General features: G+C 44.9%; 4 protein-coding genes across 9 annotated transcripts; 1 reads left to right on the forward strand and 3 right to left on the reverse strand.

Moving 5' to 3' along the window:
* Positions 1-16,892: 16,892 nt before the first annotated feature.
* On the reverse strand, positions 16,893-37,936 carry ACADSB (acyl-CoA dehydrogenase short/branched chain). Of its 2 annotated transcripts, XM_069980086.1 has the most exons (11): positions 37,847-37,936; positions 36,804-36,966; positions 34,930-35,030; positions 33,449-33,655; positions 32,126-32,296; positions 31,163-31,288; positions 29,654-29,746; positions 27,250-27,339; positions 24,712-24,849; positions 21,043-21,142; positions 16,893-19,776 (listed from the first exon to the last, which is right to left on the reverse strand). In XM_069980086.1, the coding sequence occupies exons 1-11, from the start codon at positions 37,874-37,876 to the stop codon at positions 19,706-19,708; spliced, it is 1,290 nt and encodes a 429-aa protein (XP_069836187.1). In that variant the 5' UTR covers positions 37,877-37,936; the 3' UTR covers positions 16,893-19,705. The 2 variants fall into 2 exon arrangements, with proteins under 2 accessions (XP_069836187.1, XP_069836188.1); XM_069980087.1 differs by lacking the exons at positions 34,930-35,030; positions 37,847-37,936 and having other exon boundaries at positions 36,804-36,893.
* A 4,159-nt stretch (positions 37,937-42,095) lies between these two features.
* Positions 42,096-45,087, forward strand: IKZF5 (IKAROS family zinc finger 5). 3 transcript variants are annotated; one of them, XM_069978972.1, is made up of 3 exons: positions 42,096-42,259; positions 43,563-43,802; positions 43,985-45,087. In XM_069978972.1, exons 1-3 carry the CDS (start codon positions 42,127-42,129, stop codon positions 44,929-44,931), a joined length of 1,320 nt encoding a protein of 439 aa, XP_069835073.1. In that variant the 5' UTR covers positions 42,096-42,126; the 3' UTR covers positions 44,932-45,087. The 3 variants fall into 3 exon arrangements, with proteins under 3 accessions (XP_069835073.1, XP_069835074.1, XP_069835075.1); XM_069978973.1 differs by having other exon boundaries at positions 43,620-43,802; XM_069978974.1 differs by lacking the exon at positions 43,563-43,802.
* A 4,001-nt stretch (positions 45,088-49,088) lies between these two features.
* On the reverse strand, positions 49,089-59,867 carry PSTK (phosphoseryl-tRNA kinase). Of its 3 annotated transcripts, none has more exons than XM_069978976.1 (6): positions 59,611-59,867; positions 55,999-56,278; positions 54,713-54,911; positions 52,427-52,508; positions 51,926-52,019; positions 49,089-49,955 (listed from the first exon to the last, which is right to left on the reverse strand). In XM_069978976.1, exons 1-6 carry the CDS (start codon positions 59,845-59,847, stop codon positions 49,726-49,728), a joined length of 1,122 nt encoding a protein of 373 aa, XP_069835077.1. In that variant the 5' UTR covers positions 59,848-59,867; the 3' UTR covers positions 49,089-49,725. The 3 variants fall into 3 exon arrangements, with proteins under 3 accessions (XP_069835077.1, XP_069835076.1, XP_069835079.1); XM_069978975.1 differs by having other exon boundaries at positions 55,993-56,278; XM_069978978.1 differs by lacking the exon at positions 59,611-59,867 and adding an exon at positions 58,445-58,539 and having other exon boundaries at positions 55,993-56,278.
* Positions 59,868-64,703: 4,836 nt separating this feature from the next.
* LOC138799996 (disintegrin and metalloproteinase domain-containing protein 9-like) lies at positions 64,704-103,242 on the reverse strand. Its single transcript, XM_069981804.1, has 22 exons — positions 103,182-103,242; positions 102,949-103,037; positions 100,311-100,378; positions 98,674-98,752; positions 97,086-97,165; positions 93,444-93,618; positions 92,147-92,212; positions 91,074-91,145; positions 90,200-90,369; positions 90,023-90,107; positions 89,823-89,947; positions 83,989-84,160; positions 82,243-82,332; positions 81,907-82,102; positions 81,517-81,622; positions 76,619-76,793; positions 75,597-75,677; positions 75,002-75,107; positions 74,788-74,914; positions 73,959-74,028; positions 66,384-66,433; positions 64,704-65,017 (listed from the first exon to the last, which is right to left on the reverse strand). The coding sequence occupies exons 1-22, from the start codon at positions 103,240-103,242 to the stop codon at positions 64,915-64,917; spliced, it is 2,346 nt and encodes a 781-aa protein (XP_069837905.1). The 3' UTR covers positions 64,704-64,914.
* Between the last annotated feature and the right edge of the window lie 10,709 nt (positions 103,243-113,951).

The following is a 113,951-nucleotide window of genomic DNA, read 5'->3' on the forward strand; positions in this document are numbered from 1 at the left end:
TTAGCTGCAATAGCATACACAACCTGAGGATAAGAGTGGCGCTGTTTCTGGAGGAAAGCAGCTATGTTTTTTTCTAATCCTGGATGACCCCTTTGACCCTTCGGGTTATTAGGGTCAATCTGTCCTTGACCTGGTGGTCAAAGGGTTAATTGAAGACCGAGGCTCTTTGATGACCACTGTAAAAAGTCCTATTTCTTGCCACGAAGGGGTTAACCAATGTTCTAATTGATATGATTGATAGTATTGATATGGTATGTGGCTAGATGCAGGCGTAGAAGCTCTCCGTGGCTGCAGGCGTCAGCCCTATAATATTATACCAGCTATAGAAAGGACTCGTATGTTAGTCCGCCTAATGTCGTACTGAGCAGAACAGATATACATGACCTTTAAACCTCAGATACAACAACCATTCGTCTTGTGCTGAGGCCCCTGAATCTGCCGCTGTGTGAACAGGCTCATTTACTACCGTAATACATGTGACAATCATCAGAGATACAGGTCCACGGCTGAATCCTATCAATTATACAGAGGGGCCCATGTATGGAGATGAAAAATGGAGGCGGCCGGACTAGAGCTATGTATTATTTAAAGGGACTTTCCACCTAGAAAAAAGTCACCAGTAAATAACAAGTCTTTGATGTTCTTCTATTCAGGTCAGGGGCGGATTATCTTTACCATAGGCCCCGGGCTGTTCACCAAGCCTGGGCCCCCCCACCCCACTGTAACTATGGCAACACTAGCCTGGCGTTCATAGCACGGGACAGATGTCCTGATTTGTGCAAAATTGCCATAAAAAAATAGTGATTTTTTGCAAATCATGGCAGAAGTGTAGCCAGGAGACAGTACACCACTGAAAGTATAAGTCTTTTTGGGTGGTCATGGGCCCCCCAGGAGCTCAGGGCCCTGGGCTGCCGCCCGAAACGCCCCTATAATAATCCACTACTGATTCAGGTGTATCCGATCCTAGACAAGCTGGATACTGCAGCTCACATAAAGGAGACCCCCAACTTTACCGCTCATGACTGCCACGTCTGCTGGGTTATACACTGTGCCAATATTGTGCCAATATTGCTAGACAACGGGGGGATCCAGGAATTTGGGTAACCTGGGAGTGCTGTAATGGTGAATATCACAACAGATATTACTAACAAAAAAAAATTAATTAAGAGATTTTTTATAGAATCCGACACAACTAATAGCAGCAGCCTTGAACCTGTGGTGGCAAAACTACAATGCCCAAAATGCCATGTCAGAGGCATGCTGGGGTTTGTAGTAAAGTAACCTCAGGAGAGCCTCAAATTGGGGATCTCTCACTTTACAGCATAATGAGATTATGTTATACTTCTTGGTTAAGATGCTAATAGACAGCCACTGCCCCCTAGTGTCAGGGAGAGGTTTTGCAGGGGGAAAGAAATCCAGAGTTTCTTAAACCTAATGAGAACACAGACTATATATGAGGTGAGGACGTGTGTGTATATATATATATATATATATATATATATATATATATATATATATATAAAATTATATAATTATTTTCAAAAAATTTATTTGAAGAAAGGAAGAATATTTACTAACTTATTCTAAGTCTACATTATACATAAGGTTAACCTGGGGGTAGACTAACCATCCATAGGACCAGAAGATACAAACCCATAAGCACAGCCTACATTGGGGGTCACAACTTCCCTGTTACTCTTCAAGAATGTTTAGTAAATCCTCAAAGTAAGAGGAAACTAAATGGACTGCTACAGAGACACAGCCAGGAAGACTGCACCCCTCAGACAGGACACACTTTGAATAAAGCCCACTGTATGGGGTCACTATGGCTGTCAGTAAATATAATAGCAATATCAGACTACATAGTGTTGTTTGTAGTCTGTTACCATGGAGATGACTAGGGCTTGATAAGAACTTTAGACACAAAACAATAACAGTGTTTAAATCAGCAAAGTTGCTTCTTTTTAAACTCAACAGTTTAGAAAAAGGTTGTATATATATTTTATAGACTATGGGGGAGATTTATCAAACATGGTGTAAAGTGAAACTAACTCAGTTGCCCCTAGTAACCAATCAGATTTCACATTTCATTTTCCAAAGAGTCTGTGAGGAATAAAAGGTGGAATCTGATTGGTTGCTAGGGGCAACTGAGCCAGTTTCACTTTACACCATGTTTGATAAATCTCCGCCTATAAGGATACACAGAAGCACATTTTATCAATGTAACTGATAGACAATACTGTGAACTGATAGGAATTGTAATCTTGGAGCTGGAGGGCCGCAGGTTCCCTATTCCTGACATACAGGATGCTCCAAGTGCGGACCATTCACTCACAGCTGATAACCAATGTTTTTTTGGGGGTTTTTTTGCGAAAAAGAAAATCTTTAAATGCATTACATTATAAAGCCGCAATCCTCCATGATCATGAGCCTTAATCCCCTATCAGAATGGAGCAGTCATCATGCTATACTCACCTATCCCCATCACTCCTATAGACCTATTCCTATAATGAATGAAGCAGCAATGTAGATGTTTGACACAGCCTTATCCAGACGGGTCCCCCATTCTCGTGATCACCACAGCCCCGTGCCACCAATCATTCATTTATCCCCTATCCAGCGCTTAATGTTATTTGCAGCATCACCCCATTAAAGAGGAACTCTCCTTACAAAAACTTGCATTCCTCATTACAATAAAAATTCTGGACCATCTTTTCCTGTGCATTGTGCTAGCACTCTGTTATTCCGCCTGGAAATATAGGAATACATTGACAAATGGGTGTTAAAATCCTCTTCGTCATTATAGTGTCAGACTGTGTATGGAAGCAGCGATAACCAGCCGTCAACTTATTTCCAGGAGGAATAGTAGAGCAACGGCGGGTATAGAATTCTAAATAAAGTTGCTATTTCAAGACAAGTGAGAAAAGCAATCCAACCCTTTTCATATGGCATGTGGGATCCACCATAAAGCTTTCCTCTATATACCTCTTCTTTTAAGGTGATCCAAAAATATACACCTAAATCACAGCAGCATGATGGGAGCAGACCCTAAGGCAGGGGTAGGGAACCTTGGCTCTCCAGCTGTTGCAAAACTACAATTCCCATCATGCCTGGACATTCAAAGCTTTAACTTTGGCTGTCCAGGCATGATGGGAGTGGTAGTATTGCAACAGATTGAGAGCCAAAGTTCTCTACCCCTGCTCTAAGGACTAAAAACTGCCAGCATAAAGATCCTATCACAGGAAATCTAGTGCAGCCCACAAATCCTACGGAACTCTTAGAAGGAAAGAGTAGAATATTTCGGAACGCTCCCCCGGCAGGAAAGGGGTTAACGCGTTTTGTAGATTCTCTTGCTCAAAAATAAATTCCCTCATATTGGCTCGTTTAAGAATGAAATTACTCTAAACTCCCCTTGTTCCCTCACCCAACCTCTCGTTTCCCTGATTTATAGAATGGCTTTTTTTTTCCCGGCGCTCGGCCGTATTTTATTTTTATCCTTATGCATTTTATCGGCATCGCGTTCCTCAAGCATTTCCCGGTGAGGGATCCCCAGTGTGTTTCCCCAATTTATTTCAGCATTACGTTCTGAAAGCTTTTGCATGCTCAGTTAACTCCCCACTTTCTCTTGCTTTTAAACATTACACATGTGCAGGATATCTCCCAATCACCGTAATGTGATGCATGATGGATGGATAGTGCTCCGCGCTGCCGACCGACTGGCCCAATGCATGCACCTCTGTTTGGAGGACACGGTAACCTTCATGGGGGCACATTCGCTTCATGCACTAGAATAGTTTTATGCTAAACAAAAAAAAAGCTAAATAACAAAAAATAACAAAAATACTGCGGGAAACCTGTAAAATAAAAGATTTTAAGAGAAAACAAACTTTCAGATCCAGAATCTAACTGCATTTACATTCCTGAAAATAAAAAGTAAGCACCTCATTGGTCCCCATAAGGCCCCCTTCATACATCCTTTCAGCAGGCTTCAGGAAACCATCAGAGTTTCCCAGCTGTGAAAATGGAGAAGTAAAAAAAAAAATAGAAATGATACTTACCTGCTCCCGTCTGGCTACTACTTCGTTCTGAGTGTGCATGGATGACGTCATTTGGACGCCGCAGCACTGGGGGGAGGTAGCGGCCTCTTGTGGCCAGAAGTTGAATGCTGTCTCCAGACACAAGAGTGATTGACAGGGTGGGGAGCCAATGGCTACTGGCCTGGTCAACCACAGCACCACTATTAACTGTTAGTGTCTCTTAGTGAATCCGGCTGGCCGGCGCCCGAACCTGCATACGGCGTACTAAATCTACACCTGCTCCCAGCGAGCTCACGTAAATCATGATAAATGAGGCGCGGGAGGAGGCCACACCTCCTCCCTGTCTTGTCAGGCCCCCCCAAGCTCCCTCAGCCCGCCCATCGGGCGAGCGGGGCGTACGGAAGGCGTACGCCAGGGAGAAGGTGCAGATTCACCCCTTCTCCCTGGTGTACGCTTCCCGTACGCCCCCGCTCGTCTCGGGGGGACGCTTCCTAAAAGTCCCCCTATGGGTATGGAAATTGACACGGATTTCCTTAAATATGGTAAATTTCCTGTACGTGTGAAGGGGACCTAAGTGATATCATCCATCCTATAAAGTATACCCTACATAGAATTTATTCTCAATAAAGGGTAATTGTAAAGCTGAACTCCTGCCAGCTCTTCAGATTGGACGTGGAGAGATATGATCTATGCTGAGCTGTAGGATTGTACAATGCCCAATGAGTTCTGTGCATGTGTCCTATTAGATAATTCTGGACCTGTGCACAGAACTTGCTGGGGGTCATTCCATGGACTCAGCAACTGGCCAATCTGAGGTTATCCAATGGCAATTTTTTACATTATGATGGCTCAGGGTCCTTGTGGGCCAAGCACTTAGCCTGCTGGCCCTGTGTTAATTGTCCACTCCATGGTGACCCAATAGGACAGGGATAAGGAACCTTTGGCCCTCCAGCTGTTGCTAAACTACAATTCCATTATTCTTGGACAGCAAAACTCTTGGCATGATTGGAATTGTAGTTTAGTAACAGCTGGATTGGTGAAGGTTCCCCATCTCAGAATATCAACCACACTATAGTGGCTCAGGGTCCATGCTGGCCCAATGGCCATGCATACTTATCCTGCTGGCCACATGAATGTCTCCAACAAGCAATTCAGGATGGTATCCAGTAGATCAGGGATCCTTTCGTCCTCCAGCTGTGGCAAAACTACAATTCCCATCATGCCCGGACAGCCAAAGCTAAAGCTGGGAATGATGGGAATTGTAGTTTTGCAACAGCTGGAGGGCTGGAGGTTCCCCATCCCTGCAGTAGATATTTTTTTTGTCTCTTGGTTCTTTTGGGTCCTATTGGTCCTAAGGGTCACCCATAGAATTGGCATGCAAATATTAACACTAGTTAAAGTTTAGTTTTAGTCCTTCAAGAGATAGCATTTATTTTTTAGCATTTTCATTGCAGCATTCCACTACAGATCAGTCAGATTGTGGTGATACAGTTTATAAACATTCATTTTATTTCTATAGCACCAACATATTCCGCAGCTCTCTACAATTCTGGTAGCACATACACAGACACAGTACAGAGCTGTGCACAATAAAAACTATTTTATTACAAAAACATCATTTTGTGTTTCCACGTGCAAAAAATTTACTGTTTTTCCCCCCTGACAATATAACCAATTTGGCTCTATTTTTTTTTTTTGCAGGACAAATTGTAGATTTTATTAGCATTGGGGTACAAATAATGTATAAATTTAGAAAATCTCTGAAAACAAAAGGGGGAGACCTATCAAACATGGAGTAAAGTAAAACTGTCTCAGTTGCCCCTAGCAACCAATCAGATTCCACCTTTCATTCCTCACAGACTCTTTGGAAAATGAAAGGTGGAATCTGATTGGTTGCTAGGGGTAATTGAGCCAGTTTCACTTTACACCATGTTTCATAAATCTCTCCCTATGTTTGATAAATCTCCCCTGAAATGTATATCCACCATCTTTTCTGTCTTTTTGACATGACATAAGCAGTGTAGTATACACACTGTATGATATTAGTTCTGCAGATATCAATGGATATTTAATCGGTAATACAATGTTTTCCAAAGTTAAGCTCCTTGGGTGCCACAGCATCTAAGGGGTTTAATGGTCAAAATTGCAGGATAAAAAAAAACCATGGCCATACTTTTCCTCAGTTTGTATATGGTACTGCAACACCCAATGAAGTAAATGGAGGTAATACCACACCCAACCTGAGAAGAGTGGCATTGTTTTCTGAAGAAAGCAGTCATGTTTTTCTAATCTGGGATAATCCCTCTAATCCCATTATGTGCTCACAGGTTGTGGCTACCAGATGCATACAAAGTCATGCCTGAATGTGTGTTGTTTCCATTGGCCACCATCATGTGATCACACCCTATCCGGCCCAGCACCACACACAAGTATCTTTTGCCAGTGTTCTGTATCTGTGGTTGTTGCTCTCCTTTTAGCCCATCTCTCAGTCACCCTCAGAAGGGTTATTGATGAGGATGACATTGGGGCTTTCAATTTCTCCTCAGCTGACCGGTCTGCAGAGCGCAGCTGAGTCCCCGGACTCCAATCAATAGAGGTCATGGATCAGTCACCGTTCCTCACTATCAATCCCTACATAGAGCCAAAGCTTCTGCACAGATCATCGCTGCTTGTTAGCTGCAAGCCTATACGTAGATCATAGACTGTACAGATACAAGGTAGCGGCAATTATACTGCATGACAAGTATCCGACCGCGTATCAGAAGGGGATGTCTGGATTCTGTGCATGCTTACGTGTATCCAAGCATATATGCAACATGTAGCTATGGTTTGTATGTGCCTTACGGACAACCTATGCATGTCACATTTACAGGACTACCATCACATGAAGACCTAGACAAGACAGGGATAGGGAAAAGAGACGATCGCGACTCCAGTCGGATTGTTTTGTATATGAATACTGACTGAAGAATATGGAAGCAGCCCTAGGGAGCCCAGGAAAACATGGATATGGATTGGGGGGTGGTTTTTCATGTGACTTTTTAAAAACATTTTTGTGCAGTTCCACGTAGTAGAGGGAGTACAAAATAAACGCTAAAAAAGTGCAAAAGTGCCCTGGAAAAATATGCAAATCATTATACATAGTGCCACACTGCATTATGTACAATGTGTTTGGTGCCCCCCTCCCCCCTTCTAAAGAAATAGCGCCCTTCTTCCTCCCACAGACATCTACATCTAATTTATTTCCCCAAATCTTCAGAAATAGTTTTTGTTTAAAAAATCACTTGACTAAAAACAAATAATAATAATAATATTAAAAACTAAAAAAAGCCAAAAAGCAGTAAAAACTGCTGGCAGTTTTTGGACTTTTTGTGGTGCTAAAAAAAAAAAAGAAAACATCATAAAAAATTTGTGTTTGCCAGAAGCCTCAAGAACAAAGTGCAAGCTTTAAAAGTAATCTGAAAAAGGTTTTTTTTGTGCCAATTGTAAATGTAGGTCAATGAGGTTACACTGCCTATAACATTCCGGGGACCTCCACACACATGGGGGATACAGACATTTCTGTAGCATGGCCATAGAAAGCTGACTCTCATCCCCTGGAAAAGTTGTAATGGTGGCCTTAGTGGTTGTCAACCAGTTTTCCCATAAACCGATCTAAGGCCATTTTCAGACAGACATAATATGGACTGTAATGGACTTAAATTATCACAAAATTTTATGATGATCTAACTACCGTTTAGAAGAACTACAAGGGTCCGAGCATTGTGAGCATGATAAAAACAAATACTGTCTAAAAAAAATTAAACAGAACCGAATCGAATTTTTGTGGACAAACCATTTGCTGGATATTATGAATTGATATCTATAGTTAATGGTGCATTAAGGCGGGTACCTTCGGTGGCATATATGTAACTATGGGTGTTCTATTGAAAGCTTTGAATGCGACTTGGTTCCTATGGGGACACTGCAGGTCATGGTACCATGTTTAGGCCACACGCGGCTGACAGTAGCATAAGTAACATGTGGCGTGGTGTTGTCATGTTAAAAAATGGCTCCTGGGACATTTTGGAGAAATGGTTGGACCACTGGATCTGCGAACCTCAAACGCACTTGGGTTTGTTGAACACAAGCATGCAGCATCTGATTACAAGTTGGATGCAACCCTAAGGCTGCCTAGAAAACATGGATACAGCCTATGGCCTTATCCATGTTTTCCAGGACTCCGTAGGGCTGCGTCCAACTTCTTCAGCCATTGGTAAAAAAAAATTGCACTCTGGGACCAAATCAATGTAACGTCAGGCTGCTAGTGTACATAGAAAGAAGACTAGAGGGGTCTGGCTGTACATGGTGCCACCCCACCCAATAGTCCCAGGAGTAGGACCAGTGAGATGTTTCCTGGTGATGCTCATGTAGTGGCCAGATCACTATCCAGCCATCATTGCATTCAAGAAAAAAGTGGGACTCATCGGTGAAGAGGATAGATCTCTATATTGCCATCTTGCTATATAATCCTATGGCTTGTCCATTGTGTATGTACATGTATTTATACATATGGCTCTGACACTCTATACCATGTTTATATTATTTTCCTTTCATTTTCTATCATTTGCATATCATTAAAGGGGTACTCCAGGGAAAAGCTTTTTCCCAGTAATTGAAACACATTACAATGTTATATAACTTTGTAATATGCTTCAATCACCCAGTGGCAGATTAAATGTACCCTGGGCCTCGGGCTGTCCACCCAACCTGCCCACATTATAATCCGCTACGGCCCCCCCCCCCCACGCTGTCCCCAATAAACACTGCCTGCCTCCCCTCCCTGCTGGACCCAATACACATAATGTTTGGTCCCTTGCTGCTACCCCCAGTAAGGAAGGTCGCAGGGTCCCAGCAGCACAGAGGATGTCAGGAGGAGGGTGCTGATCTATTGGGGAGGTCCGAGCAGCACAGAGAATGTCAGGAGAGGAGGGCGCTGATCTTATAGGGGAGGTCACAGCAGCACAGAGGATGTAAGGAGGAGGGTGCTGATCTATAGAGGAGGTCACAGCAGCACAGAGGATGTCAGGAGAGGAGGATGCTGATCTTATAGGGGAGGTCACAGGGTCACAGCAGCACAGAGGATGTCAGGAGAGGAGGGCGCTGATCTTATAGGGGAGGTCACAGGGTCACAGCAGCACAGAGGATGTCAGGAGAGGAGGGTGCTGATCTTATAGGGTAGGTCACAGGGTCACAGCAGCACAGAGGATGTCAGGGGGGAGGGCGCTGATCTTATAGGGGAGGTCACAGGGTCACAGCAGCACAGAGGATGTCAGGAGAGCAGGGTTCTGGTCTTATAGGGGAGGTCCCAGCAGCACAGAGGATGTCAGGAGAGTAGGGTGCTAATCCTATATGAGATGGTCCCCCCTTCTCCCCTTATAGATGGTCCCCCTCTTCCCCCCCCTTATAGATGTTCCCACTCTTCCCCCCTTATAGATGGTCCCCCTCCCCCCCACCTTATAGATGTTCCCCCTCTTCCCCCCCCACCTTATAGATGGTCCCCCTCTCCCCCCCCACCTTATAGATGTTCCCCCTCTTCTCCCCCCCACCTTATAGATGTTCCCCCTCTTCTCCCCCCCACCTTATAGATGGTCCCCCTCTTCTCCCCCCCCACCTTATAGATGGTCCCCCTCTCCCTCCACCCCCACCTTATACATGGCCCCCCCCCCCCCCCACCTTATAGATGTTCCCCCTTCCCCCCCCACCTTATAGATGGTCCCCCTCTTCCCCCCCACCTTATAGATGTTCCCCCTCTTCTCCCGCCCACCTTATAGATGGTCCCCCTCTCCCTCCACCCCCACCTTATACATGGCCCCCCTCCCCCCCACCTTATAGATGTTCCCCCTTCCCCCCCACCTTATAGATGGTCCCCCTCTTCCCCCCCACCTTAAAGATGGTCCCCCTCTTCCCCCCCACCTTATAGATGTTCCCCCTCTTCTCCCGCCCACCTTATAGATGTTCCCCCTCCCCCCACCTTATAGATGTTCCCCCTCTTCTCCCCCCCACCTTATAGATGTTCCCCCTCTTCCCCCCACCTTATAGATGGTCCTTCTCCCCCTCCCACCTTATAGATGTTCCCCCTCTTCCCCCCCCCCACCTTATAGATGTTCCCCCTCTTCCCCCCCACCTTATAGATGTTCCCCCTCTTCTCCCCCCCCACCTTATAGATGTTCCCCCTCTTCTCCCCCCCACCTTAAAGATGTTCCCCCTCTTCTCCCCCCCCCTGCCCTGTGCACAGCAGATAACATTTAAAAAAAAAAACAAAAAAAAAAAAAAACACAACTCACCTGCCGTCCGTTCCCCCGTCGAGCCTCTCCATCTGTCCCCCGGCTGATGTGCGGCTGCAGGTGGAGTCCCGTCCTATCCCCGGCAGCGCGCGCATCACAGAGCTCCCCGTGCGCCGGGAGTCACAGCCACAAGCGCACGGGGAGCTCTGTGATGCGCGCGCTGCCGGGGATAGGACGGGACTCCACCTGCAGCCGCACATCAGCCAGGGCCAGGGACAGACTGAGCCGGACTCTTGTGACCGCAAGCAAAACAATGCTTGCGGTCACAAGAGAGTCACCGCAGCGGCGTGGGCGCATTATAATGCGGGCGGCGCGGCATGGGCCCCCCTGGAGCCTCGGGCGGCCGCCCGATCCGCCCACGTTATAATCCGCCACTGCAATCACCTATCTACCCCCCCTTACCTATCTTTTACCCCCTCAATCCCCTACTAGGAAGTAAAGAAAACTCATTCTTACCTAATGACTGTTGACCCCAGGCTGCTCTGTGGAAGCCATTTTGTGACAAAGAGATCATCAAGAGGGAGGCGGGTCTAAGCCCTGTTAAGCCATCCTTCCTTTGTCAGATGACACAGGTTGCTCAGCTTTGATTGGCTGAACAAGATATAAGCCATCTAACAGCTCTACAGAGTCAAAAAGACATCACAGGAGACAAAGTGCATCATGGAAACCCCCAAACCAGGAAGTAAAGAAAAAATTAAGACACCAACTGGAGCTTTAGGGACCTGCAAACAGAAGGAAATTCAAACGGAGACAGACTCAGGAGGGATGGTAAATGTAAAAACTATGTTTAAATGATTTTTTTTTTTATCAGTACCGGAGTACCCCCTTAACATGTCTGCCTTGGATTTTCATAATTGCATGTCTTGTGCTGCATTTTTGGTGTATATTTATAGTGCATAGTAGATCCCCAGTTTATTGGGCTCTTTTCTCCTATGGGAAAGATAGACAGGGATTCGTCACACAGGGTTCCAGTAAATGAAGAGTTTGGGCCCGGATTGATACATTTGATGCAATATGGCTAGGAGTGATGTACTCGAGCGGGCGGCCTCTCACAGCATCACTCACTCGCTCTCTCCGCTGTGAGCGCTGACAGCTGCGAGAAATACTCCCACTTTTCAAGCTGTACAAATGGCACTTGGACACAGTAAGTCAATGCCGGACACCTCATTCAGACTTTAAAGCGAGCTCGCCACTCACCGGCGGCTCCTTAATCTTCTTTATTTGTGGAGCTGGCTTTTGTTCTCCTTCAGAATCAAATAAATACTAGCGTAATGGTTGGAAGGTGCCATTCCCATGGAAAATACGGCTAAACTCAGCAATAAGTCTTCCTTCCTGCACCCAGGTAAATTTATGAGCCGGGCACAGAGCGTGTCTCAGACGGTAACAGGATGTTTTACAGACTCCTGCATTTGTCCTTAATTTGGCCGTCTTCTTTATTTCCATGAAAGCAGTCAATACATTCAGGGACAAAGGTCACAGCGAGCTCACAGGGATAGGGGAGAACTTGCCAGGGTCACAGTATTCTATCACAGAGACACCATAATATGGGGGAATCAATACAAAGACTTTACCACACATAAAAACACATTCCCCCATAACAGCACCAGTCTTAGTGCCCCCTAGCCTATAATAGTGTCAACCACTTTTTGACTTCTTGGTCATGTGATCATGATTCTTTGGGGTACGGTTAAAGTTAATGGTGTAAATGACAGTTTATTTTATTTTGGTGTTATCATGTTTGCAGGATGTTGCTTCTTAAACATGACGATAATGACTGTTAGCACCCACTTCATGGTTCATACTGTATGTTATATTGTGTTGCAATGTTTTGCTACAGCCACTAGATGGCCAGAACAGAAAAAGATATATAAGACACTGCTGGCAGGAAGTACAGAGAGTGTGTGGCTTGAACTACATGGAGTACCAGGGAATGCAGCACATGTAGGACCAGTCAGAACCCGCTGAAAAATAGTTGATGCTAAAAGGAGGTATATTGGGAAAGGTGGCGATTACTGAATACCTAGGCTGCAACTGTATAAGAGCACTTTGTAAACCAACAAACATGAGCTGATCAAACTTGCCAAGACATCACCCCCAGTGTCCGTGTGCTCTGTCTCAGTTGCATGACCACACTCTGCTTCTGAAGTGAATTAATGGTTATGGGGTATTCAGACTCTTACTTTCCACTTGGCTATAAACCCCCTATGCAAAAGAAGAGCCCGTGGAGCCTCATCAAAGAGTCTCAAAACACAGGACTAGCCAGATATCCCTCCGGGAAGGACCCAGCCAAGGGGTGGCTCCGGTAAGGAAACCACCAAAACCACCATATTAAGTGGCCCTATAAGTCAATGTAATGACAAGGGAAAAAACAAGGCCAGGTAACCATCCACATACAGCTGTTTCGGGGTGTTGCCCCTCATCAGTGTGGATCAGGATTCTGGCTAGGTGGGAGCAATGCCTAGTAGAGCCATAAGAGAAACAGATCGCTGATCTCAGGGAGACCAGCCAAACGATAACACTGCCGGCTGCTAGTGAAAGCGCTCAAAGCAGTAAAGTCCTAGGTGCATTGCCCCCTGGGAAACATGAATATGCAAAAGAAGAGCCCCTCATCCTTTCCACTTGGCTATAAACCCCCTATGACACCCTGGACAATTGGTCAATTTACTGTTATTAGAACTTCCTTACCATTTTGGAGCTACAGAAACTAATCATGTGACCTAAAAAACTGGTTCCGTCCATCCCTCACGAGTGGCCTGTCATTATGCCGGGCCCATTGTACGTGATGTCACAGTCTTCTTTCCCCCTAGCACATCTGCAGCCACTGCACTGTATGCACTAGTATGAAGCAGTAAAGTGGGCCGCCCAAGTTGCATTTGGGAGACATGGAAGTAAATCGTGAACAGCGGTGGCGACTAGAGATAAGCACAACTCGAGCATGCTCAAGTCCAATAGTTTGGCATTTGAATACCAGTGGCTGAAGAAGTTGGATGCAGCCCTAGGGCTCCTAGGAAAACATGAATACAATCATAGGACTGGCACCATTTTCTTGGAAAGACCTTTAAGATATTTAGGTGGAGAAGACCACTAGGCATGTGGCCTCTCTATAATCCAACCCTGAGTATTGCCCCATTTGCGTGGACAAGACTGGTATAAGCCAGACAACCAGACAAAGCCCAAGGGCAAGAATAGAGCTGTTTCTGGAAGTTTCCCAAGCATCATGGTCTGGATTTCTGAGCAGTACATACAGGGATGGAGGCCCATTACAGTAAGGGGGGGGGGGGGGGGGGTTAGGCCTTTAATTTACAGTGACTACAAATGGAAACCACCCAACCTGCCATCATCCATGGCTCCCCCCATCCACCCCACTACATTATTACATAAGAGAAAACACATGAAAATTAAAGGCCGTTTCTAACAAGTCATCTCAGATCCATCTTAAGATGTGATTACTATGAAGACTGCAGGAAGTGCGGTATTATCTCTGACAGTCGCTGATCATGGAGTGAGGGAGCACTGAAGACTTTTTTTTTCCTTCATCTTTTTAAAGATAGCAAATTGTTTGAGTTTTCAGCAGGAAATTAATGTGTAATCTGTGCATTGTTCCCTGCTTGCCTGCACTCTCATTCCTCGCTCCTCCTGACACGCTACTCCATTGTGCGGGGGCCACTTGATAGGGGAATAATTAGAGGCGAGAGGCTCCGTGTTTAAAGAGAAAACCGCTTTGCCACTGTAACGTGTGATCAGAATAATAGTATTTTCATGAAAGACGGCAATTACATTTATTAACTGGGACAGGCCTGGCAGTGAGGAAATTAAGTAAAGGGCGAGTTTATAAAAAGACACAAAAAGAGCCCCCTTCCATATACACACAGCTCCCACTGGGCTCCTTTCATCTGCCTCTTACAAGCTGCAATGCTCCTGCCGAGACGTAACTGGAACATAAATATCTGCAGCTTACCAATAAAGCCATCTTAACCTTTGGAGATGAATGATCTGGATATAGGCTCCATTGTGCTACAGTAACTGGGGTTCACTTTTTATGCAAAAAAGAAAAAAAAAAAAAAATCTCTTTTCCAATGCATTCACGGGAATAGTGCCTTCTCTTCACTTAGCCCTGTAAAACCCCCATTCCTAATTGGCTGTTTAGAGAATTGTTTCGTTGGGATTAACACATCTCCCCTCCAAGTACATTTAAAGGAGGTTTTCTGTCTTCAAGTGGTCTTAGGTGTATTTCTTGTCTAAGGATCATCAGGAAATTGGAAGAATAAAAATGCGAAACAATCTTTTTAATTAACAGTCATCAGACTGAGGGTTTTTATTTTTTTTATGGTCCACTGGGGTGCGACATGATAGGATAAACTTAAAGGGACACAAAAAAAAAAAAAAAGACACTTACAGTGATGTCTCTATCTTTTTCCGTCTCATATTACAATGCAAAGGATTAGAAAAAAAATAATCCATGAAGGTATCCATTATATCTCCCCCCCTCCTTTATCCCTCAAGGGTTGGTGCATTAGGACCATGTTTCTTCCATAAACTAGAAAATATCTCTACCGCCATTCCTATTCAGACAATGCTGCAGACAATGGTTTTTAATCCTAATGTGATGTTAAAAAGAAAAAAAAAAAAAAAGATATTTTTGCTTTTGATGTTTTTACAACTGTAAAATATGGACCTTTTTTGAGAGTTTTTGGGCTGTTATTTTGCTTTATTTGGGATGTTTTTGGGCCATTTATGGTCACGTTATGACTGTACTTTGGCAAACAAACATATGGAAGAAAAAAAGGGCCCTGACACAATTTTACAGCTATAACTATTACGTTCATAATATTTGTGTGTGGGAATTATGGGACAGTTTCAGTGGTAAAAACAGAGAGTTTTTCAGTCAAAAAATTGTGTTTTTCACACTTTAGAGTTTTTAAGCTCAGTGGAAGATTATCAAAATCTTAGCATGCACAGGATCTTGAGTTTTTTTTTTCTTTGAAGAAACAGTGACATTTTTCCTCCAATACACTTCTATATGTGTGAACAACGCCATGTCTATGTGTACGTTAGCATTTTTTTCTGCCTCTTTTCCCGACAGGTCATGAATAAATGCTGGAATCACAAAATAAAAGAATCACATGACGTGTAATGGCAAAAATAGCCAAATAAAAAATGCTTATACTATTACACAATAAATAAAAAGAAGAAACACCAAAAAAAAATAAAATAAAATAGCCAAAATGTGTTTTTTAGGCCAAAAAACTCCATGCAACATTGAGGGAAGTCTAAGGGCCTATTACACAGAGCTATGATCTGCTGAATCAGGGCGACCTAGCAGATTATTGCTCCATGTAATAAGTGATTAGCCACTGAAAAAAAAACAAAAAAAAACACGTTATACATATCTGTCCACGCTCCCTGATGTTCTTCTAGCTTCTGTCTGCTGTCCTCAGCCACTGCTGGAACTTCAGAGTCGGTCTCTGAAGTGACAGGCCACCCATCACTGGCCACTGTGGTGTCCTGTCTTGGCCAGTGATTGGCTGAGCGGCCTGTCACTTCAGAGACCGGCTCTGAACTTCCAGCAGCGGCTGCGGGGAGTGGGCGGAAGCTAGAACAACACTAGGAGCACGGATAGGCAGAAGTGTGTGACTTAGGGCCCTATTCCACCGGACGATTATCGTTCAGATTATCGTTAAATCGTTCGAATCGAAACGATAATCGTTGGGTTGAAATGCAGTTAACGATTAACGACCGAACGAGAAATCGTTGATCGCTTTATAAGACCTGGACCGATTTTTATCGTTGCTTGATCGCAAAACGTTCGCAAATCATTCGCATTGAATAAGACATCGTTCGGTCGTTCGCAATAGATACAAACGCAATAGCGAATAAATAGCAAAGAAAAAACGATCGCAATTACGATGATAAGTAACGATTATTGTTCTATGAAAATGAGTGAACGTTTTCAGGTCATTCGCAATAGCGGTCGTTTGAGATCGTTAATCGTTATCGATTATGTAAACGATACTTGTCCGGTGGAATAGGGCCCTTATGTGTGTGCTTTACCTCCTGGCTTGATCCAACACATGCAGGAGACAGGCGCACCTGTAAATCTATAATCTACAAGGGATGAGGGTGGCAGCTGTTGATTTGATAGTGTAATGGCAGCAGGGTTATTGTATGTTGTAGACCTTTCTGAAGAGATGGGAGTTTTGGATGGCTTTTGGTGTCCTCAGGCCTTTGGTCTCTCCAGCTGCAGCTCTGCCTTCTGTTCCGGTCTCTGCACTGACAGGCCGCTCAGCCGATTACTCCACAATCCTGTCTTGGCCATTGACTAGCTGAGCAGCTTGTTTTGCCCACATTACAGCTGCTCATCGGTGACCCAGAAAAGGGACTCCCAGCGATCATCAGGAACCCTTCTAACATGGAGGAATCACTCAAAGTCGAGATCTCCTTTCCACTACCAGACTTTAATCCCATTGTGCATGTTGTTTTCTTCTCCAATCCCAGGTTAGGCTTTCATTGCTTATAAACAAATTTCAAGAACCATTCAGATTTTATTTTATTTAAATTTTTCTTTACAGAACAAAGATCCAAAAATTAACGAAAAGAAACTTCTAACAATTGTAACAAGTACTCCTGTGGTCACAATCCAACCCTCATTTTTAGAGAATATAGAAGAATCCTAGCTTTCTGAAAATAATTAAAAGGTAACTCCACAAAAAAAAAAAAGCTAATTTTCCTTCAGTTTTATAAGGACACAAGTCGTCTACCCACACCACTGAAGAGTAACTTGAACTTGTTTATACGGACTCATATTAATTTGTTCCTTTTTCTTTAAGATGCTTTTAACAGGTTACAAAACATGCCAAAAGTCTGGGTGTTCAGACCCCTCCCCCCAATGGTTAGATAGAACTAGGAGAAGCGATCGGACTGAAGCTTCACTCCTGGCTCACCACCTCTTACAGGAGATGGCCTCTATTGTACGTTTATGGAGCCCTTCTCCTAAAGTGAGACATGAAAGTGCAAGGAGTCAGGAGCCAAGCACATCTCCTGGCTCTAAAGATGGGGGAGGTCTGGACACACCAACCAAAGTGCTACATGTGAAAAGATTTTTTTTTTTTTTTTAAAGTAACAGACATTTTAAAAAGCAAAACACTAATACGTGATATGTTGACTCCTGCTCTTCATTTATTAATTCTGCATGTGAAGGAGGCGACCTGGTCAGGGATGCAGGCTTATGTTGCTCCACCTCTCTCCAGACCAGACAATCCAAAGCCAGGCCTCTTAGTGTAAGCCACACCCCCAAAATTGGTCCCTAAAGAACAATCGTGGACTATACTGAAATTACATTTGATTTTTTCTGTGAATCAGCAAACTTGCAGAAGTCATTGCAGACGTACAGACTTATCAGTATCAGTTTTGTTTTAAACGTATCCATAACTAGTGTTATTGTATAAGGTATCTGTCATAAAGATAAACAATTTGTTCAATAAATCAGTCCCTGCTGACCATGTAAGATGCACCAGGTCTGCTCTTTGGGAGCACCTTGCTATACTGGCTCATAGTCAGGGCACTGTGCAGAGGACCCCTCTAGGATGTCCATGTTCCCCAGGGCTGTGGAGTCGGAGTCAGAGCTAGCTTTGGCTGGAGTCGGAGAAAAATGTACCGAAATGTACCGAAAAAAATCTTTTAAAAATTTAGAATTGAGTTTTGATATGAATTTTATAAGTTTTGCTCATCAATTCTAATAGGACACTGGTTCTATCAGATAAGGGGGGTCGGGAATATATCAGTAATAGGACACTGGCCCTATTACATAAGCGTGGTCAGGGAAAAGTTGCCGGTCACTATTTGGCAGTTTGTTTCTGAGCTGGAAGAATCCATTGTGTGGGGGGAGATCTGTGCTGTTCTCTTCCTGGATGCTGGATGACTGTATATAAGCAACAGTGTAATATGGAGATATCCTGTGTAATATAGAGAAGCAGCATAAGTAGTGCAGTAGTAACCTCTGTCCTGTGGCGTTTTCTCTCTGGGAGAAGATTGTGTGTTTTTCTTCAGTGTTCTATGGAAGCAGCTGTGTGTGTGTGTGCGCTATGGCTGCAGCAGGCTGTGTGTGTGTGTGCGCTATGGCTGCAGAAGGCTGTGTGTGTGTGTGCACGCGTTATGGCTGCCGCAAGCTGTGTGTGTGTGTCCTATGGCTGCAGCAGGCTGTGTGTGTGTATGCTATGGCTGCAGCAGGCTGTGTGTGTGTGCGCTATGGCTGCAGAAGGCTGTGTGTGTGTGTGCACGCGTTATGGCTGCCGCAAGCTGTGTGTGTGTGTGTGTGTCCTATGGCTGCAGCAGGCTGTGTGTGTGTGCACTATGGCTGCAGCAGGCTGTGTGTGTGTGTGTGCTATGGCTGCAGCAGGCTGTGTGTGTGTGTGTGCTATGGCTGCAGCAGGCTGTGTGTGTGTGTGTGTGTGTGTGCACTATGGCTGCAGCAGGCTGTGTGTGCGCTATGGCTGCAGCAGGCTGTGTGTGCGTGCTATGGCTGCAGCAGGCTGTGTGTGTGCATGCTATGGCTGTAGCAGGCTATGTGTGTGCATGCTATGGCTGTAGCAGGCTGTGTAAGTGTGTGTGTGTGTGTGTGTGTGTGTGTGTGTGTGTGTGTGTATGCTATTGCGTGCCCCCACAGTGACCCTCAACATTAGGCTGGAGACTGGCTGAATCCTCTGCACACACAAGAGAATCTGCTTTATACACAGTATTCCTTTATTCACTCAGAAATTGCACCAAGATCATGTAGGACATTAGCGAGAAGCTGCTGAGTCAGTGTGAGAAAAAACTCCCCTGGTATCTGACCGGCCATTTATGAAGGAGCAGGAGTCAGAGTCGGTCCTGATAAAATTCAGGAGTCAGAGTTGGAGCTGCGGCTTACCAACTCCACAGCCCTGATGTTCCCTCAGAGGGACATTATGAGACAACCCCTTAATCCAGACATGTAACAGTAACAAAGGATAAATCCAAAAGTTTGTTTTGTGCAAAAGGCTCCTTCACAGGAACACATACAACAGAAAGGAGGAGAGGACGTTATAGTTTGGAGGAAACAGAAAAAGAATGTCAAGACAGAAACTGACCTGGACCCCTTTTTAAAGGGGTAATCGGCAAAGTGTATCAACAATGAGAGGTACAGACCCTTACCATCTACAGCAGATTACACAATGAATCACTGAGGAGGAGGCAGTATTCAGAGGCAATGGTTGATTCGTAATAATTAATACAGATGTGGACAGTCATGGTTGAGAACAGAAGTTTCTCCTCTTAGGTGATCAGCAAGTGAGCCTGAGGACGGATCAGACGCTGTAACGCTGCTCCTCAGTACTCCTCATCTATGAACTTGGCAATTGTGCTCAGCTGGATGTTGGAGGTTCCCTCGTATATAGTACCTGGATAAAACAGTCACGTATTTTACACTAACGCTAAGGTTATTAAAGTGATACACAAAAGTACTAGAAGATAAAAGAGATACAAGAATGATGCCTGGTTGTTCATCTAAGGCTAGGTTCACACTGCGGTTTTGCAATCCGTTTTTTGCAAAAAACTGATGCATTTGTGTGTATCTGCTTTGATCCGTTTTTCCATTGACTTCCATTATAAAAAAAGAACGGATCAAAACGGATGAGGTTTTTTTAACGGACACAAAAGTAGTGTCAACAAGACTTTTGTGTCTGTTAAAAAATAACGGATCCGTTTCGATCCTTTTTTTTTTTTTTTATAATGAAATTTTGTATTTCTTGTATTGCATATGTATATGCATACTCATGCATGCTAATACCTCATGCCTTGGGTATGCACGGATATTGGGGAAGCACTTTGTGAACAATAATAGTAGGCTTATAGCAGAGGTTTAGCAGGAAAATAAAATTCCGTCCGGGCAGGGGAAACATAATACAGAACCTATATTTACTGGTGCCTGTACCCACGCAGCGTTGTCTCCTGCTCCTGGACTTCCGCATGGACTCTTCATCTCTCCTTCCTTCAATGTCATGACACGGCTGATGGATGCCCCGCTCAGCTAGTCTTTGACTGGGCCGGAACACAGCTGCAGTCACTGACTGGCTGAGCGGGCTATTTTTCACCCTCTCTCACTGGGTCGTGACATAAGCTGTGAGAAAATTACATCCAACGGGGTCCAGGAGCCCTGTGATGCAGCGCTGTATGGGCAGTGGGGCTGGCGAGTATACTTTTATTACATTTTCCCCATCCCCTGCTGGCACTCTAGTTTTGGATTTTGCTGAACTTCTCCTTTAATGTACTGTACTGATCCATTCTAGGTTCTCAGGGCTATCTGCACAAGCGGTCTTTAGTCCTGCAGCAATTAAAGGGTTACATAGCTTTCTGTTTCCTACTCAGCACCGTGCATGGGACATTCAGCACTACAAAAACAGGGCCACTTTCTTCTAGAGACAGCACAACTCTTGTCTCCAGTTCAGGTGTGGTTTGCAATTAAGCTCCATTCACTTCAATGGAACCAAGTAGTAAAACCTGCACCCAAACTGGAGACAAGAGAGGGGCTGTCTCTGGAAGAAAGTGGCCATGTTTTGTAGCGCTGGATAACCCCTTTAACAGCACATATACTCCTAGATGAGGAACTTTTCACGCATACAGCTACCTCAGTATACTCTAATACTTGCTCATATTCCACCACTTACCAATCTTTGCATCTCTGTAATATTTTTCAATGGGATAGTCCTTAGTAAATCCGACACCTCCCATCCACTCCAAACACTTACTAGTTGTTAGCCCGGCCACCTAAGAGAAAGAAATGTGACTTTTTTTTTGGTCCATTTATACAAGTTGTCCGTGTAGCTAATAACATATAAGATGATATGGTACAGTAATACATTGTCAGTCCCAAGTGACCTGTGGTCTACACAGCAGATGTGGGATGCAGCGTGTAAGTCAGCACGAAAATAACACCGCTGGTAGATGAATTAATGTTAATCCACAAAATATTATCTGAATTCCAGCCGTAGAGCGCCACCTGTTGGCAGTGATAAAATAAACAGTCATGGAGAAAGGATAGTTTTAAATGTCTCTTCCAATCAGGGCCGGCCTTAGGGGTGTGCAATCTGTGCTACCGCATCGGGTGCTGAGCTGCTCCCCTTACCTACAAGCATGCCTAATGACAGGCTTATAGTCAGACAGGGCGCCCTGATTGACAGCGTGAGGTGCCACCGGCACCTTGCGCTGTCAATCACTCTTGTGACGACAGGCTGCATACTGATACTATAAGGTGACTTGGGGGGGGGGGGGGGGGGGCAGTGATACCTGATACTATATGGTGACTGCAGGGGGAGGGGGGCTGATGCTACTATATGGGGGGGGGGGGGTGATACCTGATACTATATGGTGACTGCAGGGGGAGGGGGGCTCATTCTACTATATGTGGGGGGCTGATACCTGATACTATATGGTGATGGGGATTGATATTAAAAAGGGGGGCTGATACTACTATATTGGGGGGGCGGATACCTTGGGGCCTGCAGGGGGGGATTGAGAGTTAAAATCATATGTGGGGGCTGCACAGGGTAGTAGGGCAGATACCATAAGGGGGATGCACAGGAAGGAGACTGATACTATATAAGGGCTGCACAGGGGGTCTACACTATTTGGGGGTTCGACAGGGGGGGGGGGTGTCCCATACTATATTGGGGTGTACAGAGATGCCTGATGCTATATGAGGACTACACAGAGGGGCTTAAACTATTTAGAGAACGTACTATTATTATGTGGAGGGACACAGGGGGGCTTAAAACCTCATGGGGCATAGCGGACCTAACTACTATGTGCTGGATCAAGGAGCCTAAAATGTTTCTCTAGCAGATTCTGGTAAGAAGATTATTGGCCAGGAGAAGACTTTAAGATGGCCTGTGCTGGGTGGAGAGAAAATGGAAAAGTGAACAACTCTGATCAGAGAAGACGCCCCCTGTGAGTCACTGGATGTAACTGTTCTCTCTTATAGGGTCTGTAGTAATAGTGATAATGGTGTATGGGTGGTAATATTGGTAAGGTCTTTCTCACTTTTATTGTGTGCAGAGGAGACTTAAGAGTAATGCCTTCAAGGGTTTATGTGGGCGATAGAAATGATTAACGGTGCACTCCCTGTATACATTTCTGTCCCAAGTCCTGCTATTTCGGGGGGTGGGGGGCAGGGCCGTCTTACCCATTGGGCATGGTAGGCGGCTGCCCGGGGGCCCTTGCGTCCTAGGGGGCCCCTGCCCTGTGACATATTCCCTGGCCCTTTAACTGGGAGTGCTCATGATGAGCGCTGGCAGATACGGGCTGTGCACAGCTCGCTCTTGTGGCCGGAAGCTGCATTCTGCTTCCGGTCACTAGAGGCCTCTCTCACCCCCTGCATTCCCGTGCGGAGCACGAGTGACGTCACCAGCAGAGCCCTGAGAGGAAGGAGAAGCTGGAGGCCTGAAGCACAAAGCCTGAGTGAGTATGTGCCGATACCAGAGGGGGGAGGCTAGCTGGCAGGGATGCAGACAGGGCCGTGGGTGAACTGGTAAACAGGGAGGGAGGGGGGGATCGGGGGTGTAACTCCTCTGAGTGTGTATATATCTCCATTCAGTGTATACAGCAGTGTATTATATACTTATCCTCCTCCTGAGTGTATATATCTCCATTCAGTGTATACAGCAGTGTATTATATACTTATCCTCCTCCTGAGTGTATATATCTCTCCATTCAGTGTATACAGCAGTGTATTATATACTTATCCTCCTCCTGAGTGTGTATATAATCTCCATTCAGTGTATACAGCAGTGTATTATATACTTATACTCCTCCTGAGTGTATATATCTCTCCATTCAGTGTATACAGCAGTGTATTATATACTTATCCTCCTCCTGAGTGTATATATCTCCATTCAGTGTATACAGCAGTGTATTATATACTTATACTCCTCCTGAGTGTATATATCTCTCCATTCAGTGTATACAGCAGTGTATTATATAATTATACTCCTCCTGAGTGTGTATATATCTCAATTCAGTGTAGTATATACTTATCTTCCTCCTGTATGAGTGTGTATATAATCTCCATTCAGTGTATACAGCAGTGTATTATATACTTATCCTCCTCCTAAGTGTGTATATAATCTCCATTCAGTGTATACAGCAGTGTATTATATACTTATCCTCCTCCTAAGTGTGTATATAATCTCCATTCAGTGTATACAGCAGTGTATTATATACTTATACTCCTCCTGAGTGTATATATCTCTGCATTCAGTGTATACAGCAGTGTATTATATACTTATCTTCCTCCTGAGTGTGTATATATCTCCATTCAGTGTATACAGCAGTGTATTATATAGTTATCTTCCTCCTGAGTGTTTATATATCGCTCCATTGTTGTCTCCCTGTATACTGTATAATACAATATACAGGGAAACAACATGGCTTATATATAGAGAAGGGCAAAACAACATGTCTCATATATACAGAGGGGCAACAACATGACTTTTATATTATATATGAACCATGTTGTTTCCCTGTATACAGGGAAACAACATGGTTCTCATATATAATAGTCATGTTGTTGCCCCTCTGTATATATGAGACATGTTGTTTGGCCCTTCTCTATATATAAGCCATGTTGTTTCCCTGTATACTGTAAAATACAGTATACACAGACTCCCTGTATTATACAGTATACAGGGAGACAACATGGCGTATATGCAGAGGGACAGCAACATGTCTCATATATATAGAGGGGCACAAATATATATTAATTAGGCTTTTACCCACCACCTGTATACCCCACATATACCTGTACCCCATATAAATATGGTATGGTTGTACACATATATCACTATTATAGGCTATATGACCACCTACCTACTGCTCCACCTTTATACTTGTATGTATATGGTAGATAAATAGGTGGTAAGGTATATTGCCTATAATAGTGATATACTGTATGTGTGCAACATATATGACAATCACTATTATAGGCAATATACCTTACCAGATAAGGGGGTTTTGGTGCCTGTGGCCGCTGGGGGGGGGGGCAATTCTTACCTCTGCCCAGGGGCCCATAATGCTGTTAAGACGGCCCTGGTGAGGGGTGACAGGGATCGTGAGGTACAGCACCTGGCTATCTCTGGTGGTCCTACAGAGCACTTATTTCACATTTTACTCAGGCCTTTCCATAGCCCCAGATATCTCCAGGATATCACATGTTCAAGAATTTACTTCTCTGAAGGGTAAAAAAACTGTTTTCTAGGAATAATTCCTAATCAATTATGTTCAGCTTGAGACAGTGGAAATGTATTATGTATTGAATGGATAAAACAGCAGACTATTATTACCTCAGATGAGAAGTATTTTGCCATGCATGCCTCCTTCTTGAATGGTCTTCCCGCTTCCTTTAGTCTGGCTGCATTATAAGTTAGTAGTCGTGCGGCTTCCAGCTGGGTGGCTACTTGGGAGATCTGGTGCTGCATGCCCTGCGGAGAGAACTAAATAGTTATACTACTACCCCGCTCGACATACAGGTTTGTAACCACCCAGCATACCCTCTGCATGGAGGTGACATATTCCTCCATCATTTGTTTCTTTACTCCACATCTAAACATTTAGGTAAAAAGGGACGGTCCAGCTTAGTCATCACTCATTATGATCCCTCACACACCGAATAAGTTATGTGTTAACAGTTAAAGGGGCATTCCAGTCCCTAAATCTTTTTTCCCTGTCCATAGGAAAGGGAATAAGGGTCCATTTACATAGAAAGATTATGTTACAGATTATTATCTAAAGATTTGAAGCCAAAGCCAGGAATGGATTTGAAAAGAGGAGAAATCTCAGGCTTTCCTTCATGACCTGCTCTCTGTTCATAGTCTGTTTCTGGCTTTGGCTTCAAATCTTTGGCAGATAATCTTTCTGTGTAAATGGACCCTAAGGGTGCGTTTACACAGAAAGATTTCTCTGACAGATTTTGGAAGCCAAAGCCAGGAATGGATTTGAAAAGAGGATAGATCCCAGTCTTTCCTTTATGACCTGATCCCTGTTTATAGTCTGTTTCTGGTTTTGGCTTCAAAGATCTGTCAGATAAATCTGTCTGTGTAAACGCACCATGAGGCTGGGTTCACACTATGTATATTTGAGGCTGTATTTGGTCCTCATGTCAGGTCCTCATAGCAACCAAAACCAGGAGTGGATTGAAAACACAAAGGCTCTGTCCACACAATGTTGAAATTGAGTGGATGGCCGCCATATAACGGTAAATAACTTCCATTATTTCAATATAACAGCCGTTGTTTTAAAATAACAGCACATATTTGCCATTAAATGACGGCCATCCACTCAGTTACAACATTATGTGAACAGAGCCTTTGTGTGTTTTCAATCCACTCCTTGTTTTGGTTGCTATACAGCCTCAAACATACAGCCTCAAATATACGTAGTGTGAATATAGCCTAATGCCCCTATTCCACAGGTCGTTTAGAGGAGCAAACGAGCGCTCTCAGCGCTCGTTTGCTCCTCGTTTCCCGCTCGCTGCCGCCGCTATTCAACGTGGCTGCAGCGAGCGGGTGAGTGCGGGGGCGGCGGGGAGCTGTGGGAGGGCTGCCCGGGGGATCGCTGATCGTCCGGGCAGCCCATAGGATATAGCAGCGTCTGCTGCCGATGCTCCTATTCAACGGAGCGACGGCAGCAGATCGCTGCTATATCAGTCGCTTGTTTTTCAACATGTTGAAAAACAAGCGACTGCAACGATCAGCCGACATGAACGATGTCGGCTGATTGTTGCACTCTATTCCACCGGACGATTATCGTCCGTAGCGGCCGATATCGGCCGAATACGAACGATAATCGTTCCGTGGAATAGGGCCTTAAGAGTCTATGGGAGTGTCGTGGATACCAGAGAACTGTATTCTGGTGCACCCATAGACAATGCATTGAGCATTACACCATGCAATGGGAAAATTTGAGGCCCTGTTATGGAGACTGCAGCAGGTCTCAAAGGTCGGACCCCCTTATCCTGGACAACAGGGGTCTAGGCTTCAGCACCCCAGCTGATCAGGTGTTTCATGGTGCTGAAGCACTCTCTAAGGCTGGGTTTACACTAACGTTTTTCTTATTTGCTAACGGATCCGTCCATATTGACTGGATAAGAAAAAAACTGATGAGCAGACTGATGCAAACTGGTTGCAAAATGTTCACTTTTTTTCATTGTCCGTTTGCATTTTAGCTTTAAAAAACTGACTTTTGCATCAGTTTTCATATCAGTTTATTGTTTTCTTTGGTTTCTCACTTCATGTGCACTCAGTGACAAAACTTATGAAAACTGTTAACTTGCAAACGGACGGATGTAAACGGAAATACCTTCAGTTTAGATCAGTCCTCAAAAACACGGAAGTGCACTTTCCGTTCGTGTTCTGTTTTTTCAAACGGAGGAAAAGAGGCTGCATGCAGGATTTTTCTTTCCGTTCACAAAAACGGAACCCTGACGGAATACATGCAAACGGAGCACAAATATGCCAAACGGAGCACAATAAAAATGCATAGAAATGAATGGGGCTTTGGACGGATACCTCAGATTCCGTTTGTGTTAACGGAACTGTGGCGGAGAGAAAAACGTCAGTGTGAACCCAGCCTAGGTGTTACGTTATTTTTCAGATTACATTGAATTTCCCACTGTTCATACATACACTCAGCTGTGATAGATATTGCTGCTATAACCTACCCATGTAGAAGCTGCGATATTTGGCACAGCTGCTATAAAAAGTTCTGTGCATCGGGTAAATGCCAGTTTATTATATACACATATTACTTGTTTTATTTTTATTATACGCTGAAAGTATACAAAGACAAACAAACAGATGGAAAGTAAAGTAAATATAACAAACCTGAAAGTCAAATATTCTCTTTCCAAATTGTATCCTCTGCTTGGTGTATGGAACTGTGTGATCAAAGCACCCCTGAGCCAAGCCCACCATCTAAAGACCAAGAACAATGAAAGAGTTAATTGTACCAGATAATGATAAGGTATATGACGCTGTTAGGATCCTACTACATGAGACGATTATTGGCCAAAAAGGGCAACATTGCCCGTGGTAATGGAACCATTGAGCAGCAGATAAACGATCAAACACTCGTTTTTCGGCTGAAGGGTCATTTTGACTTGTCAAAAAGTCATCAGCCGCACACGTCTCTGTGATACCACTCTCTGTACAACCCCGTACAGCTGATGGCTGATTAAAGCAAAGGGACGTACAAATAATCTAGCAAAATTCACCCTTTATACCACCACCAGGTAAATAAAAACCAGGATTATTTGACGACAGTACCCTGGCAGCCATGATAACCCACTGTCATTCCCTGAACCCCCAATCTCACTGTCAAATACCCTTGATGAGAACCAACCAATTTTTATGTATTTTTTATTCTATTATTAGTTATATTACTAACTTTTTTTCTAAATAGGATTCATTATTTTTAGGCTTGCTCTTAATCGCTATTTTTCTTTTTCTGTATGGGCTCACTTCAGTACTTTTTAAAAGAGTCAGAGCAAGCCTGGAGCTTCCCGGCATGCAAAGCGTCATGAAGGGCTCCCATGAGCCTTTGCCCACCGCTTCGTCAATACACAGTGATCCCACAATATCCAGTGTATTTCTGACTGTCCCTGTACTTCTCCCTTGGTCTATTTAAAGGGGTACTCTGTGCTAGGGTTATTTTTAGGGTATAGCCAGGGAAAAGCTGGAAATAGATGCCGCTGGTCACTTAGCTCCCCGGTTCCAGCACCGGGTCCCAGATCGCGCCGCCCCATTCTTCTGTCCCACCCGCTTCCTGGTCTGAGCTGCAGCTTGAGACGTGACGTCTCAACGCATCTCAGCTATTCAGCGGCCGAGGCAGGACTCCGCTACGACAGCTGAATGGCTGAGCTGCCTTGAGACGTCACATCTCAAGCTGCAGCTCAGACCAGGAGGCGGCCGCGGGACGGAAGAACGGGGCGGCGCGATCTGGGACCCGGTGCTGGACCGGGGAGGTAAGTGACCAGCGGCGTCTATTTCCAGCTTTTCCCTGGCCATACCCTAAAAATAACCCCAGCACAGAGTACCCCTTTAAGCCTTTGCAGTCTGTATCTAACACTATACCTAATCCTCTGAACCGATGCTGTAAGGCTGGGCGCTGCCATCTTGGTGACGTCACTGTGTACCAGCGCTGTAATGCATCGCTGGAACACAAGTAACATCACCAAGATGGCGGCGCCTGGTACAGAGGATTAGCTAAAGTATTAGATACAGACTGAAAAGGCAGTCTGTATCTTTATTAACCAACTCAGGGACAGGAACACTTTTATAATAAGGACAGTGAAAATTGAATGGCCCTGCAACCCCAATCTCACAGGACCAAACCCAAAGGGCCCCCCAAAACCCAGCAGGCACCACTGGTGGAGAAAGCTGCCGCCAAACACCACACGTGTGAATATGCTCTTGTACTCACCATTGCTTCTGCAGGTAGATTTGCTATTGCCCCAACTAGCCAGAATCCTACTCCACACTGACGAGGGGCAAAAACCCCGAAACGGCTGTCTGTGGATGGAAGCCTGCCTTGGCAAGCCCTTGTCATGATCGCAATACTCGCACCTTGAGTTAGACATTGACAAAAAGGGGCCACCCTGGTGTTTCCCTATTTATGTTCCAATACTCGCAACCGAGTGGGACTTAAGGGGCTATTTATCAGGGTGGTGTGGTGCTCTCCCTATCATGGAGGCACCCCGTGGCAACAGGCTAGTGATATCTGGCTATCCCGTGTTTTGAGACTCGCAACTGAGGCTCCACGGACTCCTGTTTTGCATATTAAAATTTTTGGGGGCATCAGTGGAGACTCTTGATTGAGTACTTCATTGGAATTTTTTTCACTGTTCTCCTTGAGTTCAGTGATAACTGTGTTTTGTTTGCAGGTAGAATAGGAAAGATAGGAGGTACTAAGGTGCAATAGCTCTTTTCTCTCCATGTCACATCTACAGGGTTAAACTGCTTGGTTGTATTTGATGCAGATTTAGCTTTAGATTTCACTCACTGTAATGTAATCCCTGGCAAACAGGTTGTGCTGCAAATTTCAGTTCAGGCAGAATAATTTTCAGAGGTATGCTGGCAGAATTATCAACCCCCATTCATTGCATCTGGTGTAGATGCATAATTTACATCAAATCTACAGTGTGAGAATCCATGAAAGCAGCCAATATCTCAGTAGTTATAGAACCTTAAGACACATGAACATATATACACCAGCACCCGATCCCATCACCTGGGCTGCAATTCCGATCCGGCCTTCATTCAGCATTCCTATAGCGTATTTATAGCCATGGCCAAGCTTGCCAAGCACACTGCTTTCTGGAACCTGTACGAAAAAAGGAGATGGGTTAGAAACCGGTTACATGTGACAAATTCTGCCAGGTTCAGTCCGGAGTGATGTTGTGATTTTCTTTCCAGGTAGCCCGCCAAGGTCATTCCTGGCACTTCGCTGCAGTAGGTGCGGCCCTTTCTAATGACGTCATGGAGGGGGGCGGAGACTACATTGCCGACACAGGCTGGAAGATGGGGGCACAGCGGCTGTGAAGCCCCACCCATAGGACACTGTCCACCAATGATAAAAAGCTATTTTTCAGCAGAAGAAGAAGAAAGACATGGGGGGAGATTTATCAAACATGGTGTAAAGTGAAACTGGCTCAGTTGCCCCTAGCAACCAATCAGATTCCACCTTTCATTCCTCACAGACTCTTTGGGAAATGAAAGGTGGAATCTGATTGGTTGCTAGGGGCAACTGAGCCAGTTTCACTTTACACCATGTTTGATAAATCTCCCTTATGGTCTATACAGGTAGATATCAAACGTGCAGCATGTAAACTTTTGAATGGTGCTGAGAACTGCATATATGGTAAGGGGGGGGGGGGGGGGGGGGGGCAAAAACACTCCTGTGGCCCATAATTGGCTCGTGTAAGTGACAGCGATCAGCTGAGGAGCAATAAAACGCCTGATCCTTGGCTGACCATGTCTTAAGAGCAGGCTTTAAAACTTATTAACACTGGTCACACATCTTCCTGTGTAAGTAGAAGATACAAGGCCAATGACCATAAAGGGAAACTGACAGCACAAATATACATGTATCTGTACTGTCAGCTTCCATATCACACCGCAGTACATACTCACCTATGCTACTGTGATCCGGCATCCTATTCTCCGGAGAATAGGATGCTGAATCACAGCAGCAGCGGCTAGTATGCACTGCTGTGTGATCTGGAAACTGACAGCACAGATACATGTATATCCATGCTGTCAGTTTCTATGACTGAACTAATCATACATTGTTCGTGCAGCCCGGCCTCTAGATTTCTCATGCCGTGTAAAAGGCACTGCAAATTAGCGCAGATCTCGCTGTCCTGTGATCATTTTAAGCCACCCACGGCCGAGAATTCTGTGGGGGAAATTTATGAAAGGGTGTAAATATACACCTGGTGTAAACTGCCCACAGCGACCAATCACAGCTCAGCTTTCAGCTCTGGTAGAATAAAAGAGAAGCTGGGATTGGTTGCTGTGGGCAGTTTACACCAGGTGTATATTTATACCCTTTCATAAATCTCCCCCTTTGTGTGTACAAAGACCTGAACATTCACACCCTGACAGATCAAGATTTGTGTCAAACCTTTTTAAAGTAAAACTGCCCATTTAATCTGAATTTAAACCAATTTTAATAACTCATAAAACCCCATTAATACTCTATCCCCTCCCCCAAACCCACACATTTGTACGGTCATACCTTAACATTGTCAAAAGTCAGCGTACACGTTGAAGATGCCCGGAGTCCTAGTTTATCCTCTTTTTTTCCTATGTGGAATCCTTCTGTCTCCTTGGGAACAATGAAGCATGTGATTCCTCTGTATCCCTGACAAATCGAAAAAGAATGGAAAGTTACCAAACCAGAGTCGGCTTATCTATTGCTATGTCTACAGCTGAACCACTTTCCTAAAGGCTTCTCCATGTACATCAGATGCCAAGCTAAAAAAGGGGGTCTTGACCTGAAGCTCCTGTTGATTTCAATGGAGGTTCATAGTGAAACAATAGTTTTCCATCTCCCATTGAAGGTCACTAAGATTTTGATGACCAGTCACAACTGAGGAAGTTGCATGTACATGGATGCTGAATTCAATCAAACACAATGTATTAGATAAATGCAAGTTAAAAAGGGGCAGACTCCCCGTATCCTGCCAATCTCTATATCCTGGTCCTGTCTCAACACACTGTAAATGCCCGCTCTTCCAATAACTGGGTGCAATGGTAAACTAATGTTGGCTGAACAGGCATGTACTTTATTATTTAGCTTTTTTTTATTAAAAAAAAAAATAAAAAAAAAAAATCTGCAGCTGAATGGAATCTATGTTATTGTTAAGATGCTGTGGAATACTCTCCAAGAAGGGTTTTCCTCTTAAGTTGCAAGTATCAAGTGCCTTTTATATTGAAATATAGAAGATTGTCAGCAGAAAAAGACCACTGGTTCCATCTAGTCTGCCCTTTTAGTATTTCCCTTCTTATTATCTTAGGATAGATATATGTTTATTCCAGGCAGGTTTACATTCATTTATTGTAGATTTACCAACCACATCTGCTGGAAGTTTGTTCCAAGCATCTACTACTATTTCAGTACAGTAATATTTTCTCACGTTGCTTCTGATCTTTCCCCCAACTTTGAAATTTGCAGCAAAGAAAATAAAAGTACTCTTACAGCTGACACGTCTGCATTTGCCATCACAAGGAAGACCCCGGCCTGCTCCGAGTTACTGATCCACATCTTGGAGCCGTTGATGACGTAATAATCATTCTGCTTCTGAGCCGTGGTCTTTAGGGAGAAAGCATCGCTGCCAGAACCAGCCTCCGAAAGACAGAAACTTCCCACCTGCATAGGAGAACACACATGAGCCCCACATTCACAGTTCTTTAGGGACAAAGCCAGACTGCATGTATATAGAGAGGTTGCATAACAGAAAACACAGATTTCTATCAGCAATAGTGGCCCTCTAGTCTGTGGGTTAGCAATAGTGGCCCTCTAGTCCGCGGGTCAGCAATAGTGGCCCTCTAGTCCGCGGGTCAGCAATAGTGGCCCTCTAGTCCGCGGGTCAGCAATAGTGGCCCTCTAGTCCGCGGGTCAGCAATAGTGGCCCTCTAGTCCGCGGGTTAGCAATAGTGGCCCTCTAGTCCGCGGGTTAGCAATAGTGGCCCTCTAGTCCGCGGGTTAGCAATAGTGGCCCTCTAGTCCGCGGGTTAGCAATAGTGGCCCTCTAGTCCGCGGGTTAGCAATAGTGGCCCTCTAGTCCGCGGGTTAGCAATAGTGGCCCTCTAGTCCGCGGGTTAGCAATAGTGGCCCTCTAGTCCGCGGGTTAGCAATAGTGGCCCTCTAATCTGCGGGTTAGCAATAGTGGCCCTCTAGTCTGCGGGTTAGCAATAGTGGCCCTCTAGTCTGCGGGTTAGCAATAGTGGCCCTCTAGTCTGCGGGTTAGCAATAGTGGCCCTCTAGTCTGCGGGTTAGCAATAGTGGCCCTCTAGTCTGCGGGTTAGCAATAGTGGCCCTCTAGTCTGCGGGTTAGCAATAGTGGCCCTCTAGTCTGCGGGTTAGCAATAGTGGCCCTCTAGTCTGCGGGTTAGCAATAGTGGCCCTCTAGTCTGTGGGTTAGCAATAGTGGCCCTCTAGTCTGTGGGTTAGCAATAGTGGCCCTCTAGTCTGTGGATCAGCAATAGTGGACCTCTAGTCTGTGGGTCAGCAATATTGAAATATTGGCCCTCTAGTCTGTGGGTTAGCAATAGTGGCCCTCTAGTCTCTGGGTTATGTCTGGTATTGTAGCTCAATTTCATTCAAATGAATAGGGTTTGGTTAGAATACTAGACACAACCCATTGCTTCTAGAAGCTAGTGGCCATGTGTTTCTATTGGTGCTGTTATTATATGTTTTTCCCACTTCGGTAGTAGTGTGACTCCCTTGCTGGTTGTTGACCTAGCAGATAGTTAGATAGAACTCCTATCTAGCTTTCTCCAATGGTTAACCATTTCTCACCATGTCTTTGCACAGCCTGGGCAGGTAGGTCTCCTTCTGTTCTTCAGTGCCTAGCCGCTGAAACAACTGTGTGATGAGGGTGTTCTGAATGTCACAGAATACAGACACAGATGGGTCCACTCTGGCCAACTCTTCAATCACAAGAATAGAGGAAAAAAATGATGCTCCTGTGCCACCATACTTGGGGTCCACGTCCACACCCATTAGCTGAAAAGAAAAAAATGTTTTTCAATCAACTGGTGTCATAAAGTTATACAAATTTGAAATGTACTTCTATTTAAAAATGTCTCCCAGTACTTATTAGCTGCTGTATGTCCTGCAGGAAGTGGTGTATTCTTTTCACTCTGACACAATGCTCTCTGCCCAAGTCAGGAACTGTCCAGAGCAGGTGAGGCTTTCTATGGGGATTTGCTCCTGCTCTGGACAGTTCCTGACATGGATAGAGGTGGCACCAGAGAGCACTGTGTCAGAGTGAAAAGAATACACCACTTCCTGCAGTACATGCAGCAGCTGATAAGTACTGGAAGGCTGAAAATTTGTGTATACAAGTAATTAACAAATCTGTATAACTTTCTGGCACCAGCTGATTTATTTTCTTTCCTTTGGCATAACCCTTTAAGCATTTTTTTGTGATAATGATAACACAAAACCTGGATAAAGAGACAAAAAACACACACAAACTAATATCCTAAAGGCAGTGATGTCACAGTACAAAAATAATGAATGCTTATGTCAAAAAACACTGGAGGCTGAACTAGAAACCTATATTCCAGTGTTTTAGGTGTATGGCTCCATAACAGGAATTTACCCGATGGTGAAAGACCAGGACAGCAAAGCTTTGATTTGCTCCTGTCTAATCGTCCGAGAAATCCCAGTACAAAGATGACAAAACACAGTAATGTTATAAACCCTCCAAATACCAGACATCTGCCAATCACAGAGATACTGCTATATTCATCAGTATTCGTGGTTACAAAGTCCTCAGATGTCCCAGCTGAATATTAAACAGGGTCCTTCCAATTCTGCCAATGGTTTCCAGTTGTACAAGCTGGAATCCGATTGATTTCTTTTGTTTGTCTGTACTTGATTTATATATAAAGTTTAATCTAGCTGCCCTTGACTGCCCTCTTACCACTCTAGCAGGTAGACCTTAAAACACAGGTGTCAAACTTGTGTCTCTCTCTAGCTGTTGCACAACTACAATTCCCATGTCCAGGAATTATGAGAATTGTAGTTTTTCAACAGCTGGAGGGCCAGGAGTTTGACCCCCCCTGCCTTACAACTACATCTAAGCTACCTGCTGACTGTCTCCACTCTCCACTAGGATTTTTGGGCAGATCTAATGACGTCCAAAAAGAAGGCACACAACATAATCAAATCAGGAAAACGTCTAAGTTACAACTTGTCCCTAAAAGCGCACTTATATTCTGTTAGCTACGGATGTGGAGGGTAAACTATCAGCTGATAGCAACGATACCAACCCCGAGCTCAAATAGACCTTGAATGACTGAATTGTCCAATTTTGACTCGGCATCCATGGTTTTTACAAGTGGAGCGATCCGCTCTTGGGCAAATTTTCGTACTGAGTAAAAAGAAAAAGAGCAGAGAAGACATTGGCGCATATAAGAGACACTCGTCCTAAGAGAAATCTGACGAAGATTTTTTTTTTCGACCTGCTACAGGCAATTGTATATTCCCTTCACCAATTTGCACTTTTTTTTTTTTAATGAGTCACTGTCGTATTTTTATTTTTTTTTTTTGCAGAAATCAATAGTCCAGGCGATTTTAAGAAACTTTGTAATTGGGTTTATCAGCCAAATATGCTATTATCTGCATTTAAAAAGCATTTTTCCAGGTCCCCCCCTCCTTCCTCTTTTCCATCCACTGCAAAAAATCAGGACAGGGTGACTGCTCGCTGAGATGGCATGTGTATGAAATGTGTATAGACACCCTTAGAAGAATTTGATAAATGAGGCAATGGAGCTATAAAATGCCCCAACAATTTACCCCTTTAAAGGGCTATCCTCTTCTCACAGGACAGGAAATACATGTTCATAGGTTGGGGTCTGACGGCTGGAACAACCATCAATTTAAAGAATGAAGAAACATGAGTTGCCGGTGCAATATTAAAGGGGTTATCCACCTCTACAATAACATGGACACTTTCTTCCAGAGACAGCACCACTCTTGTCTCCAGTTCAGGAGTGATTTACATTTAAAGGAGAAGTCCGACGAAAATTTTTACTAAAGTATTGTATTGCCCCCTAAAAGTTATACAAATCACCAATATACACTTATTACGGGAAATGCTTATAAAGTGCTTTTTTTCCCTGCACTTACTACTGCATCAAGGTGTCACTTCCTAGATAACATGGTGATGTCACTTCCTGGATAACATGGTGATGTCACTTCCTGGATAACATGATGATGTCACTTCCTGGATAACATGATGATGTCACAACCCGACTCCCAGAGCTGTGCGGGCTGTGGTTGCTGGAGAGGATGATGGCAGGGGGATACTCAGTGTCCCTCCAGTGCCCTGTGTCCCTCATCATCCTCTCTAGCAGCCACAGCCCTGGGAGTGGGGTCGTGACATCACCATGTTAACCAGGAAGTGACATCACCATGTTATCCAGGAAGTGACATCACCATGTTATCCAGGAAGTGACATCACCATGTTATCCAGGAAGTGAAGCCTTGATGCAGTAGCAAGTGCAGGGAAAAAAGCAATTTATGTGCTTTTATATTTCCTGTAATAAGTGTATATTGGGGATTTGTATAACTTTTGGGGGGAAATACTACACTTAAATACATTTTTTCTCCTTTAAGTTCCATTAACTTCAATGGAAGTGAGTTACAAAACCTACACTCAAAGTGGTGCTGTCTCTGGAAGAGAGTGGCCATGTTTTTGTAGAGCTGGATAACCCTCTCTTTGGGGCTACTGAACACTTCTAAGTTTGACACCTCCATAGAAAATGAATGGGGCACTGGTCATGCACACCATTCATTCCGGGGTCAATTTTGTCCCCATTCTCTGGATTAAAAGGGGGGTCCTAGTGGTCTTGTCTGCACTGATCAGCATGTTATCCCTTATGCTGTGGATAGAGATAACATTCTTCAATAGGAATACCTATTTTAAGGTGTATTCCTATCTTGACATTTATGACATGTCCACTGGCTATAAAAGTCCTATAGATCAGTGATTACACGTACCCATAGTGTCTATGGGGTTAAACAGGTAACATAACCTGAATATTCTGTAAATGCCTATTAGTGAATTAGCAGTCTACATTCAGAGCCCATATGACATCTCTGTGATAATGGAGGGGCAGTGATGTATGAGACCTGTACATACCCATCTCTCTCAGCATGCCCTCTTCCTCAGTGAACGTATCCAGGGGAGCATATACCGCTCCTTCCCTGGGTTCTGCAGCCAATACATCAGCTTTGGAAGATTTTAAGCGACAATGGAGATTGTGGGATGTAACCAAGCATGGCCGCAGCCCCCTGCCCAGTAACTGAAACAGAATAAAAGAAAATGGTTATTAATACAAAGTAACAGATCAAAGACAGAAAAAACGATTTCTCGTAGGTCATTTGATTGCTGCCTGCGTTTACATGAAACGATTATCGATATAACGATTTTTCCCGCAACAATCGTCCTGCGTAATAGGGCCCCAGACCATATAACGACATCCTATTTTTTCCTGTGCGGACTGCAAGTTCCTATTGTGTTCACAGTTTGTGCTTCGCAGTTGCTATAGTGCACAGTACAGATGGTGCACGGACAGTCACCCATGGGACCCCCACACCCACAGATCTGTGAGTTTTCTGACCTTAAAGTGACTGTACCACCAGGCCCAGGCTGAAGCACTGGAGGCGGCCGACCCACCCTTAGTGGGAGGAAACCCCACCCCTCTATGATAGGGTTCCATTGATTCTAAAGGAGTCACGTCATGGAGGGGCTGGGGTTTCCTCCCACTAAGGGTGGGCCGGCCGCCTCCAGTGCTTCGACCTGGTGGTACAGTCACTTTAAGAACAATATGGAGGACAGCAGGAGGTCTGAGGCTGCCACTTATAGGAACTGGGGTCAAAGAAAATTCTAACAATCGCCTCTAGCAACTAGATTCAAGGAACCTGGCTGGTTGCCATGGGCAACTGCTCCATTTTTGCAGCAGTTGTGATAAATTGCTATCTATGAAGTACAATGGATAGGGTCCTTGCTCCCAATCTTCCCTGTGATGAGGTGATCTGACACATCTCTATACATCAGGGTGCAGACAGATATATATGCAAATATAAAAACACAAGCAACAGGGACCAGTCACGTGACATATACAATATAATACACATAACAAATCATTAGCCCGGACTCCGGACAGTCCTTGTCCTTCTCACCTGGACGCTACGACGCAGAACTCCAGCCATTTGTCTGTCAAACAAACACACAGCTCAACTCTCGCGAGAGTTCAATCAAGGACCTTGGCCAACAGCGCGTCAGATCTCGCGAAGAGATTTCCCGGAAGTAACTCTGTGGTTATGCGTTCCAAGCCTCGCTCGACATCACAATTCGCAAACCCTTCTATTTTAGGCTAAAAATAAGGCACGGCGCCTCCAGTGGTTTGTGTGATTTTCTCCAAATAGTTATACAGGCCATTTGGTTGTTTATTAGGTGCAATTAAAATTTGAAGAGAAAACCCAGAACTACAACTACCAGCGTGCAACTCGGCAAAGAAGCGTCGTGACGACACCATGCGTGACCATGGAGGTGGGCTCCGGTGTGCGCCTGCGTACACTGCTCAGCCTGGGCCCGGACAACAGAATTGATCGGTGGGAACGGGCAGCGGTCCGCGCCGGCATCCAACTCTACAGTGGAGGCGGAATGCGGTGCCCGGCTGTGAGGAGCTCCCGGTAACGGTAAGAGGGTGTGGGATACCTCCGGAGGGGGCGGGGCTTGGTTACGTGACGTCAGGGAGACAGTCCACAACAATAATATAGTGTTCTCCCTGTGTATCAGGATCTGTGTGTGACCACTGCTAGTATGGGTGTGATTACTGCCCTGCCTGTGTGATACCCCATGTATATGTGTGATCCGTGCATCATACAGCCCTGATGACATCACTGGAGGATGGATAGCACTGTATCTATAAGATATACACATGATGACACCATATAAGAATGACATCACAGTATACAAACATGTACGATGAGATCACATACGTGTGACGACATCACTATATAATCTATATACAATTGTGATGGCATCACGGTATAACTGATGACATCACAATATGTAAACGTGCGATGACATCATTGTATAAAAAAACTATACATGTGACGACATCACTATATCTATAATTTAGTGTGATGTGTAAAATAGTGTGATCAATAAAATTACAAAAGGTGTGTGATGACATCACTATTTATATACTGTATACATGTGTGATGACATCACTATTTATATACTGTATACATGTGTGATGACATCACTATTTATATACTGTATACATGTGTGATGACATCACTATTTATATACTGTATACATGTGTGATGTCATCACTATATACTGTATACGTGTGTGATGACATCACTATTTATATACTGTATACATGTGTGATGACATCACTATATACTGTATATGTGTGTGATGACATCACTATTTATATACTGTATACGTGTGTGATGACATCACTATTTATATACTGTATACGTGTGTGATGACATCACTATTTATATACTGTATACGTGTGTGATGACATCACTCTATATATACTGTATACGTGTGTGATGACATCACTATTTATATACTGTATACGTGTGTGATGACATCACTATTTATATACTGTATACGTGTGTGATGACATCACTATTTATATACTGTATACGTGTGTGATGACATCACTATTTATATACTGTATACGTGTGTGATGACATCTCACTATTTATATACTGTATATATGTGTGTGATGACATCTCACTATTTATATACTGTATACGTGTGTGATGACATCTCACTATTTATATACTGTATACGTGTGTGATGACATCTCACTATTTATATACTGTATACGTGTGTGATGACATCTCACTATTTATATACTGTATACGTGTGTGATGACATCTCACTATTTATATACTGTATACGTGTGTGATGACATCACTATTTATATACTGTATACGTGTGTGATGACATCACTATTTATATACTGTATATGTGTGTGATGACATCACTATTTATATACTGTATATATGTGTGTGATAATCTATACAGGTCAGGAAATCGCTTCTTTATACATGTAATTCTATCAATGTTTCATGACCTGTGCCTCTCCAGATGTTGAAAAACTACAAATCCCATCATGCTTGGACTGATCTTTAATGATGCCACTGTATCTATAATCGATGTGTGTGATGACATCACTTTCTATATTCTTGGATTCATCCGTCCACAACACTTTTTTCCAGTCTTCCTCTGTCCAATGTCTGTGTTCTTTTGCCCATCTTAATCTTTTTCTTTTATTGGCCAGTCTCAGATATGGCTTTTTCTTTGCCACTCTGCCCTGAAGCCCAAAATCCCGCAGCCGCCTCTTCACTGTAGATGTTGACACTGGTGTTTTGCGGGTACTATTTAATGAAGATGCCAATTGTGGACCTGTGAGGCGTCTGTTTCTCAAACTAGAGACTCTAATGTGCTTATCTTCTTGCTTAGTTGTGCAACGCGGCCTCCCACTTCATTTTCTACTCTGGTTAGAGCCTGTTTGTGCTGTCCTCTGAAGGGAGTAGTACACACTGTTGTAGGAAATCTTCAATTTCTTAGCAATTTCTTGCATGGAGTCGCCTTCATTTCTAAGAACAAGAATAGACTGTGGAGTTTCAGATGAAAGTTCTCTTTTTCTGGCCATTTTGAGCGTTTAATAGACCCCACAAATGTGATGCTCCAGAAACACAATCTGCTCAAAGGAAGGTCAGTTTTGTAGCTTCTGTAACCAGCTAGACTGGTTTTCAGATGTGTGAACATGATTGCACAAGGGTTTTCTAATCATCAATTAGCCTTCTGAGCCAATGAGCAAACACATTGTACCATTAGAACACTGGAGTGATAGTTGCTGGAAATGGGCCTCTATACACCTATGTAGATATTGCACCAAAAACCAGACATTTGCAGCTAGAATAGTCATTTACCACATTAGCAATGTATAGAGTGTATTTGTTTAAAGTTAGGACTAGTTTAAAGTTATCTTCATTGAAAAGTACAGTGCTTTTCCTTCAAAAATAAGGACATTTCAATGTGACCCCAAACTTTTGAACAGTAGTGTGTATATGTAATGACATCACTGACTATTATCCATATGTGACGACATCCCTATATCCATAATCAGTATGTGTGATGACATCACTGTCTATAATCTGCATGTGATGACATCCCTATATCTATAACCAGTATGTGTGATGACATCACTGTGGCTATAATAATCCATTTACAGTGTAGGTGGATAGAGTACGTTGTTATCCTTGTGTATCAGGATAACATCACGTTGCTAGTTATGATATTTACCGCATGTTACACGTATGACATCCAGTGATATATGGATTACATGGCATATTGTGTGACGTCATGTGACTTGTAAGTACCGTCCTTTATCACTGAAATCCATGATAAGCCCCCTATAGATGTGCGGTGCTCAGTATAATGGCCCCCTATACAGTGTGGCGGCTCTCTGACCACCCAGATGAGTGCACAGAGGCCGGCCTGTTGCATCAGGATGTGAGCGGGCTGAGCACACTGCGCCCTGTGTCAGCAGCCCTGGGTGGGCGTACAGCAGGCACACTGCCAGGCTTGTACAGGAGGCATAAAGGAGCTGTGTCCTGCCTGTCTCCTAGCAGAGCTTGGGATTCTGCACTATAGGGTTCAGTGTGATAGGACCAGTGTATGACATCTGTGGTGTGCAATCATTCATATCACATATATAGCGGTTCTATTACACCATGATAAGGGCTTACAGTACAACACAACAAGTCCCAGCCTGCTGGGGATCTGCACAAGCAGTCACTCTTAGTACGTGTGAACTTATATTCTGGGCATTTTTATCCATTACCAGCAGTGTGTTGATGGTTTATAGCAGGGATGGGGAACCTTCAGACCTCCAGCTGTTTCAAAACTGCAATTCCCATCATGCCTGGGCAGCCGAAGCTTTAGCTTCGGCTGCCCAGGCATGATGGGAATTGCAGTTTTGCAACAGCTGGAGGGCCGAAGGTTCACCGAGAACTGACACAGCACTGTGCATGAATATCGACATAGTCCCATACAAGTAAATGGGGACATGCTGCAGTTCCTTTACACACCTTTGGGTTGGGGTGGCGCTGTTTGGGAGGGAAAAAAAAGCCATATTGTCAGCTGCTCTATACCTAGTAACACCACTGACCAGACACTTGCGGCTTATCCTAGAGCAGGGATGGTGATCCCTACTACTAAACTACTATTCCCATCATGCCTGGACAGCCAAATCCAAAGCTTGATGATGAGAATTGTTGTTCTGTAACAAATGGAGAGTTTCCAGTTCCCCATCCCTGTTCTAGAGCGCTGCCTCTAGTCGAAACCTTTACATGTACTCACTGAATCCTTCTTCTCTCCTTCCAGGTAGGGGGGGGGCGACAGCAGGAACACACCAGAACTGAATATGGGTGAGAAAAAGCCGGAGGCGCTGGACTTTGTGAAGGATTTCCAGGAATACCTCACCCAGCAAACGCACCACGTCAATATGATCTCAGGCTCTGTGAGCGGTGACAAGGAGGCTGACACCTTACAAGGAGGTATGTACTCCTGCCATAGGGTGCTTATATTACAGGGGTTATCCCCTATCCCATGGGTCTCCAAACTGCGGCCCTCCAGCTGTTGCAAAACTATATTTCCCATCATGCCTGGACAGCCAAATCCAAAGCTTTAGTTGTCCAGGCATGATGGGAATTGTGGTTTCGCAACAGCTGGAGGGCCACAGTTTGAAGACCCATACCCTATCCACACGATCGGTGGTGGTCTTACTTCATCACAAGAACTGAGCTGGGTAAATACAGCGGAAGCGTACACGCTTGGCCACCATTTTCTATGGGACTTCCGAACTTTGCTACAGTTGGGAGTTCCATAGACAGTGAATGGAACAAAGACTGAGCATGTACTACAGCTTCAGGGGGGCTCCGTTCTTATGATCACTTAGGCTCTCGGCCGTTGGGCCCCCACTGATCAGCTAGTTATTTCCTATCCTGTAGATAAAGAATAACCATATTTTTCCCTTATAATAAAAAACTGGGGTGCTGGTGGGCATTCAGATCATCTAGAGCAGTGGTGCACAACCTGCAGCCCTACGGTTGTTGCAAAACTATAATTATGATGGGAATTGTAGTTTTACAACATGTGGAAAGATGCAGGCTGAGCACCTTTGCTGTAGAGAAATGGTTTCCAAACTGTAGCTTTCCAGATGTTGGAAAACTACAACTCCCATCATGCCCTGACAGCTGGTATGTGGGTGTGGGGTGTCGTAGTTTCCCAACAGGTGGAAACCATTGCTCTAAGGCTAGGTTCACACTACGTTTTTGCAATCTGTTTTTTTTTTTCATCAGTTTTTTTGCAAAAAACAGATGCTTGTGTGTGCATCTGTTTTGATCCGCTTTTCCATTGAATTCCATTATTTAAAAAAACGGATCCGTTTTTTTTTTAACAGACACAAAAATTAGGTTGACTACGTTGTTGTGTACATTACAAGAAACTGATCTATTTCGAGCCGGTTTTCTTTATAATAGAATTTAATAGAAAAATGGATTCACACACATGCATCCGTTTTTTCCATCCGTTTTTTTGCAAAAAAAACGGATTTAAAAAAAAAAAAAAAAAAACGGATTGCAAAAACATAGTGTGAACCCAGCCTTAAGATTACAAGAGCCTAGAGCAAGAGTTCAACTTTAAGGTCCTTTTTTTTTTTTCTTCTATTGGTTGTTATATGTTCCCATAATCCATCAGGCCGCTGTACCCTATATACAGTTCTACAATGGTCATCCTGTATCTGTGTGCTGACAGACAGCAGGGTGGTTTCTATTCATTGACTCACTTTCTATAAATCAGGGCCACAAAACCACGATGTGTACACCGCTAACTCTCCGTGCCTTGCTCTACCGGCAGCTGGGACAGACAGCGATCAGAACGGGCTGGACCACCCGTCTGTGGAGGTGTCTCTGGATGAGAGCGCGGGGATGCTGGTGGACGGCTTTGAGCGGACATATGATGGGAAACTAAAGTGTCGCTACTGTAACTATGCCAGCAAAGGCACCGCTCGTCTCATAGAGCACATACGCATACACACAGGTAGGACCCTGTCTGTATGCATGGGGCATGGTGGGGGTATCTGCTCATTGTTTAGTTGTACTGGCTTACAAACATCACCTTGGTGTCTATTTTCTATCCTTATTATATTTAAAGGAATCGTCCAGTTCTAAATTCATCTGATTGGCTTCTGATTTTAACCCTTTCTTCTCATTTTTCTGCAGGTGAGAAGCCGCACCGCTGTCACCTGTGCCCCTTCGCCTCAGCCTATGAGCGCCACCTGGAGGCCCATATGCGCTCTCACACAGGGGAGAAGCCTTACAAGTGCGAGCTATGTTCCTTCCGCTGCAGTGACCGCAGTAACCTGTCCCACCATCGACGCCGTAAGCACAAGATGCTGCCCATCAAGGGCACCCGGCCCACGCTGGGCAACAAGAAAATGTGGGGCGTGCTACAGAAGAAAGTCAGCAGCCTGGGGTACAGCCGGCGAACTCTCATTAATCTCAGCCCCCCGTCAATGGTGGTGCACAAGGCAGACTATCTGACTGACTTCTCCCATGAGATCCCCAGCATCCAGAGCGAGGCCTATGAGAGTCTGGCCAAGGCTACCCACGGACCTGGAGGAATGTCTAGGGACCCGCAAGAGCTCATGGTGGACAACCCTTTAAACCAGCTCTCCACTTTGGCAGGACAGCTCTCCAGCCTTCCTCCAGATACTCAGAACCCTGCATCCCCTGACACGGGGCCTTGTCCTGATGAGAAACCCTTCATGATCCGGGAGCCTCCAGCACCGGCCTGTGCCTCTGCTGTCTCCACCAGCATCCCTCAGAGCTCCTCGCCAGCCAGCCCCGAGGCCCGTCCAGCACACAATCACAGGAACTGTAGCCCCATGGCCGGCCCCAGCAGCGAGCGCAGCGGACGAACCAGCACCCCCAGCATTAGCAATAGCCAGCCTAGCACACCAGCCCCCGCGCTGCCGGTCCAGGACCCTCAGCTTCTGCACCACTGCCAGCACTGTGACATGTACTTTGCAGATAACATACTCTATACAATCCACATGGGATGCCATGGATTTGAAAACCCTTTCCAATGCAATATCTGTGGTTGCAAATGCAAAAATAAGTATGACTTTGCTTGCCACTTTGCGCGAGGTCAACATAGCCAACACTGACTTCTAGTAGCCTTTTTCTTTTTATCTCACTCTGCTCCTCAGGAGACAGTCTGTCTATAGAGTGCCTGTCGTATGAGGAATATGTATAGGGTGTAAGTATATATATGTGTCTCTCATTTGGTCCTTATGGTCTGATTTGTAGACAAACAAAAAACATATGGCTGTCTTGACAGTATTGAAGGAACCAAGATGGGTGACACGACCAGAGAGTTTGGGGTATTTGTCCATAGAAATGAACTGAAAAGCTGATATTGATGAACTGGATGAGGCACCTAATGTTTAGCTGTCTTCCCAGATGTTTGTTGTCCTCACGGCGCCCCCCTGTGGAGAGGACAAGGGGGGCTCTCTGGAATATAATCCATTTTAATTTTGGGATCCTTGCAATTATTGTACTTACATAAGGTAATAAGAGACTGGGATCCATGAATGTCGTACGCCCTGTGAGCACGATCTTTTAATGTCCATTGATGGGATATTTTATTTTTTAGCGGCCTCTTGCCTTGTGTGTGAAGGGTTAAATGAAGTCATTTGAAGTCTAATAATAATGATGGTTTCCAACTGGGGAAAGAGAAAAGTATTTTTTTTTCTATAAATTAATTTATCCTCACTGGCTGTTCTATATGTTTGTACAGATCTATTCACAGTGCGTTTAGTGTCGCTCCAAAGAGTCAAACTTGTTTGTAAACCACGCTGTGTAATAAATGTGTGTTGTCTGCCCACCGTGCCAGCCTCCTCTGGTCTTACCACGTCATTTCTCTACTGACATCACCTGCTGTAGCCCAGGGAAGGGTAAGAGTGGATTCACATGGGCCAGGTTTTGCTGCACAAACTAAAAATTATCTCAATAGGGTTGTTCTAGGGCTTTGGATTTGTGGAAGCCCCATTAAGATGTATAAGACCTCTGCAGACTAATGTGCCCCATGTGAATCCATCCTAAGGATCATAAACTACAGGCAGATTTAGGGTACAAACCCATACACCGTATACGCAGCAGATACACAACAAATACGCAGCAGATTTGATGATGCAGATTTGATGCTGTGTTCAGTTATTTAGATCTAATCTGCTGCGTATCGCAGCAGTAAATACGCAGCGTGTATGCCGTGTGTGTTTGTACCCTAAGGGTACAAACCCACTTGCCGGATCTGCAGCGAGTCTCCTTGCTGTGTTTTTGCAGCGAGACTCGCTGCAGATCCCAGCCCTATACTTTCATTAGCAGAGAAACTCGCAGCAGGGATGTACATCCCTGCTGCGATTTTGTCTGCAGCCCTCCCCATTAACCCCCTAGCTGCCGGACATTATACATTACCGGGTCCCCGTTCCTGCTTGCTTCAGGGCTCCCGGTGTCTTCACAGCCCGCCCAATCAGTGCGCTGCGGCGGGGCAGCGCACTGATTGGCCGGGCGGAACGTGCCGGGAGCCGCCGAAGCAAGCAGGAGCGGGGACCTGGTAATGTATATCCTGCCCGCCCCCCTGCAGCCCCGATCGCCCCCGGCCACATGATCGCCCCCCGCACTCCCCGGCCGTACGATCGCCCCCCGCAGCCCCGATCGCCCGCCCCCCGCCGGGGCGATCATGCGGCCGGGGGCGATCGGGGCTGCAGGGGGGCGATCGTACGGCCGGGGAGTGCGGGGGGCGATCATGTCCGGCGGCTATACATTACCGGGTCCCCGTTCCTGCTTGCTTCGGGGCTCCCGGTGTCTTCACGGCCCGCCCGGCCAATCAGTGCGCTGCGGCGAGGCAGCGCACTGATTGGCCGGGCAGAACGTGACGGGAGCCGCCGAAGCAAGCAGGAGCGGGGACCTGGTAATGAATATCCTGCCCGCCCCCCCTGCAGCCCCGATCGCCCCCGGCCGCATGATCGCCCCGGCCGGGGGCTGCGGGGGGCGATCGTGCGGCCGGGGGGCGGGCGATCGGGGCTGCGGGGGGGCGATCGTACGGCCGGGGAGTGCGGGGGGCGATCATGTGGCCGGGGGCGATCGGGGCTGCAGGGGGGCGGGCAGGATATACATTACCAGGTCCCCGCTCCTGCTTGCTTCGGCGGCTCCCGGCACGTTCCGCCCGGCCAATCAGTGCGCTGCCCCGCCGCAGCGCACTGATTGGGCGGGCTGTGAAGACACCGGGAGCCCTGAAGCAAGCAGGAACGGGGACCCGGTAATGTATAATGTCCGGCAGCTAGGGGGTTAATGGGGAGGGCTGCAGACAAAATCGCAGCAGGGATGTACATCCCTGCTGCGAGTTTCTCTGCTAATGAAAGTATAGGGCTGGGATCTGCAGCGAGTCTCGCTGCAAAAACGCAGCAAGGAGACTCGCTGCAGATCCGGCAAGTGGGTTTGTACCCTAAGGGTACAAACACCATATTCGCAGCAGATTTGATGGTGCAGATTTGATTCTGTGTTCAGTTATTTAGATCTAATCTGCTGCGTATTTGTTTTGCGTTTTTGCTGCGTATCGCAGCAGTAAATGCGCTGCGTATACGGTGTGTGTGTTTATACCCTTAGGGTCCATTTACACAGAAGGATTATCAAACAGATTATCTGCCAAAGATTTGAAGCCAAAGCTAGAAACAGACTATAAACAGAGATCAGGTCATAAAGGAAAGCCTGAGATTTCTCCTCTTTTCAAATCCATTCCTGGCTTTGGCTTCAAATCTTTGGCAGATAATCTGTCAGGTAATCTTTCCGTGTAAAAGGGCCCTTACTCTTTGCAGTCCCAAGGCCTCAATTGGGATCATAGGGGTTATCCGGGCTTAGAAATACATGGTTGCTTTCTTCCAGAAACAGTGCCACCCTTGTTCTGTGCTTTTTCTAATCCTGGATAACCCCTTTAAAGTGTTACTGTTGTTTAGAAAGAAACTTTCAAGACCTTTTAAAAGTTTTAATTGCTGGGGTTCTGGTTGCCGAGACCAATCAAAATTATTGTCTGTCAAAATTTTTATTATTATTTTATTGGCCGTAACACTTTATATACAATAATGCAAATGTTAAAATGATATTCTTGTACTAAAAAGGAAAAAAAAACGATAAAGCTTCATGAGTGGTATAGGGAACAAATGGTAGGTGGCCACCTAGGAATGCATAAAGATTAGTGAATGAATTTATAGATTAAAACAAAAAAATATGCAGGAAGTGGCAGGTACAATGAATACCTCTCTTTCACGTATTTGTGGGGGAATGGCACATATGAAGGTGGTCCCTCCCTCCCTGACTATATCAGGTATTTGCAATGTGCCCAGGTCCTGCTCCCACCATACTGGGTCCATGCTCTAAAAACTGCTATAGCAGGGGCGTAGGGAACCTTGGCTTTTCAGCTGTTGCAAAACTACAACTCCCATCATGCCTGGACAGCCAAAGCTTTAGCTTTGGCTGTCCAGGCATGATGGGAGTTGTAGTTTTGCAACAGCTGGAGAGCCAAGGTTCCCTACCCCTCTGCTATAGTGTACTGTGCCTCTGGGCATACAACGTCATGGTACCAGGCTAGTATCAGGAATTGATGTATCGGCACACAAAGCAGAAGGGTCTCAATAGCAGTAAGTATATTATGCCATAGACCTTCTGTCTCTCCAAGTAAAATTTCTGGTCTTTGTGTAATAAAGGCCTACTTTAACTGGTCAGTGTTATGTGGGCCTGTTCTAGACTCCTATACTGGCTACACCAGGAGAGCTACAGTAGTCACGTGCTGATGGCAGGTCCTTTCACTTTGTTGGGTGCTGTTTAACAAGCATAAATGCATAAGGCCTTGTTCACTTAAAGGGATTATCCAGCGCTAGAAAAACATGGCCACTTTTCCCCCTCTCTTGTCTCCAGATTGGGTGAGGTTTAAAACTCAGTTCTATTGAAGTAAATTGAGCCTAATTGCAAACAACACCTGAACTGGAGACGAGAGGGGGGAAGTGGCCATGTTTTTGTAGCGCTGGATAATCACTTTAAGCGGCCGGCAGGTTTACATACACGCAGAGGTCGTTCAGACCGCTGCGTGTATGTACTGACAGTGATCTGCCAGGACCTAGCCGACTCGCATCGTTATTAACGCTGCGAGTCGGTAGGTGTGAAGGCACCTTAAAGGGAATCTGTCAGCACTTTATCTGCTTCAGAGGTGCTGACATTGTGAGGAAGGTGTGTGTCTGTCATTGTGTGGGTTACCTTTATTTTTTTTGTAGCTGCTGTACTTTTTCCGTCTGTGGCGCAGGAGCATAAATATTCGTGTGAAGCTGGGAGGAGGAAGTAGTTGTGAGGCAGGACGAAGTGCGGCACGAACGCGGCACCATTACTCCTCTTTGGCACTTGTGCCGCAAGTTACGAAAAAGATTGTGGAAAAAGTACAGCAGCTACAGAAAAAAATAAAGGTTACCCACACAATGACAGACACACACCTTCCTCACAATGTCCACACCTCTGAAGCAGATAAAGTGCTGACAGATTCCCTTTAAAGAGGATGTACCACCAGGCCGGCCCTCCTCCCATCCTTGACCACTGGCCCAGGACCCGTGGATAGAACAGCGCCGTACACGGGAATCGGGCTGTGGATCGAAAAACAAACCACGGCACCGGCTTGCCCGTGACAGCGCCGTTCTATCCCTGTGTCAGATTAAAGAGGATGTACCTGGTGGTACATCCTCTTTAACTTCAACACAATCCAGTAATGAAATCTTTATAGTGCTTTAAAACAAATCTGTTATAGTTATATATAGTGCAAAAATTAAAGGGAAATTCTGCAGCTTAGTCCTCCACATCATACTAGATGAGCCTGAACTGAGGTATATGAACCAGTACATATAAATACTCATAGGCATCTACTAGGATACAGTAGCTGGAGTTGTAGGACTGTCCGCCTGAACCTTGTGCATGTACTGCTGCAGGATACAGTCCACTTCTTTCCTAAAGGACTGTACACTGGAAATGATGTCTGTGACAGGATCCTGAACAGTCTTCCCAGTTACACTTTGCCTTAGCTGATCCAGAGCTTTAGACTTCACCTGCTGTAGATCTTGTGCAATTTGTTTAATATCCTTTGCTGAGACCAATCCTAAAATAAAAAGGGCACAAACGGTAACAAAAACCTGCTAAGATATAGAAGGTGAGTATAACCCTCCTACTGGTTGACTTCTTACAGAAGCAATTGTATCAAAGAAAGAGTTGGAACCTAACCTGCTGTTATGTTTCCATAGGGCCAGGGACGCAGAGGAAGAAGGTGGATTCCTTACCTTCATCCTCAGCGCTGGATTGGTGCACAGATAAGCCCACCCCTCTTTGTGATTATTCATCCAGTGCTCTGTAGTGATGAGCGGCCACTGTTAAAGAGTTTGTTCACCAATTTTTTTTTTTTAATTAATTAATTTTTAAATCAACTGGTGCCAGAGATTTGTAATTTATTTCTATTAAGTCTTCTAGTACTTATCTGCTGTATGTCCTGCCGGAAGTAGTGTATTCTTTCCAGTCCGAAGAGCAGGAGTGGTTTTCTATGGGGATTTTCAATTGTTCTGGACAGTTTCTGAAATGGACAGAGGTGGCAGCAGAGAGCACTGTGTCAAACTGGAAAGAAGACACCACTTTTTTTTTTTTTTTTAATAGAAGTTAATTACAAATCTCTGGCACTTGCTGGGACCAGTTCACTTGAAAGATTTTTTGGCCGAACTACCACTTTAAGCACCACCTAAATATTCAGTTGGCAGATCAGTGCACCAAGGGCTGTAGTACCACCCCTAGTGCACAGAGCCGCCTAATTGACATATTAATAAAAGGGACACACACTTTCAATCCGACAGTAATTTTTATTCCATTGACTGATCACCGATGCAAAGATAAGGCAACAACTGTGCCGTCTATTGTAATGTAAAACAACTATTGCCTTATCGTTTGTATCTGTGACCAGTCAATGGAATAAAAAAGTGAAAGTGAAACTGGCTCAGTTGCCCCTAGCAACCAATCAGATTCCACTTTTCATTTTCCAGTCTGTGAGGAATGAAAGGTGGAATCTGATTGGTTGCTAGGGGCAACTGAGCCAGTTTCACTTTACACCATGTTTGATAACTCTCCCCCAAGATATCTATGTGCAGGCTCCTATTAACCACACTGACAGAGAGTGGCGAAGTTGGATTTGTACATGAATTGTATACAGGCACTCCTTCCTGATGACAAAGGAATTTGGCATGTCTATTCACCCCGTTAAAACACCAACACTCCTTATACATGCTATTAACCCTGTCCTGAGTGTGAGCTATCGTTGGCTATGAAACATACAGAGCAGCATCTATTTATGTGTCTTTTGCTGCGTTTACATGGAGCGATAATTCGCCCAATCGATCGTCTAACGATTTTAAAGCAACAATTTGGTTTTTATAACGATCAGACAAATAAACGTAAGAAAAATCGTTATTGCAATCGTTTTTAAGATCGCTTAAGCCCATCTTTCACATAGGGTGAATCTTTGAAAGACTGTTTACACGAAGCGATCTGCGAATTTTTGACGAACGATGATTTGAGAACATGTTGAAAGATTAAAATGAGCGATTTCTCGTTCGTCGCCTGAACGTTTGCTGTGTTTACACGGAACGATAATCGCTCAAAGGCGATCGTTAGTGAAAATTTGAACGATAATTGTTTCGTATAAACGCAGCATTTCTCTCTGTCTTTGCATCTGCTCCCTCATTCAAAGACTTTCGTAAGTAGCAGCTGTAACGTGATCTCTCAGTGAAGCTGAAACCCATCAGTATACATTTTAGTAACTGGTCAGTGCAAGGGAAGAACAAAAGATGCCTGATAAGTGGGGAAAGAGGGATTTTTCTGTAGTGAAATATATTATATAGGTTCTTTATCTTCCCTTGGACTATTGATTTGAGGTAAGTGGATTATAAATGGAGGTGCACTTTAAATGAAGATATTATTCTTTGAAGTTGCTGATGATCTGTGTAAATCCCATTTGTATGATGGAAAGATGTGACAGCGGATTACTGCGCCCATATAAGAGATGGTTATATGAGAGCATTCATCACTTACCCCTCACTGTCTGCATGGCCTCCGAGATGAGCCGTCTCAGATTCTGATCTGCTTGATGGATGGCATTGGCTGCGCAGATATCACGATCCCTCTCCTGTGAACAGATGTTCGGAAATAGCAGTGAAGGAGTGTCAGGAAAAAAAAGGTAGACCTATGGAGGTTGAATAATCTCTGCTATTAAGGAATTCCGAATTGATAGAGGGAGATCTTCATCTATAAGGCGTCTTATTAAAAAGCATTGTCTAGAGAGGAGAACCACTTTACCATGTAAAGGGTTTAGATCAGAAGTGTTAGACTTGTGGCCCTCCAGCTGTTGCAAAACTACAACTCCCATCATGCCTGGACATCCAAAACTAAAGCTTTGTCCAGGCATGATGGGAATTGTAGTTTTGCAATAGCTGGAGAGCCTGAGTCTGACACCCTTGTCCTATATATTTACTTTACTGTGGGTTTAAAGGGGTAATAAAGATTCTACCTACTTACGTACATACCACCTCTTACCTTCTCCTCGCTGTCATCCTCCATTGGCATAACAGGATTCTCCAAGGCTTGACTCATTAAACTGGTGATACTTGTACCGATTCTGTCAAATTGCAATAAAAGCAAAATTACAGAAGACGTCCACAACTCTCTTTTTGGCTACACTTCAGCATGTGACTGTATAATGACCCCCTTTTGCTGCTTTCTATGGGACATCCTAAAAGCTGCATGTAATAAACAATACAGCATAAGGCTATGTTCCCACAGTATTTTTGCTCATTATTTTGGGCAGTATTTTTCAACAAAAACCAGGAGTGGACTGAAAACAGTTGAAATTTAGTGAATAGCCGCCACTTATTGGCAAATAACGGCCGTTATAATAACAGTAATTATTTGTCATTAAAAGACGATTTGTCATAAATGCACGATGATTGAAATGATTTATTGAATTGAATGACCAACGATCACGATAGCAGCGATATGCTGCTGTCACCCTGTGTAACAGGAGCTGTGGCAGCAGACCGCCGCTATCTTTTATGGGCTGGCGATCATTGAGGCAGCCCACCCCGCCTCTTACCTGCTCGTTGCCGACGCGTGTAGTAGGTCCGCGCTCGTTTGCTCCTCTGAATTGCCCCTAGTAATAGAGGCTTTAGACTCTACCTGCACAGTATTGGTTATGTACTAGTGATTTACTAGTGATTCCTAACATACTTCTGAATCGCTTCAGTGACCAAAAATGACTCCTTACGCCATCAAAATGCTCTAAAGTCTTGGCCACTAGGTGTCTCTTCTTTGCAATCTACTGTCCACTGCCTGTTGTCAAGGGGAAATCTGTCTCTAGTAACAGCCTCAGCAAGACAGATTACAGGAAGTGGGGTAGAGTGTAGCACATGCTCTGTGTTGGGGAAGGGGGCTTGGTCTGTGTACCTGCAACCTAGCCTAGAATCTACACTGTCCATACAAGGTAAAGGTTTCCTTATCATCATCATCATCATGGCTTACTGTAGCATTGTGCTGTTTTATTTAATTTCGGGTCACATAACAAATGGCAGAGCAAGTGTATTAGTCACTCCTCCTTCCACATGCCATTTATAGTACAAGATATATACAACAGAGTCATAAGCACTATGTCAGGGAATAGCAGTGTGATGTAAGGGAAGTAGATTGGAAAGTAACTGTGTGTACTGCTGGCAAACAGCCCAGCTCTGGTCTCTCTCCCTGGAATATAGAGAATGAAGGAGACTCTCACAGTTCAATAACTGCAATGACAGCACTGATATCAAGTGTTGAATAACTGCAATGAGAGCACTGAAATCACCTTATCAAGTGTTAGGCCCCGTTCACACATCCGTGACCCCTTTTTATGGTCAGTAAACACTTCCTGAAGCGTCCTGATCAACCATCAGCGTTTTCTGACCGTAAAAACGGAGTAGTAAAAAACCAATCTATACTAATCTGCTGCAGCGGTGCTACCATCCGGCTTCTCTCTCTGTCTTGCGGCTTTGCATAATGCTGCTTCTGGCTATAACGGTGATTGACAGGGCCGGTTACCAATGGCCACCGTCCCTGTCAAGCACAGTACCAAATGTGATTGTAGGCAACTCATACAATCAAAGAGCCAGCGTCAGCAACAAACAGAACACTTTGGGTCAGGAAATCTATCTGGATTTCTGGATGTGTGAAGGGGGACTAAATCTGTTATAACCATGAAGGTTTAAAAAACAATAAAACATTAGGTACACTTTAAAGGGGCACTCTTTTAAATCAACTGGTGCCAGAGATTTGTAATTTACTTTTACTTAAAAATCTCCAGTCTTCCAGCCGTATGTCCTGCAGGAAGTGGTGTATTCTTCCCAGTCTGGACAGCAAGTTTTCTATGAGTTTTCTTGCTCTACTGCTCTGGACAGTTCATGTCACGGACAGAGGTGGCAGCAGAGAGCACTGTGTCAGACTGGAAAGAATACACCTCTGCCTACAAGACATACAGCAGCTGATAAGTACTGGAAGACTGGATATTTTTAAATAGAAGTAAATTACAAATCTCTAACACTTTCTGACAACAGTTGATTTGAAGGATTTTTTTTTCTGGAGTACCCCTTTAAAGGGATTGTCTCATGAATACTGTCTCTCTCCATATACCCTTTTAAAGCATATGTGAGTTCCCCCTATATAAAGTCCAAATATTCTAACAGGGAATTTGGAGTGGCCACCATGTATAATACTACATCCACCCTTAAACTGGCCCTAAGGAAAATATCTGGCCATATGATACAGCATATTAGTAAGGATGTGTCCTCCTTTTCTTACTCATCCATACTGATGCCATTGCTGCTGTCCAGGAACAGGCTGTATTTCTCCCACATGTTCTTCTCAGGATTTGGCTTCTCCAGTTTGGAGTCCATTAGAGTTATAGTTCTGTCCATGACCCGATTCTCTCTTTTGTTGTTCCGTAGTAAGCAGCAGTCGACAGGACAATGCAAATAGAGCTGACAGAACCCTAGAGAATCTGAAGGGGAAAATAACGGTTATAAGGAACGGTTACTCCTCTCCTTCACAGGTTTTATTAAAGGGGTTATCCAGCGCTATAAAAACATGGCCACTTTTCCCCCTACTGTTGTCTCCAGGTCAGGTGTGGTTTACAATTAAGCTCCATTTACTTCAATGGAACTGAGTTTGAAACCCCACCCAATCTGGTATACCAGTAAGAGATGAGCAAATCTATTTGTAGATGGGGCCTGAATCTAAGGACATGGGAGGCAGGAGGTGGGGCTATAGAGCTGGACTTGGAAGCAGGTGAGCAAAATTTGCCCTGGCGTGGCAGGCAGTAGCGGGGAACAGCGCGGTTGGGAGCTACTGTATACTCGTCAATGACATCACGTGACGTTACCTAGTGCTGAAGGTGCTGACTGTAACTAGGGCTTATATTTTAAAGTGTCACTGTCGTTTAAATTTTTGTGCAGAAATCAATAGTACAGGCAGTTTTAAGAAACTTTGTAATTGGGTTTATTAGCCGAAAAATGCATTTTTATCATGAGAAAGCAGTTTGAAGCTCTCCCCCTGTCTTCATGGTTTTCGATGGAGAGGGGATGGGTGGAGGGAGATGAGGCACCAAAACAGGACAACAAAGAGTTAATTTACAGCTACATCACTGGCTATCTCCTATGAAGTCAGCACTGGCCTCTCTGACCTCTGAATACGGCTTTCACACAGCTCCCACTGTGTAATCCCTTGTTCTCTGCTGACAACTAATGTCCCTCCTACCCCCTCCCCTCTCTATAGAACAGACAGGGCACGACTGATGTAAAAGAGTCGAGATTTCCTGATAATGAGCAGTGGATAAGAGGAGGGACCTGAGGAAAGTCTTTTTGAATGCAGATAATGGCAAATTTGCCTAATAAACCCAATTACAAAGTTTCTTAAAATCGCCCGTACTATTGATTTCTGCAAAAAAAAAAAAAAAATAATGATAATACGACACTCTTTCAACCTACTCCAAAAACCCTGCAAAATAAGGGCTTATTTTCGGAATAGGGCTTATTTTTGGAGGAACAGGGTAGTAGTGTATGAATACCAGAAGAGGCACTTACACTTACGAGTCAGCTGGAAGACTTCATAGCGCATGCTCTGATAGTAGAAATTATCATCCAGTATGACATATACAGGACTGGACTTTATGTTCATAGAGAAACAGCCGGATCCAGAGTCTCCTCCGGCACAGATGAAGCCTTGATTTTCTAAGCATTGGACAAATCGGTCCCAGCTTTCATTTTTTTTCCCATCTGGGGGTTTTAAAGGTGAAGAAGTGATTAGGGATATAACAAGACATTCAAGACACTGCAAGAGGTCCTGCCGCTGCTGCTTCCAGGGGGAGGTCTGCAGAAGGAAACAGAAGGATTTGAGTAATAAAGCAGACGTCTTGAGATCTAGTTTCATGTGCAGAACAACAATCACACTGTTTATGTAAAAACCATCAAATGTATATACAGCCGGGGGGGATAAGCAATATACAGCAGGATACCAGACTTCAGAAGGTTCTCCACTTCGGAGTACTTTTTGTTAGAAGGAATCACCAAAAGGAAGGGTGGCCTAATAGAAGACGAACATCTAGTGTTACCAGTAAAGCCGCCTGCTGTATTACACTGCGACCCCGTCACAGAGGAAATATAACATTATACTGTTCAGAAGATTGTCTTAGTAAAGGTCTGTATACATATATTAGCCAAAAGCGGGCCAAACCCACCGACTTTGACAAGACCAGCTGATGCATAATGTGTATGTGTAATGTGTAGGAGGAATCAGGCATACTGGATATCATCTGCCAGACCTTTTTGATCTCAAAGAGATAAGCCGCCACCAGAGGGGTATGGCAGCGCCTCAGCCCTCCTCTCTCTATGGAGAGTATACAAGCACCCACCCAAGAAGCTGATAAGAGTATGGGCACCTCAAAGGAGAAGTCCGGAGAATATTTTCATTAAAGCATTGTATTGCCCCCAAAAGTTATACAAATCACCAATATACACTTATTACGGGAAATGCTTATAAAGTGCTTTTTTTCCCTGCACTTACTACTGCATCAAGGCTTCACTTCCTGGATAACATGGTGATGTCACTTCCTGGATAACATGGTGATGTCACTTCCTGGATAACATGGTGATGTCACTTCCTGGATAACATGGTGATGTCACTTCCTGGATAACATGGTGATGTCACTTCCTGGATAACATGGTGATGTCACTTCCTGGATAACATGGTGATGTCACGCCCCGACTCCCAGAGCTGTGCGGGCTGTGGCTGCTGGAGAGGATGATGGCAGGGGGATGCTCAGTGTCCCTCCAGTGCCCTGTGTCCCTCAGTGTCCCCCTGCCATCATCCTCTCCAGCAGCCACAGCCTGCACAGCTCTGGGAGTCGAGGCGTGACATCACCAGGAAGTGACATCACCATGTTATCCAGGAAGTGAAGCCTTGATGCAGTAGTAAGTGCGGGGGAAAAAAGCACTTTATAAGCATTTCCAGTAATAAGTGTGTATTGGTGATTTGTATACCTTTTGGGGGGTAATACAATACTTTAATAAAATTTTTGCTGAACTTCTTCTTTAATGCAATGTGCTTGGTCCTCCACCAATGCTTTTCATATCCACTGAACAACAATTTTGGCTACAACCTAACCTACATAGCACTCCTGCTGTGCAACATTATGGTGGGTCTGGTTGCATTATGGTTCTGCCATCTCATAGTAATACCATATCTCTAGGATATCCTTCTTCACTTTCCAGATACAATGACTACTACTGTGTGTATGAAGGCAATGATCAAATGATTAATGAAAATTTGTTCGTATGTCACTGATTGCATCTTTCGAGCTGACCATAAAATCACTGTTAATTGTTTGGAAATCTTTCGGTGTATGTACACATCATTCGTTCATAATTACAAATGTTCGTATACTAGAGTATAGAAACGTAGTATAAATAATTTCAGGTAATTCCCAATAGCGCTTCTTTGCAAAAGTTTATTGTTAATTAGTGGATATGAAAAATCAATTTGTTTAATAGGACCCTTAGGGCCCTATTCCACCAGACGATTATTGTTCAGATTATCGTAAAATCGTTCGAATCTAAACGATAATCGTTCGGTTGAAATGCAGTTAACGATTAACAACCGAACGAGAAATCGTTGATCGCTTTATAAGACCTGGACCTATTTTTATCTTTGCTCGTTTGCAAATCGTTCGCATTGAATAAGACGTCGTTCGGTCGTTCGCAGTAGATACAAACGCAATAGCGAAGAAATAGCGAAGAAAAAAAACTATCGCAAATACGATCATAAGTAACAATTCTCGTTCCATGGAAATGAGTGAACGTTTTCAGGTCTTTTGCAATAGCGGTCGTTTGAGAATGTTGATCGTTAACGATTACGCGAACAGTAATCGTCCGGTGGAATAGGGCCCTTAGTTATAATCTGGCCAAGAGAAGGGGGTTATTGGAGGAGGGGGGGTGTGGCTGTTGTCACTTTTATGCTGCCCAAACCAAATCTCCTTACCCACAAGCCTCCACTGATAACTCTCTCAATGAAGGCTGGTGGACAGATGGCCCTGGATAGAGGATGGCACATGCCTGCTCAGGGGCACGGTGGTCTCCTGACTCAGCGAGTGATTAGCTAAGTGGGCATTTCCTTGTGTCTAAACAGGAACCAAAAGGTGGAAAGCAGAACACTTAGAATGGAGGCTGCTGGGCATTCAGCAGGGACCCTGGCACTGTTATAATATAGGCGGCTGGGCATTCAGCAGGGACTCTAGCACTGGTATAATATAGGCGGCTCGGCATTCAGCAGGGACCCTGGCACTGGTATAATATAGACGACTGGGCATTGGTGAGGGACCCTGGCACTGTTAGAATATAGGCGGCTGGGCATTCAGCAGAGACCCTGGCACTGGTATAATATAGACGGCTGGGCATTCAGCAGGGACCCTGGCACTGGTATAATATAGGCGGCTGGGCATTCAGCAGAGACCCTGGCACTGGTATAATATAGCCGGCTGGGCATTCAGCAGGGACCCTGGCACTGGTATAATATAGGCGGCTGGGCATTCAGCAGAGACCCTGGCACTGGTATAATATAGGCGGCTGGGCATTCAGCAGAGACCCTGGCACTGGTATAATATAGGCGGCTGGGCATTCTGCAGGGACCCTGGCACTGGTATAATATAGGCGGCTGGGCATTCTGCAGGGACCTTGGCACTATTTACATATAGGCGGCTCGGCATTGGTGACCAAGTCTGCGCCGGTTGCCATGGTAGTCGTATAACACTTTAGACATTGTACAGTTGCCTTGGTAACCTGACTGCCCTATCTTGTCACCACATTTACTGTGCATCTAAGCAAAAGCTGCAGCTAAATATATCAGATAGCATCACTGTATAGCAGGGATGGGATGGGGAACCTCTGGCTTCCAGCTATTGCAACACTACAATTCCCATCAAGCTTTTTAGAGTCAGAACTGGAAAACCCGTCTAGTTATGCAGCAAAGTAGGGGCTGCAGGGTTATATGGAAGAATACGTGCCTCTCAGGGCACTGGGAAAGCTGAATAATAACCTGGCAGTAGTAATTATACGATTACAACAGTCTGGAAACACCACAACAAACATGGCTGCCGCGGATTGGTTAATATCTATCTATGGACGGCTCTGATTGGCCATTTCACCTACGTCTCTTCCGCCCTGGCATAAAACATCGCGGTATTCGTGCGCCGACTCTTCCTTAAAGGCGACGTCTGCCATAACGTCATCATAGGAGAGTATAACAACCGGGAACGGACTGTGTCTGCCCCCCAGCTGCCGAGCCAAGGTGGATTTCCCAGCACCGGGGAGGCCGCACAGGACACACAGTCCGATAGGAGAGTTTTGGGCCGGCTCCTCCATAGTAATAATTGCCGGTGTGCGCATGCTCTTGGAAAATAATTGACAGCCCTGCGCTCCAATCAAAAGATTTGAGGTCACGTGATGATCAGTCATCCAGTACAGTGGAATTATGGGACCTGTAGTTTTTATAGGCATCCCTTTTTATACCTTGTGTGATCTCAACAAGATGTTATAAACGTGTAAAATGAGGAGTGCTCCAAAAAGTCTGACTTTATCACACAGCCAAAGCCATAAATGTATTGTAAAGTGAAAAAGTCTGCATCACTAAAACCTGAACCTTGCCTCACTCTGTGAGGGTATATTCACATGGGACCGATACGCTGCAGATTATTGGTTATTGAGGTAAATCTGCAGCAAGCAGGTGTGCAGCGTCCCAGTAACACGTGATGTATTACACTGCCATAGCTACATACACTAGGGGTTCCTTTACACAGAGAGATTTATCTGGAAGATATGTGAAGCCAAAGCCAGGAATGGATTTGAAAAAAAGAAAAAATCTCAGTCTTTTCTTTATGGCATATTCCCTGTTAAGGGTGGGTTCAGACTACGGAATTCACGCGGATAAAATCTGTCTGATTCCGTTGCCTGTACGCACTCACAGCCGCGTGCCTCTCCGTCCGTGTTATAGACACCATTCTATGCACCGGCGGATTCCGCATTCCGCCGAAAGAATTGACACGCGGAATCAGCCGGCCCATAGAATGGAGTCTATGGAGCCGGCAGAAAGGCGCGCGACCGTGAACGCGTTCTAACAACGGAATTTATCCGTGAGAATTACGTAGTCTGAACCTGTCCTTATAGTCTATTCCTGGCTTTGGCTTCAAAAATCTGTCAGATAAATCTCTCTGTGTAACTACACCATAAATATAAGGGATTGGGGTTGGGTTGGAAAGAATATACCACTACCTGCAGGACATACAGCAGCTGATACGTACTGGAAGACATGTTTTTTTTTATAGATGGAAATGACAAGTCTCTGGCACTTTCTGGTGCCAGTTGATTTGAAATACATTTTTTGCTTTTTTCCGCAGGCTAAAAGCTCAAGGTATAGTTAGGATTTCAACAATATATCCTGGGACTATCTCTGCCACTGTCTCTCTCATGCGTAGGCTTCCATGTTAAAGAAGAGCTATAGTCCTGCTGCACAGGGAGAATTGTGACATGCATATTTGTAACTTGGACCCACAGAGACTGGAGGTAACCTGCACATTTCTTAAAGGGGTTGTCCGGCGATAAAAAATTATTCACAGAATAACACACATTACAAAGTTATACAACTTTGTAATGTATGTTATGTCTGTGAATGGCCCCCTTCCCCGTGTCCCACCACCCCCACCCGTGTACCCGGAAGTGTGGTGCGCTATACATTACCTGTCGCGTGCCGACCACGGTCTCCGATCGTCAGCAGTGACGTCTTCTTCGGGAGCTTGGCGGATCTTCCCGAGTGCCGGCCGCCCTCTGCAGCGTCATCCGAAGCTCAGCCGCGATTGGCTGAGCATAACTGCTCAGCCAATCGCGGCTGAGCAGCTGATGACGTGGCCGCGTCATCAGCCGCTCAGCCGCGATTGGCAGAACACAGTTATGCTCAGCCGATCGCGGCTGAGCTTCGGATGACGCTGCAGAGGGCGGCCGGCACTCGGGAAGATCCGCCAAGCTCCCGAAGAAGACGTCACTGCTGACGATCGGAGATCGTGGACGACACGATATGCGGTGAGTATAATGCACCACACTTCCGGGTCTAGCGTGGGTGGGGGGAAACACGGGGAAGGGGGCCATTCACAGACATAACATACATTACAAAGTTGTATAACTTTGTAATGTGTGTTATTCTGTGAATAATTTTTTATCGCCGGACAACCCCTTTAACCTGTGAGAAATACTTAGAGGACAAGTTTTGTCAGAGCCACAGAGGCTCTACAGGACGGGTGGACAGTGGAAGCCACCTTAGATGCATCCCAACTTCTGGAAAACATGAATTGCACAGTCCCCAGCCCAAAATTAAGTCCTGCAACATTAGTTTCAATAACGTCAAAATGATGAACGTCTTTCACATTTTAGCTCTGAGTCTACTGGTCACAAATAATGTCCACGATCACTATTATCAATAGACACCATAATTGGCATTTTGACCTCCAAAATGGTGTCTACTGATAATGAAGGCCAATAATGATCATGGAAACATAGCCTGTGTTCACACTACGGTATTTTTCGGCCGTCAAAAAGACATCTGATATTTGCTAACGATGGTCGTCTATAATGATCTTGATCATTATAGACTTCCACCTTTAGCAAATATCAAATGTCTTTTTGACAGCCGTCGGCAAGGACAGCTGAAAGATCCTGTAGTGCGAACATAGCCTTTAAAGAGAACTATCAGCAGGTTAGATGAATCTGCAGAAGACACCGAGGATGAAGGAATGTGTCTTACCTTCATTCTCACTGTTCTTGTGCAGTTAGCAGTTTGCTCAACGGTCCAGTAAGACCTTTAGGAGCACTGGGGCACCATTAGGAGCACTGCCCACCCTCCGTAGTGGCGATCCAGCTGGCATGCTCCATTCATTATCATTAGAAAGGGGCGGGCTGGACGGGGGCAGGTAAGCGCTATGGAGGCGGGGCAGTGCTCCTAATGGTCTAACCGGACTGTAGAACAAACGACATAAGCCCCTATTACACGGGGCGGCAGCGAGCGGGTGAGTACAGGAGGGGGAGGGGGGATCGCTAGATCGTCCGGGCAGTCCATAGAAGATAGCAGTGGTCTGCTGCCACCTCTCCTATTCCTCGGAGCGACGGCAGCATATTGCTGCTATCTAAGTCGTTTGCCTTTCAACATGCTGAAAGACAAACGACTGCAACGATGCTCGGCATCGCCTGAATACGTCCGATAATCGTTTTGTGTAATAGGGCCTTAACTGCACCGGAACGGCGCCAAGGATGAAGGTAAGTGACATACCTTTCTCCTTAGCCTCTCCTGGGCAATAAGGGTTATCAGCAGGTTGGATTTGTCTAATCTGCTGATAGTTCCCCCTGATGCTGGGTCTACACGGAGCGATAATTCGTCCGATCGTACGATTAACGACTTCGAAGTAACGATTTTTCTTTTATAACAATCAGCGTTTAGACGGAACGATATATCGTACGGAAAATTCGTTTTGCGATCGTTTAAGCCTATCTCGCACATAGGTAAAATTGGTGAACAACTGTTTACACGGAACGATCTGCAAATTTTTTGCGAACGACAATTTAAGAACACGTCAAAGATCAAACTAACCGATTTCTCACTCGTCATTCGTTGCGTTTACACGTACAATTATCGTTCGAATTCGATCATTATTGTGCAAATTCGCACAATAATCGTTCCGTGTAAACGCAGCATTAGGCAATGTTCACATGTTGTAATACAATGGCCGTTGTTTTGAGTGTCAAACAACGGCTGTTGTATTATGTGTTCCTCTGGCCAATAATACATTATCTGCCATAAGAACATTATTTTACACACATAGAGGTCTGTTGGCGGTATGGGTGTGAATGAAAATCAACTACCATTGACTTTCTTTCACACTATGGCCATAGTTTATGCACTGTGTGCACAACAATTGTTGTTGTTCTATTGAAATAAATAGAAATAAATGAATTTGGAAACCTACGGCTGTTGTGTTCAATAACCTCTAGGTTTCCGAATTCATTACACTGTGTGAATATAGCCTCAAAGTGTATTGTATCATCTACTGTGACCAATAAACATCAGTTTTTTGGGGAAACTCGTTTGTAACTATCAAGCATTTGTGCCGCTCTTTTGAAAGGAAATACAGTGGTACCTTGGTTTAAGAGTAACTTGGTTTAAGAGCGTTTTGGTTTAAGAGCTCACAGTTTTTCAAAATTGTGACTTGGTTTAAGAGCATTGCTTTGGTTTAAGAGCTCTCTGTACTGGGTGGGAGTGCGAGTAGTGGAAGGGCATGCGCTGCATAGCGGGTTCTAGGGCCCTGTACTCTGACCCAGGAAGTCTCCCTCACCTTTCAAATCAGTAGATCCTCTTCAGGCTGGGGCTTGCATCAGGGGACAGGACTGTGGAAGTAATCTCTTTATAGCTGTAATCCCTCTCTCCCTGGACAGAGACACTGCATGTATGTGCCCACATCTGCCCTGCTCATACCTTCATGCTCCCTGCAGTATCTGTCAGCCCTGATTGGTCTATGCTGAACACACTCCTTCTCCATTGCTGTCATGTGACCACACAGACCTCTGACAGCAGCCCTGCTTCTCTATTCTAGCCTGTTGTACTACGCTACTGCATTATGGGAACTGCAGTGCTGCTGTTTTTTTTTTTTAGGTTTATGCCCTTACTATACATTATACACCACATGCTGATTGCTATACTGTACAGTAACTTATATCATCACATATTCAGCTGCTTATAAATGTTTGTTTCATTTGTTTTACATGTTATTCAGAATATAAAATGAATATTTTTGAGGTGTGGAACCAATTGGCTGCATTTCTATGATTTATTATAGGAAAATTTGCTTTGGTTTAAGAGTGGATTTGGATTACAAGCATGGTCCTGAAACCAATTATGCTCGTAATCCAAGGCACCACTGTATAATCATCGGTTTAACCATTACATCCATGATGTAACCATCATTTGCAAGCAGTCATTGACATGAACATTAGCAACATCACAGCTACTTGAGCCGATCAGTTCTATAGGAACAAGAGACCACAAAGGGTTAAGTTTTGGAAATATAAGTCAATAAAAAATGGAGGCAAAGACATATTAAAGATTTCACATTACGACATCATTAAAAATACAGAATTGTATATACAGGTTTTGTAAAACAGATCTGGTAAAAGTGCAAGTTATCTTCCTTGGAGGTGATGAGTTGTATGTGTTGGATTAAGCAGCCTTCATGGTGATTCCTTCATGATGGTTTGTTAGATGGATGTGGTTATCAGTTCTTCTCCATGAAGAAGATGACACAATGGATAAAATCTAGCAGCAGCATTCACAGAATTATTTTTGGCTCCAACTGAAGCTTTGGCAAAAGTCTTGAAATGGCATCTGTTGTGAAGTGCTTAGCTCAGTGTGACCTGATGTCAGACGCTATCTGGCCAGTCATACTGTGGGGTTGTGGATGGGCGAGGAGGAGGAGGAGGACGGGCTGGTGGCTGGGATCTGCTGGCCGGTGCTGGTGGTCTGCTATGTGACAAAAAGGCAAAAAAAAATATATATATAGAATTTAGTATGAATATCTCCAATTTCTGCCAATTTTATTTTTAATTAAATCAAGCCCTCTTTGAGATCCCCACCTATCACACAATGAATGCTAAGGATACGTCATCAATTTAAACACTGGCCATATAGGATCCCAGTATCCCAAGGGAATCTGCTGTTGGGCATCAAGCTGAATAAACTGATGCCAGTATAAGGCTATGTTCACAAAGTGTTAAACAACGGCCATTGTTTGACATGTTCCTGCGACCGATACTGCCATAACCATCATTTAATTTGGATTGCGGACACGTACGGGTGTGCCTGCAACTCTATGTAATGTACCGCCATCAGAACGGCCATACATTGTGTGAACAGAGTGTGAACAACGTCCGTTGTTCAATACAGTGCGTAAACAATGGCCGCTGTTGCCATAGAGTTCAATACAGTTCATTATTTTAAGACAAGTATGGCCGTTGTTTTAATCCAGAACGGGCGTTCTTCTCTTAAAAAATACAATGTGTGAACATATCGGGAAGTATTTATGGCTTACGGGCACCAACATATAGCAAATCAGGTTTATTTAATAAAGAGTTGGAGAAGTGGTATGGAAAGCTGCAGGTTGGCTCCACCTCTCAGCTCCTTCCCTGAACTGGAAACTGAGGCCTAATTGTGTATTATGAAGGGGAGGGGGAGCGGGTCGGAGAGACGATGAGCAATGCTGCAGAACGGCCTCTCCGCTTTACCTTCCAGCTTTTCCCTGTGCTGGAAACTGAGCCTTGACCTTGGAGCGGGTCATAGAGGTGATGTGAAGGGTTGCAGGCTGGTACGTCTCTTTGCTTCTCCTCCCTGCATTATTAGATGAGGCTAAGACATGGAAAAGTGGTTGCTCCAGTCATACATGTCAGAATTCTGATGCATTTACCATAGTAAATGTGCCCCAGTGGCTCCTTTGCTTCATATAGCTGTGCCGGGTACAGCATACATTGATCATATATCATCTAGCACTGCCTCTGATGGAGCAGCTGTCTATGCATAAAACCAGAGGTATATGGAGGGGTAGTAAGGAGCCTATTTAAGGGCTTATCCAGCGCTACAAAAACATGGCCACTTTTCCCCCTCTCTTGTCTCCAGTTCAGGTGTGGTTTGCAATTAAGCTCCATTTACTTCAATGGAACTGAGTTCCAAATCCCACCCAATCTGGAGACAAGAGAGGGGAAAAGTGGCCATGTTTTTGTAGCGCTGGATAACCCCTTTAAGGCTCTATGCAACTTAGAACCATAATACAACCATATACATGAGGTATTCACTGTCTGTAAGAAAGCGTCTTCAAGAATATTTAAATTTTACTTACCTTTGAGGAAATTTATGCGATATCGTAAAGACGTCAGAGAGCGGCTTGCCCTGTGATGAAACAGAAGACATTAGACAGCTGGTAGATCAAGGTGTAGGGGGGCTGTACAACGTGTGGCCCTCCAGCTATTACAAAACTACAAATCTCATCATGCCTGGACAGGCTGGACTGGACTGGAGAGCCACAGGTTGTACACCACTCTGGTATATCATGATGGGTCCCAGTGGTCGGAGCCCCAAGGATCAGCTAGCTATTCTATATCCTTTGGACAGGCGAAACCTCTTTAATATTACAGAAAATGCTACGTGGATAAACTAGAGACCTTGCAAAGCAACATCCAAGACTAAGGTATAGCCTATTTTCAAAGCATACACTGTATATATAAATGCCTATTTCTCATATATTACAGCTGGTTGGATTTTTTGAATTTTGGGACGCACAGGTGGAGCTGCTGTATGAGACATCTGAAAACAAGGGTCCAGATAGGCCCAATAATTACGTGCAGACTGATTTTCCTGATTTCTCTGTGTTTGTACATGCGATGCCCTGGCCCCTAGGGGCCACTCCGCAGTATAGATGGTGCTAACAGGCAGGAACAGGGGCAGCTGTAGGATAATGTGGTCACGGTGTAGGCACGAGGGTGATACAGCTGGAAACCGGGCTCCTGAACCTGCGGGAATACTGGCCATGCGATTCTTCGTTGTCCTTAGTCAGGGCACCAATTATCACACCAATGCCAAGGTTCAGAAACAACGGTAGTTGTATATTTATTGTAACGGTGGTAACTAGTAGCAACAGTCTCTCCGGATGCAACCGGGAATAAGTCAATCTTGAATAAAGCAGAGTAATGGGTGATGCTGCAATAGGCTGTGAGAGTAGCGTGCTGAATGATGGGAGCAGTAGTGAAACTGAAGATGAGATGCTGGGTGGAATGAGACTTGAATGAAATACTTGCTGTTGATGATTTGAGAAGATGATGATGAGAGGAACTGAAGAATGACTGAAGAATCGACACCCAGATGAGAATCTTGAGACTTGAGACAGGAACACAGCCAGTGGACTGGAGCAGCAGAGCACACGCAGGCCTCTCTCTTAGCAGGGAGAGAGGACAAAACCACAACTTGTCTCCTGAAGGTGGAGGACAAGACTACACTGTACAGGAACAGCAGAGCAACACACCCTATCCCCTCTGGGACAGGAGATTAGACTGAGGTAGCACAGGAAGTCACATGGTAACCCCAGCCAAAAGCTCGATGACCATTGGTGTTACCATGGAAGCAGGGCACAGTCACGTGACATCCAGCCATTGCATCATCACACCATTAGGCATATACAGAGAAATATACATGAGAAGCACCATCCTTGAACACTAGGAGGCGACATAATACCTTTAGACACTGATACCTGAATACACATGCAATAAATGAATGAAATAGCAGACCTGAATACTGAGAAGGGTAACGCAAAACACGCAGTTTGCAGTGGACCATAGCTTTCCAGAACAGAACCAGTTATAATAAAAGTATGAGCATAAGAAGGGCTGTTCTGGGACACTGCATACCTCCCTACTAGAAATGAGCCGACCTCGGCGAACCACAAGCTGAGGTAGATGTGGCCGAATGAACATAGAGGAACAGGACAACAAGACAAGAGGAAGGCATGATAGTGTGAGTGAATATGTAGATGTGTGTTTCCCACGCTCAAGGCACAGGTGACAAGAGAGAGAATGAGAAAGAAAACCCTAGTGGCAGGACTTCACCTAGGGGTGCCTAACGTACTCTGGTTACAGGTAGTTAGTGCGTGGACCATCTGACATGGAAGTCAGGACAACTTAACTGCTGGCGGGGGACCCTCAACATTCCAGTCAGTTTGACAGTAGGTTTCCAATGAAATGAGTTACCCTACTGGAAAGAAATCTGTGAAGACCTGTGTACTACCTTGGGTGTCTGTGTGAAGTGTCTTGGACACCTGAAAGAGAAAGAATAAAATAACAAAAGCAAGCATACATCTGGGTACCCTCATACACACCACTCAATCATACCACACAAGCACTCCATAGGCCGAACACACGAAAAGGTATCCAAGGTGCAATGTGTATGGACAAGTGTAAAGGTTGAGTATGACTATGTGTAGCAACTACTATGTTGGGACAAGACAGAGGCGAACAAACACTAGAAACACAAGGAAGGGAAACACAGAAGACAACAAATACTGCAAGGTCTTGAGGAGAACTGGCTCACATAACTCTGAAGACATCTGAAGAAAACTGACTCAAATAATCCTTCCAGCTGTAGATATAATAGACACAATAATATTATGCATGGAGAAAATAGAAGATCCTTCTGAAAAATACACTCTTTAGAAGACACTTTCTCTGAGGCTATAGATATAAATATGTAGGCTGACTTCTTTACTCAGAGGAGGAGGAAACTGTCTGACTCTGACATGAAAATATACACTGTGAGAAGATGCTTTTTCAAAAGACACACTTTACTCTGAGACTATCTAAATGACTTTTCTGTTTACTCAGAGGTAGGAAAAAAAAAAAATATATATATATATATATATATATATGACTCTGACAAGAAAATAGACTTTTGACTACTGAAGGGCAAAACTGAAGTGCAATAATAAACTTCTGACAATCACATAATCATGAAAAGTGCTTTAGGAAGAACTGGACAAGTGTCTGTTTGGTAGAGTCTCTTTAGGCAATATAGAACATCTTCCATGTAAAGGCTCTGGGACAGGCACTAGAGAACAGTTTGGTCAATGAGTGTCCATCAGCACATAGCTGGATGATAATAAGGAAACATGGTCAGGAGGACCAGGCACGAACCTTGAACGTTGCAAACTTCACACAGCAAACAAAACTGGAAAGGAAAACAGTTTAAGGACTTTGGTCTCTGTAGCGGATTGGTAGTGTTCCCCGAGTTGAGCGCTCAGACCGTCTCAGCATGAGGTTGGCTTCATGAGTAGCTTGCTCTAGAACAGATTGGGGGTCATTGACAGCAGCTGGTTGCGGAGGAGGAACCGCAGGAGGCGGAGCCGCAGGAGGCGGGACAACTGGGGTGTTCATCGGAATCCCCTGATAGCCAATAGCCATGAGGAATGATTCAGTTTGGAACATATCTTCAAGAGAGGCCGTTTTAGATGGAGTCTCTGAGACTGGCGGAAGTGCCTGTACAGGTGCTGGACAGAATGCGGTGAGGCCTTGCAGATCCTCCCTCACACAGCGCTTTATCCTATTCCGGTGTACAGTTTGAGGGGCCAGACCTGGCTTCTTGACCTCATACACGTCAGTCTCTGGATAGGGAATAGCAGAAATGATATAGGGCTCAGGCTCCCATAGACTTTCCAACTTGTGAGTGCGGTGATATTTTTTAGCCAGACTCTGTCCCCCACTCTTAGTGGTGTGGCATGCGCCACTTGATTATAAGCATCTTCCTGACGCTGATGGGCCTCTCCCATCTTCTGGTCAACAATCTCTCGGGCGTCTTGAATCCTTCTCTGATGCTCTTGGACCCAGTCGGTATCAGGCAGAGGGTTGACAGTGTCAGTTACTTGAACTCCAAGCGCGCGGTCTTGAGGAAGCTGACCTTGGCGCCCAAACATCAGATAGAAAGGGGAGTAGCCTGTAGAGCAATGGTGATGTTGTTGTAGATTTCCACCAGCTCATCCAACAGGTGAGGCCATTCCACCCGCTTTGCCACCGAAGCTGTTCTTAGCATATTGATGAAGACCTGGTTGATTTTCTCACAGAGACCATTGCCTTGCGGGTGATAGGCCGTGGTACGAAGCTTTTTGCACTCGTGATAAGTGCACAGCTCATGGAAGAGTTGAGATTTGAAAGCCGGGCCTCGGTCTGTGAGCAGGGACTCAGAACAGCCGTAGTGTTTCACATATTCTTTGTAGAAAGTGATGGCTGTGGTCCTTGCAGTCAAGTCTCAGACGGGTACCACGACTACCCACTTGGAGTAATGATCGACCATGGTCAGGGCATAGGTGTATCCACATCTCGTTGGGGCCAACTTCACATGGTCTAAGGCAACAAGCTGATTTGGCCGGTGAGACACAATGGAATGCAAGGGAGCTCGAACCTCTCTTCCTCCCGCCTTGGAGATGTTACAGGCGGGGCATTCAGCACACCAGTTCTCAATGTCAGCCCGCATCCCGATCCAATAGAACTGTTGACGGATGGTCGCCTCAGTCTTATGGACCCCGAAATGGCCGGAATGGTCGTTGTAGGCATCCAACACCAATTTGGCGTCTCGCCGGGGAATCAAGATCTGATGGCATCGTTCTCCAGAGACGGGGTCCAACGAATTCCTCAGAAATAGGCCCTTATGGAGGAAGAGCCGATTCCTCTGTCTCCAGAGACGTCTCAATTCAACGTCTGGATAGGGCCTCTTGATCCTCATGGGGACTCTCCCAGTAGACAAATAGTCATAGATTTCCCCCAAGACTCTGGACTCATTCTGGATGGTCTGCCATCGGGACAAATCTTGATAGGGCCCCGGGTCAGGGGACGTCTCGCCCGCTTTGACCGCCGTGGTAGTACTCTGGGTAGCGAATCTCTGATAGAAAGGGGCATCTCTACATCTTCCCAGTCGTCATCTTCTGGGGCTTCCTCACCTCTAGGCAATCGAGACAGCAGGTCAGCATTCACATTGGCCTTGCCTCTTCGATATTTGATTTTGAAGTTGAAGTTGGCCAATCTAGAGGCCCAACGCTGTTCCAGAGCGCCCAGTCGCGCGGTATTGAGGTGAGCTAGCGGGTTGTTATCTGTATAGACAGCGAACGGTGTAGCCGCGAGGTAATCTTTAAATTTTTCCGTAACGGCCCACACCAGCGCAAGCAACTCCAATTTGAATGAGCTGTAGTTACTATCATTCTTTTCAGCACCTCTTAAACTTCGGCTGGCATAGGCAATAACTCTTTCTTGATTACCCTGGACTTGAGACAGGACAGCCCCTAGGCCTTGAAAGCTGGCGTCGGTGTAGAGACGGAAGGGCTGACTATAGTCAGGGTAAGCCAGGATGGGAGGCGAGATCAACAGGGCCTTCAGGGTTTGAAACGCCGTCTCCTGACGTTCAGACCACTCTATGGGTAGCCGTCGATTGTAGTTCTCTCGAGGGCAGCCGCGGAGTAGCTCGTTGAGCGGTTCAGCCACCTGGGCGAAGTGGGGTATGAAGCGGCGGTAATAGCCCGCAAATCCAAGGAAGCTTCTCACCTCTTTCACCGTCTTGGGAATGCCCCAGCTTTCCACAGCCGAAATCTTCTCGGGGTCAGGTTGTATTCCCCCGGCACTTACAACATGCCCCAAATAGTTCACCTGCGGTTTGAGGAGATGGCACTTCGACGGTTTGATCTTGAGGCCATGGTCAATAAGGACTTGAAACACTTCGGCCAAGTGATGAATATGGTCCTCATAAGTGCGAGAGTAGACAATGACGTCGTCCAGGTAGAGCAATACACTTTGGAAGTTGACGTGACCAAGGCACCTCTCCATTAGCCGCTGAAAGGTGGCGGGGGCGTTGCAGAGCCCGAACGGCATACTGGTGAACTCATAGAGTCCCATGGGGGTAGTAAATGCTGTCTTCTCCCGGTCTTCCGGAGCCATGGGCACCTGCCAATACCCACTGGTGAGAGCCAACGTGGAGAAGTAGGCGGCTGAACCCAGAGCAGCAATAGATTCCTCTATCCTCTATGTTTTCCGCTGCAAAGGGGTCAATGACATCCACCTGTTGTAGGGCCCGATAGGCAGACTGGAGGGCAAGGGCATAGTCTCTCAAGGTCTCACCTGGTTTCTGGCGCCGATCATAGAACTGGAGGCGAATTTCTGTGGGGGACTGTACCTCAAATTCCCTCCGGAGGCGATCAAGAATCTGCTGAACCCCGGCTTTCTCCGTAGCGGGCCATGACCGGACCTCCTCCGCAGCAGGACCTTCTAATTGTCCGAGTAGGAGCTGTACCTGCTGGGTAGGGGAGAGAGAAACCAGTTCAAGAGTACGAGAAATTTTCTCCTTAAAAGCAGCCAAGGTATGGGGCTCCCCCTTATAGCTGGGCAGGTGATTGGGCCCAATGAAAAACGGCACTCCAGCAGCACTAGCAGGTGCAGGGGGGGCAGCTGGAGGATTGGGTGCGCCAGCGGGTGAGGAGGGTGGACTATTTGTCCCGCCGACGGCATCATCATCCGGGCTGGCCATGATGGGGAACTTTCACTTATCTGGCTGTCCCAGCGCAGCAGACGGGATCCCTGGATGAGCTGCAGCGAGTGGTCCGGACGATTGGCGGTGAGCTGAGATGACTGCGGCAGGAGCAGCAGTCTTGCCGGAGACAGCGGCGGAGCGGGCGGAAGCTGGGCCCGGCGACTTCCGGCAGGCGCAGCAGGAATCTTCTTCCCCCCGGCAACAGAGGTAATAGCTGAAGGGCCGGGGGCGGAGCTTGAGCAGCGCGCGCGCGCGCGGGAACCGGGTAAATGCGGACTTAACCCCTTCCTGGGCCACCGTGACAGTTGCAAAGTCTCTTTGGGGTTGCGGCACAGTCTTGGGGGGCACACAATGTGATCGTTATCCTGTTCGTGACGCCAAATGCGATGCCCTGGCCCCTAGGGGCCACTCCGCAGTATAGATGGTGCTAACAGGCAGGAACCGGGGCAGCTGTAGGACAATGTGGTCACGGTGTAGGCACGAGGGTGATACAGCTGGAAACCGGGCTCCTGACCATGCGGGAATACTGGGCAAGCGATTCTTCGTTGTCCTTAGTCAGGGCACCAATTATCACACCAATGCCAAGGTTCAGAAACAACGGTAGTTGTATATTTATTGTAACGGTGGTAACTAATAGCAACAGTCTCTCCGGATGCAACCGGGAATAAGGCAGACTTGAATAAAGCAGAGTAATGGGTGATGCTGCAATAGGCTGTGAGAGTAGCGTGCTGAATGATGGGAGTAGTAGTGATACGTAAGATAAGATGCTAGGTGGAATGAGACTTGAATTAAATAATTGCTGTTGATGATTAGAGAAGATGATGATGAGAGGAACTGCAGAATGACTGAAGAATCGACACCCAGATGAGAATCTTGAGACGTGAAACAGGAAGGGAGCAGGGAGGGAGGACAAACACACAACCTATTCCCTATGGGATAGGAGATAGACTGAGGTAGAACAGGAAGTAACATGGTAACCCCAGCCAAAAGCTCGATGACCATTGGAGTTACCATGGAAGCAGGGCACAGTCACGTGACATCCAGCCATTGCATCATCACACCATTAGGCATACACAGAGAAATATACATGAGAAGTACCATACTTGAAAACTAGAAGGCGACATAATACCATTAGACACTGATACCTGAATATACATGCAATAAATGAATGAAATAGCCGACCTGAATACTGCAGGGGTGACACAATACACGCAGTTTGCAGTGGACCATAGCTTTCCAGAACAGAACTGGTTATAATAAAAGTATGAGCATAAGAAGGGCTGTTCTGGGACACTGCGTACGCTATTAATATTTCTATCTAATCTGACTCCAGCCATATATGTATCAAAAGGGAGCAATTTACCTGGTTCCTTGGCGCATTGCTGGCAGCGTTATGATTGGTGTTCTGTACTTGTCTAGTCTCATTTCCACTTCTGTTAAGAAAAAAAGGCAAAATGAGGAACACATTAAATACAGTCAAATGCTGGTAAATGAATAAGTAGATATGTAAGATAAGTAGAGTGGATATGTCAATTCTTCAAGGACTCATTTATAGCCTCCACATCACTAATTCTTGTGAATTCTTGACCCTATTTACCAGGAATCTGGACATCGTGATTAGGGTCTAATTTTAAAGGAGAAGTCCAGTGAAAACTTTTATTAAAGTTTTGTATTGCCCCCCAAAAGTTATACAAATCACCAATATACATGCTTTTTTTCCCTGCACTTACTACTGGATCAAGGCTTCACTTCCTGGATAACATGGTGATGTCACTTCCTGGATAAAATGGTGATGTCACGACCCGACTCCCATAGCTGTGGGGGCTGTGGCTGATGGCAGAGGGATGCTCAGTGTCCCTCCAGTGCCATCATCCTCTTTAGCAGCCACAGCCCGCACAGCTCTGGGAGTCGGGTCGTGATATCACCATGTTATCCAGGAAGTGACATCACCATGTTATCCAGGAAGTGAAGCCTTGATGCAGTAGTAAGTGCAGGGAAAAAAAAAAACTTTTTGTGCATTTCCCATAATAAGCATATATTGGTGATTTGAATAACTTTTGGGGGGCAATACAATACTTAAATAAAATTTTTCTCCGGACTTCTTTAATACAGAAGCAATATATCTAATGGTGCCCACTGTAGGATTAGCTCTGGAGGACTCCTGGATATAACGCTCAGGTCACTACATATACCTGCGTCTTCTATTCCGACAGCACCTCCTCCTGATTGCGTCTCTCTTTATGAACATGACAACTAAGAGGATGAGGATCGGCAGAACCAGCAGGAAGAATATCAGCAGCCCGTCACGTAAGGAGGTGTCTGGGAAGACATGAATAATTATATGATGATGTACACTGCCTAAAGGTGATAGAACAAGGATAGCAGATGTGTAACACACGTTCTTACCAATGTGTGTGGGGCCACTATCAATACTGCCACCATAGCCTGATCGGTCGCAGTACGGGGGGGCCCAACCATCATTACAGTGACAGTTCCCATTGTTATTGCACACCTAGAGTCATAGAGTCAGAGAGGAATAACCACAATGTAATGGTTAAAGGAAAGTCCGAAAACATAAAGCAATAACAGACAGTCACATAAGGCCGGGGCTACAAAGGGCGCTGTCATAGTGAGCTACATTGGATATTACTGTGGCCCTGGCAGATAGTATTGTGCTGCTCATAACAGATGTAAACCTCATGCACACGTTGTATCACAGCCTAGTACAATGTAGGGGACTACTATAGGCCTAATGCTCAGTTGGAAGCTGTAGAGGTATTCTCCCCTAAAAGGACTATATACTACAGTACAGGTCAAAGGGATTTTGGGGGTCCCCATTCTCAAGACCAGAACAGGAAAAAACAATGAAGTATAAGAAATGGTTGTGCAGTCCAGGCCTATATCCTATTTATTTGGTGTTGTTCACATCGTGCAATTTTTGAAAAGGCTTTATATTATATATGGGACACACAGTCTATAGCAAATGGAACAAATCACTCACCCCATGGTCGTTACATTTCCCTTTGATATCGCAGTTAAATCCTAATGCAGAGGCATTCTGACACTTATAGTCCATACAAGCCTGCCAAGAATCACAAGGGATGACTGTGAGGCTGCAGAAATAGTGTTATGCAACCTTATGTATATTGTGTATCATAAATAAGTTATACAACTTTCCCATCTGTGTCATATACAATAGTGGTGCCAGTATTTTCACACAACACCCACGGCGCCCACCAAATCCAATTGGCTATAATGTTCGGAATATTTTTTCTTGTATATAGGTAGCCTGTCATCAGAATTCATGTTTTAAAAAATTCTGAGACTAGAGACAAGTCTAAAGTTTTGGGGGGAGATTTATCAAACATGGTGTAAAGAGAAACTGTCTCAGTTGCCCCTAGCAACCAATCAGATTCCACCTTTTATTCCTCACAAACTTTGGAAAATGAAAGGTGGAATCTGATTGGTTGCTAGGGGCAACTGAGCCAGTTTCACTTTACACCATGTTTAATAAATTTCCCCCTTGGTGCTTAGACCCTTACTGATCATTAGAAAAAGCAGGGAGAAGTACACGGCTGTGTGCTTCACTCCCTGGCTCACTGTGATCTGCATCCAGTGCAAGAGACAGGCTCCATAGACTTATAACAGAGCACGTCTCTTGCAATTGCACACAGATCACTTTAAGCCAGAAAGAGAGTACACGTTTGTGCGCTTCTCCCAGCTAATAATTGGTGGTTTTGTAGCGTTCCATTAAGCTGTATATTAAAGGAGATATCTAGCATTAGAAAAACATGGCTGCTTTTTACCAGAAACAGCATCTTTCATGTCTTCAGTTTGGTTGTGGTATTACAGCTCAGTTCCACTCAAGTGAATAGAGCCAAGTTGTAATACCACACACAACCTGAAGACAGGGGTGGCGCTATTTTTGCAAGAAAGCAGCTATGTTTTTGTAATTCTGGACAATGGCCTTTAAAAATGAAACAAGCTCATATAATACAATGATGTTGTCATGCAAGGACTGACCTTTCCGTCTGCACAGGATGTTCCCTGGTGGACGAGTCCCGGGTCAGGTACATCGGGGCCTAGGTTATAATCTACGCTAACACACGTTTGCCCATCATAGTTATTGCTAATCACAGCTGTGTTTGGTTGTTGCTGAAAACTTCCTGTACACTGCAGCTTACCGCACAGACTGTCACTGCATGAAAAGAGAAAACGGCACTGATATAACACAAGTAATAGTACCAAACACAGTACAAATATACCGCACACACAATAACTTAGCTATCATTTCTACTTATAAATAATGCAGCTATATCCTGGCTATATAAATAATGCCGCCTTATAGTGCACATATTAATAATACCACTGCATATTGTACTCGCAAACATGGGGGAGGCCTGGATTTTGTCAAGTGGTATTGGTTTTATGATCAGTCCTTCACTGTATTTATTCAAATCCCTTATGATAAAGCAAATATAAATATTTCTAACATATAGCATAAATAAACTATAATAAAATAATGGCACTATATACAGTACATGGGGAAAATTCCACTACACATAAAGAGCTAGCTGTGCAAATGAAAGGAACCTCTAGTAGCACCAACAACTATACACATAAATAATATTGTGATATACCGTACACTTGAATAATGCCACTAGATACATAAATAAACAGTACTGATTACTATACACGGAAGCAATATCTATCTATCTATCTATCTATCTATCTATCTATCTATCTATCTATCTATCTATCTCCTATCTATCTATCTATCTATCTATCTATCTATCTATCTATCTATCTCCTATCTATCTATCTATCTATCTATCTATCTATCTATCTATCTATCTATCTATCTATCGCTGCACATCTATATTAGGTAAATACTGGACAGGACTGATCCTCTTTAAAGTTTCACTGTCATTTTTTTTGCAGAAATCAATAGTCCAGGCGATTTTAGGAAACTTTGTAATTGGGTTTATTAGGCAAATATGCCATTATCTGCATTCAAAAAGCCTTTACTCAGGTCCCCCCCCCCTCCCTCCTATCTCTCATTCACTGCTTATTATCAGGAAATCTTGACTCTTTTACATCAGTTGGACCCTGTGTAACCTATGGAGAGGGGAGGGGGAGGGAGGGAGATTAGTCGCCAGCAGAGAGCAGAGAACAAAGGATTACACAGTGGGAACTGTGTGAAAGCCACTATTCAAAGGTCAGAGAGGTCAGTGTTGACTTCAGAGGAGATAGCCAGTGATGTAACTGTAAATTAACTCTTTGTTGTCCTGTTTTGGTGCCTCATCTCCCTCCACCCCTCCTTTCTCCATAGAAAACCATGAAGACAGGGGGAGAGCTTCAAACTGCTTTTTCATGATAAAAATGCATTTTTCGGCTAATAAACCCAATTACAGAGTTTCTAAAAATTGTTTTCTGCAAAAATATTTTTAAACAACAGTGACACTTTAAGGGTAGGTTTACAGGGGCATTAAATAAGATGTGGAAAATGTGCCAATTCTCGATGACCAAACTCCTGTTCCCGCTGACATCCTTGTGGCTCAGTGAGAGCCAGATAGGAGCGCTTAACACTGGCACATTTTGTGACTGTGTGAACATACCCTAAGGGCCCTATTCCACCGGACAATTATCGTTCAGATTATCGTTAAATCGTTCGAATCTAAACGATAATCGTTCGGTTGAAATGCAGTTAACGAATAACGACCGTACGAGAAATCGTTGATCGCTTTATAAGACCTGGACCTATTTTTATCGTTGCTCGTTCGCAAAACGTTCGCAAATCGTTCGCATTGATTAAGACATCGTTCAGTCGTTTGCAATACGAACGCAATAGCGAATAAATAGCGAAGAAAAACTATCGCAATTACGATCATAAGTAACAATTATCGTTCCATGGAAATGAGTGAACGTTTTCAGGTCTTTCACAATAGCGGTCGTTTGAGATCGTTAATTGTTAACGATTATGCAAACGATAATCGTCCGGTGGAATAGGGCCCTTATTGTCTTTTCCTTCTATCTGCATTGTTTGTAGTCTCCCTCCCAGTGGCGGATTATAATGTGGGCGGTTTGGGCGGCCGCCCGGGGCCCGAGGCTCCGGGGGGGGCCCATGCTGCGCCGCCCACATTATAATCCGCCCACGCCGCTGCAGCCCAGCCCGCCACTGCACTCTTGAGACCGCAAGCATTATTTCGCTTGCGGTCACAAGAGTCCCCGGCTGATGTGCGGCTGCCGGGGGGGGTCTCGTCCTATCCCCGGCAGCGCGCACATCACACAGCTCCCTGTACGCCTGGTGCCCTGACTTCCGGTATTGGGAGCGCACGTTAGAGACGCTCTGTACCGGAAGTCAGGGCCCAGGCGGCACAGTGAGCTGTGTGATGTGCGCGCTGCCGGGGATAGGACGAGACACCCCCGGCAGCCGCAAATCAGCCGGGGACAGACCAGGAGCCGAGAGGATCGACGGGGGAACGGATGGCAGGTGAGTTGTGTTTTTTTATTTTTTATTTACTGACTGCTGTGCAAGGGGGGGACCATCTATAAAGAGGGGGAACATCTATAGAGGGGGAACATCTATAGAGGGGGAAAGAGGGGGACCATGTATAAAGGGGGAAAGAGGGGGACCATGTATAAAGGGGGAAAGAGGGGGATCATCTATAGAGGGAAAGAGGGGGACCATGTATAAAGGGGAAATGAGGGGGACCATGTATAAAGGGGAAAAGAGGGGGACCATCTATAGAGGGGGAAAGAGGGGGACCATCTATAAAGGGGAAAAGAGGGGGACCATCTATAGAGGGGGAAAGAGGGGGACCATCTATAAAGGGGAAAAGAGGGGGACCATCTATAGAGGGGGAAAGAGGGGGGCCATCCATAGAGGGGGAAAGAGGGGGACCATCTATAGAGGGGAAAAGAGGGGGACCATCTATAAAGGGGGAAAGAGGGGGACCATCTATAGAGGGGAAAAGAGGGGGACCATCTATAGAGGGGAAAAGAGGGGGACCATCTATAGAGGGGGACCATCTATAGAGGGGGAAAGGGGGGGACCATCTATAGAGGGGGACCATCTATAAAGGGGGAAATAGGGGGACCATCTATAAAGGGGGACCATCTATAGAGGGGGACCATCTATAAAGGGGAAAAGAGGGGGACCATCTATAAAGGGGAAAAAGGGGGACCATCTATAGAGGGAAAGAGGGGGACCATCTCCTATAGGATTAGCAACCTCCTCTCCTGACACCCTCTGTGCTGCTGTGACATCCCCTATAGATCAGCACCCTCCTCTCCTGACATCCTCTGTGCTGCTGTGACCTCCTCTATAGATCAGCACCCTCCTCTCCTGACATCCTCTGTGCTGCTGTGACATCCCCTATAAGATCAGCCCCATCCTCTCCTGACATCCTATGTGCTGCTGTGACCTCCTCTATAGATCAGCACCCTCCTCTCCTGACATCCTCTGTGCTGCTGGGGCCTCCCCTATAAGACCAGCAGCCTCCTCTCCTGACACCCTCTGTGCTGCTGTAACATCCCCTATAAGATCAGCACCTCCTCTCCTGACATCCTCTGTGCTGCTGTGACCTCCTCTATAGATCAGCACCCTCCTCTCCTGACATCCTCTGTGCTGCTGGGACCTCCCCTATAAGACCAGCAGCCTCCTCTTCTGACATCCTCTGTGCTGCTGTGACCTCCTCTATAGATCAGCACCCTCCTCTCCTGACATCCTCTGTGCTGCTGTGACATCCCCTATAAGATCAGCACCTCCTCTCCTGACATCCTCTGTGCTGCTGTGACCTCCTCTATAGATCAGCACCCTCCTCTCCTGACATCCTCTGTGCTGCTGTGACATCCCCTATAAGATCAGCCCCCTCCTCTCCTGACATCCTATGTGCTGCTGTGACCTCCTCTATAGATCAGCACCCTCCTCTCCTGACATCCTCTGTGCTGCTGGGACCTCCCCTATAAGACCAGCAGCCTCCTCTCCTGACACCCTCTGTGCTGCTGTAACATCCCCTATAAGATCAGCACCTCCTCTCCTGACATCCTCTGTGCTGCTGTGACCTCCTCTATAGATCAGCACCCTCCTCTCCTGACATCCTCTGTGCTGCTGGGACCTCCCCTATAAGACCAGCAGCCTCCTCTTCTGACATCCTCTGTGCTGCTGGGAACTCCCCTATAAGACCAGCAGCCTCCTCTACTGACACCCTCTGTGCTGCTGTGACCTCGCCTATAAGATCAGCACCCTCCTCTCCTGACATCCTCTGTGCTGCTGTGACCCTGTGACCTCCTCTATAAGAACAGCCCCCTCCTCTCCTGACATCCTCTGTGCTGCTGTGACCTTGGGGGGGGACATCAGGGGACCGGGTGAGTTGGCAATTGGGGGCAGCGGAAGTGGGGTGGACAATGCTTACTGGGGGTAGCAGCAAGGGACCAAACATTATGTTTATTGGGGTCAGCAGGGAGGGGAGGCAGGCAGTGTTTATTGGGGACAGTGTGTGTGTGTGTGTGGGGGGGGGGGGGGGGCGCAGCAGCAGATTATAATGTGGGCAAATTGACTGGGGGGGGGCCAGGTTGGGTGGACAGCCCGGGGCCCTGGGTACATTTAATCCGCCACTGCTCCCTCCCCTTCCTCCTCCTCTATTAAGTAACAACAACCAAGGAATCCCTGGCGGCTGTAATCTAGTGCTGAGCAGGCAGGAGAGGAAGGGGGAGCTCTGGAAATAGTGGAGGCTGATAGGAGAAGTAGAGGGCGATGATCAGCAGGGAGTTCCATCTTTAGGGCTATGACAGCTATGACATAACACCAGGTATAACCCACCCAAACATGAATTCACTGAAACCAACTCTGCAGCATTTGTGGCGGTTCTGAGACTGTAATTCTCTTACTGTTACGGTTTTTCTCAGCTGGTACTTACGCTATGGTACATGCTTGAGGTCTTCCTGATACAACCCCACAGTTTCCGTATTGATCTCCTTTTATGTTTAGGCGTTGAAAGCAAACATCAGCAGCTTTCTTTGTACCTTTGTGTAAGAAGAAACAATCATCATTGTGAAGCTTTTGGGTCATTGTCATCTATAAAAGAAACTACTTTAGACATTTTATAGAGAAAGTTTCGATCAATCGTTGTTGGGGGTCTTGAGATTTCCATCGATCACTAGATTGAACAGGGAGAAGTGCAGATCTGAGCTCTTCTCTCCTGCCTCGCCGCAGTGCTTTCTTATGTCATGCATTTTATTATTGCAGCCTACAGATACATCACAATGGTCTCTTTTCTCTTGAGACATATACATGCCCAAATGTTTACCTGCACCCAACAGGGCCTGGCACTGATCATCGTAGTTCTGGCACACTCCGCTATAGCAGTAAGAAGCTGCATTGTTGCAGGGATAGCCATTCATTACATACACGTCAACAGGACACAGGGCATAGGATCCGCTGCAGTACTCTGGCAGGTCACATGTGTTGGCCTGAGATCGGCATGGTGTTCCTGCTACCCTAAACTAAACCATAAAGAGAGGGGTAAAAGTCAGCTTTCTTGAAGGCCCTGTTCATTTAATATAATAACTATTGCATTGTTACTAATGTTTATAACAAACAGGCACATCATTACAGGAAACTGGACTTGGATGTATGTCCTTACCTTGCATTTGTCACAACATAATCCTTGGGCGCACTGTGATCCACTAGTCAGCCTGCAGGTGGCAGCATTGCAGCATGGATTCTGACACTCCTACAACAAAGTAGATGAAATATTATATTGCACTTACTGTATATATTGCTATTTATACAGTGCAGTTTCTGCATCAGGTTAAAGGGGTAGTGCGGCGCTAAGAAATTATTCACAAAACAACACACATTACAAAGTTATACAACTTTGTAATGTATGTTATGTATGTGAATGGCCCCGTTCCCCGACCCCGCCCATGTACCCAGAAGTGTAGTGCATTATACATACCTGATACGTGTCGACCCCTGTCCGCCGTCTTCTGACAGTGATGTAATCTTCGGGAGGCCGGCCGACCCGCTCCTGCCGTCCCTCATGCCGGCCCCCCTCTGCCGCGTCATAACTATGCACACGTCATCAGTTACTCAGCAGCGATTGGCTGAGCACAGTTATGCTCAGCCAATCGCGGCTGAGCATAGTTATGATGTGGCAGAGGGGGGGGGCGGCATGAGGGACGGCAGGAGCGGGTCGGCCGGCCTCCCGAAGATTACATCACTGTCAGAAGACGGCGGACGAGGTTTGACACGTATCAGGTATGTATAATGCACTACACTTCCGGGTCCACGGGCGGGGGTCGGGGAACACGGGGAAGGGGGCCATTCACATACATTACAAAGTTGTATAACTTTGTAATGTGTGTTGTTTTGTGAATTATTTCTTACCTACCGCACTACTAATAATTTCTTACCTACCGCACTACCCCTTTAAAGTGTCACTGTCGTTTAAATGTTTTTGCAGAAATCAATAGTGCAGGCGATTTTAAGCAACTTTGTAATTGGGTTTATTAGCTGAAAAATGCATTTTTATCATGAAAAAGCAGTTTGAAGCTCCCCCCTGTCTTCATGGTTCTCTTATGGAGAAGGAAGGGGTGGAGGGAGATGAGGCACCAAAGCAGGTCAACAAAGAGTTAATTTACAGCTACATCACTGAGCTATCTCCTCTGAAGTCAGCACTGCCCTGCTCTCTGCTGGCGACTAATCTCCCTCCTCCCCCCTCCCCTCTCCATAGGTTACACAGGGCTCGACTGATGTAAAAGAGTCGAGATTTCCTAATAATGAGCAGTGAATTAGAGAGGGGGGGGGGGGGGGGGGGGCTGGGGAAAGTCTTGTTGAATGCAGATAATGGCATATTTGCCTAATAAACCCAATTACAAAGTGTCTTAAAATCGCCTGGACTATTGATTCTGCAAAAAAAACCCAAAACAACAGTGACACTTTAAATCCAAGACCTGATCCAAAAGAGAACTGCAAGCCCACAGCAGTAACACTACAAAGATCACACAGATACACATATTTAAAAAATATAAAGTTTTCCAGAACTTATCAGCTGCTGTATCTCCTGCAGGAGGTGGTGTATTATTTCCAGTCAAATACGGGCCTCTGCCCGTGACAGGAAGGGCAGGTTTTCTATGGGGATTTGCGTCTGCTCTGGACAGTTCCTATCACGGACAGAGGTGGCAGCAGAGAGCACTGTGTCAGACTGGAAAGAATACACAACTTCCTGCAGGACATATAGCAGCTGACGAGTACTGGAAGACCTTTTAATATAAGTAATTTATAAATTGGTATAACTTTCTGATACCAGCTGATGAAAACATGTTTCTTCTTATATGGAGTACCCCTTTAATTTATTTCCTAAATCAGACATTGCCATTGCTCTTACCTGAGTAGATCCGCAGTCACACTCTTCTCCCTGCTCCACCACGCTGTTACCACACACAGGTATGCTGAGCACCTGGTTCGGATCCGGAGGGTTTTGTAGACAAGTCCCTTGGCCTCTCACGATAAGGGCTTCAAAATCACTGGAGCTGCAGTTACTAAACATCCTTGCATTACTGAAAAGGATTGACAATTACCATTAGAAATTGGTTAAGCAGGCAGACCAGCGCTCCATCAGACAGGCGGACCAAGGCTCCATCAGACAGGCGGACCAAGGCTCCATCAGACAGGCGGACCAAGGCTCCATCAGACAGGCAGACCAAGGCTCCATCAGACAGGCAGACCAAGGCTCCATCAGACAGGCAGACCAAGGCTCTATCAGACAGTCCGACCAAGGCTCCATCAGACAGGCGGACCAAGGCTCCATCAGACAGGCAGACCAAGGCTCCATCAGACAGGCAGACCAAGGCTCCCTCAGACAGGCAGACCAAGGCTCTATAAGACAGGCCGACCAAGGATCCATCAGACAGGCAGACCAAGGCTCCATCAGACAGGCAGACAAAGGCTCCATCAGACAGGCAGACCAAGGCTCCATCAGACAGGCAGACCAAGGCTCTATAAGACAGGCCGACCAAGGATCCATCAGACAGGCAGACCAAGGCTCCATCAGACAGGCAGACCAAGGCTCCATCAGACAGGCGGACCAAGGCTCCATCAGACAGGCAGACCAAGGCTCCATCAGACAGGCAGACCAAGGCTCCATCAGACAGGCGGACCAAGGCTCCATCAGACAGGCGGACCAAGGCTCCATCAGACAGGCAGACCAAGGCTCCATCAGACAGGCAGACCAGCGCTCCATCAGACAGGCAGACCAAGGCTCCATCAGACAGACAGACAAAGGCACCATCAGACAGGCAGACCAAGGCTCCATCAGACAGGCGGACCAAGGCTCCATCAGACAGGCGGACCAAGGCTCCATCAGACAGGCAGACCAAGGCTCCATCAGACAGGCGGACCAAGGCTCCATCAGACAGGCGGACCAAGGCTCCATCAGACAGGCAGACCAAGGCTCCATCAGACAGGCGGACCAAGGCACCATCAGACAGGCAGACCAAGGCTCTATCAGACAGGCCGACCAAGGCTCCATCAGACAGGCAGACCAAGGCTCCATCAGACAGGCGGACCAAGGCTCCATCAGACAGGCGGACCAAGGCTCCATCAGACAGGCGGACCAAGGCTCCATCAGACAGGCAGACCAAGGCTCCATCAGACAGGCAGACCAAGGCTCCATCAGACAGGCGGACCAAGGCTCCATCAGACAGGCGGACCAAGGCTCCATCAGACAGACAGACCAAGGCTCCATCAGACAGGCAGACCAGCGCTCCATCAGACAGGCAGACCAAGGCTCCATCAGACAGACAGACAAAGGCACCATCAGACAGGCAGACCAAGGCTCCATCAGACAGGCGGACCAAGGCTCCATCAGACAGGCGGACCAAGGCTCCATCAGACAGGCAGACCAAGGCTCCATCAGACAGGCCGACCAAGGCTCCATCAGACAGGCAGACCAAGGCTCCATCAGACAGGCAGACCAAGGCTCCATCAGACAGGCGGACCAAGGCTCCATCAGACAGGCGGACCAAGGCTCCATCAGACAGGCAACAGATTTTATTGCGTTTTGGCAGTTTTTCTGGCGGTTTCTAATTTTAGCTTATATTAGTATAGGTGCTTTTATTTCTAAAGTTTTATCCCGTTTTTTTTTTAATTAGGCTGGGTTCAGACTACATTTTTGCAATCTGTTTTTTTCATCCTTTTTTTGCAAAAAACGGATAAAAACGGATAGTAAAAACGGATGCGTGTGTGCATTCGTTTTGATCCCTTTTTCCATTGACTTTCATTATAAAAAAAAAACTGATGAAAACAGATCTGTTTTTTTTAGCGTACACAAAAATGTGGTCGACCTAATTTTTGTGTCCGCTAAAAGAAACAGATCCATTTTGATCAGTTTTTTCTATAATGGAAGTCAATGGAAAAACGGATTAAAACAAATGCACACACATGCATCCGTTTTTTCTATCCGTTTTTAGTGTGAACCCAGCCTTAACAAGAAAAAAGCCAATATGCATAGAGACATGGTTGCCATTTTTTTTTCATTACAGATGTCTATTGAGGAAAAACGCTAAAATGCCCTGAAAAAAGCATTGAACTCAAAGATGTCACATGGGTGTGGCTTCTCATATTTCCCTAATGACTCTCAGGTAACATCTGGCTGCCGCATTTTTTTAACCAATTTTGGTTTTTATTGGTGTTCGTTTGCAAAAACACCTGGAGTGATTCTATGCAAGGGTTAGCTTCACATAATATGGCCACAATGTTTTTGCACCAGTATTACAGCCACAGCTCTTTATGAAGAGGGTCCCGCGAAGCTCCGCCCCCTCCGCGGGAAGCCCCGCCCCCCGATATAACTGCACTGAAATGTATATGGTGTACAGAGCCTGTGTACTGTGCGTCCACCTCTATAAGACTGTATGAAGTGATATTGGTCTATTTACAGAGGATTATATTCAGTAGCAGCGGTGGTGTTAGTCAGTATGTGGTGGTATTAGTCAGTAGCAGCGGGGTGTTAGTTAGTATGTGGTGGTATTATTTGTAACTTGTTATCTGGTACTGTGTTTTATTGGATTTAGTATACTGGATTTGGTCAGTAACAATATGGTGGTGATGGTTGTGGTGTGGCGGTAATATTTCCCCTTGTGTACTGGTAATATTGGCAATATTGGTCTCAGTAAACAGGATTTGTTTAGTAACAGTATGGCGGTAATATGTATGGTGATAATATTTCCTATATACTGGTATTATTGGTAATATCAGTCTTGAGATATATATATATATATATATATATATATATATACCAATAGCATCGAGAAGGGGGGCCCACGTTGACCTCCTGCACCAGGGCCCAAGAGACACTAGCTACGCCCCTGCTCATTAGTATATTAATCAAAACGTTGCATCGCAGAGCCACAGTAGAGGCATACAGGGGCGTAACTAGAACTAGCTGGGCCCCATAGCAAACTTTTGATTGGGGCCCGCCCGCCCCCCCTCCCCGCCCCCCAGTGCCGTCCATAGTAGCCAATGCCCCCATATAGTAGCCAATGCCCCCATACAGTGCCCCCATATAGTAGCCAGTGCCCCCATATAGTATCCAATGCCCCCACATAGAAGCCAATGCCCCCATATAGTGCCCCCCATAGTAGCCAATGCCCCCATATAGTAGCCAATGCCCCCATATAGTAGCCAATGCCCCCATACAGTGCCCCAATTGTAGCCCGTGCCCTCCATAGTAGCCAATGCCCCCATACAGTGCCCCCATATAGTAGCCAATGCCCCCATACAGTTCCCCCATATAGTAGCCAGTGCCTCCATATAGTAGTCAATGCCCCCATACAGTGCCCCCATATAGTAACCAGTGCCCCCATAGTAGCCAATGCCCCTATATAGTAGCCAATGCCCCCATACAGTGCCCCCATTGTAGCCAGTGCCCTCCATAGTAGCCAATGCCCCCATACAGTGCCCCCATATAGTAGCCAATGCCCCCATACAGTTCCCCCATATAGTAGCAAGTGCCCCCATATAGTAGCCAATGCCCCCATATAGTAGCCAGTGCCCCCATATAGTAGCCAATGCCCCCATACAGTGCCCCCATATAGTAGCCAATGCCCCCAGACAGTGCCCCCATCGTAGCCAGTGCCCCAGATAGTAGCCAATCCCCCATACAGTGCCCCCATAGTAGCCAATGCCCCATACAGTGCCCCCATAGTAGCCAATGCCCCATACAGTGCCCCTATAGTAGCCAATGCCCCATACAGTGCCCCCATTGTAGCCAATGCCCCATACAGTGCCCCCATAGTAGCCAATGCCCCATACAGTGCCCCCATAGTAGCCAATGCCCCATACAGTGCCCCCATAGTAGCCAATGCCCCATACAGTGCCCCCCATAGTAGCCAATGCCCCATACAGTGCCCCCCATAGTAGCCAATCCCCCCTGCGACCAGAAAAACAACAAACAGGTTACTCACCTGTCCGCCGGCCCCAGCAGCTCCTCTCCCGACACTCCGGTCTCCCGTCATCCTCCGGGCACAGGCAGCAGGGGACAGAGAGACTACCGCTGCAGAACACTTCCGGGACACAGGCAGCGTCTCTGTACCCCGCTGCCTGTGCCGGAGGATGACGGGAGACCGGAGTGTCGGGAGAGGAGCTGCTGGGGCCGGCGGACAGGTGAGTAGGACAGCGATCCCCTCCGCATGCCCAGCCCGCCCCCTCCATCGCCGCTTAGCCGATCAGGAGCCCAGGAAAGTGCTGCTCATTGCACTTTTCCGGGGTTCTGATCGGCTCAGCTGAGCAGCGATAGAAGGGGCGGGCGGAGGGGATGGCTCAGGGCCGCTCACTATGCATATGCATAGTGAGCGGCAATACAGGGGGCGGGGGCATACTTTAACGCGGGGGCCCGGGCCCCCTAAACCCCCGGGCCCCATAGCGACGGCGTACCCTGCCCCCATGGTAGCTACGCCAGTGGAGGCATACTGTAACCCAATTGATCATCTCTTAATAGAATCCTTTCAAAGCTGGGCTAAGACTAGGCATTTTGTTTTGGGAAAAACACCAATAAAACACACAAAAATAGGTGCATGGCATTTTTTTAATTGGGGTTTGCATTTTTGTGAATTTTTCCCCAATAGACTTCAATAGAGGGGTAAATATTCCAGAAACAAACATCTTTTTTTTTTTTTCCTAGCAGATCGGCACTCGTTTACAGTTATTATCGGGCCCCCATCGGCCCGTGTAATAACACCCTAAGGGTTAGAAAAACATGGATGCCTTTTTGCAAAAATAGCGCCACCCCTGTCCTCAAGTTAGGTGTGGTATTACAACGATGCATTACAGCAGCATGTATTAAAGGGAAACTATTCGCAGGTAAGAAGAATCTTTTTGTTCACAGAGCCTTGAGGATGAAGGTATGTCTGTCTCTTACCTAGCTCCTCTGCACCATTTCCCTGTATTTAGTAGTTATATCCTCAAGCTAATCACATGGTTTCAAGTACTAGGAATAAGACTACCGCCCCATCCCCAGTGGCCCAAAGGGGTACTCGGGGCGGGGGTTATTTTTAGGGTACGGACGGGGAAGGGGTGGAAATAGAGGCCGCCAGTCACTTACTTCCCTGGTTCCATCACCGGGTCTCGGATCGCGCCGCCCCGTTCTCCCGTTCGGCTGCTGCTTCCTGGTCTGAGCTGCGGCTTGAGACGTGATGTCTCAAGACAGCTCAGCTATTCAAAGGCCGAGGCAGGACTCCGCTCCGACCGCTGAATGGCTGAGCTGCCTTTAGATGTTACGTCTCAAGCCATAGCTCAGACCAGGAAGCGGCAACTGGACGGGAAAACGGGGCGACACGATCCGGGACCGGATGCTAGAACCGGGGCGGTAAGTGACCGGCAGCCTCTATTTCCACCCCTTCCCAGGCCATAAAAATAACCCCCGCCCGGAGTACCCCTTTAAGAGACATACCTTCACCTTCAATGCCCTGTGTACAAAAAGGTTCTTCTATCCCGCTGATAGTTGTTTAAAACAATAGAACTGAGATGCAATACCACACACAAACTAAGTGGCACTGTTTCTGAAAAAAAATGCATTTTTTTCCCCCCTGGATAACTGAAACGGAAAAATATGAGCAATAAAGGAAGCATACATAAAAAGGGAGAGAATAGTCTAATGTGATAATAGACTTTTTGAGTCATCCATGACAAGTTATACTAATATTATCCCAAACCAGACATACTTACTTGTCATAACTGTTCATTATATAGGTGTTGGCGCATCGGCCATCATCGTGGTTCATTCCAAGCACGTGTCCAACTTCATGAGCGACTATCGTGGCGTGAGACTCCGGCGTGGACCCAATACTGAACTGCACAGACAGATCTAGCATAAGCATCTCAGTGTATAGGTGCCAACAATGAAAGGGACATATAAATTTACTTACTGCACTAATGGAGGTGGCATAACTGGGTGAACAGATTGTGCCGACAAATGCCATGCCCACCACACCGGAATAGGCACCGTGACCTCTGGAAGAAAGAAAGCATTACTTCTATATTGTATTATATGTAACGTTACCACCGCCTGACCGGGTGGCCTCTATACACGTGTGATCACTCACATAAGGAGGTGATAGATGTCACATCTCTTTATATTTTGAGTGTTACCCTTCCACTGGGTAAATCTTCCCAGCACATCTCCAGCACTTCCTGAAGTTACATCAATGGGATTGGAGGTCGACCATGTAATCAAATTAGTCAGGACTATGCGGATTTTAAGGGGACGGAACATCTGAAATAATAGAAAAGATCATTCCATTCTTAGACAACATTAGGCTAGTCCCATGGCGTGTGTCACAGAAACATGGCGCCATGACTAGGAGGTTCATTGTAATGAGAGACAACGCGACTTGAGAGTGCACTGTCCCCTTCTTCAGGCCTGATGAAGGGAACGGCATTCTCCAACAATTCAATAAACCTCCTTTTGCATTATAAACTGACTCTATGACCGCAAACTGCAATAGCATCAAATGCAATAATAACAATAATAATATCCTGCATGATATTGGTTAGACTGGAGGTACAATCAGAACCTGCTTTTAGATGCTGTTACAGGTTACAAAGGCCCTAGCTCTACCCGCTACCAAAATATAGTCATAAGAGTGACTGTTAATTCATTGGAAATAAAAAAAAAAAACGATAAAAATGTGGAAAAAAATCCAGAAAAAAATCCAGCACTGCTCTTTTTTTTTTTTTTTTTTTTTTTTTTTTTAGTTTTCTGGTGTTTTTTTTTTATTAAGTGTATATTATTATATGCATTTTTTCCTGTTGTTTTATTTATTATTAGTCAGTTGACTCATCGTGTGACCTACCGGAAAAAATGCTAAATACAGAACATGCCGCCATTTTCCAAAACTAATTTCTACTTTACTGTCACACTGCTATATAAAAGATTTGTGCCCTTTGGTACATAAAGGGCTCCATAGTAAAGCTTACCCCATCCACAATATTCGCCAGTTGTATGGTCTCCACCTCCACTGCCTTGCTGTCAGAGTTATCCGCTTTGTACTGTAAGAAGACAAATAGTTCCCTCAACGACAAAAGAAGTAGTTGCCACATGGACATCAGGGAAAAGAGTTTTTACATATCAGTATAAATGACTATAGGGTTTTTTTTTCCTGGCATTTTATCACGCTTTTTTATGTGATTCTTTATCATGTCATTCCATGGTTTCCTTTTGAAGAACTGGGAAAGAAAGTCAGGAAAAAAGCCAATTTGCATATAGACACTTTTTTGTCCCTCTATAGAAGTCTATGGGGGAAAAACACTGAACACAAAGCCTGCTGTGACTTAAAAAACACCAAGCTGCCCTGGAGAAATGTCATAGAAAAAACCTTTTGTGGATATTGCATTTAAAGGGGTTATCCAGTGCTACAAAAACATGGCCACTTTCTTCCAGAGACAGCACCACTCTTGTCTCCAGGTCAGGTGCGGTTTGCAGTTAAAGGGGTTATCCAGCACTACAAAAACATGGCCACTTTCCCCCTACTGTTGTCTCCAGATTGGGTGGGGTTTTGAAACTCAGTTCCATTGAAGTAAATGGAGCTTAATTGCAACTGCACCTGAACTGGAGACAACAGTAGGGGGAAAAGTGGCCATGTTTTTGTAGCGCTGGATAACCCCTTTAAGCTCCATTCACTTCAATGGAACACAGTTACAAAACCTTCACATAGACTGGAGACAAGAGTGGTGCTGTCTCTGAAGAAAGTGGCCATGGTTTGTAGCACTGGATAACCCCTTTAATTTTTCCCCAATGACTCTCAGCTAACATCTGTCCGCAGAGTTTTTGGTTGTGTTTTTTATTTAGTAAAAAAAACCAACAACTTGTAAAAGGGCCTTTAGATGTGAAATGTCCCCCCCCCCCCCCAATCAAAATGACAGGGCAGAGAAGAACCCAACAGACTTCACTGTAAGTCAATGGGTCAGGCACCAGTGGTGTGAACAGAGCCGTATGAGGCTATAAGATGGGGGATCACCTGCTCACCAATACCTGAAGAGTGATCTCTTACCCTTAGATTATCCACCACTACTCCAAGCTCCACGTAACTGGTTGTGGTAAGAACGTCTCGCTTCTTCTATACAGAAAAGGAAAAAGCATCACTAGATATCTATGTGACGACCATTGGATAAATAAAATGTACCAGAAGTTACTAAACCGGTCAGCCATTATGGTTTAGAAGCCCCCAAAATACAACCATAGGGGCGTACATCATAGTGGAGCTGGCACAGATGGCCCATTACTGCACAGAAGGCCATTTATTAAAGGGGTTCTCCAAACCTAGAACAACATGGCTGCTTTGTTCCAGAAACAGCACTACTCTTGTCCTCAGCTTGTGTGGTTATTGAATGTGAATAGAGCTGAACTGGAATACCACACACAACTTGAGGACAGGGGTGGTGCTGTTTTTGCAAGAAAGTAGCTGTGCTACTTTTAACCAGAAAAACCACTTTAACGAGCAAGCGCCCCTTAATAAATCTGGCGAAACAATTATCAGTGGAGATTTACTTAAGACTGGCATGTGATGTGCTTTTTAAATGAATAAAATGTGAACCATTTATGGGGGGGAAATTCATGTGAATATTTGAGTATTTTAGACATGGATTAAAAGGGTTGTTCTTTTTTTTTTAATTCCAGTTTTTATTTATTCGCAAAATTATATAAAATCCAACATCCGAAATGGATACATAATTTCACGGATAACAGATAATAAACACAATTAACATTACAAATTTATGACTATTTTCCCCCCAAACCCCTATATCCTCCCCTCCCTAACCCCCTCTTAACCCAACCCCCCACCGGCTCGTGGAAAAGGAAAAAAAAAAAAAAAAGGGGGTTGTTCACCAAAATTGTTTTCTTTCAAATTAACTGGTGCCAGAAATTTGTAATTTACTTCTATTAAAAAATCTCAAGCCTTCCAGTACTTATCAGCTGCTGTATGTCCTGCAGGAAGTGGTGCATTCTTTCCAGTCTGGAGAGCAGGAGAGGTTTTCTATGGGGATTTGCTACTACTCTGGACAGTTCCTGACATGGACAGAGGTGGCAGCAGAGAGCACTGTGTCAGACTGGAAAGAATACACCACTTCCTGCAGGACATACAGCAGCTGATAAGTGCTGGAAGACTGAAGATTTTTCAATAGAAGTAAATTACAAATATCTGGCACCAGTTGATTTGAAATAAGAAAATTTTGGGTGAACAATCCCTTTAGAAGATCTGCTTAAAAATTTTATTTTGGTACAGATTTTCCTCCGTGACATGAATCATTAAACACCACAGAGATATAAGGGGCCTTTAAGACATTTACCCTGCGGAGATGGAAATACGAGGGCAGCACAGCATACGAGGTGTCCAGGGTTTCCGTCACCCCACACGTAGATGATCCCCCAGGCTCCTCTAACCGATACAGCCGGTGCGCTCCAGGAAAGGGATGCTCTATAGGCTCAATGCCGTAATGTATATCACTCAAGTACATGACGCCTCTGTATAACAAAGATACATAGTTACAAGAACCATAGCACAGACAGATTCAGAATACAAGCTTCAGATCCCTATGAGAACCAAGAATGTGAGAGGACGTGTTCCTATAGCATTCATATATGTGCAATACCTACTTGAGAAAGTGTCCACTTGCTTATATATTACATGCAATATTGAATGTAATATCATGCTTTAACCCTTTAAGGACGGGGCCAATTGTCATTTTTGCGTTTTCGTTTTTTCCTCCTTGTGCTTAAAAGGCCATAGCACTTGCATTTTTTCACCTAGAAACCCACATGAGCCCTTATTTTTTGCGCCACTAATTGTACTTTGCAATGACAGGCTGAATTTTTTCATAAAGTACACTGCAAAACCAGAAAAAAAATTCAAAGTGTGGTGAAATTGAAAAAAAACCAGCGCATTTCTTTTATTTGGGGGGTATTTGTTTTTACGCCATTCGCCCTGGGGTAAAACTGACGTTACAATTAAAATGATATATAACATGTATAACTTTTATTGTATCTGATGGCCTGTAAAAAATTCAAACCATTGTTAACAAATATATGTTCCTTAAAACCGCTCCATTCCCAGGCTTATAGCGCTTTTATCCTTTGGTCTATGGGGCTGTGTGAGGTGTCATTTTTTGCGCCATGATGTGTTCTTTCTATCGGTACCTTGATTGCGCATATACGACTTTTTGATCGCTTTTTAATACATTTTTTCTGGATTTGATGCGACCAAAAATGCGCAATTTTGCACTTTAGGATTTTTTTGTGCTGACGCCGTTTACCGTGCGAGATCAGAAATGTGATTAATTAATAGTTCGGGCGATTACGCACGCGGCGATAGCAAATATGTTTATTTATTTATTTACTTTTATTCAAAACCTGGGAAAAGGGGGGTGATTCTGACTTTTATTAGGGGAGGGGGCTTTTTACTAATAACAATACTTTTTTTTTTTTTTTTTTTTTATACACATATACTAGAAGCCCCCCTGGGGTTAGGGTTATTACCCCTGGGGGACTTCTAGTATATTCACTTTGTTCTCTCATTGAGATCTTTGCTGTATAGTTTACTTGATTAGTGGGCACGGCGGCACGGCTACACGCGGCAACCGGGATCGCGGCGGTAGAGAGCAGGATCGCCGCACGGCCCCGCTCTGAACACCTCCTGGGGACATATGACGTACAGGTACATCATATGTCCTTAAAGGGGTACTCGAAAGAAAAAAAAGTATTTTTTAAATCAACTGGTACCAGAAAGTTACAAAGATTGTACCAACACTGCGTTTTTGCAACCCCTTTTTTTCATCCGTTTTTTGTAAAAAACTGATGCATTTGTGTGCATCTGCTTTGATCCATTTTTCCATTGACTTCTATTTAAAAAAAAAAAAAACGGATCAAAACGGATCCGTTTTTTTTTTTGGACGGACACAAGAACGTAGCTGACTCTACTTTTGCGTCCGTTAAAAAAAATGGATCCGTTTTGATCCGTTTTTTTTTTTTTTACAATGGAAGTCAATGGAAAAACGGATCAAAACGGATGCACGCAAATGCATGTTTTTTTCATCCGTTTTTTGAAAAACAACGGATGAAAAAAAACGGATTGTAAGAACGCAGTGTGAACCTAGCCTTACTTTTACAGTGGTGCCTTGGATTACGAGTATAATTCGTTCTGGCACCGTGCTTGTAATCCAAATCCACTCTTAAACCAAAGCAAATTTTCCCATAAGAAATCATAGAAATGCAGACAACTGGTTCCACTCCCCAAAATTAATGATTTATTATTCTGAATAACATGTAAAACAGATGAAACAAACATTCAGAAACAGCAGAATATGTGATATTATAAGTTACTGTACAGTAATGGAGAGGATGGGAAACACAAGGGCGGACAGAGACTGCAGGGAGCATGAAGGAATGAGCAGGGCAGATGTGGGCACCAGTAGCGGATTATTATAGGGGCGTTTCGGGGGGCCCATGACCACCCAAAAAGACTTATACTTTCAGTGTACTGTCTCCTGGCTACACTTCCACCATGATTTGCAAAAAATCACTGTTTTTTATGGCAATTTTGCACAAATCAGGACATCATGACATTATCTGTCCTGTACTATGAACGTCAGGCTAGTGCTGCCATAGTTACACTGGGGTGGGGGGGCCCAGGCTTGGTGAACAGCCCGGGGCCTATGGTAAAGATAATCCGCCTCTGGTGGGCACATACATGCAGCTCTCTCTGTCTGGGGAGAGAGAGGTTACAACTATGGAGAGATTACCCCCCCACAGTCCTGTCCCCTGATGCAAGCCCCAGCCTGAAGTGGATCTGCTATGATTTGGAAGGTGAGGGAGACTTCCTGAGTCAGAGTACAGTGCTGTAGACCCCGCTATGCAGGCCATGCCCCTCCCCCACTCGTGCTCCCACCCAGTACAGGGAGCTCTTAAACCAAAGCGATGCTCTTAAACCAAGTCACAATTTAAAAAAATTGTGAGCTCTTAAACCAAAATGCTTTTAAACCAAGTTACTCTTAAACCAAGGTACCACTGTATTTCAAAAACTCACGTCCAGTACTTATCAGATGCTATATGTCCTTTAGGAAGTTGTGTATTCTTTCCAGTCTGACACAGTGCTCAGTTCCTGACATGGACAGAGGTGGCAGCAGACTCGAAAGAATAAACCACTTCCTGCAAAACATACAGCAGCTGATAAGTACTGGAAGACTTGATTTTTCTTAAAACAGTAGTAATTTACAAATCTTTACAACTTTCTGACATCATTTGATTTAAAAACCTTTTTTTTTTCACTGGAGCGCCCCTGACACAGTGCTCTCTGCTGACATCTCTGGCCGAGACAGGAACTGTCCAGAGCAGGAGAGGTTTTCTATGGGGATTCATAAAAAAACTGAGACAGGATTCCTGTCTCAGCCAGAGATGTCAGCAGAGAGCACTGTGTCAGACTGAAAATAAAACATTTCCTGCAGGACATACAGCAGCTGATAAGTTTGGGAAGACTTGAGATTTTTTAATAGGAGTAAATTACAAATCTATGTAACTTTCTGATATCAGTTGATTTGAAACAAAAAGATTTTTGCTGGACAGCCCCTTTAAATGATGGAGTGATGATTTGGTCACAGCATATAATGGGTTAAACTGTAAAAGTATTATAAAAAGGGGACAGCATAGCCCAAGCCTCCTTAGTGGTTGCTGATCACAATTGGGTTAAAAAAGGCCAAAACAAATGGTCCAAAAGCAAAAAGGTTAAAAAGATTATGATAGACAGGACGGGTTTGTCGCGTTTGCTCTACCCCACCCAAAACTAAATGGCCATAACCGTGTAAGTGTTTGCTTTTTGAGAACACGCTTCACCGCTCCACGAACCAACAAGCACTTGTTGAACTTGACAGCCACCTTAACCATGTGGTCACCAGAGTCATTTCTGGCCATTGTAAATATATGTATGCAATATATGGTACCTGAGACCGTGACAGTCGCTGAGTGCGATGACTGAGTCCTCCATTCCTTCCACCTCTCCATGATAATAACAGGAGGCATTCTGCAAAAAAACAGAAACATTTGTGTTAATAATCTAAAGTATAGCTATCAAAAACAAAATGGTTAGGAGATTCTGTCTTAATAGACACCTCTCTTGGCCCTTATGCATTCTACATATTGTATATAATTTTTTTTTTTTTTTTATGAGAGCCCATTTTAAAGGGGTACTTTAAAAATAATTAAAAAAAAAAGAAAATATTTTTTTCAGAACAACTGGTTTCTATATAACTTTCTGAAAGATTTTTGCCGGAGTATCCCTTTAATAGAAAGAAATTAACCTTTAAAGAAGACCTGTCACCTGTCACCCCACCGTGCCGTGATTTTCCTTGCATATGGCATTTTTCTGCAGATTTATAATATGTTCACACTACGTATATTTGAGGCTGTATGTTTGAGGCTGTATAGCAACCAAAACCAGGAGTGGATTGAAAACACAGAAAGGCTCTGTTCACATAATGTTGTAATTGAGTGGATGGCCGTCATTTAATGGCAAATATTTGCTGTTATTTTAAAACAACGGCTGTTATATTGAAGTAATGGAAGTTATTTACTGTTATATGGCGGCCATCCACTCAATTACAACATTGTGTGGACAGATCCTTTCTGTGTTTTCAATCCACTCCTGGTTTTGGTTGCTATGAGGACCTGACATGAGGACCAAATACAGCTTCAAATATACATAGTGTGAACCCAGCCTAATTAGTAATTAGGCTGCGTTCACACTACGTATATTTCAGTCAGTATATGTATATTTCAGTCAGTATATTTCAGTCAGTATTGCAACCAAAACCAGGAGTGGATTAAAAACACAGAAAGGCTCTGTTCACACAATGTTGAAATTGAGTGGATGGCCGCCATTTAATGGCAAATATTTGCTGTTATTTTAGAACAACGGCTGTTATATTGAAATAATGGCCGTTATTTACTGTTATATGGCGGCCATCCACTCAATTTCACCATTGTGTGAACAGATCCTTTCTGTGTTTTTAATCCACTCCTGGTTTTGGTTGCAATACTCACTGAAATATACATAGTGTGAACCCAGCCTAATGTTGTCTTTGAGTTGTCTTTTACTTGCCTTTCTGTCTCTGCAGCATGTGTGTTCCCAGGCACTCCCCCTCACATCTCCCTTCTCCTCCCTGTAGACTTGTATTGCTTGTAATCTGATCTCTGAGCTGATACAAGTCTTAACCAATAAACTAAAGTCATTGCTAGGCTTATTTTTCAGAGTGAATGATAGTTCTGCAGGGAGGAGAGAGAGAGAAAATGCTTTATAGCAGGGTAAGGAAGCTTTTTTGTCTACTAAGATATATTAACTTGTACTATTGAGCTATGCAGAATATGTTAAAACAGCAGTGCCCATTTAAGGTTTATTGTAAAAGTACTCACACCACAAAGTCCCACAGACATCTAGTAATATATTCAGAAAGTTGGAAACCCTCACAAGAATGGTGTGATAGAGAACAATGGCCACCCATCCGCAGCTGAGACACCTGTGATATCACATACCTGTGCAGTACGACCAAGGGGCTTCAGTCCATCATCTTCACTGTAGATAAAGTGCTCAAAGTCTTTACTCACAAAGTCTCTACAGGAAAGTATACAGGACACAATCAGGGTCATACATTGTATGTCATCAGCAGGAACCACATGTCACTAATGCTACCTGCTGACTGTTCCTCTATCACAGGAATGGGGAACCTTCAGCCTTCAAACCCTTTAACCCTTCAGCATAACTCATCTACATTTCCTCCCATTTTTCTCTTTTACACTAAGAATCCAAGCAAAAAAGATCTCACCCTCACCTAGAGTATAAAGCCAATTCTTCTCTGTTTTCTCTAATGCACAGCTACCAGTCTACATGCGGCCTGTACTCTGCCAATGACAGCCTATCTTCTTCTGATCTGATCACCTCTTCGTGTCCCTGCAGATCAGATGTCTTTCATACTTCTCTATTGTGGAACACTTATATCACTTCCTTGTACCTGTCTCTTCTTTTTCAGGAAGATTCTGGTTTTGGCTAATAATCCCATAGGTGGCACTAAATGAACAGCTTTCTTCCTTTTGGAGGACAGCTAATTTGCATATTTTTTCCCAGAGTGCATTGCCTGACCCATAAAATCCTATATCAGGCTCTAATATTTCAGGTCTGTATGCATGCAGAATACTTAAACCAAAATCAAATAAGAAAACAAATGCAAGACCAAGATATAGAAAAGGTATAATCTTTTATTAAATATATTCAAAAACAAACTTTGCTAAAATACATGTAATGGGAGCTGGAGCTATTACAAATCCCCAACACTGGGTGGATATAGGTAAATTACATTACATTATGTGACAAACCATATAATAAATAACAGCTATCAAGTAACCTACATACATATATACTGGGCACTGGGCATATCACAGACAGAAATAAAAACTCACAGTGAATAATCAAAAATGAATACCATCAGAAGTTGTTATATATTACCCATATAGCATGTCCTTAGTATATTTGTCCACCTCACCACCAGAAGTCCGGCGAAAATTTTTATTTAAGTATTGTATAACCCCCAAAAAGTTATACAAATCCCCAATATACACTTATTACGGGAAATGCTTATAAAGTGCTTTTTCCCTGCACTTACTACTGCATCAAGGCTTCACTTCCTGGATAACATGGTGATGTCACTTCCTGGATAACATGGTGATGTCACTTCCTGGATAACATGGTGATGTCACAACCCGACTCCCAGAGCTGTGCAGGCTCTCCAGCAGCCACAGCCCGCACAGCTCTGGGAGTCTTGTCGTGACCTCACCATTTTATCCAGGAAGTGACATCACCATGGGGGGGGGCAATACAATACTTTAATAAAGACTTACTTCTTTGTCTGAAAAACCTTTAATTTGGTGTACAAGGTCCCAAGTCTGCAGCCCAACATCACCCCCACCTGACCTGACTACAGCTGCCTGCTCCATAGAGATGAGCCCAATCTGAGCATGCTCGCCAGCATCCAACTTTTTCAGTCACTGTTAATCAAATGCCGAACACTCTGGCTGGGACGGACACAAGCATGCTTGAGTTGCGCTCATTTATATTCCTTATAGAATATAACCTCATATAAGCAGAACTACCTTCAGTATAGGAGATGAAACCATACCTGTTTCTCTGTAGAGTAAGGATTAGTGTGTCATTAGAAGTTTGGATCATGTAAGATACATTGTCCTCCTGTAGAAAAAACAACAACAGATCTTTAATGCCACGATGTAAATAATTCCTTCAATTCATAATTCTTATAGCATGTATGATATGTAAGAGATGTAAAGCATTTACACAGGCAGATTTATCTGACAGATTTTGGAAGCCAAAACCGGGAATGGATTTGAAAAGAGAAGAAATTTCAGTCTTTCCTTTATGACCCGTTCCCTGTTTATGGTCCGTGCCTAGCTTTGGCTTCAAAAATCTGTCAGATAAATCTGCCTGTGTAAACGCACCATTAGGCTCCTATTAGAAAAAGTAATTATCTGTTTCCACCGATTAACAAAGAACAGTTGCAAACAATCACTTTTGGGAACGACCTGAAATCATTCACCATAATACACTTAACGATAGTCGTTAGTTATGACCGCATGTATTGCAAACCACACCTGACCTAGAGACAAGAGTGGTGCTGTCTCTGGAAGAAAGTGTGCATGTTTTTGTAGCGCTGGATAACCCCTTTAAATAGAAGTCCACGTGTCCTAGTAGGAGAATGGCTGCACACCAGAAAGCTCACTATCCCAAATGGAGGCCTTGGGAACATACAAGGTTGAAAAAGTTCAAGAGCATCTGGTGGTGAAATAAATTTTTTTTGAATTCCAAATACATGTGTGCTACATTTCATCCCCAAAGGCCATGCTGTTGAACTCTTTCACCCTCATGTGTCTCTTAGACATGTCAATTGAGAGAGGTGAGCGGCACGGGACAAGCACGGGGGAGGGAGGGAGAGAGGTGAGCGGTACGGGACAAGCACAGGGAAGGAGAGAAGTAAGCGGCACGGGACAAGCATGGGGGAGGGAGGGAGAGAGGTGAGCGGCACGGGACAAGCATGGGGGAGGGAGGGAGAGAGGTGAGCGGTACGGGACAAGCACAGGGAAGGAGAGAAGTAAGCGGCACGGGACAAGCATGGGGGAGGGAGAGAGGTGAGCGGCACGGGACAAGCATGGGGGAGGGAGGGAGAGAGGTGAGCGGCACGGGACAAGCATGGGGGAGGGAGGGAGAGAGGTGAGTGGCACGGGACAAGCACGGGGGAGGGAGGGAGAGAGGTGAGCGGCACGGAACAAGCACGGGGAAGGATAGAGGTAAGCGGCACGGGACAGGCACGGGAAAGAAGGAGAGAGGTAAGCGGAACGGGACAGGCACGGGGAAGGAGAGAGGTAAGCGGCACGGGACAAGCACGGGGGAGGGAGGGAGAGAGGTAAGCGGCACGAGACAAGCACGGAGGAGGGAGTGAGAGAGGTGAGCGGCACGGGACAAGCACGGGAAAGGAGAGAGGTAAGCGGCACGGGACAGGCACGGGGAAGGAGAGAGGTAAGCGGCACGGGACAGGCACGGGGAAGGAGAGAGGTAAGCAGCACGGGACAAGCATGGGGGAGGGAGGAAGAGAGGTGAGCGGCACGGGACAAGCACAGGGAAGGAGAGAGGTAAGCGGCACGGAACAAGCACGGGGGAGGGAGAGAGAGAGGTGAGCGGCATGGGACAAGCACTGGGAAGGAGAGAGGTTAGCGGCATGGGACAAGCCTGGGGAGGGAGAGAGGTAAGCGGCACAGGACAAGCACGGGGGAGGGAGAGAGGTGAGCGGCATGGGACAAGAACAGGGGATGGAGGGGGAGAGGTGAGCGGCACGGGACTAGCACAGGGAGGGAGAGAGGTGAGCGGCACGGGATAAGCATGGGGAGGGAGTCTGTTGTATGTGTGTGACGCAGATATCACTAACAACAAGCCAATATATTTTACAGACATTACACCCTGAGCACCTTAGCTATCTCTTGCCATGGCAGAGGAGCTTGGGGTCAAGAATAGGGTCTTTACCGAGTCTCTAAAGATGCCCATACACCTGTTCTGCCATCTCTCTCCTCCAAAAGAAAGAATATATCTATCTCAAATTGTCTGTTCCAAAATGAAGAGTCACCCATCTGTAGACAGCTGTTGTGGGGTTGTTGCCCCCTGTCGGTATAGAGTATGGCATTGTTAGGCTACAGAGAAGACCTAGATGAAGATTAGGAGGGGGTACCGGCTCTTACTGAAGAGATTAGCGCTATACAGACTTATTTTTCAGCCAATGCTCTAGAAGAAAAAAGTATGTAGATCCACCAGAGGAAAGCAAGACCCCCGAAACAGCTGTTCCACACTCTGGTTTGGATAGTATGAGACATGTTTCTTCCTTCTGGAGGACAGCAAATTTTCATACTTCCCCCCCCCCCCCCCCCCAGAAGCATTGCCTAAAGAGTAAGTATCCATACCATTGATCTCTTTAATAATAGTCAGTATCCCACCAGAATTAACTCTTTCAAAAACACGCTGCTTAGATGGACTAAGTATGCATTGTTACTGCAATAGAGCAAAGTGGTAAGTAACTTCCCTTAAAGAGGCCAAGTAGCAATACCTGACACAAGCAATGGACAAAAGTGGTCCTGGACGGAAGCAGCCATGTATTTCCATACAGTAGGTGGTTTTATTAGGATTTTAGCTGTATGGCACCAACATTTCCCATCGTGCATAGGATGCGAACACAACAGAATGACCAGAATAACGCTTACTATGTCTTGATCCACGTTCCTCCGCACTCTGTTCACCACTCGCTCTGGAAAGACGATCTCATAGTCCTGCAGTCCAGAAACATGGTAACCTGAAGATGTAATACAGAAATTCCATTATTATGTAAGCCTTAGCTACAGGTGGTTACAGACAATACTATGGAGATATCTCTCAAACTGGTTTTGCAATCACCTATCGATTATCCAGTATAATCCCTCTCCAAAAAGATTACTACATGAGACGTAACCTAAAGCTCCTGGGCTCTGATCCTCAATCTGCAAATTGAGAATATTCATTTTCACTTGCTATTAACAGTATGAGTGTCTCTCTTTATGTTTAAAGGGCCAGTGGACGTGCTCCGTTACCAAGGCCTTGGTGCAAATAAAACTATATACCCCTGACAATGTCCCAGGTCTGAAGTTACAATGAGCAGGTATTCTCACCCTCTCTCTTCTCTGTGGGTTACTGTCTTCTTTGCTTACTCTTTGATTGAGCTATGACACCCCCACTTCATACTCAATGTACTAAATTCTTAAAGCAAAAGAAATATCTAGTAAAAGACAGAATGGCAAAGGATAGAGTAATAAAACCGTACTAAGAAACACCTGATCCAAATCATCTGCCAGGAAAGATGTGGGTGGCAGCAGCGGCACCAGCCGGGGGGCTGACTTCTGTATGCCATTAGTGTACTGTCAGATGTAAGGTGTCAAACTTCTGCCAGTCTTACATTAATGGCCTATATACACTCCAGCTGTGTATAATCCATACTCGACTAAATTTTATTAACAGGTGTAAATATTGGTTTTCTGGCCTTTACTACCTTATTCCCCATTTATAGAATGGAGAATAAGTGTGAGATTGCGGTGAGCCTGAGCACTGGGTCTCCTCTCCCCTTGTGATCACTTGAACTGGGCCCTGACTCCTATATTGAAAATAAAGTAGGGGGTCGACACATGTGCCATCACTCCATTTATTTTCTATGGAGCAACTCCAAAAAAAGAAGCAGTGGAGCGTACGCTGATCAGCTATTCCCTTCAAAATAAAGGTGTTGGGGCCCTATCATGGCTGGACAATCAAAGATATGGCTTTGGCTTACCAGGTATGATGGGAATTGTAGTTTTTGCAACAGTTGGAGTGCCAAAGGTTTCCTTATTCCTGCCTTATCCTGTGTATTAAACTACGTCACACTGTCGGCAGCTTCACTTATAAAATAAAGCAGCTGACATGTTCTCTTTAAGGCGCTGTACACAGGAAGATTGGCAGCTGAATGGCCTGATTATTGCACTTTGTAAAACACCTATTGAGCAGGGGATGAAAAAGAAAATGCTTGTTTGTCAGCTGTTTCCTTTCTAGAGGCCTAAAAAGTATAGATCAGACATGTCAAACTCTGGCCCGCAGTGCCATCATTTTTGGCCCACCAAGGAAATCAATTGATTTGCAGCCTGGAACACACCCGGCATAGGGAGGAGTCGATGATGTCACCACATTACCTGTGCTGGGACGACAGGCTATCTTTTATTTAGTAGAATACAGCATTACGTCCCAGCACAGGCAGCCTGGTGACATCATCACATACACTTCCTGTGCCGGGCGCGTCCTGCAGATGTAAGAGCTGCATCACTAGAGCCAGGAAAGGTAAGTCCAGCCCAATCTTGGGGTAGGTTGGCCACTATATGGCATACTCATTTGAGAATTGGCTACTATATGGCACACTAATCACTAATGTGGGGACTGGCTACTATATGAGACACTATTGTGGGGGCTCGCTACTTCATGGGGCACTATTACTATGTGAGGCACAATATGGAGCACCACTGGGGATGGCTGACTTCTATTTGGGGTACCATTGTGGGAGCTACTATGTGAAACATTATAGTGGGGATTTACCATATCATTTATTGTAGTGCATGGTGATAGATGACGCACACCGTTCTGACAGTTCCAGGAAAGCCGCATGCCAATCTGAAAGGGCCAGAAATGCTGCTTGCATACTTCAATAAATATCGAAGTTGGTCTGCGACTTTGTCCAAGTTTTTAATTTTGTCCCTCCGTGTATTTGAGTTTGACAACCCCAGAATGTGCTTCGAACAATAACAGAAGTGGATGGCCACCCTAACAATTGAGGGGGGTTTTCTGCCCTCCACTCTAGACAATTGCCCCTTGTAAACTGTACTCTCAACAAACGCCAATCAATATGTATATAGTCTATCAATCATCGTATAATTACTTTGTGTGGATGGACCCATAGGAACCTTAGTCATCTATAAAATTTAGTGGTTTGATACGATCTCCGTTGATCATATTCAGCCCTTTTACTCAACCTTTCAATCATATAGCATTCTTGACCTCATTTATTTGTTCATATTTAGATCCTTTCATGTTGAGACATCTGTAGAAGTGAAATGACAACTTCAGGCTTAAAGAGGATGTACCACCAGGTACATCCTCTTTAATCTGAACCGACGGATCGAACGGCGCCGTCACTGGGACCAAGTCTTTCGGACCGCGTCCCGGTTCCCGTACACGGCACCATTCTATGCACCGGAATCGCCCGGTGCTCAAGCACTGGAGGCCGGCTGAGCCGCCCCTAGTGGGAGGGAATTCCCTCCCCTGTATGACGCGGCTCCATTAGAATGAATGGAGCCTTGTCATACAGGGCAGGGAATTCCCTCCCACTTGGGGCGGGCTGGCCAGCCTCCAGTGCTTGAGCACCGGTCGGTTCCGGTGCATAGAACGGCGCCGTGCATGTTAACTGGGCCGCGGTCCGAAAAACGTACCGCGGCACCGGCTTCCCCATGACGGCGCCGTTCGATCCGTCAGTTCAGATTAAAGAGGATGTACCTGGTGGTACATCCTCTTTAAGATACCAAAGGATTTACTCCAAGTCCAGGGATTTACCAGCTAGCAGCTAATAATTTCAAATGGCGATCTGGCGAATTACTATTCTGTGGAATGCACTCATTTGGGGACGGAAAAGAGTACGAATGAAAGTGGAGCACTAGGCAGGGCGTAAAGAGAGGGGTGGGTTGGGGGTACCCAGAATGGATTGGTACTATATGGCGTCTCAGCTTCACTGGCTGGCGTTTTGGAGGAACCGGAAGTTTTATAACTTGCTGGGCCGGGAAGAGGGGCTGCCATATTGGGATATTTTTCAAAAACTAGAGGCTGGGTGCTTAAAGGTAGGAGTGGAGAGCAGGTGGCTGATGGTGATCAGTTTGGTTAAGACATGGGATACCCATGGGGTATGGGGTCTCCATATGGACATTGATGATGTAATAATGAGATTGTTTGTGGAAAGAAGTTGGAATGAACCATATGGAAGATCAGATATAGAATGTTTTACAGATTTCAAATTGAATAAATAAAGATTAAATTAAATAAATAATTTCAAATGGTCTTGGTAAATATATTTGGGCTTTTCTGGGGAATTCTGGGGAATCCCTGTCATTATACAAGATTCCCTGGTTTGTATGAACACATTTAATATATTTAAGGTAATGTGTGCAATGATTGCTGATATGTCTTTTATCACAAAATTTTATTCTGTAAACCAAAAATAGAGATTTCTGAGATGCAGCTAAACACGTTTCCTAGACATGATAGTCCTGGCTATAACCTTCCTATAAGTTGTGGGATAGTGAAGGTGAAGGGGTTGTCCCAAAGTTATATATCATATTGATTGTATAGATAGAGGATAAGAAATATCAACAATGTTTACAATTTACATTTAAAATAAAAAATCCATTGAAGAGTTATAACTTTGGATAGCACCACCTGGTGTTCATAGTGTATAACAAAATGTGTGTCCACCTAATGAGCTGATGGCCGGTGGACACGCATGGTCAGTCACTTCCCACAACTAGGTCTCTATATTGTCATCCACAGATTTGCATAACAGTTTAGCTGGGAAGACTCCTTCTGCAAGGGAAGAAGGGGCTACATTTTCAGCTGCAAGGGGAGGAAGAAGACTGATTTTTTTTTAAAGATTAAAAGTAGCAAGGGGGACACAGACGCAAAAAAAGATTAAAAAAATAGTAGAAACGCTAGGTATATAAGTATTTTGGTTCACGTTTGGACCCCACGTGGGCCATTTTTTTTTTAGGCAAAATGAGTGTTTTTGACCTGCACCTTGTTTCGGCTAAAATCACTGTCCAAAATACTAGACAAACACTGAAAACCACATTATAACAGCTATCTAACTTTCACTTTTGATATGAAAATGATTCATGATGGTAACTTTCTTTAAGGTAAACCTTCATAACGTTAATTAACCACAACAACTACAGTAAGAGCGTGACTTGTAATACCTGACCGGTGTGAATTCTACCCTCTGGCAAGATTATTACAAGTGTCCATGGAAGTAATTGTTGTTAGCCTAAGCCGGGTGGAACAGGTGACATACAGTATGTTAGTTGTTTCTACATCTTGGCAAAAAGACAGGCCTGGAAAGTTTTTCTCAAGACAATGAAAAAGAGTGATAATTATGATTATGAAAGGGAATGTATAGCCTAGTGTGTTTTTTTTGTTTTTCACTGTTTAGCATCAGATACTAAAACATGTTCTTTTTCTAATATGTTTTTATTTTCTGATTGTAATTTTGTTTTTTAAAAATACTATATATAAATACTATATTATGCAGGCAGCCATCTTCCTTGATTTTTTTTAACAGCAATTAGTAATATGCTTTACGGTACACCCCATGGAAATAGACAGGAACATCTCCAGATCTATTCTTTGGATGAGACACATCTGTAAGCATGCTCTGTCACCTGTCTCCTGGTGTCACCTTTCACTGCAATTCTGTAAGTATTTCCAGCAGCAGCTTGTCAACCCAGGCAGAACAGGAAGTCTCAGCTTAAAGGGGTTTTCTGATTTAAACTTACTTACTTGTCCATTATCCGACAAGTATGAGAGTGCGGGCGTCCAACCTCTGTAACCCCTGGGATCTTGACAGCTGACTTCCTTTAAACTCTGTGCCGCTCCGGGTGCTGGGAAAAGCTGAATTCAGTCTTGGGAAACTAGGAGATGTTTCTCAGGACTGGATTCAGGTTTTCCAGGCACCTGGGGAGGAGCGGCATGGAGCAGCATGGAGCTCAAAGGCAGCAGGCTGATAAGCCGACTCCCGAGCTAACAAAGTGCTTTGCTTTGTTAATACTGTAAATCTATAATCGTGAATCTTTTATGTTACACGTCAGCTCCTTTTTCATTTTCAAACAACTTTCAGGGATTTAGGGATTATCTTGATCTGTAAATCCTCATGAAATTGTGTTTTACGTTATTCTCTCCCTGACCGGTTCTGTACCAACGTTTCCTGGTGATGGGCATTTTTAGGCAATGAAGAGGAATGTAATATTAACTTATACGACATTTCTTCATATAGCACCAATTTATTTTAGTAACATGGCACTGTGCAGAGAATGCACTCACCAATCCACTAAAAACTTACACTGGCTAAGCATACATGTTAGCTGTTGGCTACGCCTATCTTTCCCAATCCATCAATACATATGCACTCTGCTCGGCCAAGCGTGCATGTGTTCTGAATGGGGCGAAAACCGCTGACAGTCAGGTCTAGATTGTTTATGAATTACTAAAATAGACAAATCCTTTAAATGTGTCTTTGCGTAAGTTCAAATGGGCACGAAGAAGCATCCGGCAGCTAAAAACACGTCCTGATCGTGTCCAACTACAACAAATCTGCCATGTGTGAACAGAGTCTGACTGTATATTTGAAACAGTGTGGCCACATTTCACTACGTAGCAAATACACAAATTTTGCCCTGTCTAAGGGCCGTATTACACAGGACGATTATCGTGCAAAAAATGGTAATATCATTCGAATTTAAACGATAATCATTCTGTGTAATTGCAAGCAACGATCAAAAATCATTCATATGTCGATCGTTGATTTAGATCTGAACCTAAAATTATTGTTAATCGTTCGCTGTAATTCCACATTTACATTTATTCCTTCTGATCCTAGCAAAACAATGAATAATGTGCAATTACACTGATTGATTAGTGAACAAATGCGGAACTTGAGCGAACGAATGTGGATTGCAATAACGATCATAGTAACGATCGTAACTAACGACCATCGTTCTGTGTAATATGGTCCTTTTACACGGGACGATTGATCGTTCGTTTTTGCATGATAACGGTCGAATTCGAACGATAATCGTACGTGTAAACGCAGCGAACGGTCAAACGACCAGCAAAAAATCGTTCATTTTGATCTTTCAACATGTTCTCAAATCATCGTTGATCGTTCGCAAAAAATTCGCAGATCGTTCCGTGTAAACATTCTTTCAGCGATTTCACCTATGTGTGAGATGGGCTTAAACGATCGCAAAACGATCGCATAGCGAATTTTCCGTACGATGTATCGTTCCGTCTAAACGCTGATCGTTATAAAAAAAACATTGTTCATTCAAAATCGTTAATCGTGCGATCGGGCGAATTATCGCTCCGTGTAAAAGTACCATAGAGTCAGCAATCAGGAAACACTGGATCCTTGACAGATTGGGTTGTTTTGACCTGTCCAGAAGTAATCTGATTGCATCAAAGGTCTCCATGATAATTCAGAGACTGTTCAGACCTCCCTGCCCCATGCTCGAGCTATGTAAAGGAGCACTGATTGACAAGATCAGCAGGTGTTTACTGTGCGGGGTCAGACAATGTAATAGGACTCTGTGATTGTGTATATAAGACCTCTAGTAGTCGAGTTCCTTGCACTGAATAAGATGCAAATCTGTAGTTCTGGTTGGTCAGGTTCTCTGAGCTCAGATTATGTTAATGAGAGTCGGATAATACTACTATGATTACCACTTATAACAATAAACATTATAACTGTGATTGCCATATATAACTAGTCATCTATAGACTACTAAGGTATGATGGCTACTATGGGGAGGGGTCTAAGGGTGACCATCTTTGAGCTAAGCCGATCATGGGGGACACTAAAGATTAAAAAGGTAAGGAAACAGTCACTCACCGTTTAGCAGAACAAAAAGGAAGCTCAGCAGCAGCCATCTCTGCCCCATGTCTGGCAATGGAGCTTTGTGTGTGTTTTCTGGTTCCTTATTGTAAAACCAGTCCACTGCCTTGTGACACCTTCATATCACAAAACTGGCCTCACCCCAGTCCTTCCAGGTAGAGAATGAGCGGTCGCTCATAACTTGCACTGGAGCGTTCTCTTCTACCAGGTATGTGCAGGAACCAGTCGCACAAGTTATTTCACTATTGGAGACTAAACTTCAATCATGAAGAATTGGCTGATGACTAAGTGTATGTGCAGACAATGGCGGACAGACAAGGCAATGTCAGTCTTCTATGGGACAGCACCGCCACTGCGTGTTTGGACAGACAGTTGTATCTTTTTTTTTTTTATTATTCATTGTCACCTTCCCAGAGCCACAACTTTTTTTATTTTGAGGTTTGCATAGAACTGATTGATAATCTTTGAACTGATTGATAATTTTTTTATATTCTCTTTACAGAAGATAAAATGCTGTTGGAACAGCAATCACATCAAGAGTACAACGTTTTCAAACAAAGTAGAACAAAAAGAGCAAAGAATAGTCCTTACTGATGTTCCCCAAGTGGTAATACATAATGGGGGAGATTTATCAAAGGGTGTAAAATTTAGACTGGTGCAAACTGCCCCAAGCAACCAATCACAGCTCAGCTTCCAGCTCTGGTGAAAGGAAAGCTGAGCTGTGATTGGTTGCTGTGGCCAGTTTGCACCAGTCTAAATTTTACACCCTTTGATAAATCTCCCCCGATAAGTCCACGTCATTGTATACTATTATAACAATATCAGCTATATTGTTTTTTATGTTTTTCTACTTTTGTTCAATAAACACTTAAGAAATTTAAGAAAATGTTTTCATTTATTTATTTCTACCTATTTTATCTTTCTGTTGACTAAGCAGTGTGAGGGTATTTGTTTTTGCAGGACAAGCAGCAGTTTTCATTGGTACCCTTTTGGGTATAGATGGCTTTTTAATGACTTTTTATTTCTTCTTGGGAGATCAGATAAGCAGTAACAGCAATTGTGGACTGACTGATGTAAATGCGTATTTTTTAAATGTATTTATTGAGTTCACCATGCAGGTTCAACATCACCATTTATAATTTTGGTCAGATTATACCAATTATGTATTTTAAATTTTTTTTTTATTTTTGTTATTTATTTTACATAATCAGTGTCAGCAACTTACCTGACCGTGCTCCAGCGTCGTCTGTCCCGGGTGGAGCGCAGCGCCGCCCTCCTCGGCATGGCCGGATGACGTCACGGAGACCCGACGGCGTCCCTAGTAACCAAGGGAGCCACGGGTCTCATGTCAGTCAGCGCTGCCCGGCCGAGCAGCTGAGTGCTGTTGTACTCAGGCTGAGTGACGGATCTCTCTGCCACTCAGCCTGCAGTGCACCAGCTGCAATGTGGCTGGATTCAGGAGGCCGGACCAATCAGTCTTTGGTCCGGGCTCCTGATCCAGTATAAAGTTTAGTCAGTGCCATTTGCATATCGCTGGCTATTAGGTTAATCCCTGGTCCCAGCTCCCCCCGTGTCTACTCCTGCGAACCCCGTCCTAATTCCTTTCTGCCCGACCTACTGTTATTCTGACCTCCGCCTGACTATTCTTTGTATTGCCGATTCTGTACTGCGTTTCTCGTGTTGTTTGACCAGGTTTGTTCACTACTCTTATTGGTGTCGTGTTTGTCCGTCTTGTTCAGTGTTTCACTTACATAGCGTAGGGATTGTCTTTGTGGTTGTCCGCGACCGCCTAGGGTCGATTGAGGCAAGCAGGCAGGGTCAGTGGGTGGATTCAGTGATAGGGTCCACTGTCTCTTGTCCTGTCCGTATTTGCTAGTCCTGACAATCAAAAAAGTGTTGTTGTTTTTTTTTATTTAAGGCTTATTAATTTCATTTATAGATTTCTTTTTACATTTCATTAAAACGTATTTTAACTTTTAAGGGACCCTTGAAGGAGAATTGGGGGAATTTCAGGCAGGGACATTTTTTCCCCCAAAACTGCCAGGGATGGGGTGGGTGAAAAAAACAACATGCACTTACCTCCCCATCTCCATCGCTGGTGTCTGCTGTCCCTCGCTTTGTTCTCATGATTCCCGGCTGCTTCCTGTTCTGAGTGGGAACCTGGGACGTGATGTGTTTGGCCTGCTCAACCAGTCAGCGGCCAAGGCAGGACCCCACTACAGCCGTTGACTTGCTGAGCAGACCTGTAACGTTAGCCGCAAGTCCCCTCTCCAGACCAGGAAGACGTTGGGAACCGGTGAAATGGAATGAAGAGCAGCGAACCCCTGCACTGTCAGTTTTAAACAAAACGTCACTGCCCGAAATTCTCCTTTAATATAGGATTGCTTGTGTAGTACAGAATTGTTGCAGGACTACTGACAGGCATCCTTGGTCCAGCCAGAGGATTCAGCACTAAATCAGTGTTTCGAACCCTTCTTTTTTAGGATTGAAGGTACCTAGAGATCGGACCATAAAATGATATTCAAGGAGTGTTTCATATGGCTAGTTACACAAATAAATAAAAAACACAACACAATTCTAAAAATGGTCATACTAAACAAAATAATGTCATTTCCTGACAATACATTCCTCTTAATGATATGAAGAAACGTACCTGCACCTTATGGGAACTACAAGGGAACGTAATATGAGATATAATAAAAGCAAACATATGGTTAACATGCTGCTGTATACAAGTGCAGTAAAGTAAACACTGGAGAGATATGCCTCAGCACATACTGTACGTTCTGATGTAAACGGCTACAGTCCGAGATGACGCGTCCACCCAACCTGTCTGAGGTGTGCCCTCCTCCTAACCAAAGAAGAATAAAAATTACCTGAACAGGAATTTTACATAAAACTTGCTCAGGGTACTACTCCAATTCCAAAAGCTAAAACAGAGAGCAGCTACAAACTATTACTATTACTTTGGAGGACCTAGCACATAGATGGGCAGCCCATTGATTTCAGGGAGAACTTTGTAATGCTTAATTTCACCTCTGGTGGTGCTACAGGAAATCTGATCTCTCCCATATAGTTTACAGCCGACTGATGGGGGCCAAAGCACCAGGACACCTTGTTGTCCTCCTATTTTGTACAACCTTCTAACATAAAGGTATTGTGGAAACCACACAACTCATTAATGTACATATATAGGCCAAGTTTGTAGGATAAAAATTGTTACATTTCTTCCACATCACTGCTAATTTTTATTTTTTTTAAATTAATTTTATAATTGAAGGCTCGCAGCACCCTGGTAGGGAATCATTGTTGTAGATCAGGGGTAGGGAACCTTTTTGGCTGAACACCAAATTGTAATTCTGTGAGAGCCATACATTTAAAAGTAAATGTCTGCATTTTATGCAAGGCCAACACTTTTAAAGTACAATAAGTCTCTAAATTCTTTTTAATAATGTTGTTGCTGTTGCTACCAATGAGGAATAAAGGACTTCTTACCATTAATGTGCTGCATGCTTTGCAGTCCCCCACTACCCCCCTGGCCCCCCAACACTACCCCAATTGACCCTCCCCACACATACACTACCCCACCTAACTCCCCCAGCTGGAGGGATGCAGTAAAACATTTGAGGCCGGGTGACGCCCATGGTGGCCATCTGTAAAGCCACCATTTTGGATTCAACTTCACCTTTTTTAATGGGAAGGGGTCATGTGACACATCAGACACATAGAGAATTGCACAAGAAAAACAATGATGTGCTCATTTTTTACGTAGCTTTATTCATCATCAAGTTCTTGACACGTTTGTGGCATGAAGCAACAACAGTAACCCACTAAACATGGGTTTTTACGGTGGGCACTAGTGGGCCTTAGTCGACTCCACTACGGGTAGTCTACCCGTTACACCCTGCAGTCAAATCATGACAGTGGCATGTAACAGAGCACAGCGTCACTTCCTATGAAATCATGACTGGTGTCCATGGCAGTCGGGGGCCGTCTAAAGGCCCTCAG

This window comes from Dendropsophus ebraccatus, chromosome 8 (assembly GCF_027789765.1).
Source record: "Dendropsophus ebraccatus isolate aDenEbr1 chromosome 8, aDenEbr1.pat, whole genome shotgun sequence".
Classification (NCBI taxonomy): domain Eukaryota; kingdom Metazoa; phylum Chordata; class Amphibia; order Anura; family Hylidae; genus Dendropsophus; species Dendropsophus ebraccatus.

Coding starts and splice junctions, on each gene's coding strand:
- ACADSB (XM_069980086.1), bottom strand. CDS start 37,876: ATGGCTGGAGTTCTGCGTCGTAGCGTCCAG. Junction 36,967..37,846: donor TTCTGCGTCGTAGCGTCCAG/GTGAGAAGGACA, acceptor ATTCTGTTTCAG/TTACTGGGCAGGGGGCTGCG. Junction 24,850..27,249: donor AGAGAATATTTGACTTTCAG/GTTTGTTATATT, acceptor TTCTCTCCGCAG/GGCATGCAGCACCAGATCTC.
- IKZF5 (XM_069978972.1), top strand. CDS start 42,127: ATGGGTGAGAAAAAGCCGGAGGCGCTGGACTTTGTGAAGGATTTCCAG. Junction 42,260..43,562: donor GGCTGACACCTTACAAGGAG/GTATGTACTCCT, acceptor TCTATAAATCAG/GGCCACAAAACCACGATGTG. Junction 43,803..43,984: donor GCACATACGCATACACACAG/GTAGGACCCTGT, acceptor ATTTTTCTGCAG/GTGAGAAGCCGCACCGCTGT.
- PSTK (XM_069978975.1), bottom strand. CDS start 59,847: ATGCGCACACCGGCAATTATTACTATGGAGGAGCCGGCCCAAAACTCT. Junction 54,912..55,992: donor CTTCCAGCTGACTCGTAAGT/GTAAGTGCCTCT, acceptor TTTCCCCTTCAG/ATTCTCTAGGGTTCTGTCAG. Junction 49,956..51,925: donor GGCCATGCAGACAGTGAGGG/GTAAGTGATGAA, acceptor TTTTTATTTTAG/GATTGGTCTCAGCAAAGGAT.
- LOC138799996 (XM_069981804.1), bottom strand. CDS start 103,242: ATGAATATTCTCAATTTGCAGATTGAGGATCAGAGCCCAGGAGCTTTA. Junction 82,103..82,242: donor TATGTTGTGACAAATGCAAG/GTAAGGACATAC, acceptor TTTATGGTTTAG/TTTAGGGTAGCAGGAACACC. Junction 76,794..81,516: donor CCTCAAGCATGTACCATAGC/GTAAGTACCAGC, acceptor CTTTTCATGCAG/TGACAGTCTGTGCGGTAAGC.